The following is a 144,179-nucleotide window of genomic DNA, read 5'->3' as shown; positions in this document are numbered from 1 at the left end:
GTGTACTTGCAAGGTATCAGAGACAACCATTATTAGTATATACTAGGCCTTCCATTCTAGCCAACCATTCGTATTATGTATCGTTGTGGTACTCAAGACAACCATTAGTATTCCTGTAAAACCAAAGTTGGAATGTCTAATTGGAAAGTAAAGCTTTTTTTTATTGAGATATTTCTTCAAACCCATGAGACCCATCTACAGTTCGTATGAGCATCTACGAGTCATAGATAGCGTTCGTACGAACTAAGTTGAGATTTAGGAAAATTTGCCTTTCAAGGTTGGTTCTACGATTGAGCTGGATGGGTCGTAGGATGAAATACAGGCCATATGAACTGCCCATAGATTTTATTCAGATGTGGTAAAATTTTGGACTCAAAGTTGAGGACTACGTGTAATCTATATAGATTGTAGACGAGTTGACAAGTCGTCAGACTGACTCATATGAATTGCCCAAGATTTTAAGCCCAGTAAGTGATTTGATGATTTACTAGTATGGGACGTAGAAAGGTCTATGGACCACAAGTTGAAACCATAGGTAACTTCCGTAGTTTATAAATTAAGGATGCATTGATCATTTTCTACCCACCGTAAACTAAACTTGTTTTTTTACCTATAACTTCCATATAACCTTTTTTACTCTTACAGACTAAGCATAATTTCTTCCATTTACTTAAAATTAACTAATCTATCGTAACCCTCTACTTGAAGAACTAGATTTTCATATTCAAGGACTTAATATCCATTATTTTTTGTGATTTGATTATAAAGGTCCTGGGAATTCACCAATGGATTTTTTGTCCATTTGGTCCTAAAAGAACTCCAATCTCCTATTCAATCAGGGTTTATGTAAATCTTCATGGATCCTTTTTATTATGATTCCATTGATTTTGTTTTATCTTATTTTACAACCTAATTATATGATTAATAATTTATTTCATACAGACCCATGTTTTGATAGTTAAATTTTACCTATGATATATGAACAATGATCATGAATTTATATGAGATTTTGTGCATATTTTATGAAAGGATAAAGTTATAATTTAAGAATGATTTAAACATTAGTAACTATGATTTACGAATGTTTTTCTCACAATTGTAAAGGAAATAATGATTTTTTATGCATAAGAAGGTAATTCTTTATATTATCAATGATATGAAATCATTGTTTTGAAAGAAGCTACTCTTATACGACTTTATTATTTTAATTGGTGTTGCAGTCATTCCTTTCCCAATCGTATAATTTGGTATCTGAGTTTGTCTAATTCCATTGCGATTTAACTTAGTGCAAATAGGACGTTAAGGTGGAGGCTCAGATAGAGTAGTCTCTAGTAGCACTCTCTAGTCCCAAATTACATGCTCCTGTACGACTATTTGACATAACCTAGCTCTAGTGGATTCACATACCCTTAATGATATGGTACACCATTCTACATTGGTAATTAGATCTCCTTTTCTCCGTGGCAGTTACATCGAATTCCATATTATAGCTCACATGATCTATTCTGAGTTAAATATAATGTCCCACAAAAGAACTATGATTTCCCTTAATAATTTACGTTATGTTCTTAAACTAATGCATTGGCCTTGTTTCGTGTTTTCCTTACATCATGGTTTTCCTAAGGTTTTAAATGTTCTAATTGGTCATGCATTACATGTTTTAAGCCTATTACAGCCTAACCACTCTTATGTTGCTTAGAATGGCTTGTTAAGACATATTTATGATTCCATATTTTTGTTAAAACTATCTTTAATGATATGAGACGTCCTACTTAAACTCTCTTAATGTATATCCTATTGTATTATATGTATGTCAAGTGGCTTGTGTAGGGCCTCTTTGGGTCTTATATGTAACATCACGCCTAAGGTATAGTTTGGATCATGAAAATTTCATATCGGCGTGGTATCCTAGTCAACCAGTAATCACAAATAACATGCAAAATCACAATCAGAGTGATCAACCACACTAGAAGCCACAAGTAAATTAAAAAAGTTTATTCTATGAGATAAACCACATGAAGTGAATTCACATTCAAAATTTATTTCCTGAACATATATTACAGGCACATTTCACAATGATTAGTCAATATGAACAAACAAATACTTATATACACCTATATATCAATATCCCAATACTACACCCCTTATTGGTAGAAATTTATTGCTTGGAAAATTACCTCCACAGTCTCATAAATTAATACTCTTTACGTTTATATAGTTCCCTTAATTACCACAAGTCTTAGAAATGGACATAACTAGAATTCTCATAATACTTAACCTACGATCAACACCAAATCACACCAACAAGAAAACTCAAGGTTAACAATGAAGAACTAGAAAATGTAACTCGTATTCTTTATCTTTCCTCGCCTTAATAGCAATAACTACAACCTTTAGCCATTCAGACTTCGTTCCTGAAAGACTAATCTACAAGAATATTATATAATAGAATATATGTATAACTATTCAATTAAGAAAACCTATTCCAAATACTTGGGGCGAAGCAAATGTTGCAAAAATTTGATCGTGAACTTTGTCTCCTTTTGTGAAGTTTTTAGCATATTTTTGGCGTAAAATAATAATACAATTCAAAACCAAACACAAATGGTTTAACTATTTTCAAATTAACTGGTAATACCAAATGTCAGGCCAACCTCATGATTTACCCACCTAATTTAGGTTTTTCCCCCTATTAATTCACCTAAGATTACCAACATCATGGTTATACTAGTGCCTTGTGGTAAATAAAATCAAGAATTGCCTTTTTTAAGAACTACCCAAGCTATTACACCCTAAAATCTTCAAAAATTCACATTTTCCCTACCTTAGGATGAATTGAACCACCCCTCCCCCGCACACAGTCACAAATATCTTCTCTAAGGCGTAAACTTGAAGTACAAAAGTAGGGGATTACATTGCTTACCTTTACAAAAATTCCACATGATAAACTATTAAATTCTCCTTAGATCACCTTTTTTATCTTATTTAAAAAAATGGATGAATATGGGCAATTTTAGGGGGTTTTCTTACATTTACGACATTTTTCCCCGCTGTAGCAGCCTGGACCAATTATTTTTCTCACTTGTGATTAAATGGAGGGTTATTACAATAAATACTAATTTAATCATTGCTCGTTTCTGAGCGATCACACAAGAAATGACTGGGCTAAATCTAGAAGAAAGTAGTGTCTGACTCCTTAAACAAATGAGGATGTTTGTCTCATAAGTCCTCCTCGATTTCTCAAGTAGCTTACCAAACTATATGATGTTTCTATCAAACCTTTACCAATCTGATTTCCAATATTCTCAACTTTTGGACATCAAAATAAATTAAATCAATTGACTCTTCTTCATATTGTAGTTCCTTGTATAGCACTATTAAGTCTCACTTGATAATGTACTCCCCATCCTGTGGTATCGTTTAGGCATGGAACAGTTGATGGAATACAAATAACTTGGTGGAAATGTAACCTATACAATACTGGCCCTACATTGTCAAGAACTTCAAAAAATCCAATATGTCGAGGTCTATGCTTACCGTTCTTACAAATACCCATCAAACCTTTCATTGGTGGCACATTAAATAAAACATGTTCACCAACCTAAAAAGTCGTATCCCATACATCGCAATATGCATACTCCTTGTTTCAAATTTGAGTTGCCAACAACTTGGTTTAGATACCCCTCACCTTAAATTAAGCTTCCTTTATCAAGTCAATGTATAGAGGCTTCACCTAGCATGCTTCAAACAACCCAATGAGAAATCTATATACCCTTTGTCTCAAAGGATTCGTACTTATATAAGTAATTTTGTATGATGACTCATAGAATGGTAAGAAATGATCCCAATGGTGCAAATCATATAATACTTCTCCAATGTCTTTGGAAGACCCACGACGAAGTTCATGGCTATTATTTTCTGCTTTAATTTAAGAATTGGCATCTCTTGAAGAAAACTATAAAGGCGTCTACTCTGATATTCCACACGCGGACAATTGTAACCCACCTGCAGACAACCTAAGCTCGAGCACTTACTCCTTTGTGTCCATCTTCAATCTAAGCCAACATAAAGTTGCCTCAAATTTTGAAACATTTTGGTTAGACCCGGATGAATCAAAACTCGTGAATCATGAGATTCTACCAACAAGTTTTGAGTTAAATCATTAACCTAAGGAAAACAACCAACCAACTAAGACTAAGTACCCACACACATCATGGATTGAATTTCGGGCCTCTCCAAACGCCATATTGTTTCGAATGCATTTATGTTATTTCACACTGATATGACCTTAAATAGGAGATTTTAATAGTTTGAAAATGCAATGCAAATATGCGGGAAACAAATTTCAGATTCTACCTCACCATTTCTACTAGAGAGACTAACACACCACTATCACAACTACTTTCCTAGCCGAAAAACTCCCACTATAGAGACCCAGGCGTCCTATGTAGCCTTGACGAATTCAGCCCATAAATTTTCTAAAATAAGAATTGTTTGTATTCCTTATCCGTACAATTTCTTGAAATAAATAACTATTAATAATATGACCCAATATCAATATGAGACATGGGTATACTAGATATACGCATCATATATTCAAACACAAACCCCAAGATCATATCAACCCACATATATTAGGCACCTACACGACCTTCTCAATAAATTAATTATGAATTACACTAGAAAGTAGTGCATAGTATCACATTCTTACAATCATACCATAAAAGCCTCTTCCCTATGACTCCCAACCAATACCAACTATTAAAAAACAAAGTTCCCCCAGTGTCACAATTTATCCTTTTCCCTTACCATTTATACTGATGGTAAGTTCGTGCTAGTTTAACACGACACTTCCAATACATAGCATAACCATTAAATTATAGACACTGACTATGCCAAAATATGTTTGGTAAAATCATATAGAAATTTATCATTAATTCATCAAACATAATAAATTTAAGTACTTTTCTTATCAGTAATATCATACAAATAAAAGTAATTACATTTCCCGCACAAGCAAAAATTCAGGAAATACAATGCACAAGTAATAATCATTAAATTATATCGTTATGGAAAGTCAGGTTTATTACCTCTTATTCATATCATTAATGACCACAAACTGATCACTCAAGAACTTACATGACTCTTAAATCCACATACCAATTGGAACCTTCTCGATTCTATTCATTCTTTGCGTGAGCCCTTTCAACTATAACAATAGAATCTAGTTAACCTCATCAAGAAACCAATAGAAATCCTGAGATACAATTGGAATCACCTCATATGACAAGAGACGCGCCACATAAAAGAAGTCAATAAGTAACAAAAGTTTCTACAATGATTTATAACTTGATGATCCAATGTGCACTCTAATACCAAATTATCATGATTCATTAACCCCAAACATAACGTCCCACATGATAATACATGTGTATGTTATATGAAATTGTCACGATCCAATCCACTTATCATACATGCACCTACTCCAACTCCTGTTTAGGAGAACTATTAACCCTAAACCTAATGTCCCATGTGATCACACATAAATCCATATATGATCCCAACTCACCTTTCAAGTAAGTGGACCATTCAAGAGTTCATTAAACATCATTTGTAGTTTTTGACATGAAAATATATTTACACAACAACCATAATAGAATTCAAACTAAACCTTACAATATATAGACCAACACGTGACAAAAATAAAAAAAATAAAACCTAGTTCTATCAGGAGACCCATACACAAAATGATACTATTTCGGAGTGGTATCCAAGACAACAGTTGTTCGTACATACAAGGCGGGGTATATGAGAAAACCATTAGTATTTTTTATCACTGTGGTACTCAAGTCAACCATTAGTATTGTATACAAGTGTGGTACCCAAGAAAACCACCTACAATAAACAAAATATACAATCAAAATCATAATGAACGACCACACTTGAAGCCATTTGTAAATTAAACAGGTTCATTGCATGAGATTATAAACATGAAGGTATTTCACATTCACCCTTTAGTCCCTAAAAATGCATTACACAAACAATTAAAATGGAACAGTCAATATGAACACACATATACATCTATACACCTTTATATCACTAGCCCAATATTGGACCCTATTATTACTACACATTCATTAACATGAAAATACATCCCTAGTCCATCAAATAATACTCTTCCCATTCATTAAGTTCCCCTTGATTATCACATGTCCCAAATATGTCTCTAACTCAGCAATTTCATAATACATAATGTTAAAATCAACACCAAATCACCTTAAAAATAAATTCAAGGTTAACAATCAAGAACTATAATATCTAACCCTTATTCATTATCTATCCCTAGTTCAACATTAATAATAATAGCCTTTAGCCTTCAAGCATTCACAAAGGCCTATGCATGAAGCCTCTCGTTCTTCTACAAGAATATTATGAAATAGAGTACAAGGGAAATAAATATTTAATTATGTAAATCGAGTCTACCTAATCACCAATAAACTCCAGAAGTCTGATTGCAAACTTTGACTCCTTTTGTCAGGCTTTTAGCTTGTTATTGATCTAAAATAATAATGCAATACCAAATCAATTACAAATGGCCTAAATATTTTGTATATTATTATAAACCAAAACTCTAGTCTAACCTCGTGATATCCCACTATTAATTTATCATGAATTATCAAACTTATAGTTACTCTAACAAATTAAGATTAAAAAAATCAAGAATTGTCTCGTTTATGAATAACTAAAGGTGTTAAACCCTAAAATCCTCATAAAACTAGATTTTTTTTCACCTTAGAATGAATCCAAACCTTTCCATCATACAACAAAATTTTTCCTAAATCCTAATAAGTGAAATACAGAAGTAGGAATCAAATTTCTCACGTTTATGAACATTCCTCATGAAAATCTATTTAAATTTGTAATTTCCGGGGAGCACCCCCTAGACGTAACTGGCTTCTTTGTCCTCGAAAAGGCTTTAGACTAGCCCTGATTTACATCATTACATATCATAGGTAGAAGAAATTCTTAAAATTAAAAACTTTTACATAGTGAAGTATACTTAGACTTCTCATTAATCATATATGAAGTTTACATAGACTTCTCAATTATGCAACATAGTCAATTCATTAAGCAGTCTAATATTGCCTCACACATAAACCATCTATGATAGAAGTATAGAATTGGGTATAGCCCTTACACTATTACAATATGCCATATATAGGGTTATAACAAAGTCTCAAATATAAGGAAAGAAAAATTGTTTTTAGACATAGCCAACATTGATGAAGCTAGAAAGTAGTAAGCCTCGGAATTGAGGAATCACCAACAACTTGGGAAATGATCCAAGTCTTCCTTGCAAATGGACTTGAACTCCTCAATGGACCGAACCTACATAATTTGTAGAAATATAAAGAATATGGGTGAGTACAAACCACATGTACTAAGTATGGAAACATATTCAAGTAAAACCATTGAAATCATATACAAAGGGAAATTTTGTTCAAAACCATGCTAACTCACTTGGAAAAGCTATATGCACATACAACAACATATACAAGTCCATAATCATAATAACATTAAGACATGTTTATATCAAATACAAGACTAAGATCATCATCAAGCCATGTCAACATTTTATATGTTATAGTTCATAACATCAATGCAAACAAAACCTTACTCACAACCCCATCCCAAGCCTACAAGTTCAATGCTCATGTGAATCCCCATAACCCAACATAATCAAGTAAACTAGAAAAGAGACCATAAGCAATGTCTATATTTCATATAAATCATATCATGTATAATCGTCATCATACATAGCAATTTATACCAATATATTTTCATAAATTAATTTAACATCATAAAAGATCAACATCATGTAAATTAAACATATGCATTTCATTAATAACATCATCACATAAAAACATCCTCCTACGACTTCCCTCAAGGTGAACTTGTGGAATGAATAGGTAAAGTCCCATACCCTTACCTATACTAAGTAAAACCCCTTAAGTAACCCTAGTTAGTTTTCACTTAATTACTTTTATTCATTCATTTTACTTTCGAGAACAATTGCCTTAACCGACAATAGATCATGTGAGCTAAACATGAAATCCGGTGTCAAGAAACCCTACTCCGAAAGAAGGTGCTATTTTCAAGGTAGAACCAAACATGAACATATAATTTTAGGTAAATACACTATCTAGTTTTCCTATGGTTGCACATAGTTAAGGAACTAGGAGATGTGTATTAGAAATCCTCTTTATGCACATTTGCATTATAATCTCCACCTCATGAGTGTCAAGACCCTCAAAATGATTGAAGGTGTCCAGATCTTCACTTGTGCCGAAAAAGGTTAATAACAAGTCAATTAAGTTATTTTCAGTGTTTATACTTGATTTGAAGTGGTTTGGAGTCAAACGTCAAAGAACGTCCGAGACGTTCGAAAGTTAGCCTTGAGACGTGTTTTTGTGTCTTAGTGTGTCTTGGCATGTTTTACATGTTTGTTTTTGTTGAAATTGGCATGGAAGGTCCTTAAGTTGTATATGAGTGTATTTTTTCAGAAACAGTAGGGCATGAATGCCCAAGGGCCACCCAACGGGTCCTTGAGAAGGACCCAAAGGCTGTCTAACAATGCCTTGTCAGTGTCTAAACGACGTCTGTCCATCAATGGATCCTGCTTCAGTCAACTCCCCGTCGATTAGGGGCGTAGATCAATGTTCAAAAGTGTGATCTTAGCCCTTAAAAAGGGAGCCTCAGCAACCGTCAAAGGTGAAGCAGGATGGCACATCAGTCAATCGATGCCCCGTTCCTTGCCCTCCATAGATTGCACTTACAATTTGTGTTGAAGCGCTGCCTTGGTAGGGGTGAATTGGGAAATTCACCCCACGTAATTATAATATACACGGTTTATTTAGGTAATTTTTGGTAATTTAAGTTAGTAAGTAATCCTTGACTCTAATTTAGGATTTCTTCTTCAAAACAAATCTTCCCCTCTCAAAACAAACTCTCCCAAAACCCCCATTGAAGACCAGCTCAAGAACAAGCTATGGAGGTGGTTTCTTGGAGTTTTCTTTTCATATTTTCATGGTATTCCTAATTTATAAAGGTATGGTAATCCTTAATCACTAGATAATCATTCATATATGGAGTCCTTTCAAAGCTCTTACAAACATGATTCTAAGTCAAAAATTCTAACTTTCAATCTAGTCATGGGTTCATTGTTAAAGTGATTTCAAAAGAATTTTAATGTTGAATATGTGATTAATATAAGGTTTAAGCATGATTTTCAATTTAATTCCATAAATAACCCATGATATTTTTATTCTCTGAAATTATGATATGTTATGAATCTTGTTATCTTGACTAGATTGTGATTCAATTGTTATTAGATTATAGTATATTTATTAATACTAGTCTTATTTATATCAGTTGATTAAGAATTGTGGTGAATTGATCAAGATGATCATTAGCTTGGAGATTTGGTAAGTTGACCTATTTTTTCTTATTTAGCTTAGAATGTATACTGAATTGGCCATGAAGGGCATTGTTTTGTATGATCCACTTATGGTGGCGGTGTTTACATTCTTTTTTATGTTTATGTGTTATCATCATGGACTTGAAAACGTTATATGTAAGATGAATCGATATGATGTTCTCATTTTTAGGAAGTTGTAGGATATAACCTTGATTCTAATATCATGTTCTAAGTGAATTGTTGTTATGAAAAGTATATGAGTAGTCTTCAACACTAGTTGTATGATTTAGGTGTGTGGATGATGTTGTGTATATTTTATGATCATGTTAGGTTAGGTATGGTCCAAGATGGCTAATGCTGATGAGTACTCTTATAGCATGACCACTACCTATATGAACGTTACATGAATGTGTGATCAATGTTTTATGCCAAACGATTCCTAACCAATGAACCTTTTCTGAAGAAGTGACACTATACAATTAATGTTTCACTTCATCATAAATTTTTTCAATTGCTTTGGTCATATATCAATCATTCATGTTTATAGTATTAGTCTTTGACTAAACATATATATTTGTATTCTGGTCTCCCTTTACGCCTCTTTATGAAGCCCACACTTTATTTGTGTTCTGCGCTTAAAGCCCCAATGGACCTTTTTGCGTTTTTTTGCGTTTGATAATACTGGTCTATAGTACTTGATACTTTATATATGTGTATGACTTGAGAACTAAGGAATGTTGTATATTTGTTGTGATATTTAGAGGTGGTTTCCTAAAGGTTATGCTATATCCAATATGTGATCATATTGACCAATGTACGCACACACACTTCACGCATATCTATGAATATGGTAGATTGATGATGATTAAGGGAAAGACAGTTCTCCTATGCATCATTACCTATTTCTATGCATGTGAAATATGTGATTAATGAAGGTATGAACATGTGTGACTAGAGGTGTTTATGTGAAGGTAGATCTCACATTGTATTCACACATATGATGTATGATTGTATGAAAATGTGAAAGGAAATTCTCACATGAAGTAGGGTCTATGATGAATTGACATCCTCATCTTATGAGCCTTTTATCTATATGATGTATGTAGGAGAAAGCTCCTAAAAGCCTTCTATGTGAACTAATGAAATAAAGGCTGAAATATATTTAAAATAGGAGTTAGAGCCTAACACTGGGTGAACATGAAAAATGAGAGTGGGGGCTTCACGTTAGTTAGTCCGGGTTCCCATTAGAGAACCTTCACGATTAACAAGTCTGGGACCCAACATAAATGTTGTTTCATGAGATGGAAACCACCATGCTAGTAAGTCAAGGTTTCTAGAAGCAATCTCCATGTTCCATAACTATTGGCTCATGTAGGTTATAGCTTGTGGATACCACCTAGATAGCTATGTATGATTGGTTACACCTTAGTAAAGTGTTAACACTCTCTTTTAGGCGTGAGAGAAGAACACCGGATTCCATGTAGCTCACATGGTCTACATCGATTATGGTTAAGTCTCCCAAAGTAAGAAATGAACTACGATAAGATTATGGACTCTAATTACAGCTACTTGAGAGAATTATTTAGTATACGTAGGATTATGGCCCCTACCAATGGATTAAACAAGTGAACTTCAAGAAAGGATAAGATTAATACATGTATGCAACTAAGACTTATGTTATGATATGCATGAATTGTGTGAATGCATTGTTTAGTGACTTTTATATGTTAAAACGTGAATTATGTGTATGTGTGTGAATTACACTTATGTCTTCTAAATGGGCTTACATAGTATATGTGATGGTATAGGACTCCATGTGTACATTGCACAAGTAAGCTTATGAAGGGGTTTTGAGGGTGGTTTACTTATGATATGAACGAAATGATTTATGACTAAGGTTGTAGTAATGGAAAGATTCCTTATATGATCTATGAAGTATGTGCCTATGTCTAGTTATAAGTGAAAGAGTTATGACTTGTTAAGTATGTTATGCCTAGCCTAGGGTGACTTCTTTGGAACACTTGGATGAATTAGTATTATGGGATTGCTACCTACACATGGCACTAGTGTGACTTAGGAATTGTCTTAGGTAAAGGTCCTTATATGAAGATAATGTATATGAGGTTCTTATGACTTATGAATGTATGTGGTTATGTCTATGAAGCATGTCTATGATAGACTATTGTAAGATGACCTCAAGGTGATACATTGTACTAAGAACACTTGAGGGTTACTTACGGAAAGAAGTAAAGTAAGAGAGAGGTCATCTATTGTATGTATTGAATGTGTCTTAAAGTGTTATCATGGCTTTATGTGCTATTATGAGGAGTATCAATGTTTATATAATGTATGCGAGTTATATTGTTTTTACTGTGCCTATGTTCATGAAGTTTACTAAAAAGACATGTTGCATTATTTCAATTGAAATTTCCTCTTTAAATGCATGTTGTTGCATGGTTGACATACTTAGTGAATTCTTGTAGTAATATCATTCTTCTCAATCTTTTTACACAAAGTGTTGGTATTGATGGATAGAAGATGTCTCCTAAGAAAAGAGCTTGGATACATACCCCGTTCAACTAAAAAAACCCTTATGATTCAAGGGTTTCCTACGTCAAGATGTTTCATTAAGATGATGTAATAGTTAGATTATATTTTATGTTGTTATGGTTTGTGTTCATATTAAATTCTAATTTATTGTAAATTAAGTTGGAAAATGAGACTTCGAGTCTACTTATGTACGTATGATACTCTATATGTATATGAAGTTATGATTCTTGCATAGGATGTGCTATAAAAAGTTTTAAATTTTCCTGTATTTTTATTACAATTATGCAATCAAAGACGTCAAAGGTCTTCTATAATACCTCCAGGAGGTCAAGTGCGTTGTGTTACGTCTAGGGGGTGCTCCCCATCGTGACAGCGAGAACTATTATGAACCTAGCTTCCCTCATTAGTAAGGGACACCTCTCATATCTAGTTCACTCGATGCTAACTAAAGTCCCTTTTTAAAATGTTATTCAGTCATCCTTAAACATTAGTTTACAATATAGGCCTTAGGAAATAACCCTTATGTAATCATGATCATAGATCTTTAGGTATTGAATGAGAACTTTCTTTCATTACAACCCTTCATAGTGAGATCATCACATCATAGTCATATCATAGTAAGGCACACAAGAGAATAACTTTCAATCTTGCATAAACATACCCCTATCAAGATATCACATTCACATAATCATAACATGTCATCATATTAATCATATCATCATCTTCCTATTCTATTCACATAATCATACTCCAATTGAACATCATTATCAAGAATAAACCATATATCAATAAAGTGTTTATAGCCTTTGAGAATCTTACCTAAACCTTCCAAGAATCCCCTCTAATACTTTATCATCAATAAAACAATATTCATCCATCAATTAACTCAATATAATCATGTAATAGTACATTATACAATAACTAAATCAATTTCATCATCCCTAACCAGTAATAAACTTTATTCATAACCTAAGGGTTAGGTAAAAGGGACAATCATGGATCCTTTATATAAACTAGGTCAAATTCTAAGGAATTACAACAACTAATCAATAAACAACCATAATATATCAATATTAATCAATAAAATACAACATTAAATCAATTTTAATGGTAACCCACGAAATTGGATGAAAACCATAATTTTAGACATCTTTGGAAACTAGTTTTGAAAGGCCTCTTGGGGAAAAGGATCCCAAGAGTGAATAGCTTCCATACCTTAACAATCCTTTAAGAATTATGGAAGAAAACTTGAGTATTGAATCCCTATTTAATCTTGAACCTTGTTATTCAATGGGAGAGGGGGTCATTGGGTAGTCAGAGAAAGTAGAGAAAGGTCAGAGTGATTTAGGTTCGGGAAATAATGAAGTATTTGGTTAGACTTAATGAGGTATAAATATTTCACAGTACTCAACTAAATTAATTAACCACCCCTTAATCCCTAATAAGTTCATTAACTAATTAAATAATAATTTTAACCTTGACCGAAACACGGCACTGAACCAAGCCCCAAATGATGACTCTACGTCGACAAGGCATTGATCCAACCACGGACTATCCTGGTCAGTCGTGGTTTGGACAAGATACATGTTCTTGTATCCATTTTGTGATTATTTTTCTAAGTATTAACCAACAAGATCCATCGACATCGTATGGTTTGTCAATTGACAGCTTTTAGGGTCAAATGTTAGGGTCCTCTTCAAGGACCCTTAGGCTAGTCCTTGGGGAGTTGTACCCTGCCGTTTCGAGCATAAACATACTCTAACATGTATTTTAAACGTTTTTACTAAATTTGACTTAATTGTGACTCTTAAAAATCCCTTAAAACACACCAAGGAACACTAGTTCATTTTCACAAATCTGCAGACATCTTGGTCATTTCTAGACGTTTTGATTCTAACACTTTCTAATTAAGTTCAATATCTTTTTTAGGCTTAGAAATACTATTTTAAGTCTTAGTTCATCATGTTATTCTCTAGACTAAGTCATGGAATTCGGAAGTGTTACATTATCCCCCTCCTAGGAACATTCGTCCTCGAATGACACCTTTATCTTTTTATAGGGAGAGAATGACTCAATATTAGCAGCCCAACCTACAACAACAACATAAAAGCATCATGATTCGCAGATGATAGGAGTTCTTCACAACTCCATTAAATACATAAACATGGCATTACATGAGCTCAACATGAATATCAGGAGTTACCATACAATTAACATGATCACTATGTTTTCTCATGAAAGCAACACATAATACACTACATGCAAGTGCAAATTAGCCATGAGAGCAAATTTCATGAGAACTTATTTTAGCATGAAACTTTACAATGATATGTACATACTTAGAAAAACAAGTCAAATACACATTATTCATAATTTTATTTTAAGAGGAACTACTAACCTCAACCTTTGCTAGAATTTAGAGGAAAAAGACTAGGATAATTGGACTTCACGTCGGTCTCAGCCTCCCATGGTTTCTTCATAGGCTTTTATGGAGGCCACCTCCTTGTTCCTCAATTTCTTGAGTTGACAATCTAGGATTTCAACCGGAACCTCTTAATAAGAAAGGTTCTCATTCACCCTAACCCTTCAATAGGGAGAATATACATCGGGTCGCCTATACACTTTTCTGGAGAATAGAGTCTTGAAATACGGGATGTACTGGGGCTAGTTCACTTGGTAAGTTCAATTCATAAGCAACGTCCCCGACCGGTTTTAAAATCTAATAATGGACCACATACCGGGGACTAAGCTTCCCCTTTTTACCAAATCTCATCACCCCTTTCAAGGGTGAAATCTTCAAGTATACTCAATCACCTTCTTAAAAATCAAGGTCTATTCTTCCATTGTCGGCATAAGAAATTTGCTGATTATAGGCGTTTTCAAATTATTCCTTATTATTTGAACCTTCTCCAAGGCCTCAATATTATCTAACCAACCGGAGACCTACATCTCCTATCGTAGAGTACTTCAAATGGTGCCTTAGAAATACTCAAACGATAGCTATTATTGTTGGAGAACTCTATTAACCGTAGATGATCTTCCCAATTACCCTTGAAGTTAATAACACAAGCCCTTAACATATCTTCTAGGGTTCGGATGGTACACTCTGCTTGACCATCTGTTTGAGGATGATAAGCGGTACTAAGTTTGTACCTAACCCCTGTAGAAAACACCTCTAAAAAACAAGAAGTGAATTTGGAACCTCTATCTGAGATGATGGACAAAGGATCCCATGAAAACTCACAATCTTATTAAGGTACAACCTAGAATATTCCTCCGTCAAAAAAGTAGATTTGACGAGGATAAATTGAGCAGTTTTTCTCAATCTATCAATAATAACCCATATTTAGTCTTTTTGCCTCGGTGTCCAAGGCAAACCCACTTCATAGTCTATATTGATATTTTCCCACTTCCAAGTAGGGACATCCATCACTTGAGTTAAACCTCCGAATCTTTGATGTTCGGCCTTAACTTGTTGATAATTAGGACATCTAGCAACAAATTTTGCTACATCCCTCTTCATACAATCCCACGAATGGAATATGGGAACCATGAGCTTCTTCGAAAATTTGTCTCCTTAGACCATCCAAATCTGGTACACACAACCTGCTTTGGTACCTAAGTACCCCATCCCCCCTTGGGAGAATGCCTCATTGAACTTGCTAAGAGCTGATTCCTTCAATCTCATTAATAGAGGATCAAGGTATTTCTGCTTCACCTCCACCACTAAAGATGATTTGGAATTATAATTAACCATAGAACATCCTTTTGAAGAATATTCTAACCAAACACCCAACCGAGCCAATCTATGCACATCTTTCACTAACTCTTTCTTATCATCTCTAACATGAGCTACACTACCCATTGATATTTGACTTAGAGCATCCACAACCACATTGGCCTTGTCGTGGTAGTAAAAACACTCATGTCGTAATCCTTCAAAAGTTCCAACCATATTCTTTGTCGTAGATTCAACTCCTTTTGAGTTAAACACATATTCAAGGCTCTTGTGGTCCATAAACATATCCAAATGCATGCTATAAAGATAATGCCTCCATATTTTCAAGGCAAACATTATGGCCGCTAATTCAAGGTCAAGAGTCTGATAGTTCTTCTCATGGACCTTGAGTTTTCAAGAGGTATATGATATCACCTTACCACGTTGAATGAGGAAACAACACAAACCTACTCAAGAAGCGTTACAATACACTACAAACCCTCAGGTACCCTTAGGTAAAGTCAATATCGGAGTGGAGGTAAGCTTATCTTTCAACTATTGAAAGCCTCTTTCACAAGATTCCGACCACTAAAACTTAGCATTTTCTTGGGTTAAGATAGTTAATGGAGAAGATATAGATACAAATCCATCAACCAATCTCCTATAGTACCTTGCTCAATCGAAGAAGCTTCAAATATCGGTTTGATACAAAGGTCTAGGCCAATTCTTTACTTCTTCCATTTTCTTCAGATCGACCTCATACCCTCTCTTGAGATAATATGACAAAGAAAAACAACTGATCTCAACAAAAATTCACACTTACTATATTTAGGAAATATTTGATGTTCCTTGAGGACATGCAGTAGTATCCTTAAATGACCCATGTGATCATCCTCACACTTAGAATATCCCAAGATATCATCAATAAAGACAATTACAAAAGAATCAAGATAATTCTGGAACACTCTATTCATAAAGTCCATGAAAGTCGTCGGGGCATTGGTTAGACCAAAATACATAACTAAGAACTCATAATGAATATACCTAGTTCGGAAATTCATTTTAGGTATGTATTCACCTCTCACCCTAAGTTGGTGATACCTCAACCACAAATAAATTTTTGAAAAGTAGCTTGTCCCTTGGAGTTGATCAAACAAATCATCGATCCTAGGGAAAGGATACTTGTTCTTTATGGTGATTTTATTTAGTTTACGATAATCAATGCACATCCTAAGGGACCCAACTTTCTTTTTCACAAACAACATCGGAGCGCCCCATGGATAAATACTTCATTTTATGAAACCTTTGTCTAGTAAATCTTTGAGTTGAAGCTTTAGTTTCTTTAACTCAGTTGGAGTCATCCGGCAAGGAGGGATTGAAATAGGTTCTGTATCCGCCAATAAGTCTATGCCGAAGTCTAATTCCTGTTCAGGAGGAATTCCAGGCAAGTCATCAGGGAAGACTTTCTGATAATCCCTCACTACGGGTACCAACTCTAATGGTAGAATCTTGGACTCAAAGTCCTTGACCCTCAAAATAGGGTAGAGATATCCCTTATAAACTATCCTACAAGATTTTAGACACGAACTGATATAAATAGAAGCAAAACAAGCATGCAACCAATCAATCCCCAATAAGACATCAAAGTCCAACATATCAAGTTCGACCAAATCTACCAATGAAATTCTATTAGACAATAATATGGGACAACTCCTAACGACTCTTCTTGCAACAACGAAGTCACCACCGAGGTAGTAACCAACAAAATTTCAACCAAAACATCGTGTAATATATCAAACTTTTTAGATACAATAAGGTTAAAAAAGATAAGGTAGCATCGGAATCTAGTAAAGCGTAGAAATTCATAAAGAACACTTGTAACATACCGGTGATGACATTGGCAGAATCATGTTGTTCACCTATAGAGCGAGGAGCATAGAAGCAGTTCTTCTTAGGAGCATCAGAATTAGGACCCCTTGCTTGTTCTTGGTTACTCTCATTTCCTCTATCGTTAATCATGCGACAATGTCTCAATTTATGGTCACTCCTTCCACAACTAAAGAAATTATCCATTCCAACTAGACATTCACCCATATGCTTTTAAAACATTTGGTAAAAGTAGGTTTCTCACTTTGTGAATTTCCGCTTCTTCCCTCTTGGGACCTAGGTCTATACACTTATCCTTGTTAGCTTTGGGAAATTTAGAAGGAACTTGGTTATAGAATCTCTCTCCTTCCTAAGACCTTGCCCACTTAGCAACCCTATTCTTCCTATTTACCCTACTCTCCTCAAATTGTTGAGCATGCACCATCAAATGATAAATGTCCATGTTTTCATGAAGCATCTCCAAACGAAACTCATCCATAAGATCATTAGGCACACCCGTCACAAAACGGCTCATTTCATCTCTAGGATTCTACACCAAAGTAAGGGCATATTTGGATAACTTCATGAATTTCAAAAGTTATTCAAGCACACTCATACCTCCTTGACGAAGGTTGATGAAATCTTCCACTTTTGCCTCTCATCTCCCCCTTTGAAATAACCTATCAAGAAATGTCCTTCTAAAGACTTCCCAACTAATGGGACCTTCTCTCAAAGCCCTAATGTTCCTCCATTGAGTGTGCCAAGTTGAGTTCCATTGAGTATACCAAGTTTGAGACACATCCTTGAGTTGGTAAGTGGCTAGATCGTCCTTCTCATTAAAACTCACTCCCATAGCATTCAACATATTGTAGACCTCATCAAGAAAGACTAGGGGTCTTCATTCACCTTAGACCCAAGGAACATTAAAAGGTTCATCCTTGTGAAGTCCCTCAGGCGAGAAGCCCTGAACTAGTATTTTTGTTCACACGGGGTCAAAGTTCTCGTTTACTTGAGCCTTAATAGCTTGATCTTGAGTAGTCATGGCTTGAAACAAATTGATGAATGTCAACCTTGTCTCTCCATCTGTTATGGCCAGAGGATTGACCGAAACTTGTTCACCTTGTGGAGTTTGTTCTTGAGAAGGATCTTGGTTGTCTTGGGGAGGAACTCCTGCATTAGATCTCCTTTTCAACACTTCTTGCAGCTACCCTTCTAGCAGTCATAGCCTATAACCACAAGAAAAGGGTTAGAAGAAAAAGGACACATAGAGTCAAGACCCTCAAGGCACCACTTCAAGAATACCAAAGAGATGAGAATTTTCTGAAAATCACATTACCTCTCATTCATAAGTGACTCTGTGTAGACATGGATTACTGAGAAATCAATCCTAAGATTACTCAATCTCATGCTCTCATACCAAATTTGTCACGTTCGGGGATAATCCCTTAGACTTAACAAACATCTTTGTTCTCAAAAAAGTCTTAAACTAGACCTTAGAATACATCAGGGCATATCATAGGTAGAGAAAATATGAAAAATTAAAAACCTTTACACACTGAAGTATACTTGTACTTCTCACTTATCATAAATAAAGCTTACATAGACTTCTAATTTATGAAGTGTACATAGACTTCTCAATTATGCAACATAGCCAATTCATTAAGTAGTCTAATATTGTCTCACACATAAACCATCTATCATAAAAGTATACGAATTGGGCGTGCCCCTTACATGAGTACAATATGCCACATATAGGCCTATAACAAAGTCTCAAATATAAAGAAAGAACAATTGTCTTTAGACATATCCAACACCAATGAAGCTATAAAGTGGCATAATCCTCGTACTTGAGGACTCACCAACAAGTTGGGAAAGATCCAAATCCTCCTTAAAAATGGGCGTGAACTCCTCAATGTCCAAAACCTACATATTTGTAGAAATATAAAGAATATATGTTAGTACAAACCATATATACTAAGTATGGAAGCATATGCAAGTAAAACCATTGAAATTATGCACAAAAAGACATTTTGTTCAAACCATGCTAAGTCACTTCAATAACCTTTATGCACATACAAGAGCATATACAAGTCCATAATCATAATAAATTAAGACATGTTCATGACCAACACAAGACCAACATCATCATAAATCCATATCAACATTTCATATCTTAGAGTTCATAACATCAAAGCATACAAAACCCTTACTCACAACCCCATCCAAAGCCTACAAATGCAATGCTCATGTAAAGACCCATAACCCCGCATAAACAAGTAAACTAGAAAAGAGACCCTAAGCAATTGATATATTTCATATATCATCATATCATGTATAGTCATCATCATATATAGCAATTTAGACAAATCTTTTGTTCATCAATGAAGTCAATATCATATAAGATCAACATTATGTAGCGTCAACATATGTATTTCATTCATAACATCATCACATAAGAATTTCCTCCTAGGATTCCCCTCAAGACCAACTTGTGGAATGCATAGGTAAAGTCTCATAGCCTTACCTATACTAAGTAGTTCCCCAAAAGTCACCCTAGTTGGTGTTCACTTTATTACTTTCATTAATTTCATTTTACTTTTGTAAAAAATCTCCTTAACTGACAATAGACCATGTGAGCTACATGGAATCCGGTGTCATTAAACCCTACAACAATATAAGGTGCTCTACTTGCCAAGGTAGAACCAAACATGGACATTGCATTCTAGGTGGATCCACTACTTAGTTTTCCTATGGGGTCACATAGTTAAGGAATTAGGAGATATGTATAGGAACCCTCTTTATGCATATTTGTATTATAGTCTCAATCTCATGATAACCATAGTGAACCTATCTTCCCTAATTGGGAAGGGACACCTCTCATATCTTGCTCGCTACTAAGCTAAAGTCTGTTTTTGAAATATCATCAAGACATCCTTAACATAAGTTTACAATATAGGCCTTAGGGACTAACCCTTGTATAATCATGACCATAGATCTTTAGGTATTGAATGAGAATTTCCTTTCATTACAACCCTTCATTAGTGAGATCATCACATCATAGTCATATCATAGTAAGGCACACAAAAGAATAACTTTCACCCTTGCATGATCATACCCCTATCAAGATCTCACATTCAATATAATCATAATATCTCATCATATTCATAATATCATCATCTTCCTATTCTATTCACATAATCAAACTCCAGTTGAACATCATTATCATGAATAAACCATTATTACAATAAATAGTTCATAGACTTTGAAAATCTTACATGTACCTTCCAAGAATCAACTTCAAGACTCCATCATCAATGCCACAATATTCATCCATCAATTCACTAAACATCATCATGTAATAATAAATTATACAATAATTAAATCAATTTTATCATTCCTAATAACCAATCAACCTTATTCATTTCCTAGGGTTAGGGAAAAGGGATAATCATGGATCCTTTAAAGAACTAGGTCAAATTCTAAGAAATTACAATAATTAACAATTAAAAAAATCATAATATATCAATATTGATCAATAAAATACAACATTAAATCATTTTAAAGGTAACCCACGAATTGGATGAAACCCATAATTCTAGACATCTTTGGAAACCAATTTTGAAAGGCCTCTTGGGGAAAAGGATCCCAAGAGTGAATAGTTTCCATACATTAACAATCCTTTAAGAATTATGGAGTCTTGAATCCCTATTTAATCTTGAACCTTGTTATTCAATGGGCGGAGGGGTCATTGGGTAGTCAGAGAAAGAAGAGAGAAGTGAGAGTGATTTAGGTTCGGGAAATAATGAAGTATTGGGTTAGTTTTAATTAGGTATAACTCTTTTATAGTCCTCAACTAACTTAATTAATCACCCCTTAAGCCCTAATTAATTCATTAACAAATTGTTCTAACCTTGATCGAATCTTGGGAGTGAACCAAGCCCCAAACGACGACTCCGCGTCGAGGGGGGCGTCGATCCAACCACGGACCGTCCTAGTCAGTTGTGGTTTTGATCATAGGCTGGTAATTTGAGACATTATGTGATTTTTATAAGTATGAACCAACGATCTCCATCGATGGTTCGTTGACCCATCAGTGACTCGTCGTTTGGTTCATCAATGGCTAGTGTCAATTGACAGCTTTTAGGGTCAAATGTTTAGGTCCTCATCAAGGACCCTTAGGGTGGTCCTCGGGGATTCGTACCCTGAAGTTTCGTCCTAAACACACTTTTACATGTATTTTAATCCTTTTTACTATATTTGACTTAATTTTGACTCCTAAAAACCTCTTGAAACACACCAGGGCACACTAGTTCATTTTGAAAAAACTCCACACATCATGGTTGTTTCATGACGTTTTAATTGTAACACTTCCTAATAAAATTTAATATCTTTGTTTGGTATTAGAAACACAATTTTAAGGCTTAGTTCATCAAGTGACGATCTAGACTAAGTCATGGAATTCCGGAGTGTTGCAAATTTTCCCTAGGTCACTCTTTTCTTCTCCAAAAACTTTCTTAGGTGATTATGGGTGACTTCAGGGGTTTTTCTACATTTCCATTATCATATTGTGCTATTGCAGGCCAATCGGATTCCTGATCCTTCTATAGTGCCCAAATTGATAAAAAAAAATTACTAATAAAGATACGAATAATCATTAAAATAATCTTTTTGAAGTTTTTTTTATCGATGGTAAGCAATAGAAAAGGTATAGTTTTTGCCTTTTAATTTAGTGTTTGCTGAAATCGAAAGTGTGTGATGTCTAGATAGAAGTACAGATCTAAAATTTTACTTAGATTTCATATAATCTCAGCGATTTTCCATTGACATTAATTTAAGTTAGTCGATATGATACAACAATAGAAATATTGGAGTTATACATACTAGATAAAATAAAGGCCAAAGTCATATGCAGCCACTCAAACTTGTCCCGATTATTCATTTAGACACTCAACTAGACGTACTACCTACTGAACACTTCAACCATTCTGAATTTGAACCATTTGAACATTTTTTCGAGAATAAACAAAAAACAGAGGATGTGTGAAATACACTCGCGTTGACATGTCAATTTGACCAATTAAATAATGACATGTGTTATTTTTTAATCCAAAAAAATATTTGAACATTATATTATAAAGTAACAAAATAAAAAAATTATTTTAAAGTAAAAAAAATGAAAAAAAAAAGAGTAAAACTTAAACACCCACTGCCTTCAACTGGAATAAAACATACATTTCCTCTAACTCCATTAATGGCGATCCTCCCCTCCCTGTACAGTTCCATCTTTAACCTGACAATTTTTTTTTTCATCAGCTTTTTTTATTAATTATAACTTTTTACTTCATCTCATTTTTTAGGTAGAGAAAGATGGGGAAAAATCTCTCCAAAAAAATTATAAATGAAACAAAATGCTAAGAATTTTGAAACCATTAGAATGGTGGAGGAAGAATATAACCACTGGTACTAAGAATTTTGAAAACATTAGAATGGTGGGGGAAGAAGATAACCACTGTTGTATGTGTATGGGGGTTGGGGTGGGATGGGGTGGGGTTGATAGAAATAGGGAAGAAGAAGACAACTGTTCTTCTTCTTTTTTGTTAATTTTTTTAAAAAAAATTAACTTAGGGGTATAAATTAAGAAAAAAAACAAAAATATTATTTATAATAAATTAACGCGCTCAAGGAAAGTGAATTACACTTTTTTGCCATGTTAGCATTTTGTGTCTTATAGGAATGACTTTTGAACAAATGAACTGTTCAATTGGCACAAGGATTAGTTGAGGTGTCTAAATGAATTATGCGGACAACTTTGAGTGGTTGGAGATGACTTAGGCCTAAAACAAACAATGAGTTTTTTAGGCTCTTGATGGGTGTAGAAATAGATTTTTTTAAATCACCTCCGGTAAAAAATGATGAATTATACTTCAAAGCATTTAAACATAGATCATATAATTAATCAATATTTTTAGATAGAACATATAAAAGGATACATCCAAGAATGGAAAATTAGTTATTGATGATAAAATTACCTTAGGGTGGGGGTTAATTTGACATGGTGAACAAGCATCAAATTCTCTAACACGAGAGAAAGAGGCTAAGCTTTATTGGTTTGGTCGCATGGCTTCATTGTGGAATCTTTAAACTCTTTGATATCTCTGACATCTTCTCTGATGCTTTGATTGTTGAAATTTTCACTAGAAGCAGCTAGTGCCTCTCTAATTTCAATTTTAGGTTTGTGTTTTTTTTTTCTATGCTTGATTTTCTTACACTTTCATCTTTAATCATTTTTGTTGTGCTTTGTATTTTGGGATGGTCCGTTGTATAGTCTTGTTGTTTGCTAATAAAATTTTTACTCAATGCGTATTTCAATAATAAAAAGTGTAACATGACCATATCACATAGGAAGTTATCACAAACTTTAATGAAGTATTAGCTATTTTACATCCCATATATGCATAAAATAAATGAATAAGTGATATATTCAAGCAGAAAGGATCTTGATTCTTGAGGAAGCTTTTGTAAGACATTAGAATACTTAAGGAGAATTCTTGGAAGATTTTATGATTTTCTAGGCTTGCTGAGAATTCTAAAGGGACTAGATCGTAAATATATGGGGACTTGTATAGTAACTTTTTATTTATACTTTAGCCCTTAAAATAGTAATATAAATAGAAGGGATCTCATTTGAAACTCAACCAAGCAAGTAAAACTCAATCCCCAATTAATACATAAAGCCGTATATAAACTCTCTTGTTTCTTTTTACATTGTCATATTGATATATATGTATGGCAAGACTTACTGGAGCTTGTAAGATCATAAAATACCCATCACAAAGTTTTTATGTATCACACGAAGGGTAATTTGAAGTTTGAGTTCGTGAAAAAGTGGTATCAAAGCTAGATTGTTTCTAAGGGAATGGATAACGAGGGAAACATAAATGCTGCTAGCACCACCAACGTCATGTTGATAATGGAAAGAAGCACTGAACCGAAAATAAGAACCTTAAGAGTAACGCGGAATTATTGCTCGACCCTCAATCACTAATGCTAGTAATAAGTAACGTGGTGAGGATCCCATTAACGTCACACCTTGAGTATAGAGGATCGCGTCGGTTGACATAGTGAGGCATGTTATGTATATCATAGGCAAGAACTTGAACAAGATCAAAGACAATTTTAAGAATTACGAGGACTTCACCGTCGAAGAGAATGACAACACCTACAAAGAGTCGGAGGCGCGTAAGAATTTAGAGTGTGAGATGAACAAAATAATCACTTCATAGAAGTGTCGGCTCATTAAGTCATTACGCATAATTGAAACAACAAAGGTTGAGATGGAAGCTTTCAAGGGAAGAATGGATTCTTGAGGATCTTCAATAACCAAAGGATATAGGCAGGCTAATGTTTAGGCACCTAAACGAACAATGTTCAATGGAATTTATTAAACACGGGAGGTAGAGAATTTCATGTGGCATTTGGAGAATTAATTTAAGTTCAACAAGGTGAAGAGTAATAAGAGAAAGATCAACATTGTGGTGTTGTACCTGTCAGAAATGGCTATTTTTTGGTGGAGGTGAAAAGAGTCAAAAATAGGAAAGGGCTTTGCACCATCAACACATAGGAGAAATGTCAAGAAGAGTTCAATAAGGTTTTTTATTCCTAACAATATCATATATGAGGCAAATCATAAGTTTAGGGAGCTGAAGTAGTAGACAACCCATGATATCCATAAAAAAATTCACCACCTTCAGGCTCCAAATTCCAAAATCCAACCCTTATTACTGAATATATATTCTTCCACTTCATGTATATGATGAAAAATAGGCCATGAAGGAGTTAGAATTGTGATAAGTCAGGACTATTGATGAAGGTATCATGAAGGACGAAGCTTTGATAGAATTTAGGCATGAAAAAACGTGATTGAGAAAGAAGATATGAGATTAGAGATAGTAATGTCCAAGAATGGAAAGATTGTCTCAAAATCAAGGTGCAGCAACCACATCTTATGAATCTTAACACTTATAAGTCTTATGGCAAGAAGTTATGAAATCACAGAGATACAAAGAAAGGTAATGGATACAAAGTGAAAAAGTTGCTACATATGCAGTGGACCGCATAGCTATGAAAAATATTTTCAACTGAAGAACCTTGGTACCATATTATGCGAATGGAAGGAAAAATATGGACAAGAGTAAGGGAAAGGTTCAGATATAAAGTAGTTGGACTTGATTGGACTATGAAGGGCTATCACAAATAAATGATAGAGGCCGAAAGAATATGATGCACAATATGTAGACATCACGATCTGTCACGACTGGGGTTTAGGCCCTAGCTGAAACCGGCGTTGTTGACCTTCTAGACGTCGTAGACAAGCCTAATTACATCGTCTATACATTCATTAGGTTAATTTTAGTGGAAAAATTGAAATTTTTTGTTCTGTTTAAAGTGTACAAAGACTTCATAGTTATAACATGCATATGCGTATAAAGAAGTTCATTGATCATGTGTATCAACCATCTAATGAAGAATCATTCAATCTTGAAATAAATAGTCTTATAGCATGAGTAACAATTGCCAAAATGTCACCATTACATATGTATGAACAAACAAGGAGAAATACTAATGGAACATGATCCACTAGCCTAAACCTATTAATAAGCTAGAAACATAACGACAGGCATCGTCGAATGCATGTGGACCTACTAAGTCTGGGTTAAAACCTCTGATGTCCGAACAGCTATAATGAATGTCTTCAACACCCTCCTGAACATGCACCTAAAATAGTATAATGCATGGGATTAGCACACACTTGTACTAAGTATGGGTGTATGCAAGTACACACCAAGGACATGCATGATTAAGAAAAACTCTTGCCTAACAAGATGAATTATGGAAAGTAAGGTCAGTTGGACGTGCCAAATCATATTAGGAAAGTCATGCTATGAGAGTAACATGCATCATCATTCTTTTCATATAGCACACAACATATAAATATTTCATATAGCACGTACATATATTACATATCATTTGTTCATATGCCATGAGACCTCGGAATCATGGACTTAACATTAGGACTTCCCAAAATGAGGGCTCAACATATGGGATCTCAATTAGGGAGCCTTTTTAAGCAAACACAGAGTCTGCTTCATTCGTTCATGCATACTTCATTTTCATTCAGTTCATTCATTCATAGGCTGGTGCAAACACCAGTCATACCTAGGATGTAGTTTAAGACTCTCATCGTGTTCACTATGCAATGACCAAGAATGACCTAGTGTCATTTCTTGAGTCTAGTTCACCTCTTGATTATCCTATCCAAACACCTTTGGTATCATTCATTTCATTATCTTTCATAATTTAATGAACTTTAACTTTAGACAGCATAGATCATGTGGGCATAATGAAATCCGGTATCTTTCCCATATCGAAAAGAGGTGGAGTCACTGGACAAAGTGAAACCAAAACATCCCTAGCTCGCTTAGGTGGAAAACCACTGGCTAGTTCCCTATGTTTGCATCATAGTTCAAAGACAAGGAGATTTAGGGAGACGCATACCCAGCTTGGTGGACAGTCTCATCTAATGAGAATTACGTGAACCTCCGCCCTTCTGAAAAAAGGCATCACCACTCACAGCTAGCCTATCCGTGCTCCAATTAAAGTTCCAATTTACATTAAACTCATACATCATCAAAGCTTGCTTCTAGCATGAGGTAGTCATATCTCATTAGATTATTTATCATCTCTTCTTTATGTGTTAAGTTTGAATATTCCTTAAACTTACATGTAGAGTATTATTGAGACTTGTCTCTTAATATTCAACACTCTCTTAGGTTAGTACTTTTGGTGACCTTATACTGGCGTAAGTACAACTTGTCTCAATTGCACTAGCCTCATATTGTGGTGCCACCCTGTTCTTTCTTACCATCTTGTCATTTCATCTTTACTCACCTTTAATTATTTGCTCATCGTAAACATACATATGCTCTCTTGGAATTTACATTGAAAGACATTCATTCTAGGCGTAGATACAACTTGTCTCACTTGTATTAGCCAATCCTAATGTAGACACTCTTTCATTTCTTATTCATCGTTTAGAATAAATATACTCTCTTACAAATTTCATTTAGTGACATTGATTTTTAGGTGTAGATGCAGCTTGTCTCACTTGCACTAGCCTATAGTCATGTAGGCACTCTTTCTTTGCTTATTAACTATGAATTCATTCTAAACACTTTCTTTAGGAGTATGCTTGAGATTTAACTCTACATCATTCTACACTCCCATAGGTGAGTACATTTGGTAACATATTCCTAGGCTTGGTTCACACTTGCCTCACCGTTAATCTTAGTCTTTTATCATGTTGTCACTATTTTCATTAGTTTTAGCATATTAGCTCTTCATAATTAGTCACCCCATTACGTGATTGTTCATTTCGTCATATTCTAATGCACTTGGACTTTTAGTTTGTTTCACACTCTTATTTACCCCCCTAGAGTCACATCAATTCATCACATACATCTTAGGTTCACTTATTTTTAAATGTATGCTAGACTTATAAATCCATACGTACAAGCCATGAGGCTTCATTCATAATTCGTCTAAGTGACTCTTACTTACCCATGATTAGGTGGTACAAGACTTATGCATCTTGTAAGTATGACAAGGTCTCAAGTTTGATTCCAATGGGCAATATTCATTAAATATTTATTCACGTAAGACTTATGTATCAATACGAAATTTGGCAAGGGAACCCAATTTTTAATCCCTTGAGCAATAATTAGTTTCATATTAAACTTTTCATTTATATTTTCAGCTTGGAGACTTGAGATCGAATCCCAACACCTACTGTCTTTTTCCTTTCTTTTTCTTTCCTTTCTTTTTTGATGGAGACCAAGAGGATGTGGGATCGATCCCCCACAACCTAATTTTATGATTTTTTAATTTTTCTCATAACTCCTTCACCTGTTCGAGAGGTTGTGGGTTCGATCCCCACTCTCCCAATTTTATTTATTTTCCCTTTTTCTTTTGTTTCTTCAGCAGCAAAACATACCCAACCTACAAAGTTGATGGGTCCTAGTGACATGGATATGCAATGCGGAACATGCCTAATTTTTGGATTTGAATTCGACTGAATCCTAGGGGTCTCTTGGGAAAGGCACCAAGAGGAAGAAAACCCATACCTTTTTTCGTCGTTTAACACCTTTCAAATCTGATCTCAAGTGCTGCTAACTCCCACAAAAAAACAAATGCTTCTCTAACAAAACTAACGCGCAAACCATTTTGAAAAATGCTTTCACTTTTTCATTTTTAGTTTAGTTTTTCTTTTGAGTTTTTGTGTGCAAGTTCTTCAAGTGATGAAGTTTGATTTTTGTTTCTTTTGCTGATTATGGACGTGAGAATGAGAGTGGGAGACGTGAGAATGAGAGTGTAGAGATGAGAGTAAGTTTAGGAGTAGAAGTTTTTGTTGAAGACTTAGTCAAACTAGAACTCTTTGTTATATTTATATTTTATTATTAATTTTTTATTGAAAATCTGATTTTCCCTTACTTAAATCAGAAGTTAAATATCAATTGATTCAACTTAATCATTAAATACCAATTAATTCAATTTAATCATTGCTTCCGCCAAGGATCGAACCCGTCTTGAGCTCAAATTGCGAAAATGGGTCAATTCTGGTCAACCCTACCCGAATTGTTCACTATTTTATTAATTAATTAATTAAATACTTAGGGTAATGATAATACTTCCCCTAGACTTGAAAATACCATTTCACCCCTAGTCTCTCAAAACCTAAGATTACCCTTTTCAAGTCTGATTGATACTCATCCAGGTGAATCTTAATATTTGGGTGCCCTACAAGGCTGGAACCAACCTTGCCTAGATCATCTAACTCACCAAGTTGGTTGGCTTGGCTGGTACATGGGTTCTGAGGTCAGGTTTCACGCGCATCAAGTCATGTTAAACCAGTCTAATCTAGGCATTGAAGGTACGTTTAGGCATTACTTTGCATAGTTATTTTTGGGTTGTTACATATCCCCAGTAGGAATATTCGTCCCTGAAAGAAATTACTATTTACTATCAACAAGCAAGTCATCTATAGAACATGTGCATACATAGGCAATTCAATACTCCTCATTGGTGAATATCTGATTCACATATTAACATGATGGTGCACATCCTTTAAACCTACTAGCAGTTTCACATGAAAAGCATACAACATAAGTAAACACATAAGTCACACAAATCAGCAACCAACATGATAACTCAAACATAATAACTTCATAATAGTGCATAAAACCATACACAGTCAAACACATGAAAGACTAATTAAGGCTATGCACCCGAGACATCACCGGGAGTGTGTTCCCCTGCACCCCTAGACTTGAGTGAGAAGAACTGTTGCGTCCTTGGAGCCACTTCACTTGGACCATTCGGCTAAACTCTCTCCTTCCATTTTTCTTGACCTCTCCTTTTCGGACAATCCTTCACCATGTGACCCAATTTTCCACAACTGTAACAAGCGTTAGTGCCCATCAACACTCTCCTTCATGCAGTTTGCCACACTTCCTACAAGGTAGCCTCTCTTGAGGTGTATCTACTTCATCATTTCTCTTAACTCTAGACTCGGAGTACCTATCATTGCAACCCTTGGATGAACTTAACTCCCCTTGGTAGGAAATTCCCTTCTTAAACCTGGTCTTATCCCTGATTTCAGTACTACTCTTTCTTGAAAAATTCTCCTCAGCTTGCCTTTACATGTTCCCTTCCCTAGTGTGCTTCCTCTTCCTGCTTTCCTCCACTTGCTCGACATGGACCATAAACCTGGAAAGGTCAATAATGTCATGCAGCATAGCTGCCCTACACTCTTCCTCGAGATCCTATGCAATCCCGGTCAAGAATCTACTCATCTCGTCTCTACTGTTAGACACAAGAGAAGTGGCATACCTTGAAGGTTTTATGATTTTCAGGGAGTAAACCCTGACTGACATTAAGACTTGCTAAGACTGATGAATTCCTCAACCTTAGCCTCCTTCATTTCTATGGGAAAGAACTGCTTTATAAAAGTTGTCTTGAAAATATCCTACGTCATAGGACCTCCTCCTAAGGCCCAGCTATCCTCCCACATTTAATAGCAGGATTGAGCTACATCCTTTAGCTGCTAGGATGCAAGCTCATCCTTCTCCACCTCAATCAAACCCATTGCACACAGTATCTTGTGGATCTCATCCACAAACTCTTATGGATCCTCCACAGTCTTAGATATATTGTAAATGGGAGGATTCATCCTCGTGAAGTCCCTTAACCTACTAGCCATGGTGCTGGTAGGTGGGTTCTCTCTAGGAACACCTCATTGATCCACCTGGGTTGTCATAGCCTGAGTTGTAAAGTGATGGCTTGGGCCATCTGTGCCAAGGCTGTCCTCACTTCTCCATCTGTCAATCCAACCGGATTAACATGCATCTCCATTCTAGCAGATGGGCCTGGGGTGGAACTTGGTTGCCGCCACCAGCTGCTCCTCCTTTTCCCAACCAACATTCCTCCTTGTGTTTATTTTCTAAAAGATAATGATTGATTTTAGATACGCTCCTAACACCAAGTAATCAGAAATTACAGTAGGCACGATAATGTAAGTCCCCGAAAATGAGATAAGGTGTCTAGAACCTAACATGTTTTTCTTTAAGTTATAATTTCCTAAATTTTACTTAAAATATAGTATATGGGCGGTATCTAAAATATTAGAGGTATTGGAAGTCGAATGTTAAGAGACGACTAAGACCTTCGACGACTAAGTGACCTAGATGCCTAATATGTGGTTCTATGTGTTTATGGGTGTTTCATGTTATTATAATGTTATAAAATGTCTTATTTTATTTTTTTGAGTCAGTGTACAAAGTTTTAAGTGATTTGGAAGTCAAACGTAAAGGGATCACCACGACGTTCGATGACTAGTCGCTTATTTGCCTCATGTGTTTATGCATGCCTAATTCTGTATGAAATGAGACTAAAAAGTCTTTAAATGGTTTAAAATTATGTTTAATGTTTTTATATTATGTTTCGTGAAGTTTAGAGGTCAAACTCCCAAGAACGTCCAAGGCGTTCGAAAGATTGCCCCTAAGACGTTCATCGTATGTCAAATTGGGGCCAAGGCTGTTTGGACGTCTTATAAGTTTTTTTTTTTGGATAAAATTTATTTAGCAGGTCTATAACTTTTTAAGGTTCGTAATCACATTGAAAACGTCTGGGTACGACTTCTAATGGGCACCACAAGAGGCCCCAAAAGAAGGACCCAAAGCTGCCTAAGACACTGGCTGGGCATTGTCCATTGACGAACCCAACGACGGATCGTCTGTCTACCAATGGCACTTAGAGCATGTATCGCCGAGGTATACATTCCTTGGGCAGTTCATAAGCTAATTTTTGTTAAGTGTCATGCGATGGAGAGCTGATAAGGCTCGTCCTGGCTGTGACGCCCCGCCACTACCTTCGTCGCGGGTGGCCTAAAACTGGCAGCCTGCGCCTATTTCATTAAAGGGGCGAATGAGAAATTCACCCCACGTCTTAAACTTATTATTAAAGGGTTTGTAACGACCTGTTTAGTCATTTTGAGCAGCAGATATTATTTCTGGAAAAACAGGCTGAGACGACGGAACCCACGACGGACCGTCATGGGCACGACGGACCATCGAGGGGTCTCGTTTCAAAACACTTAGAAATTCTGAAAAATGGGTACTGAAATCGACTCTCTGAACTTTGTAACGGAATGGCAGGACGAACCGTCACAGACTTTTCAGAGAATTAAGTCTCTGAACTCTATGACGGAGCAGCAGGACGGACCGTTGCAGGCACGACGGCCCGTCACAGGCTACGTAATCCCAGGCGGAGTCGGATTTCTTTAAGGTTTTAAGGGACGTTTTTAACTATTCCAGTTTTAATTATAAAGTTAGTGGGTTAATGTTAATAAGTCTAATTACTTGAGGGTTAAAAGAGGTAACCTTGAGTAAATTAGTGGGTTATTATTGCCATCTTTTATTCTTAATTATATGCTAATTAGGGTAAAAGAAAGAGGGTTTGAATAAATAAAATAGAAAGAACAAAGAGAGCGAGAGGATCGAACGAGAAGAGGAAAACGAAAAGGCTTGGTAAATTTCTTGCTTGATCACGAATCTTCGGTGGAGGTAGGTTATGGTTTTTATGCTATTCGTAGTAAACTCTTAATAGCGAATGATATGTATTGGTAGTGTTGTAAACCCTGCTATATGCTTAATTGTATGCTTGCATGAATGTGATTATATGATTGTGATGAAATAAGCATGATGAAGCTATTGAATCCACAATCTTGATAAAAAAAAACCTAATCTCTTGTTAATGATGATGCCTTGGTATAAAAGAAGGCTTGATGAACTAAAGTAATGAGATTGATGATGCCTTGGTATAAAAGAAGGCTTGAGTAATTAATGGAATGGAATTAGGGGATCGGGTGTCACGAACCAACACGTAGAATTAGGGGATCGGGTGTCACAAACCGACACGTAGAATAAGGGGATCGAGTGTCACGAACCGACACATAGATTTAAGGGATCGGGTGTCACGAACCGACACGTAGATTTAGGGGATCGGGTGTCACGAACAGACACGTAGATTTAGGGGATCGGGTGTAACGAACCGACACGTAGATTTAGGGGATCGGGTGTCACGAACCGACACGTAGATTTAGGGGATCGGGTGCCACAAATTGACACGTAGATTTAGGGGATCTGGTGTCACAAACCGACATGTAAATTTAGGGGATCGGGTGTCACGAACCGACACATATAATTAGGGGATCGAAGTGTCACGTACCGACACAAGAGGAATAAAGATAATGAATCTTGAAAGATGTTAATATACTCAATCTAATGAATCTAATTCCCAAATGAGTATGGTATTGAGGCTTGAGTCCTCATGTGTGAACTTGAAAATAATTATTAATCATATAGTACTTGTTGTTGCTACATGTTGAGTATCATAGTTGATTTTATGATATTACTTGATGCATATTGTTTTCTATTTTGAGTTGGCCGATGATATCTACTCACTACCCGTGTTTGGTACTGACCCCTACTAATAATGTTTTCTTCTGGTTAATTGTGGAGTGAAACAAACGTGTCGTCGTCTTCAAGTCAACCGCAATTCTAGCCAGTCTTCGTCACATCGGATCTTCAGGGTGAGCTAACGCTTCTAGCTTGGACTGGACTTTCTTCCTCCTGTCTTGATGCCTTGAAGTTCCGACATGGACTAGCTTTTACCTGTTTTAGCTTTTAGAATACTCTTAGTTTAGTCATTTGATCATAGATGTTCTTATGGTGATGACTTCCAGATTTTGGGGAATAATAGATGTTGAATTTTAGAAGTTATTGAATTGGTTTTTAATTATGAGTTTAAGTCTTCCGCATTATTTTCTTTTAATATAACATTGAAATGCTAGAGTTTAGATTGGTTGGTTCGCTCACAGAGGAGGGTAAGTGTGGGTGCCAGTCGCGGCCCGGTTTTGGGTCGTGACAAACTTCGTATCAGAGCATTAGGTTCGTTGGTCTCATCACACAAGAACGAGTCTAGTAGAGTCTTAAGGAACGGTAGGGGGACGCCTTTACTTTCTTTGAGAGGCTATAAGACTTTAGGAAAATTCCATTCTTTCTTTCGTGCTATTACTTGGGTCCAATTGGTATCTAGGTGATACAAATTGGTATCTGACCATCTTCACACTATTTCGCGGATGGTTAAAACTAGAGCAACGACTGCTCCAACATCAACATCGGCAAGACAAGAAGCGTCTGAGCCAGCCACTGGGGCTGTAGCTCGAGGAAGAGTAGCGGCAAGAGGCCGTGGTAGAGGTCGTGGGAGGACGTCCTCTAGAGAAAGAGGACGAGCACCTAGACCATCTAATACTGGGGCAGTGACTCCTCCACCGACTGAAGAAGTAGTAAGAGAGGGTGAGGAAGGGGAAACTGAACAAGTACAGAATGAGGGATTGCCTCCCCAACCTACCCCAGAGATGATCAATCAGGTTCTTGCTTATCTTAGTGGGTTATCTGATCAAGGTCAAACACCTCCAGCGTTTTATGCACCAACACCTCAGGGTCCGAAGGTACAACATGCAGCTACTGTAGCTCCCCGCATGGATGCCTCATTGGAAATAGGCACATTTCCTCGTCTGACTACAGGGTCTGTAATGACAAATGATCAGCATGAACTTTTCAGTAAGTTCTTGAAATTGAAACCTCCAGTCTTCAAGGGTGCTGAATCGGAGGATGTTTACGATTTTCTGGTTGACTGTCATGAGCTACTACACAAGATGGGTATAGTAGAACGGTTTGGTGTTGAGTTTGTGACTTATCAGTTTCAAGGGAACGCCAAAATGTGGTGGCGGTCACATGTTGAGTGTCAAACAACAGAGGCACCACCTATGACTTGGGCATCATTCTCTAGCTTGTTTATGGAGAAGTATATCCCCCGAACTTTGAGGGATAGAAAAAGAGATGAATTTTTGAGCCTAGAGCAAGGTAGGATGTCGGTTACTGCATATGAGGCTAAGTTTCGTGTATTATCCCGGTATGCCACCCAACTATGTTTCAGTCCACAAGAGCGGATTCGCCGTTTTGTGAAGGGGTTGAGATCAGAGTTGCGGATTTTAGCCTTACAGGTAGCGGCTACAGCAAAATCTTTTCAAGAAGTGGTAGACTTCATGATAGAGGTAGAGTGAGTGAAGCCAGATGAATTCACCATAGAAACTACATCAAAAAGGTTTTGAAAGGGAAGTGTGTTTAATGGTTCTTACTCTAGAGGACAGGCTTCAGGAGGTTACTCAGTCCGACCAATTCAGTCTTCACTACAGACTGTAGTTGGGGGACCACCTCAAACCGGTCAACACTTCTCTGAAAGACCTATGCTTGAATCCAGAGAGTGTTATGGATGTGGGGAGACTGGGCACATCAGGAGAAATTGTCTGAAACAGAGTTACAGACCTCCAAATGTTAGAGGTAGAGGTGGTTATGGAAGAGGCCGTCATTCTGGAGGACGCGGTGGTCGAGGTAATGGTGGTCACCAAAACGGCCGGGTTGATGGGCAAACTGGAGCCACTACATCACAACATGGTAGGGGAAACGGACAGACAGGTGAGAGGGCCCATTGTTATGCTTTCCCTGGGCGGTCAGAAGCGGAGACATCAGATGCTGTCATCACAGGTAATCTTTCGGTTTGTGATTGCATGGCTTTTGTATTGTTTGACCCTGGCTCTACATTTTCATATGTATCTTCCGCATTTGCTAATGGTTTTGATTTACATTGTGAATTGCTTGACATACCTATTCGTGTGTCTACTCCGGTGGGTGAGTCTATAATAGTTGAAAGGATATATAGGTCTTGTTTGGTGAATTTCGTGGGGAACAATACTTATGTAGACTTGGTTATCTTAGAAATGGTTGATTTTGATGTAATTCTTGGTATGACTTGGCTTTCTCCGAATTTTGCGATCTTGGATTGTAATGATAAAACTGTGACGTTAGCCAAGCCTGGGATAGATCCGTTAGTGTGGGAGGGTGACTACACTTCCAATCTGGTTCGTATCATCTCCTTTCTTCGTGCTAAGAAAATGGTTAGTAAAGATTGTTTAGCGTTCTTGGCACATCTCAGGGATGATACTACCCAAGTACCTCCAATTGAGTCGATTCCGATAGTTCGTGAGTTTTTAGATGTGTTTCCCGCAGACCTTCCTGGCATGACACCGGATAGAGATATTGACTTTTGCATCGATCTTGAACCGGGTACTCGCCCCATTTCTATACCCCCTTATAGAATGGCTCCCGCGGAGTTAAGAGAGTTAAAGGTACAACTTCAAGAGTTGCTAAGCAAAGGCTTTATTAGACCAAGTGCATCTCCTTGGGGTGCTCCGGTATTATTTGTGAAGAAAAAGGATGGGAGCTTTCGAATGTGCATAGACTACAGACAACTAAATAAGGTAACGGTTAAGAATAAGTATCCTCTTCCTCGCATTGATGATTTGTTTGATCAGTTACAAGGTGCTTGTGTCTTCTCTAAGATTGACTTGAGATCCGGTTATCATCAATTGAAGATACGCGCAACGGATGTGCCAAAGACTGCTTTTCGAACTAGGTATGGGCATTACAAATTTGTAGTAATGTCTTTTGGTCTTACGAATGCCCCTGCTGCTTTCATCAGCTTGATGAACGGGATTTTTAAGCCATATCTGGATCTCTTTGTGATCGTATTCATTGATGATATGTTGGTATACTCAAAGAGCAAGAAGGAACATGAAGAGCATTTGAGAATGGTATTGGAAATGTTGAGGGAGAAAAAGCTTTATGCCAAATTCTCCAAGTGTGAGTTTTGGCTAGATGCAGTGTCCTTCTTGGGGCATGTGGTTTCGAAGGATGGGGTGATGGTAGATCCTTCTAAGATTGAGACAGTGAAGAATTGGGTAAGACCTACTAATGTGTCAGAAATAAGGAGCTTTGTTGGTTTAGCTAGCTATTACCACCGATTTGTCAAGGGATTCTCTTCCATTGCTTCCCAATTGACGAACTTGACTAAACAGAATGTTCCATTTGTATGGTCGGACGAGTGTGAAGAAAGCTTTCAAAAGCTCAAAACTTTGTTGACTACCGCACCAATCCTTACCTTGCCAGTGGAAGGTAAGAATTTCATTGTCTATTGTGATGAATCTTATTCGGGGTTTGGTGCAGTGCTAATGCAAGAGAAGAACGTAATTGCTTATGCTTCAAGGCAATTAAAGGTGCACGAACGTAATTATCCGACCAATGATTTGAAATTAGCTGCGGTAGTGTTTGCCTTAAAGCAATGGAGACATTATCTATATAGGGTTAAGTGTGAAGTATACACGGATCATCGTAGCCTACAGTATGTCTTTACTCAAAAAGATTTGAATTTGAGACAGAAGAGATGGATGGAACTACTGAAGGACTACGATATCACTATCTTGTATCATCCGGGAAAGGCTAATGTTGTGGAAGACGCCTTAAGTAGAAAGGCAGGGAGCATGGGAAGTCTAGCTCACTTGCAAGTTTCTAGACGTCCATTGGCTAGAGAGGTTCAGACTCTGGCTAACGACCTTATGAGGTTAGAAGTAAATGAGAAGGGAGGATTGTTGGCTTGTGTGGAGGAAAGATCTTCTTTTCTTGACAAGATTAAAGGAAAGCAGTTTAATGATGAGAAATCGATCCGGATCCGAGATAAAGTGTTGCGAGGAGAGGCTAAAGAAGCAATAATGGATAAGGAAGGTGTTTTTAGAATTAAGGGAAGGGTATGTGTGCCCCGTGTTGATGATTTGATCCACACCATTCTTACAGAGGCTCATAGTTCCGGATATTCTATACATCCTGGTGCAACCAAGATATACCGTGACCTAAAGCAACACTTTTGGTGGAGTGGAATGAAGCGTGACATTGTTGATTTTGTTGCCAAATGTCAAAATTGTCAGCAAGTAAAGTATGAACACCAGAGGCCCGGAGGAACACTTCAGAGAATACCCATTCTTGAATGGAAGTGGGAAAGAATTGCAATGGACTTCGTGGTTGGTCTTCCAAAGACATTGGGGAAGTTTGACTCTATTTGGGTAATCGTTGATAGGTTAACAAAGTCTTCCCACTTCATTCCGGTCAAGGTGACTTATAATGCAGAGAAGTTGGCCAAAATCTATATCTCAGAAATTGTTCGATTGCATGGAGTTCCACTTTCCATCATATCAGATAGAGGCACGCAGTTTACTTCTAAGTTTTGGAAAACATTGCATGCGGAATTGGGTACTAGGTTGGACCTTAGTACTGCGTTCCATCCTAAGACCGATGGTCAGTCTGAGCGAACAATTCAAGTGTTGGAGGATATGCTTCGTGCATGTGTGATAGAATTTGAAGGACATTGGGATAGCTTCTTACCCTTAGCAGAGTTCTCCTACAACAATAGCTATCACTCAAGCATTGATATGGCCCCATTTGAGGCACTATATGGGAGAAAATGTAGGTCTCCCATTGGTTGGTTTGATGCATTTGAGGTTAGACCTTGGGGTACTGACCTTTAGAGGGATTCATTAGAGAAGGTGAAATCTATTCAAGAAAAGCTTTTAGCGGCTCAAAGCAGACAGAAGGAGTATGCAGATCGGAAGGTTAGAGACTTGGAGTTTATGGAGGGTGAACAAGTCTTACTGAAAGTCTCGCCCATGAAAGGGGTGATGCGGTTTGGAAAAAGGGGTAAACTAAGCCAAAGGTATATTGGTACCTTCGAGGTTCTGAAGCGCATAGGGGAGGTGGCTTATGAGTTAGCCTTGCCTCTATGGCTGTCCGGAGTGCATCCGGTATTCCATGTGTCTATGTTGAAAAGATACCATGGGGATGGAAACTATATTATTCGTTGGGATTCAGTCTCGCTTGATGAAAATTTGACTTACGAGGAGGAGCCTGTTATCATTCTAGATAGAGAAATTCGCAAGTTGAGATCAAGGGAGATTGCATCCATCAAAGTTCAATGGAAGAATCGACAAGTCGAAGAAGCCACTTGGGAGAAAGAGGCCGATATGCGAGAAAGATACCCACACCTGTTTACAGATTCAGGTACTCCTTTTCGCCCTTGTTTTCCTTCTTGTGATCGTTCGGGGACGAACGATGGGTTAATTGGTATCTATTGTAACGACCTGTTTAATCGTTTTGAGCAGCAGATTTTATTTCTGGAAAAACAGGCTTAGACGACGGAACCCACGACAGACCGTCATGGGCATGACGGACCGTCGAGGGGTCTCGTTTCAAAAAACTTAGAAATTCTGAAAAATGGGTACTGAAATCGACTCTCTGAACTTTGTAACGGAATGGCAGGACAGACCGTCACAGACGTGACGGACCGTTACAGATTCTTCAGAGAATTAAGTCTCTGAACTCTATGACAGAGCAGCAGGACGGACCGTCATAGGCACGACGGCCCGTCACAGGTTGCGTAATCCCAGGCAGAGTCGGATTTCTTTAAGGTTTTAAGGGACGTTTTTTTACTATTCCGACTTTAATTATAAAGTTAGTGGGTTAATGTTAATAAGTCTAATTACTTGGGGGTTAAAGAGGTAACCTTGAGTAAATTAGTGGGTTATTATTGCCATCTTTTATTCTTAATTATATGCTAATTAGGGTAAAAGAAAGAGGGTTTGAATAAAGAAAATAGAAAGAACAAAGAGAGAGAGAGGATCGAACGAGAAGAGGAAAACAAAAAGGCTTGGGAAATTTCTTTCTTGATCACGAATCTTCGGTGGAGGTAGGTTATGATTTTTATGCTATTCGTAGTAAACTCTTAATAGCGAATGATATGTATTGGTAGTGTTGTAAACCGTGCTATATGCTTAATTGTATGCTTGCATGAATGTGATTATATGATTGTGATGAAATAAGCATGATGAAGCTATTGAATCCCAAATCTTGATAAAAAACTTAATCTCTCGTTAATGATGATGCCTTGGTATAAAAGAAGGCTTGATGAACTAAAGTAATGAGATTGATGATGCCTTGGTATAAAAGAAGGCTTGAGGAATTAATGGAATGGAATTTGGGGATCGGGTGTCACGAACCGACACGTAGAATTAGGGGATCGGGTGTCATGAACCGACACGTAGAATTAGGGGATCGGGTGTCACGAACCGACACGTAGATTTAGGGGATCGGGTGTCATGAACCGATACGTAGATTTAGGGGATCGGGTGTCACGAACCGACACGTAGATTTAGGGGATCGGGTGTCACGAACCGACACGTAGATTTAGGGGATCAGGTGTCACGAACCGACACGTAGATTTAGGGGATCGGATGTCACAAACTGACACGTAGATTTAGGGGATCGGGTGTCATGAACCGACACGTAGATTTAGGGGATCGTGTGTCACGAACCGACACGTAGAATTAGGGGATCGGAGTGTCACGTACCGACACAAGAGGAATAAAGATAATGAATCTTGAAAGATGTTAATATACTCAATCTAATGAATCTAATTCCCAAATGAGTATGGTATTGAGACTTGAGTCCTCATGTGTGAACTTGACGATAATTGTTAATGATATAGTACTTGTTGTTGCTACATGTTGAGTATCATAGTTGATTTTATGATACTACTTGATGCATATTGTTTTCTATTTTGAGTTGGTCGATGATATCTATTCAGTACCCGTGTTTTGTACTGACCCCTACTTTTATGTTTTCTTCTGGTTAATTGTGGAGTGCAGCAAACGTGCCGTCGTCTTTAACTCAACCGCAATTCTAGCCAGTCTTCGTCACATCTGATCTTCAGGGTGAGCTAACGCTTCTAGCTTGTACTGGACTTTCTTCCTCCTATCTTGATGCCTTGAAGTTCCGGCATGGACTAGCTTTTACCTGTTTTAGCTTTTAGAATACTCTTAGTTTAGTCATTTGATCATAGATGTTCTTGTGGTGATGACTTCCAGATTTTGGGGAATAGTAGATGTTGAATTTTAGAAGTTATTGAATTGGTTTTTAATTATGAGTTTAAGTCTTCCGCATTATTTTCTGTTGATATAACATTGAAATGCTAGAGTTTAGATTGGTTGGTTCGCTCACAGAGGAGGGTAAGTGTGGGTGCCAGTCGCGGCCCGATTTTGGGTCGTGACAAGGTTATTTAAGTTATTTTTTGTGTATATAAGTCATCAAAAACGTGATCACCCCATTCTAGAATCCTCTCACAAGATTGAAACCTTTCCCTCCAAAAATGTTCTCTCTAAACCACCATTGTTGGTGAAGCTCAAGAGCAGATTCAATCTGGGTTTTCTATGGATGAATCATCAATTTTAAGAGTTTTCAACTAATGAAAGGTATGGTGATCTTCATCTCTAGTTATGTTTTTATCTAGAGAGCCATTCTCACAGATTTCGAAAGAGAAAAATATGATCAAACACTTTCTTCTTCAATCTTTCATGGGTTCTTTCTCAAACTAATTTAAAAGGCATAATATATATGTATTAATGATTTTATACTCATTTTTAAGTGTTTTTCAATCCAATTGCATGATGAACCCATGCTCTATCACCAAAAGATTTAGCCTTGCATGGGCCTTATAATCTTGATTTGTTATTTATTGAATTATGATTCTATTACGTTGAAGTGATTGTATATGCTGTTATTTACATGAATTTATGTTGAATTGGTGATTATCAGTCTATGATGATAGATATATCAAGATTTGAATATGAATAGCCTATGTTTCTACATGTTGCCTTTAAGTCGATTGTGAGATCGGTTGTGTAAAGTTTTGATTATGTATTAACTGTTTTAGCTAATGTTTTAGGGTGATATAATGGATGAATTTTTTAGGTATAATCTTTTAGCGACTTGTACATGGTTTCTTATATGTTTGAAGCATATTTATATACTTCCATATATATGATTTTTTGTTAGACAAGGTGTATTGATCAATGAAGATCAAAGGTCGAGGAGTTTGTAAGAATGCTTATTTCCTCTAATCTTCTACTACTGGATTTCTTTATAGTAAATGTTGATGAAGCCTTGTATAGCATAGTGTGGTATGATCCACTTATAGTGGCGGTGTTTACTTTATTCTCATTATATATGTGTTGAACATGGACTTGAAGGCAAATTGATGAATATATGATTTAGAGATTTAGATGATCACCTTATGATGTAATGTGCCTATCTTCCTATCTAGTTGTGATCTAGGTTGTGTGGCTATTGTATGAGCATGTGTATATTCATGTTAGGGTATTGTATAGGTGCTTCCATTGATGTGTTAAAATGGTTGAAGCCCCTACCCATGTACCCTTTATATGAAAGTGTAAATAGCTAAAGTTAGGATCATTGGTTATAATGTTTACATTGTCTTGCCTCCTATGCTATTATGTGTTGTGTGGTATGTTCTTGGAAGTATAATTTTTTCCAAAAGGGTGTGTGCCTCATGGATTAATTGATAGCCATTATGTGATCATGTTGACCAATGTACACACTCTCACTTACATGCATGTAACAAGTAGTATAGGTCATGGTGTCTAAATGAAAGGTTGTTCTCATATTCACTAATGTCTACTACTATGCATGTAATGTATATGTATGTGAAGTATGTTATGTATTCCTTGCTAGGATGACTTGATAGGTTTACTAGTATGGGCAATGGTATGGGACCTTGTCTATATATTGCACATGTATATCTTGATAGGATAGTTCCTATGTTTGGTTTTTATGTATATGAAAGATGAATATATGAACATGTTATGAATATGATGTTTATGAACGATGGAGTATGAATGTGCATAGTGTCTTCGTAGGTTTATATAAAAGGATAGCCCATATAGTTATGCCTATAGACTCATGCATTAATATATGAACTTGTGTGACTTAATGTGTTATGTGAACGGTTGGCTCACATATATGTATACACACACATGTATGAATATATAGTCAAGAGAGGGGCCTTGAATGGTGTAGTCATGTATACCCTGAACTAGATGAAGCTTTACATATGCTATGTTCTTGTGAATGGATTTTTTGCATGATTTAGGTTGATGAACTTCTATCTATGACCTATGAGTTAAGTATATGAGGGGATGACTCTCCTAAACCTATGATTATAAATCGAAAATATAATAAAGGTTTCAATAAAGGGAACTTAGCTTAGCATCGACTGAACTTGAATATGAGTGTGTGTCCCTTCCCATGGTCGGAAGGTACGTCACCACAAATCTCATGAGGTGGATAACCACAATGCCTCAATGGGCATAAATAGGGTTTCCATAAGTGAATAGCTATAATGCCTAATGTTGGCATAAAGACGGTTTTCACATGTACCTCCAAGTTCCATGACTATGTTGCCACCATATGATACTAGCTAGTGGATTCCACCTAGAAAGTTATGTCACATTTGGTTCTACTTTGGCCGGTAGACCACCCTTTATCGATGTGGGGTTTTATGACACCGGATTCTATGTTTAGCATCACATGGTCTATGTCGGGTAATGCTATAGTTACCCTAAATTAAAATGGACAATGGAAGTTAAATGACTAGTATTCTAAATAGAATTACTTGAGGGAGGTTACTTAGGATAAGTTGAATTAATGAACCCATCTAGACATTGCACAAGTAGCTCCTTAGGAAGTTCTAGGAAGGTGTTCTAATTCACATCACTATGTATGTGTTCCACATGCATGACATTGTAGTATTTGTCTATTGTTATTAATATGTGCATGATATGAGTCTTTATGCATGATGTTGATCTTGTTGACTATATGATGAAGGTCTTGACTTAACTATGTCTATATGATATTATACTTTTATGACGGTATTTGTTTTTCTATGTTGTTTGGCCTTTGCTTGTGTTTCTATGAAGTATGAAAATGATATATATGTTATTGATAAAGGTTTTATAATGATCTACTCAAAATGGCATAAAGTGTGATTTCAAAGAAAATGTCCCTTTTAAATGCATGTTTTTGCATGGTTGCCATACTTAGGACATTCTTTTGCTAATCCCATTCTTCTCTACTTTGTACACAAAGTGTAGGTTATGGATGCTTAAAGGATGTATTCAATGATGAAGAGCTTGATAGGTGATTCCCAAGCTCAAGGAAAGGAATCCTTAAGTCCATGATGTCCTATTGTGTACTTATTTTAAAGTCTATTAAATCTTGTATAGTTTTGTATTATGTCTTAATGGTCGTATCCCTAATGTACTCCAAATTTATTGAGTCTAACATGGAAAAGAGACTTAGAGACTATAAATGTATTATGACTTATATTTTATATGTATATGAACTAAAGTTTCTAGCATATGAGGTGCTATAAAATGTTTTAAATTTTCCGCTAAATTTACTATGTCAATGCGATGAATGATAACTATAGGCTTGTATAAGACCTCCGAGAGGTCAAGTACGCTGTGTTACTTCTAGGGGGTGCTCATCGATCAAGATAGATAAGATCAGAAGAAGGGAATTTTCCTAAGCATTATGCGGTCTCTAATTCATGATAGCGGTGCACTTCACAATCATAACTTAGAAACTACTTAACGTGGTTGATATAAGCCTGATGTCTTGGATACTTAACCTAATGCTCTGATAACAAGTTTGTCACGACAGGGGTCTAGACCCTATCCGAAATAGGCATCGTTGACCTCTCAAAGGTCGCACACAAGCCTACTTACGTCGTCTTTATATTCATTAGGTTAGTTGTAGCTGAAAATTTAAACGTTTCTGTTTTGTTTGAAGTGTACATAGACTTCATAGTTATAACATGCATATGCGTATAAAGAAGTTCATTGATCATGTGTATCAACCATCTCTTAAAGAATCATTCAATCTTGAAATAAATAGTCCTCTAGCATAAGTAATAATTGCCAAAATGGCACCATTACATAAGTCTAAACAAAATAGGAAAGAAATACTAGTAGAACTTGCTCCACTAGGCTAATCCTATTACTAAGCTAGAAATGTAACGGAAGGAATCCTCGAATGCATGGGGACCTACCAAGTCTAGATGAACAGCTCTGATATCCGAACAGCTGCAATGAATGTCTTCAACACCCTCCTGAACCTGCACCTAAAATAGTATAATGTATAGGATTAGTACACACTTATACTAAGTATGGGTGTATGCAAGTACACACCAAGGACATGCATGATTAAGAAGATCTCTCTCCTAAAGATATGAATTATGGAAAGCCAAGTCAATTGGACTTGCCAAATCAGATTAGGAAAGTCATGCTATGAGAGTTACATGAATCATCATTCTTTTGATATTGCACACAGCACATAACATATTTCATATAGAACGTACATATATTACATATCATTCGTTCATATGCCATGAGACCTTGGAATCATGGACTTAACATTAGGACTTCCCAAAATGAGGGCTCAACATATGGGACCTCAACTAGGGAGCCTTCTCTAGCAAGCATAGAGTCTGCTTCATTCATTCATGCATACTTTATTTTCATCGTTTCATTCATTCATAGGCTGATGCAAACACCAACCGTACCTAGGATGTAGTTTAAGACTCTCATCGGGTTCACTGTGTAATTACCAGGAACGACCTAGCGTCATTTCTTGAGTCTAGTTCACCTCTTAATTATCCTATCCAAACACCTTTATAATTCATTTAATTATCTTTAATACTTTGAGGATTTCAACTTTAACCGACATAGATCATGTGAGCATCATGAAATCCAGTGTCTTTCCCACACGAAAAGAGATGGAGTCACTGGCCAAGGTGAAACCAAAACATCCCTAGTCATTGGATAGTTCCCAGTGTTGGCAGCATAGTTCAAAGACTAGGATATTTAGGGAGATCCATACCCACCTTGGTGGACAGTCTCATATCATGAGAATTACATGAATCTCTTCCCTTCCCGAAAAAAGGCATCACCACTCATAGCTAGCCTATTGGTGCTCCGTTTAAAGTTGCTATTCACATTCAACTCATACATGATCGAAGCTTGCTTTTATCTTGAGGTAGTCATAGATCATTAGATGATTTATCATATATTCTTTACGTATAAAGTGTTAATTGTCCTTAAACTTACATATAGAGTGTGATTGAGACTTTTCTCTTAATATTCAACACTATCTTACGTGAGTACTTTTGGTGACCTTACATTGGCGTAGGTACAGCTTTTCTCACTTGCACTAGCCTCATATTGTGGTGCCACCCTGTTTTTTCTTAACATCTTTTCATTTCATCTTTACTCACCTTTCATTACTTGCTAATCTTTTAACATACATATGCTCTCTTGGAATTTACATTAAGGGACATTGATTCTAGGCGCAGATACACCTTGTCTTACTTGTACTAGCCTATCCTCATGTAGCCACTCTTTATTTTCTTATTCATAGTTTAGCATAAATATACTCTCTTAGAAATTTTAATTAGTGACATTGATTTTTAGGCGTAGATGCATCTTGTCTCACTTGCACTGGCCTATAGTCATATAGTCACTCTTTATTTGCTTATTAGCTATGAATTAATCCTTAACACTTTCTTTTGGAGTATGCTTGAGATTTGAATCCACATCATTCTATACTCCCACAGGTGGTACATTTGGTAACATTTTCCTAGGCTTCGTTTATACTTGTCTCACCATTCATCTTAGCCTCTTATCATGTTGTCACTATTTTCATTAGCATTAGATTATTAGCTCTTCATAATTACTCACTCCATTATGTGAATGTTCATTTCGTCATATGTCAATGCACTTGGCCTTTTAGTGTGTTTTTCATCTAACTTAACACCCCTGGAGTCACATCAATTCATCACATACATCTTAGGTTCACTTACATTTAAATGTACGTTGGACGTATGAATCCATACATACAAGCCATGAGGCTTCATTCATAATTCGTCTAAGTGACTCATACTTACCCAAGATTATGTAGTACAAGACTTATGCATCTTGTAAGTATGCCAAGGTCTCGAGTTTTATTCTTATGGGCAGCATATTTATTCACGTAAGACTTATTTATCAATACAAAATTGGTAAAGGGAATCCAATTTCGAATCTCTTGAGCAACACTTAGTCTCTTATTAAATTTTTTATTTATATTTTTCAGCTTGGAGACTTGAGGTCAAATCCCAACACTACACTTCTTTTTCCTTTCTTTTTCTTTCCTCTCTTTTTCGATTGAGGCCAAGAAATTGTGGGATCGATCCTCCACAACCTCATTTACTATTATTTAATTTTTCTCCAAACTCCCTCACCTATCCAAGAGGTTGTGGTTTCGATCCCCACTCTCCCCATTTTTTCCCCTTTTTCTTTTGTTTCTTCACCAGCCTTACCCCATTTCAAATCCCCCTTACGTCATTTTAATTATTAATTTTCAGCAGCCTTCATATGGTGAGGTCTCAGATTCATCCTTGATGACTTCACATATTTAAAATAATTTTTAAAATCTCAATTTTCTTCCAGTAGCTTAGACGGACCAATTTCCAGAAAATATGGAAATTTTGTCGCACTTCCCATTCCATTTCCTCAACATTTTATACGTTAAATTTTTTGATAATTCATTGGACATTTCGTACGTTAATTTTGTGCATTTTTGTGGTTACATTTGATCAAGAATTTTCACTCAATTAAGAAACATTGCACCAATTATGAACATCACAATTTATTTCAAGTAATGGCATACAACACAAGAACTTAATATGCATATTACACGCATCAACCCATGACCAAACTCACGGCATACACAATGCACACACACGTTGAACACAAAGTTTCGGAAAGCATGCTTATTACTCACTAAATCCAAACATAAATGAACATAATCATCACAAAAACACATCACATCCCTAGATTCTACAAGCAAAACATACCCAACCTACAAAATCGATGGGAGCTAGTGACAGGGACATGCAACGGGGAACATTCCTAGTTTTCGAATTTGAATTCGACTGAATCCTAGGGGTCTCTTGGGAAAGGGAACAAGAGGAATAAAACCCATACCTTTTTTCATCGTTTAACACCTTCCAAATCTGATCTCAAGTGCTGCCAACACCCACGATAAACAAATGCCTCTCCAACAAAAATTATGTGCACACCGTTTGAAAAATGCTTTTGCTTTTTCGTTTTTAGTTTAGTTTTTCTTTTGAGTTTTTTTGTGCAAGTTCTTCAAGTGATGAACTTTAATTTTTGCTACTTTTTGCTGTATGATAAACGTGAGAATGAGAGTGAGAGACGTGAGAATGAGAGTGAGAGACGTGAGAATGAGAGTTGAGAGAAATGAGAGTAAGTTTAGGAGTAGGAGTTTTAGTTGAAGACATAGTCAAACTAGGACTCTTTGTTATGTATTATTTTATTATTAATTTTTTAGTAAAAATATGATTTTCCCTTACTTAAATCAGAAATTTAAATACCAATTAATTCAACTTAATCATTAAATACCATTTAATTCAATTTAATCATTGCTTTCACCAATCTAGGCATTAAAGGTACATTTAGGCATTACTTTGCATAGTTATTTTAAGGTTGTTACACGATCGATGAACTTCCCACTTGTGCTATGATCAACATAGGTGCGGAGGCTAACATCATGACCAAGACCAAAAAAACAAAGTTAGGATTGAGTTGAACTCCATGTAACACCCACCCCAAAACTATCAACGCACCACCAACTCTCATGTGTAGAGTATCTCATGGTGAATACAAGACTTGGCTTTCCATGTAGAAGCGATGCTCCGTAGTCATAGCAGCATCAAGTAGGGGGATTGTCATGAACCGCCAGTTTGTCATCCCGCTTAGGCATAAAATTAAAGTATAAGTGAGCTAGCCTAATTGGAAGGATCTAGAGTCTTGGAGAGGTTTCTGGAAGACTATAAATACACAAGAAGAATTCTTGGAAGTCTTTAGTACTCTCTAGTCTTGTGGAGAATTCTTATAACAAGACTAGACTGCAAATATATAGGGACTTGTTTAGAAATTTTTATGTACACTTTATCCACTTGGAGAGTAGTATAAATAGAAGTATCTCATTTGAAATTGAAGCAATCAAGTGTAAAGCATTCACCAAGCAATAAAAAATGTCTTCTTACAAATGCTATTGTATCTTTCTTCATTCTTTTACCGATCTTAGATTGAAAAGGTTTAATTGATCTTGAAAGTTCATGAAAGCGTCATGAGTAAGTTGTCAAATGTCGTACGGAGCATTAGTTGAAGTTTAAGTTTGTGACATTGTTGCAACCCAAAAAATTAACTATGATAAACTAGAGTCTATCATGTATTTAATGAGTTAATAGGGTGTTAAGATGATGAATAATAGCTTTAGAAGTAAGTTTGAAGAGTTTGTAAGTGAAATGTCGAAGAACGACCAAGGCGTTCGGAAGCTAGTCTTGTGTGTGCTAGTGTGACTTTGCATGTTTTATGTGTTATTTGGTGTCTAAAATGATTGGAGGGGTCCCTAGCATCTAGATGGACATGTCTAGGATCGAAACTTTTGGGTACAACTCCCCAAGAACCATCCTAAGGTTCCTTACCCTCAAACAATATTCTGGCTCAAAACTACCCTTCAAGTCTTACTATTGGGTCATTCATACCCTTCTAACTAATAGAAGTGTGTTAAGTGTGGACATCACATGGATGACGTGTAAGCGCCAGGATTTCGTGCATTTTCTAGCTAGTCTCTCTCGCCTCTCTCGCTTATACCAATAGAAATGTATAAACTGTGTTTTTGTTTGTATAAAACGAGAGAAAATTGTATATACACATGCAAAAACATATGTCTTAGTCCTATACACTTATGATTATACAATACAAATATTTCCCTGCTCAGCTCTCTTTCTCCTTTCTCTCTTTGTCACTTTGTACACATACAAATTATACAATTGATATTTTATATATGTATACCGAAATAAAAATATTTATGTTTGTTATGGAGTGAAATTATGCAAACTATAATTATTAACTTACAAATATAATTTTTGTGTTTGCTAAGATGGTATGGAGGCACAAGAGGAGTTACACCACTTTCTCTATATTCAATCTATATTCATTTAATTTATGCCATCTATATATTTTATTTTTAACTAAAAGAAAGAAAACCTAAGATAAGAATTAAAATGTGTTGGTATTGTTGTTGCTGCTGATGTTGTTGTTGTTGCTGTTGTTGTTGCTATTGTTGTTATTGTTGTTGTTGTTGTTGTTGAATGGCAGTCTGTGATATATATGGAGACTTTATAAAGTAAAGAATCTATGACATTATTTAGTTTTATATTAATAACTTCAAAATTGGGGGGCCTAAATTTTTTTATATTTTTTTATGAGGTTATATATATATATATATATATATATATAGGAAGAATTTATTTCATTGTATTTTATATTTTTAATTTTCTATTTAATTGTTCTTATTCAAATTAATATACACTATAAGTTATATTGGTACTTCTTCATTTAGCTTGGAATGATACTCGCGTGTGTGTGTATATATATATATATAAGAATTTATGTCATTGTATTTTATATTTTTAATGTTTTATTTATTTGTTCTTATTCAAATTAATATACACTATAAGTTATATCGGTACTTCTTCATTTAGCTTGGAATGATACTCACCTGTCCTTTGTCAAATTAAAGAACGTCATGTATAAGATACTAAAAGAATTATAAGCAAGATAAAGTTATAAACAAATGTTTAATATATTAAAAAAATTATTCAATAAAATATATGAAATTAATACTCAATAATATGTTGGTTTTTTTTTAATAACCGCGCTTCGCGATCAAGTGCACGTATAATAATTGTAAATAAGTATTGTATATTCAATTAGATCCATAAATCATATACATAAATAAATATGAAAATTACATAAAGAAAAAAAATACTCCTAAATAATTTATTTGTAGAGGATAAATAGTAAGATCGTGCCTACAAACTTTGTTGAAGGCTATCAAAGTCACTAATTAATATCAAGCTCTTTATTAGCTTTTTCTTTTCTTTTTTTTTAACTTTGATGTGCACTCTTTAAACCTTAATTTAATTCACCCATTTATTTGTGGATTGATCATATGAATTACTTATTGAAAATTTCCACCAAAGATTTACGGCAAGGGAAGGTATTTGAACACTCCACTTGTCATTTCCTTGTTGAATTTTTTTTGTGCGTTTCTCATTTGTTTTTCTTCTCCTCCTCTTTTTATTTTTTCTTCTTTTATTTTTTACCCTTTTCTTCGGATTAATCAAATGAAATACTTATTGAAAATTTCCACCAAAGATTTATGGCAAGTGAAGGTATTTGAACACTCCACTTGTCATTTCCTTGTTGAAATTTTTTGTGTGTTTCTGGTTTGTTTTTCTTCTCCTCCTCTTTTTATTTTTTTCTTCTTTTATTTTTTACCCTTTTCTTCATTCACCTCACTCCTATTTTTTTCCCTTCTCCGGCAGGCCCACAAAAATTTAAAAAAAAAACAAAAAAAAGAGGAAAAATTAAGTTCCTTCTTCACGCTTCAAAATTAATGGATCTGAGGAGAAATATAAACTTGATTCTTTTGTTAGTTTTGTTGGGCCATCATGTGAAGGGAGAAAACGTTGTGTTCAATGTGAAACACAAATTTGGTGGGCGTGGAGGTGTGAGTTTGAAAGAACTGAAAGCCCACGATGTTCATCGTCACGGTAGAATGCTCGGTGCAGCCGATTTTCAATTAGGTGGCAATGGCAGTCCAACCAGTTCAGTGTTAGTTCCTTTTTTTATATATTCATACATATATGTATATTATAACATGTAAACAAACATTTAAAAATGTTTGTGATATGCAGATTATATTTCACTAAGCTTTCAATTGGTACACCTTCCAAGGACTACCATGTTCAAGTAGATACTGGAAGTGACCTTTTATGGCTAAGTTGTGCGGGATGTGATAACTGTCCTAAAGAAAGCACACTCGGGGTAAATAGATATATATATATATATATATATATATATATATATATATATATATATATATATATATATATATATATATAATCAATCTTTTTAATTTGAATTTCGTTGATACATATATTGAATAGTTTTTTTCGAATAATAATAATAGATAGATATGGCACAATATAACTTACAAGCATCAACGAGTGGGAAATCTATTACTTGTGATCAAGATGTTTGTGCTACAATGTTTGAAGCAACCAGCTCAGACTGCAAGGTAGCAAAACCGTGTGAATATATGGTTACTTACGGAGATGGAAGCACAAGCGGAGGACACTTTGTAAAAGATAACATCAATTTAGATCAAGTCTCTGCCGGAGATAATAAAACATCACCCCTCCAAGGAAATGTAACATTTGGGTACGTATAAGTCGTCCTATTTCCTACCTGTTAATTACGTGCTAGACAGAAATTTATGTTACCTGTTTTTTATATCTTCCAAGATAGGTGCTCGTCTAAACAATCTGGAGGCCTAGGTACATCTACTAATGCAGTTGATGGGATAATTGGTTTTGGAGCAGCAAAAACGTCTGTTATCTCACAATTAGCTGCTGCTGGAACTGTCAAAAGAGTATTTTCACATTGCCTCAATGGAAATAGTGGAGGTGGTATATTTGCTATTGGACAACTAGTTGAACCAAAAGTAAATACAACCCCATTACTCACAAATCGGTATGTATGTATGTCGAATCAATTGGAGTTTTATGTGCCAAAATGTACTTCAATCTTCACAAATTTAATACTACTACTTAGGGCTGTGGAAATAAACTCATAAACCGCCCAGAATTTTAAGGGTTGGGCGTAAATTCTCAATTGAGCCCAATTCAATCTCCAATTTCAACCAGTTTTTTATTCAAATCATTGTAATATTTCCAATTTCAACTCAGCCCGCCCATTTGGCAGTTTTGTGCTTAGTTACACAAGCAGTAGCACATCTAACGTACTAACATGATAAATACTTATTGAATTTAAATGTTTTAGGCAACATTATACTGTTTCTCTCAAGAATATTGAGGTTGACGGTGAAGTTCTAAACATTCCGACTTCCATATTTGAGTCGAAGTATAGCGAAGCAGCAATAATTGACAGTGGAACAACTTTAGCATATCTTCCAAGCAATGTCTATAATGCTGTCATGGGAAAGGTAACCTCAACTTCAAAATATATTTAGTCTTGTTTACTGTTTGATTTTTTTCATTCTCTGCTCCTATTATAGCTTATGGCAAAGCAACCAAAATTGAAGACTCATCATCATGAAGGGAACTTTGAGTGCTTTTCATACAGTGGAAAGTAAGGTTTTCATAATTAAGTTTGAAAATTTATTTCTACTGTGATCAACCTAATATTTGTCTAATCAGCTGGTACGGTGCAGTGTTGACAATGATTTCCCCGTTGTAACATTTAAGTTCATGGGAAATCTTACTTTGACGGTCTATCCCCACGATTATCTTTTCAAACTTCATGTAAGTAATCTAATTATACATTCTGTCTTGTTTATTATGTGAAATGGCATAACATAGCTCCTAATAAATGTTGACATATTTTGCTATTAGGCTGTAGGGGCATTTTTGCCAGCATAGATGACGTATGAATTAAAAGCCTCTTTTATTGTTAAAATTTTAGGGACTAAATATACTCTTAGCATGGTGTGATATTTGGCCAAGCCTGCATGGTTTATCCCTAAAGGCTTCACTTCACATTATTAAGAGATCATACACTTTATAACTTCTATGTAATTTTACAATCCTTTAATTTTATCCTACGAATATGGAACACACAACATTTAATCATATCATGTAATGGCTCAATTTGGCAGGACGGTGACTGGTGTATTGGTTGGCAAGAGGGAATCGAGGGAAAGGATGGAGATGATCTTTTTCTGTTAGGAGGTATCTCTTTACCCCTTTCTCAATTTGTCGAGATAAATGAGAAGAAAAATACTAGTAGTTAACGTTTGTTTTGATGCAGATCTTGTGCTATCAAACAAGCTTTTTGTGTATGATCTTGAAAAAAAGACGCTTGGGTGGACTCAATATGACTGTGAGTATAGTTACAGTAAATTTGTATTCTGTGTAAGTTGTAGCAATTTTTTATTTTATTTTGAGTTCAATACCATGGTTGATTTTCAGGTTCTTCCAACATTAAGGTGAAAGATGATAGCTCTGAAAATGTGTATACAGTGGGAGCTCATAATATTTCATCAGCATCTACTACTACTTTTACATTATTCCTCACACTTATCTCTTTCCTATGTTATTTCTTCAACTAGTACAACATGTACCATAATTACATTACATATAACAATCCAACATTTATGTTTATTCTTATAATATAATCGGTTTTGCTCTTAATTTTTATTTTATGTTTTTTGAATGTCATGCACAATCAATGTATTGGATGCTTCCTATTCCATTGTCATTTTGTTTCAATATCAAATTCATCTAATTCCCGATTTTTTTTTAGGGAAAAGACTCGAATATGTCATCGAACTTTTAGAAAAAAACTCATTTATGTCATCAGTTAAAAATTGGTTCATCTATGTCATTGCCGTTTAAGAAAAGGCTTATCCAGTCATTATTTTTTAACTTTGATTTCGTAAAATAATTCTTTACACTCCAAACAACTTTTAACATTGTTCAGTTGAGCTTTTTGGATCAAAATACTCTTTTTTTTCTTCTTCTTTATTGAGAACACTTAGAACACGTAAAGAAAATCAATAAATATCAAATTTCAAATTTCTTTACGAAATCCCCTCGTATTTTTCTTTACGAAATACAATCTTACTCAATAAGATCCACTTGAATATCTAGCTCGGAGGGAAGCTACTCTTGAAATACGAGGGGACTTCGTAAAGAATTGAATAGGGCTACTCTTCAAATTTCAAATTTCTTTACAAAATCCCCTCGTATTTTTACACGTAAAAAACACGAATCAAAGCGAATTTTTAAAATTTTGGGATTGATTTTTATTTTATTTTTGGATTTTTTTTTTTTGAATAGGGGTGGATTTTTTAAATTCAAGACATGATTTTAGATTTTTTTAAAAAAAATCATATGAGCATGAATTGAATTCTCCTTCCAAAATCTATTTGTTATCCCTTGGTCTAAAGGTCTTTGACGAGTTTATCATTTATTCTTGTTATTTTAATTGAATGTGTCTCATCTCGAAAATACGTCGAAAAATACTTATGTCAATTGTCGAATCAATTTTTTTTTATGACAAGGGAAACCTGCAGCACTACTCTTTGGGTGCGCACAGGGTAAAACCCTTACTCCTATGCAATAGCTCGCAAACCACATAGGAGAGGTAACCTGCACTAGGCAAGCCTGGTGCGCCGAGCTCGACCAAGAAGGCAAACTTCTTGCTTTTGCTGGCAAGGGGTTTTGAACTTGAAACCTACAACATGGAAGTCCAAAGCTCAAACCACTGGGCCACTCCGAGGGGTCAATTGTTGAATTAGAATTAGAATTACAATCATAATTAGTGGCTTGTAATTCTTTTAGCTCTTCAACCACCCCTACATTGTTTATTGTAGGATTCCACATCTACCTCATTAGTCGTTGGATATTGTTTTGCATACAACTGACAAAGGGATTAGCTACACTATGTTAGGGTGTCCCCTCAAACATCTTTTATCAGAAAATTGCATCAAATATATAAGTAAAATGATATTTTAAATGAGTAAACAAGACGTATTGGACATCCTTTAAACAACAAGTGTTCTTAACCCATTGAATTTTGGCGCTCAATTAAAGGTGAGGCAAATAGCTTGTGTGAGTAAGTTTGATTCCCTACAACTACATTTTATTTTTTCATTTTAAAAGAGCAATTAATTAATAAATCTGCTATTTTTTTATAATTAAAAGCTAATATTATCTATTAAAATAATCTTAAATTAGACATTTTACAACATAAATTTTAAGGTAAAAAAAGTTTAGTATCCAATTAAATTTCTAATCGATTTGATTTTTAATGTTTTTTCTTTTTGATAAAATTTGAAATAAAAATAATTATTCAATTTAAAGTTAATCAGAAAATCCTATTCTTTTTTTTTCTATAGGGCTATTAAAAGTGATCAATGTTTTGTATGGAATTTCTTTTAAAAATTTCGCGTAATTCTATTCTTTCTTTCATTTTCTCGGTGAAATCTTAAGTATTAATGTGATTTTATTCCAAAATGAACTTCATTTTTTTTATGTCGGTTCGCTTCTATTGAATAAACATTAATATCCAAGCTAAATACTATATAAATTTTTTTTAAAAAAATAATTACCTATACAATTTTTGTACACCCTTCATGAAACATCTAGCTCTGCCATTGCGGCTAACTATATTTAGAAAGTATAGTTGAGAGTTATTTAAACTCATATTTCTAATTTTGCTTAACCACCTCCTTAAGTTCTCCTGTAGTCAGAAATTCATGAAAATATTGTTATGAACCAATCTTTGCCCAAAGTCAACAGCTATACGAATGTCACACAACTAGCTATTGGATCGAAAAGAAGCAACAAAATTAGAAGGCCTTCACAAAGGTTGCTTTGAGAACCAGACCTAATAACCATCTAGTTAAAAAGGATGATGGATGAGAAAAAACGACTTAGGCAAAACAGTTATGGAGTATCTGTATTCCTCATTCCCTTTCTTTATCAAGTTCTGATTCTTATCCCTTTCTTCTTGTTCTTCAGTTTCCATTTTAGTACTTAAATTCCTTTTTAGCTTCAATTACGATTTCGCAAATAGATTTATCATTTGTTTGAATTTGAATTGTGTTTGTTTTTCTATTGGGTTTGGTACATATAATCTAAATGTTTTGACAATTTTAGCATTGTGATATGTGAGTACTAAACTTGTAATGTTGGGGTATGGTCTATCCACTTCTTACCAAATGTTGTACCTCCATCGTTTGAAATATACTTTGTATTGCATCATTGCAACGTATCATATCCTGTCTTTTGAAGATGCATTCCTCATCTGTTCTTTCACTCCACAATGAAACTTGCTGCCTTTAAAATCTTGATCCTCCAAACAGCACACATTAAGGGTCTGTTTGGTATGAAGAAAAACATTTTCTGGAAAATATCTTTCAAGTTTCTCATGTTTGGTTGGGTCAATATTTTCCAAATCAACTTATTTTCCTCAAATTTAAGAAAAACGACTTCCCTTCAAAATTTAAGAAAAAAATTCAAAATGCTTTTCCAATCTCCCCTTACCCACCCCACCCTACCAGCCCCCTACCCACCCCACCCTACCAGCCCCTACCCACCCCTACCCCGACCCACCCCTACCAGCCCCCTACCCCTAAAAACATTTAAGTTTATTTTTTATGAAATACTTTAAACTACCCTCACTCTTGACCCCCTCTCATTTGAAAAATAATACTATAAGTTTGTTTTTTAAAAAAATATTTTCAACTTCAAAAATTCATTTTTCACACCTATCATCGACCACCCACCCACCCCTACCAACCCCTACCCCCCCCCCCAAAAAAAATAAAAAAATTAAGTTTGTTTCTAAAAAATATTTTTAACTTTAAGTTTTCATTTTTTTCACCCCTACCCTCGACCTCCGTCCACCCAACTAGACCCCCAACCACACCCACCACTAGCCCCCTAGTAGCTCTCTCCTCCCCCCCCCCCCCCCCCCAAAAAATATCAATATTATTTTTTTAAAAAAATTTAACTTCAAGTTTCAATTATTCACCTCTACCCTCAAATCCCCCACCCCCACCACAAAATCTTTTAAACTTTGTTTTTTTTCAAAAAAAATCAACTTCAAAAATTACTTTCTACTCTAGTTTTAAATAAAATATATTTCTCAAAAATATTTTTCATTCAAAAACCATACACAAATATATTTTCGGAAAATATTTTCTATACACCAACCAAATATGAGAAAATAAGTCAAATATCTATTTGTTTTATAGGAAAACATTTTCCGTTATAACAAACACGGCGAAATGGTCGGGTGAATCCTTTGTACTTGTATCCGTTTGTATTTTGGACGCTCCCACTTACCCTTTTGTCATCTTGAACCCTGAACTCATCCAAACACATCATTTTAAACACAATTTTTGATGTGGCATCCTATTTGAAAGACTCCACATAGAGTGTTTGATACACAAAAAAAAATAGAGTGTGAGGCACCTTAAAAAGTCTAATTTTTACATTTAAAGACCATCTTTTCTTCTTTATTTTCACTCAACACCATGGTTGGACAAATTGGAGTTTTTATCTTGTCTTTTTTAAAAAAATTTCTCTTCACATTTCTTCTCTTTTATTTTTTCCTTCAATTTACTCATCTCTTTTTTTGTATTTATTGTATTGTATCTTTGTTGATTTGATTTTGTTGGTCTTTACCATGACAGCTCGATGTAGTCATAAATTCACAAAACCCATTTCTTATTCTTGAAGTTTCAGCAAGCTTATCAATAAAGTTTTTCATTATTCAATACCTTATAACGACAATCACAAAAAATACACACAAATCGAGGTTTTGAAAAAATAAATATGACAAGACGAAAAGAACTATGAGGAAAATATATTTGTAGCAAAAATAATAATTTTTGAGAAATCTTTAGGGGTGAGACAATATGTGGGGTGTTAAGAAGAAGAACAAGGAAAATGGTGGGTGAATCCAAAGAAAGAAGGAAAGAAGTGGAATGGGTTAAGATATTTGGTGTGGTGGAGGGAGCGATTTGGATGGGGAGGGGGGGCAGGGATGGGTTTGAAGAAGATGACTCCCCTACCATTTTTTTTGTTATTTTCATTTATTTATCTTTTAAATTTTAATGTTCTTTTCATATTAATATTAATAAATGGATTTTTTTTTTGCCAACGTGTACTGTTTGTGCAACACACATCATACCACATCAAAATTTATGTTTAAAATGTTGTGTTTAGATGGGTTTAGGGGTCTAAATTATAAAAGGATAAGTACAAAGGTCTAGAATACAAACATATACAAGTACAAGGGTCCACTGGACCATTTCGCCAACTCTCTAATACAATGAGATATATATATTTTATAAGTTTCTTTTGTAATATATTAATATTTTAGTGGAGATATAAGTCTTGTTAGGTTGAAAATTTATTATTATATGAGATAAACTTTATTCAAAATAATTTGTTTATAAATTATAGATTCACAAAAAAATGATATATATTTTACCGCAAGCGTAATACCCGAGTACATATGAAATGAGATAATGTGCATTGGATATCATCCTTGAGGCGTAATTATTATGAGATGAGTTATTTGAGCAACCTAATTTCTTACATTATTTGAAGTTTATTTTTCCTAAAAGAAAAGTTAAAAAATTAACACAAATGTTTTTACTTTTCCTGAAAGGAAAATATTATATTGTTTCATATTTAATTAATTCTTTCCTTTTAGGAAAAGGTTTTGGAGTAGCTAGTTCTTTCCTAGTAGGAAAAAGTTTTAGGGCTCTATAAATATAGTCTTGTTTCTTCTAACACAACACAATTACATCCACAATGTAGACGCTTAAGAGTTTAATTTATGGAGAGATTTTCTATCTACACTTTTAATATTTTTCTTTATATTAGTTTTGATATAATGTATTTTGATTTTTAGTATTAGTTTGTGTCGTCTAATTTATCAACAATATGATTTGACATTCTAAGCTTCCGCATGACGTCATAATCAACTCTTCATAACCCAACAGTTATTCAGCAAATTGTTCTAGGACATGATTTGGCTGGATGATTTGTAATGTAATACAAATTTTAATTTGACTTGTATAAGACTTCTAAAGCCTATATTGATCTCAATTACACTGTTGTCGCTGCCTTTCAATTACACTGTTGTCGTTGCCTTTCGGGTACGCCTCCTGTTCTTATCACTCACCTGCGCTTTTGCAAAATTACTTGTATATGTGAGCTTTGGCTTGTGGGGTAAGAATTTATTTGTCTAGATGATTTCATGTAGCCCACTTGATCTCCAGTTAATTATATTTCCTTATGGACCTAATCCTCGCACAAAGCATAAAATATGCAAATTGTGTGTCTGGATGATCTCTTGAAATCATTAGGACTAAACTTGAATCATTGTTCCAATATGAGATAGAGTATAAGATTGTAATATTATTTTGGTTGTACATTAATGTATTAAAAAATTATATACAAATATATAAGCAGAGCACACCCTTGGTATATATACAAATGTACAATTGCATGCGGGGATAGATGTGTTGCCTACGGACCTTTGACGTATCTTGACACCTATAGAGCCAAAGAATAAGAGTGGAAGTTTTGCCTTTAGGTAAATCTTGTCGTGGTGGCCTATTGAGTTTTGGTGGTTACTCGTCGGATATTTTACCTATTCTTTTAGTGACCTTATACTTCGATATGGCATACAGATTGGTGTGCAGTTTGCTTAGAAAGCCACCTTACTTGTTGATAAGTTAGAAGATTGTTTGACGCCTACAAAGGTTATTTAGTCAATTGTTAGTATTTGGGACTATGTTTTTGATCCATACACATATAGAAGCCTCTTTATTGTTGCCTAAAAGGACATTGACAAGTGTAGATTGCCTATAGGGTCGTCTTATCATATACGAGCTACAAAATATCTAGAAAGACCATGTTGAACCCTACATAGCTAAATCGAAGTCTAATCTCTCATGAACTTCCTTATGCGTAAGTTGACATTGCTAACCCTTACTTGAGAATTTTATGCTCGGGGATAATTATAGATGCATAAAAGGCTCAAATATAATTATAGGAGTTCAGAAGGCTTAGATGTAACCACAAAAGCCCAAAAGGGATAAAGATGCAGAATAGTGGCATTATGTGCTTGAGGTATAGTAATAAATCAAAGGAAATATATGGATTGTTGTCGTAGCAAGGTTAATCATAGCCCTATTCACTTATTTTAGTTGTTGTGGTTGATACATACTGATGAGATATTAGTGTAGAGTAGTTTATAGTTAGTTAAGTCACTAGAAGATCAAGGGTATTATAGACCTTTTGTATTGTTTGTTATAACTAATTTCTCATCAAGTTAGTTAGTTTGTAGAATGTTAGTTAGAAGATAGAATCTATAAATAGCTCCTCCTCCATTGTGACATTTAGACATTTGAGCTCAATCAATGAGCATTACTCTAAAAAGAAACTAATGTTTTTCTCTTTATAACTTTGAGTTTTTTTACTTAGTTCATCGTATCAGAGCCATTAACACTTGTAGCACCTTGAAAATCCAAGACTCATGGTAAAGCCTAACATAGGTGTCATAATTTCTAAGCACTGTTTCTAAGTCCATATTTAATGAATATAGATCATTTAGAAGGTTTAAAACCAAAATGTCCAGAATAGTCCTGGAAGTTTGTTCAAAGGGATGTTAGTGTACCTTAGCCTTTTTACTAACTTTTAAGAGTCGTAAATGTACGAAAATGTGGAAAGATATCTAATGGGTATTTGAGTTGTTTCATGATTGAAACGTCTAGGTACGACTTCCCAAGGACCAACCAAGGGCCCTTGATAAGGACCCCTGCAGTTTGATGCAGCACTGCCTGGCAGTGTGCATCGACGGGACAAATGACGGTCCGTACGTGTCTTGACAGGGCGTCGAGGCCACCATCATCCCACACTTAGAAATATTTGTGAAGGATCTTATTTACCTAGATACTGTTACATGCGATGGAAGGGGGTTGACGGGACGTCAGTGGCTCGACGGGGCATCAAGGCCAGCGTCGTCCCACACTTAGAAAAATTGGAGGAAGCCCTCACCTGCAAAGTCACTGAACGAGTCAGCAGAGTGCAGGATGGAGGGGGGATTGTCCATCGAATCACCGATGGACCATCGATCGGGGTCTCGTTGGTGATGGTCGAGTTTCACAAATAAATTTTAAATGATTTCATTTAATTAATTCAGTGGTTTAGGGGTGAGTTAGGGATTAAAGGGAGACTAATTAAATTAATTTAACCCCTCTATAAATAACCTTAACCCTTATTAACCTAAAGACAACTCTCAAAAATAAACTCTGTTCCTTCTCTCTTATTTTTCTCTTTACATGAACTCACCATTGAAGGCTAGCAAGAACTAGGGTTTGGGGGTTTGAAAAAGCGTGGATTATTCATCAAATTGTTGAGAAACATTAAGGTATGGGTTCTTTTCAACTTTGAGATTCTTTCCTCAAAGGTTTCCTTAAAAATAGATTTAAAAAAGTTGAGTTTTCTTATGGGTTTCATTCAATTACGAAATTGGAGTCATGGATTGAGTTGTTAATGAATTCTTAGGGTTATATTGAGTAGATTTACATGTAATTCAACTTGTTTATGATAATTGTTTATGGTTTGGTCTAATTGAAGAATATGATCCTCCATCCCTAACCCTTGGTAGTGATCTTGACCTATGTTGTTTGGTGATCATTCAATTGAGTTGGTTGTTGATTAGATTACCATCCTATGGTGCTATTATGATTAAATTAAGATGAATTCTAGGCCTATAATTCTAGTTATTGAGATGTAATTTAGGTTATGAATTATAATGTGAAATTTGCCTAACTACCTTGTCTCAAGTTGTGATCTAAAGATGAATTATGTTATAGAAATGCAATTGGCCTTGTTTTTCTATTGGTTATCATTGTGCGGTGATGTTACTTCCCAAGTTGGGTTGAGTTATGGGTTGATGGTAAGACCTTTATGATAGACTATGAGAAAGACTTGGTAAGTCTTAGAATCTCTATCTTTACTTCCAATTGAGATTAATTGTTGTTAAGTCATGATATTACATTGGAGTATGCCTTATACTAGGATTATAGGGTTGTATGATGTTGAATTGAAATATCTTGACTATATTGTGAGGTTTATTAAGGTGTGTGTGTTATAAAGATGGTGAAAACTATCAATGAGCCTTAATATGTTATGAAATGCTAGAGTGTTAACCTCACTTATATGGATTGTGATGAAAGGACTTATACACATATAATTCTTATTGAGCTATTGATGATGATGATGATTATACAAGGGGTTGACCCTATGGCCTAAATTAAGTTATGATTTATAATTAAATACTTAAAAGACATTTTAAAAAGGGACTCTAGCTTAGCACCGAGTGAACTAGATAGAGAAGTGTCCTTTCCCACATAGGGAAGGTAGGAACACTATATTACACTTGATATTGGAGACTATGATGCATGGTGCATAAAGAGGGTCCCAACTAAGTCTCCTAGTTTTTGAACTATGTTGCCCCCATAGGAATACTAGCTAGTGGATCCACGTAGTTGCTATGTTTTATGTTTGGTACTACCTGCAATTAGTCCGCCTTCTTTACATGTAGGGTTTTATGACACCGGATTCCACACTAGCTCATGTGGTCTATGTCAGTTAGGGCAAGATGTTACCAAAATAAAAGAAAAATTAAAGGACTTCAACTCTAACTTGGATAACCTAAGGTCTAGCTTAGTCTAGGTAGGGGTATGGGACTCTACCTAGACATTGCACTTGTTAGTCTTGAGGGGAGTCTTAGGAGGAGGTTCTTATATATTTATGTTATGATAATATATAATGTATATATATGATGACTATGTCATATTACTGATACTATGTGTTGATTAGTTCATTTAGGAATATGTCTAGGATTATAATGATAATATGAGACTAACTGTAAGCCTAAATGCCATGATATGTAAAGTTGGACATTGGTCATGTTTTCTTGTTGAGGATGCTTGATCGAGTAAGATTATGGGGATCTGCTTGGTCATTACACCTGTTAACTTGATAAGGACCTGTGACTAGTTGTCTTGATTATTATGATATGTTTAACTCTTATTCATTCTTGTGATATTATTCCTTGATGTTAGGGTTGTAGTAATCATGATTCCAAGTGTGTTGGGATAAGTATTACTTGTTGGGATAGTAAGCATGTTTGGTTGATTAATATGACTTACATGACTTTGCATTAAGCCCCTAAAAGGGGTAGAATGACATGCTTCGTCTCTTTTAGCATGTTTTGCTTTTGTATGTGCATAAGATCTCATACTTAGTACATGTGGAGTACTAACCCCGTTTTCTTCCCTTTTCCCAACATTTTAGGTTTTGGTCGTTGAAGAGTATGGAAGGTGATATTGTTGAAGGCTGGAATTCTTTCTTTCATCCAAGTGGGGTAGGTCCTCAACTTTCAAAGGCAATGTCATCTTCTAGCATTGGACTTTGTTATGAGCTTATTGACTCTATCATTTATTTCCTTGTTATTTGAATGTTGTACTTTCGTATTATATATACATGGTCTTGTTGAATTGATGTAAGGGTTATGCCCATATTGTGATATCCGTATAGATGATATGAGACTAGACAATCATTGAGACTACTTCTATATTTTTATATATATATGCAATAAAAGTAGAATGCTATGTAACCTTCCTATATTAAGGGTGTATGTATACTCGATATGAATATATATTATGTGTATGTAGAGGTCTATGTAAACCTCCAAGTAGATAAAATAAAAGTTTTAAATTTTTCCGCCTTTTTCAACTTATGAATGTGATGCCATTAAACTAAGAGGCTAGTCTTAGTCTTGAAAAGGATGACGATGCCGGTTCTATCTAAGGAATAAACCCAGATGTGACAAAATTGGTATCAGAGCATGAGGTTGAATATTGTTGAGCTATGTCTCTCTCTACCACGTCTATGTAGGTTTGTTGAAGCGCGCCACACTTATGAGTAGGAACCTATATGATGCTTACGAATCGCTCTCGTTCTTAGAAATCTTATATCGTGCCAAAAGAGTATACATATGGTGTGCCTTGCATCTAATCATATTCTTGTGCTTATAGTAAGCATGAATACTCGAAGGAATGCGGCTTGAACACTTGAGGATGAAGTTGTTAATATGGGATCTCCTTCCCAAGATGAGCAAGTTCTTCCACTTGAGAAAAATGCTGATGTTGATCAAGCCTCGGCTAAAACTCCACCTATGACGGAAGCGTAGATGAGGGTTATTCTTTCTCAAATGGCTCAATCCATGACAACTCAAGCACAAGACGCAATGGTTCAAGCCCAAGCTATGATGGCTCTAGCCAATTGGGATGTTGTTCCTCGTCCTCATCAACAAGTCACTTATATGGATTCCCGTCTAAGGGAATTCACTAGAATGAACCCTCCTACTTTTGATAGGTCTAAGGTTGATGAAGACCCCCATGAATTCCTTGATGAGGTCTACAAAAAGTGTTATATGCTATTGGGGTGACTTCAAGTGAGAAGGCCAAGTTGGCCTCATATGACCTCAAGGATGTGGCTCAAACTTGGTATGTGCAATGGAGGGACAATAGGCTGTTGAGGCGTGGTGTGGTGACTTGGGAATCTTTAGGAGACTTTTCTAGATCGTTTCTTCCCTAGAGAGATGAGGGAGGAGAAGGTAATGGAATTTATCAATCTTTGCCAAAGAGAAAGAGTGTTCATGAACACTCTTTGGAATTTGTTAAGTTGTCCAAATATTCTCCTTCTTTGGTCTCTGGTCCTAGAAACCAAATGAGCCATTTTGTAATAGGGGTGTCAGAGGACTTAAAACAGGAGAGCCTATCGGTCATTCTACATGACAACATGAACATTTCCCGTCTTATGGTCTATGAAAGAAGGGTTGAGGAGGCAAGATCTAAGAAAAAAAGTAGAGAGGTCTATGTCATTTGATGGCAGCTCCTCAAAGAATAGGATTGACATACAAGATAAGCCTAAATTTAAGAAGTTGGGTTCAAATCAAGTCCCTACCAAATTCCAAAGAGCTAGTGGTGATAGGGTGTCTAACCCTAAATTTAAGAAGGGAAAAGGTTTTAAGTCACTAAAGGAGAATCCAACTTGTGGAAAGTGTGATAAAAAGCACTACGGTGAGTTCTTTAAGGGGACAGATAATTGCTTTAGTTGTGGCAAGAGTGGTCACAAAATGAGAGATTGTCCAAACTTGAAAACTCAAGACAGGGGTAGTGGCCAAGCTCAAGCAAGTGGTTCTAGTAATGCTCCAAAGAAGAACCGCTCTTTCTATGCTCTCCGCTCTAGGGGTGAGCAAGAGACCTCTCCCAACGTGGTGACGGGTATGTTAAAAATCTTTACTCTTGATATGTATGCTCTACTTAATCCGGGTGCTACTTTGTCTTTTGTTACACCACTAGTAGCTAAAAAGTTTGATGTGTTACCCAATATTTTGCATGATCCTTTTCTAGTGTCTCTTCCGGTGGGAGAGTGGGTCGTTGCTAAAAGATTCTATCAAAATTTTACTTTTTGATTGCCCAATAGAGTTTCTTATAATGATCTAGTAGAACTCGATATGCTTTTTTGATATTATATTAGGTATGGATTAGTTGCATGCATGTTTTACCTCCATTGATTGTAAGACAAGAGTGGTGAGGTTTAACTTCCCAAATGAACCCGTTGTTGAGTGGAAGGGGGGGAATTATATTCCTAGAGGTCGCATCATATCTTGTCTAAAAGCGTATAAATGATCTCAGAGGGTTGTCTAGATCACATAGTAAGAGTCCAAGATTTGAATTCTGAAATTCCTCCTATTGAGTCGGTCCCTATAGTGAATGAATTTCTGGAGGTTTTTCCTAATGACCTTCCTGGTATTCCTTCCGAACGCGAAATTGATTTTGGTATTAATTTGCTATCGAAAACAAATCACATTTTAATCCCTCCATATCGGATGGCTCCGACTGAATTAAAAGAGTTGAAGGCTCAACTCAAGGATTTGCTTGAGAAAGGCTCTATAAGGCCTAGTATATCTCCATGGGGTGATCCGGTGTTATTTGTCAAAAAGAAGGATGGGTCTTTGAGAATGTGCATTGACTACCACTAACTCAATAAGGTAACCATTAAGAATAAGTACCCTCTCCCTCGGATTGATGACTTATTTGACCAACTCCAAGGGGAGAGTTATTTTTCAAGATAGACTTTAGGTCGGGGTATCATCAAAATCAGGGTGAGAGGGGAGGATATACCGAAGACGGCCTTACGGACTAGGTATGGGTATTATGAGTTCTTGGTCATGTCTTTCGGTCTCACTAATGCTCCGACGATATTTATGAACCTAATTAATAGAATATTTCCAATTACCCAGATTCGTTTGTCATTGTTTTCATTGACGATATATTGGTATATTCGAAAAATGAGGATGATCATATGGGTTATTTGAGGGTAGTATTGCAAACCCTTAAAGAACATCAATTGTATTCCAAATATAGTAAGTGTGAGTTTCGGCTGAGATCGCTCACTTTTCTTGGGCACATCATTTATAGTGAGGGAGTTGAAGTAGACCCAAGGAAAATGAAAGCGGTGAAAAATTGGCCTAGACCATTGACTCCGACAGACATTAGGAGTTTCTTGGGCTTAGTGGGTTACTATCGGAGGTTTGTGGATGGTTTCGCGTCCATTGCTTCTCCTTTGACTACTTTAACCCAAAAGATTAAAAAGTTTAAGTGGTCGGAGGCATGTGAGAAGAGCTTCGAATTGTTGAAAGAGAGGCTTACTTCCGCTCTGGTGTTGACCTTATCGGAGGGTACAAAGGGTTTTGTGGTGTATTGTGACGCATTCCGAGTGGGTTTGGGGTGTGTGCTTATTCAAAATGGGAAGGTGATAGCTTATCCCTCTAGGCAACTAAAGGTACATGACATGAATTACCCCACTCATGACCTTGAATTAGCGACCGTGGTGTTTGCTTTTAAAATTTGGAGGCATTACTTGTATGGGGTTCATGTGGATGTTTTTACCGATCATAAGAGTTTCCAATATGTGTTTACCCGAAAGGATATAAATCTCCGATAAATAAGGTGGCTTGAGTTGTTGAAAGATTATGATATCAGTGTCCTTTATCACCGCGGCATGGCTAATGTAGTTGTGGATGCCCTAAGTTGGATGACTATGGGTAGTGTATCCCATCTTGATGAAGCCAAAAAGGACCTAGCAAGGGAAGTGCGTAGGTTGGCTAGGTTGGGGGTGAGGTTGGAGAGTGCTCTCGATGGGGGTGCCACAGTTCATCATAACTCTGAGTCATCTTTAGTGGTTGAGGTTAAATCCAAACAACACCTTGATTTAGCCTTGATGGAGTTGAAAGAATCGGTTCTTGGCAAATTGAATGAATCATTCTCCCTAGGGTGGATGTTGTGTTAAAGTACCAAGGGATATTATGTGTTCCTAATGTAGATGGGTTGAGGGTTTGGATATTAGAAGAAGCACATGGTTCTCGTTACTCAATTCATCCATGGTTGACAAAAATGTACCATGACCTAAGGGAAATATATTGGTGGGAAGGTCTAAAAAGGGACATAGCAGAATTTGTCTCTAAGTGTCCGAATTGCCAGCAAGTAAAGGTCGAACACCTAAAGTCGGGTGGCTTACTACAAGAGATCCAAATTCAAACTTGGAAGTGGGAAGACATTAATATGTACTTTGTAGTAAGTATAACCCGGACCCAAAAGTCCTATGATTCCATATGGGTGGTTGTGGATCGATTGACTAAACACGCTCGCTTTATCCCCGTTAAGTCTTCATATTCGGAGGAGAATTATGCAAAAATCTTCCTAGATTAGAGTTTGTTCCGCCATGACATTCTGTTATCCATCATATCGGATCAGGGTACACAATTCACATCTAGATTTTTGAGGTCGTTCCAAAAAGGGTTAGGTATTATGGTGAAGTTGAGCACCGCTTTTCATCCCCAAACGGATGGTCAAGCGGAGGGTACGATACAAACCCTTGTAGATATGCTTAGAGAATGCATTATTTATTTTAAAGAGAGTTAGTATAGGAATTTACCTTTAGTGGAGTTTGCCTACAACAACAGTTTTCATTCATCCATTTCCATGGCTCCCTATGAAGCCTTGTATGGTAGGAGGTGTAGGTCTCCTATTGGATGGTTTGAAGTGGGTGACATCACTTCTTGGTACTAAATTGATTTATAAGACTCTGGAAAAGGTTAATATCATAAGGAACCGGATTCAAATGTCCTATAGTCGGTAAAGGTCTTATGCCGATAATACGAGAAGGGATTTGGAGTTTGAAGAAGGTGATAAAGTGTATTTAAAAATTTCACCAATGGAAGGGGTGGTTAGGTTTGGCAAGAAAGGAAAATTGAGTCCTCATAATGTGGGTCCCTATGAAATCTTTCAAAGGATTTGTAAGGTTGCCTATGAATTGAAACTTCCTAGTGAATTGGCTTTGGTTCATCCGGTTTTCCATGTTTTTATGTTGAAAAAGTGTATGGGTGACCCCGAGTCCATTCTTCCTATTAAGAGTCTTGGTATCAAGGATAACCTCTCTTATGAGAAATTCTCGGTTCAAATTCTTGATAGGAAAGTCAAGAAGTTGAGGAATAAAGAGGTGGTATCCATAAAAGTGTTATGGAAAAATCAATTAGTTGATGGTGCTACATGGGGGGATGAGGCCGATATGAAATCCCGTTATCCTTATCTTTTTTAGAATAAAGGTTAGCCATTCTCTTTAATTATATAATTATGACAAAGATTTTTGGTTCTTGATTTTTGGGTGCAGTGTTACAAAAATGGCATTTTCAAAAACCTCACAGCAAGTTTTATAGTGAAGTCACTAGAGTATGCTATTAAAAAATTGAAATTTTGCTTTTTTCTTGCATTGAGTTATGTTGTGCATTTTGACATGGTGAGTCTTCATGAAATAATACGTAGCATATTTAAATTGAACTTTGTGCTAATTGACTCATGTGATTTATGTTGAGCTCATAAGTGTTGTGAGATGGAAATACCTCATGATAAAGTGTTTTGAGCCTTAGGTGTGGTAATATGAGTTTAGATATTTTCCTTGTTTAGGTAACATGATTTATTTAAAATGATATTGTATATTGGTTGGGTTTCTAGTCTTGGGTCTATTCCTTCCTTCAAAAAATTTTAGTGTAATTCGGGGAAGAATGTTCCTGGGGGGATAATGTAACACCTTAGAAATCCATAGTTCATGGTAAAACCTAACATAGGTGTCATAAAGTCCAAACACTATTTCTAAGTACATTTTAATCAATATAGGCCATTTAGAAGGTTTAAGAACTAAAACATCCGGGAAATTGTTTCAAATGTATGTTAGTGTGCCTTAGCCTTTTTACTAACTTTTAGTAGTCAGAAATGTACGAAAATGGGTAGAAAGGTAGCTAATGGGTGTTTTAGTTGTTTCATGATTGAAACGTCTGGGTATGACTCCCCAAAGACCAACCAAGGGCCCTTAAGGAGGACCCCTGCAGTTTAATGCAACACTGCCTGGAAGTGTGCATCGACGGGACAAATGATGGTCCATGTGTGGCTCGACGGGGCATCCAGGCCACCATCGTCCCACACTTAGAAATATTCGTGAAGGCTCTTGTTTACCTAGCTACTGTTACACGCGACAGAAGGGGGTTGACAGGGCTTCAGTGGCTTGACTGGGCGTCGAGTCCACCGTCATCCCGCACTTAGAAAAGTTGGAGGAAGCCCTCGCATGCAAAGTCTCTGACTAAGACAACGGAGTGAAGGATGGAGGGGGGTTGTCCGTCGACTCACCGACGGACCGTCGATCGGGGTCTCGTAGGTGAGGTTTGAGTTTAGCTGATAAATTTTAAATGATTTATTTAATTAATTAAGTGGTTTTACGGATTAAAGGGAGACTAATTAAGTTAATTAAACCCCTCTATAGATAACCTTAAGCCTTTTTAACCTAAAGACAACTCTAAAAAATAAACTCTCTTTTTTCTCTCTCTACATAAACTCTCCATAGAAGGCTAGCAAGAACTAGGGTTTGGAGGCTGAAAAAAGGGTGGATTCTTAATCAAATTGTTGACAAACATTAAGGTATGGGTTCTATTTACCTTTTGGATTCTTTCCTCAAAGGGTTTCTTCAAAATAGATTTCAAAAAGTTGAGTTTTCTTATGGGTTTCATTCAATTACGAAATTAGAGTCATGGATTGAGTTGTTAATGAATTCTTATGGTTATATTGAGTAGATTTACATGTAATTCAACTTGTTTATGATATTTGTTGATGGTTTGGTCTAATTGAAGAATATGATCCTCTATCCCTAACCCTAGGTAGTGATCTTGACCTATGTTGTATGGTGATCATTCAATTGAGTTGGTGTTGATTTGCTTTCTATCCTATGGTGCTATTATGATTAAATTAATATGAATTATAGGCCTATAATTCTAGTTCTTGAGATGTGATTTAGGTCATGATTTATAATGTGAAATTTTCCTATTTACCTTGTCTAAAGTTGTAATCTAAAGATGAATTGTGTTATAGAGATGCAATTGGCCTTGTTATTCTATTGGTTATCATTGTGCAGTGATGTTACTTCCCAAGTTAGGTTGAGTTATGGTTTGATGCTAAGACCTTGATGATTGACAATGAGAAAGACTTGGTAAGTCTTAGAATCTCTATCTTCACTTCCAGTTGAGATTAATTGTTGTTAAGCCATGATATTACATTGGAGTATGCCTTATACTAGGATTATAAGGTGGTATGATGTTTAATTTAAATGTGTTGACTATGTTTTGAGGTTGATGAGGGTGTATGTGTTATAAAGATGGTGAAAACTATCAATGAGCCTTAATATGATATGAAATGCTAGAGTATTAACCTCACTTATATGGATTGTGATGAAAGGACTTATACTCGTATAATTCTTATTTAGCTATTTATGATTATTATTATATAAGTTTAGACCCTATTACCTAAATTAATTTATGATTGATAATTAAAGGCTTAAAGACATTTTGAAAAGAGACTCTAGCTTAGCACCGAGTGAACTAGATAGAGAAGTGTCCTTTCCCATATAGGGAAGGTAGGAACACTACATTACACTTGAGATTGGAGACTATAATGCATGGCTCATAAAGAGGTTTCCAACTAAGTCCCCTAGTTCTTGAACTATGTTGCCCCATAGATATACTAGCTAGTGGATCCATGTAGTTGCTATGTTTTGTGTTTGGTACTACCTGGCAAGTAGTCCGCCTTCTTTCGATGTAGGGTTTTATGACACCAAATTCCACACTAGCTCATGTGGTCTATGTCGGTTAGGTCAAGATATTCCCAAAAGGTAAGACGAATTAAAGGACTTAAACTATAACGTGGATAACCTAAGGGGTCTAGCTTAGTCTAGGTAGGGGTATGAGACTCTACCTAGACATTGCACTAGTTAGTCTTGAGGGGAGTCTTAGGAGGAGGTTCTTATATGTTTATGTTATGATAACATATGATGTATATATATATATATATATGATGACCATGTCATATTGTTGATACTATGTGTTGATTAGTCCATTTATGAATATGTCTTGGATTATAATGATAATATAAGACTAAATGTAAGCCTAAATATCATAATATGTAAAGTTGGACATTGGTCATGTTTTCTTGTTGACTAAATGTAAGCCTAAATATCATAATATGTAAAGTTGTCTTGATTATTATGATATGTTTAACTCTTATTCATTCTTGTGGTATTATTCCTTGATGTTAGGGTTTTAGTAAATCATGATTCCAAGTCTGTTAGGATAAGTATTACTTGTTGGGATAGTAAGCATGTTAGATTGATTAATATAACTTACTTGACTTTGCATTAAGCCCCTGAAAGGGGTAGAATGGCATGCTTTGATAAAAAGTCCCTTTTAGCATGTTTTGCTTTTGTATGTGCATAAGATCTCATACTTAGTACATGTGGAGTACTAACCCTGTTTTTTGCTCTTGTCCCAAATATTTTAGGTTCCGGTCGTTGAAGAGTTTGGAAGGTGATATTGTTGATGGCTAGGATTCTTCCTTTCATCCAAGTGGGGTAGGTCCTTAACTATCTTGGGCAATGACATCTTCTAGATTTAAACTTTGTTATGAGCTTATTGACTGTATTATATTTTTCCTTGTTATTTTAATATTGTACTTTTGTATTACCTATACAAAGTCTTGTTTAATTGATGCAAGGGCTATGCCCATATTGTGATATCCATTTAGATGGTATGAGATGAGACAATCGTTGAGACTACTTCTATATTTTTATATATATGTTCAATAAAAGTTTAAGGCTATGTAACCATCCTATATGAAGGGTCAATGTATACTCGATATGAATTTATATTATGTGTATGTAGAGGTCTATGTAAACCTCCAAGTAGAGAAAATAAAATTTTTAAATTTTTCCGCTTTTTTCAACTTATGAATGTGATGACATGAAACTAAGAGGCTAGTCTTATTCCTTGAAAAGGATGATGACGCTGGTTACGTCTAGGGGGTAAACCCGAATGTTACAACAATGATTACTCTTATAGGCAATCTCGCTTAGAAATCATAGAATCGATTATATGGATTCACTAATCTATAATTTTACATGAGATCTGTAGGTGATTAATGATTAATTAGCTTCCGCAACGAGTATTGATCATCAGTAGATTAGGATGTCATAAAGAATAGTTGTAGATCCAATTTAAGGTTCAAACAATGGCAACAATGGTGGAAACTCAGGTGCATCAGTTTCAATGCCTAATTCTATAATTTCCAAGGTATTGATTACAATCTTCCTCTTTTTCTTAGCCGTACTAATTTAAGTGGAGTAAATCTTATATCGTTTTAATTACTTGGAATTCAAAACTACTCTTTATGGAATAGATCAATTACTCTAGAACTGTTAGGTTGAAATAAACTAAGGTTAATTAATGGAACTTGTAGTAAAGAGGTATTTGGTGAAGAATATTGGGGGAGATGGAAGAGTGTGAATGTTTTAGTCCTATCCTGGTTGATGAATTCAGTGTTGAAAAGGTTACTCAGTGGAATTGCATTTGCAACAAGTGTTTTTCATGTTTTGAATAATTTAAAGGAGAGATTTGACATGATAGATGGTCAAGAACCTATAGTCTTCATAAAGATATTGTATCACTACAGTTGGGCACTGTGTCTGTGTATTACACCAAGCTCAAGACCTTATGGGATGAGTTTGAGGTTGTAGGCCCTTCTCCTGATTGCAATTGTTCTAAGTCGAAATAGTTAGAAATTCACTTGAATAGGAAAAAGTTGTATCAGTTTTTAATAGGGCTTAATGAGTCCTATCATCAGGCTAGAAGTCAAATTTTAATTATGACTCCCTTACCAACTGTTAATTACGCTTATGCCATGGTAGTAGGAGATGAGAGTGAAAAGGTTGTGGTCTCACATATTACCAATATGGGAATGCCATATGAGGGTATGGATTCTATTGCTATGTACTCTAAAGTTGGTTCTACCTCAGGATTAAATCAAAAGTTTAAAAGAAACTCACTTCTTGTTTGTGATTTCTATAAATGTAAGGGCCATAGTAAAGAAGTTTGTTACAAAATTGTTAGGTATTCACCTGATTTCTAGTCCAAAAGAAAGGTTCAAGGTGTTTCTTCAAACTACAACAACTCTGGTCAACATCAACCAAATTACGCTCATCTTTGTTATGGCTTGAACACTAATGTCCATGAAGAAGGGTGGGGTATGAAACCTACTATTCAGTGTGATCATGGAGGATTCGATAGTAATAATATTCCTAGAGCTCACAGCTAAACAAAAATGGATTTTAAACAACTACTGAAGGGATGTACATTCACAAAAGAAAAATATGATCGCATACTTAGAGGATTCCAACAAAAACCAAGGTTCTGCAACACCTGATCACAATGTTATTCATGATGCTCACACTGCAGGTAAGTCCTTGTTTTTTTATGAGTATAGTAAAGTGTAGATTGTGGATTCTGGTTCAACAAATCACATGGTTTCTCAAATGGATATGTATATAAAAGGGTCTGTCTCATAATTACATATTCCTAAGATTATATGTCTACCTAATAGAGGTGCTACTGAAGTTACTCATGCTGGATCGTGTGCTTTAACAGACAGAATTATATCCAATATATTTTACTTACCTGAATTCAAGTATAACTTGATGTCTCTAAGTAAGCTCACAGGAACTTGGTTGTTCAGTTACTTTCCTCCCTAATTTTGTTTTCTACAGGAGCTCTACAGTGGGAAGGTGAAAGTGGTTGGTAAGGAAGTAGGGTGTCTGTATACTTAAGGACATGGCAGTGATGACAAAAATACCACATTGACATTAGCTCAAGTACCCTCAGATATGGAACTGTGACATCAAACACTAGGACATGTCTCATCTGTAGTACTAGATAAAATGTTTGATTTGAATATCAATAGTATGTGTAAGGTTTCAAAATGCTTAGTATGTCCATATGCAAAATAGACTAAAATTGTTTTTCCTTCTAGTAGCATTAAGAGTTCTAACATTTTTACTTGATTCGTGTTGATCTTTGGGGACCATATAATACATATCGTTTTGATTAATAAATACTTCCTCACGGTTGTTGATGATTTTCCAGAATGACCTGGCTATTTTTACTTAAGCACAAGTTTGATGTGTGTGTTTCATTAAAGGTGGTCCTGCAATATGTTAAGAACTACTTTGCTAAGCAAGTTAAAATGATAAGGTCTGAAAATGGTACTGAATTTGTAAACTCAGTATGCAACACCATGTTTCACGAATTGGGTATTATTCATCAAAGATCTTGTCTTTATACTCCTCAACAAAATGGGGTAGCTAAGAGAAAACATAGGAACTTACTAGAAGTAACAAGGGCATTAAGATTTCAGGGTAAAATTCCATTGAAGTATTGGGGAAACTGTGTACTACTTGTAACTTATCTCATTGATAAAGTTCATGGTAGTGTACTTAACTAACGATCTCCCTATGAGAGATTGTATGGAAGTAAACCTAGACTAACACATTTAATAATATTTGGTTATTTGTGTGCCAAAAGTCTAGTTGAACATGACAAGATGATGCCAAGATCAAAGTCTATGGTTCATATAGGGTATTCAGAGACACAAAAGGGTTATGTATTATTTGATGTCACTTCCAGGACATTCCTTATTTCAGGATCCCTTAATAGACTCAGTTGTTTTGTTTAACCACTCTAATACCCAGACTTTTGAAGCACCTGGTCCTATCAATATTGAACTGGTTTCACCTACAGTTTCATATGTGTTAGCAGATGTAGATGTTCTCCCTACAAAATATTTAGACTCTCATGTATTTGAAGAACCAATTCCAGAGGTTACAGATGTTGTTGTATTAGATAATACTAGAAGATCTACCAGGAACAAAAAATACACCTCCATGGCTCAAAGGATTTTTTCTCCTTAAATATACATACAGAGGTGAAGTATCCAGTGTGCAACCATATCAGCTACAATCATCTTTCTCCTACTTATCAGTTTTATTTGCTGCTACATCTTATATTATGTAGCCTACCACCTACTTAGAAGCTGTGAAAATAGCAGGTGGAATAGATGATATGAAGGCTGAGATTCGGGCTCTTGAAGATAATAAGACTTGGGTGGTAACTAATCTACCACAAGGTAAGAAACCTATTGGCTGCAGGTGGGTTTATAAATTAAATACAAGTATATTTGATAGATAGAAAGGTTCAAAGCAATATTAATTGCTAAAGGGTATAGTCAGCTGGAAGGTATAGACTATCAGGAGACCTTTTCCCCTGTTGTGAAGATGGTGATTGTAAGATCAATAGTGTCCTTAGCAGCTTCAAGACACTGGCACATTTTATCAAATGGATGTGTTTAATGCATTCTTGCAGGGTCGTGTTGAAGATGAGATTTATATGAAGCTTTCTTAAGGCTTTGTCAGTCAATAGGAGAAAGTATGCAGATTGACAAAGTAATTATATGGGTTAAATCAAGCTCCAAGGCAATGGAACCATAGCTAACTGAAACTCGTATCGGTCTCAAATTCAAGCAGAGTTTGTATGATCATTAATTATTTATTAATAAGTCAAAAGCAGGCATTGTTATGGTGTTCATATATGTAGATGACATGATGATTACAGGCAATAGTCTAAAGTTAATAGAAAAGACAAAGTTGGAATTGCAATAGGCCTTCAATATGAAGGATCTAGGTGGGCTCAAATACTTTCTATGCATTGAGTTTACTAGGTCAGTAGAGGGTATATTGATGCACCAAATGATTTATATTGTAGAATTTATAGCTGATGTTGGGATGTCGACAGCTAAGCCTGCAGGGACTCCTATTGATGTTAATGATAACTTGGCCTCTAAGCAGTATGATTAACATGAGGGAAGGCATGGAGAACTTGAAGATCTTCTAGTAGATCAGACAATGTATCAGAGGTTAATTGGAAAATTATTGTATGTAAACATGAAAAGACTAGTCTTCTCTTTCAGCACACGAAACCTGAGCCAGTTCTTACAACATCCAAATAAGTCACATATGGATGCTGCTTTAAGAGTAGTAAGATACTTGAAAATGCAACCTAGACAAGGCTTGCTTTTTTCCAGCTCCTCTAATGAAGTAGTCACTGCATTCTGTGATGCAGATTGGGCTTCTTGTTCACTTACCAGAAGATCAGTAATAGTTTACATGGTAAAGATAGGAAACTCTTTGGTTTCATGAAGTCAAAAAAGCAAACTATAGTTAATGTGGTTACTTGGATTACTTAAAGAAGTAGAAGTTGAAGTGCATTAACAGTGCAAGTGTATTGTGACGATAAAGTTGTCATACAGATTGCTACAAGTCCAGTATACCATGAGAGAACAAAGCATATTGAAATTGACTATCATTTTATAAGGGAAAGGTTACAACAAGGCTTGATCAAAATTAACCATCTTCTTGCACAAGAACAACCTGCAGATGTATTGACAAAAGGGTTATCAAAACATCAACATGAATATCTCTTATCCAAGTTAGGTCTCTTAACATCTTTGCCCCCACTTAACTTGAAGGGGAGTGATGATATATTAGTGTAGAGTAGTTAAATAGTTAGTTAAGTCACTAGATCAAGGGTATAATAGACCTTTTTTTATTGTTTGTTATAACTAATTTATCATAAAGTTAGTTAGTTTGTAGAAAGTTAGTTAGAACATAAAATCTATAAATAGCTCCTTCTCCATTTTAACATTTATCAATTTGAGCTCAATTAATGAGTATTACTTTAAAAAGCAGTTATTTTTTTTCTCTTCATAATTTTGAGCTTCTTCACTTATGTTCACATACATTCCTTATTGGAATCTATATTCTTTTATAGTGCCTTTATATTTAAGTAATACATAGTGATGTTTGTATAAGTTACTTATGGCCGCATCGCTCACCTTTGGCATATTGAATTATTGTGTGACCATTGGGGCTTTTGTATTTAGCTACTGAATATGTACAATGCCTATGGGGATATTAAGGTTCACTACTAAACACTATCAAAAAACGACGGACGATGTTCCTAAAAAAATGATGATTTTTACCATGCTGTCCATCGCTTTTTAATAAAAATAATTAATTTTTAAATTATTTTACAAAAAGCAAAGGACATCATATCTTAGTCCGTCACTTTTTTAGAGGATTTTTGCATCAAATATATATATATAATTAAAAATTATTTGTTTATATAAATAGTGACATCGTCTGTCGCTTCTATTAAAAATAATTTGATATAAATTATAATATTAACCATGTTGTTCGACGCTTTTCATTTATTAAGATATTAATTTTTTTTACTATAGCGACGTCCAACATCTTTATGTTTGTTCTTTGTCAGCTATTTTTAAAAAGCGACAGACAGTGTCTATTAGTCCATCGTTTTTTGGATCAAAATGTTGGTCAACTATTTTTTTTAAAAACGACGGACCTAGAGACGTTGTCCATCGTTCTATATTAAATGTCTAAAATAGATCCGTGATTTTTCCCCATTTCTCCATTTCCCTGTTTGTGAAATTCTCCTCCTTCTTACCACTCCTCACCACCACCACTACGTTTTTGCTGCCGCCGGAGGAGCCGCCTCCTGCTTCTTCGTTGCTGTCGGACTAGACATCATTATTGTCGTCGCCGCCTGCCTCTCCTCTCTCTTCAATCTCTCCTTCTCTTTTAAGGTTAGGATTTAATAGGGCATCAAAAAAATTGAGTTGAACAATATTTTGATTTTGGTAGCTATTTAATTGTAAATTGAATTTGTGTTTATTGGTTGTTCTTTGAATTAAGGTATCTTTGGATTTATTTGAATATTTATCAAGTTATAGTTTTGTTTTGGGATTGTTGGATTAGTTTGAATTAAGGTATAATTTAAGGAGTTGTTTGAATTTTTGTATTATTTGAGTTTGTTTGATTTTTAGATTTCAGGACTAACTAGAATTTGAATTAATAAGAGATTTTAGGACTAATAGTTTTAATTTGGGATTAGGAATAGCTAGCTATTTTGATTTTTGGATTTTAGTCCTAGTTAGATTTTGGAATTTCAGGACTAGTTTGAATTATATTTGAGATTTTAGTATTACTAATAGTTTGAATTTGGGATTTAAGCACTAGTTTAATTTTTGAATTCTAGGAATACTTTGAATTTGTGATTTTCAGAGTAGTTTAAATTTTTAATTTTGGAATGATTTGAATTATGTTTGATATTTTAGGACTAAGAGTTTGAATTTGGGACACTAACTAGCTCGTTTGAATTTAAAATTCTAGGGATTTGAATTACAACTTATAATTAATTCTAACTTGAATTACGCATAAATTAACCTTAATTAAGAATATGAACTTGAAATGTTGTTAACTTTAATTTATTAGAAGTTACTTTTATTCTTATTAGAACTTGAATTTTATTGGACTTAATTAGAATTTTGTAGTACGAGAAAATCTTATTGACTTTAATTAATTTGAACTTAATATAAATTAATTAGGACTTTATTAAACTTAATAAATTTATAATAACTTGGAAACTTAATTAGGAATTAATATAAACTTAATTTTGATCAACTTGACTAGAACTTGAACTTAAGTTGAACCTAATAAATTAGTATTGATTAATCATTTAAGCTTTAACTTTGTAAATCTTGAAGTAATTGAACTTAATTCGAATTTGAATGTATAACCAATTATTGAATTCGCACTTTATATATAACTAATAACTTTTATTATATGAACTTGAATTTAGAACTTGAACACTTTCGAAATTGAATTAATGTAGTAATTGAACTTAATTGCAATTATTAAGTAATGATTTTAAATATATATATTTGTAATGAATTCATGTAGTATCATTATTATTAAATTTAATTCATATATAATTGAATATCTATATTTTTGTAGATAGATCATCTTTTGTGGATGTATAATATGCATTATGAAACTGGTGCTGGTTTGAAATTGAGTTTATTGACGGTGTTAAAGATTTTATTAATCATACAATGACACTTGACATTTTCAAAAATATTGGATTGGTTAAGTGTCCATGCAGTGCGTGTAAATGCTTAGAAATTTTTAAAAACTAGATACATTTATGGTTCATTTGTACCGTAATAGATTTAAGCCTTGTGTCACGACCTGAGAGCACCCCTAGTCGTAACACGGCATATTTGACCTACAGAGGTCTTATACAAGCCCTTAGACATCATTCATCACATAGGCAAAAAATAGAGCAGAATTTAAAACCTTTTTAGAGAAAATCACAAGGCTTAGGAGCCAACACATTTCAAAAGAGAATCTTTATAAGCAACGAAAATCTAGTCTCTTTGGCCAACATAGACCTAGGTCGTACATAAATCTCAAACTTAGGGACACGAACCTTACATTGAAAGATAGATGCAAGTCTTATACAAATGTCTTAATAAAAGAGAAACTAGAAATAAGAAGTTTTGTCCTTGACATATAAAGACATACCCAAATCTTGAGAGAATTTCTAAGTCTCAAGCATCAACTCTAAAGATCATATCACTTGCCAACACCTATGCTTTGTAGAAAATAGAAGAAAATATGGAATTAGTACAATTATGCACTAAGTATGATGACCATGCGAAAATCATGCAAAAAGGGACATTTAGTTGGTTTAAATCATTTTAATGATATTTGGATAAAAGTTCATAACCCAAGTATAAAAGCCATCATACAATCCCACATCAACATTCAAGACAATACCCACATAATCCTCAAAATATGACCATAATCATTAAGTAACCTATTTAACCATTTAGACCCTCTAGCTAAGGTTATCCTAAGACCACCTAAGTAAGACATGAAGAGGACGCCTATACAACCCCTTCATACACACTTAGTTTTTTCTCAAGACTACTCAAGGTAAGGATATTTCCATACAAGACATATTCAACTAACATAAAGATATAACACTTAGTTCCATATTCATCAAGTAACCTCTCATCATTTAGACTCTCTATATAAGGCTACTCTAAGACCTAGCTAAGTAAGACATTTAAAGGGTTGTCCGTACAACCTTTTCAAGCACATTTAAGTGTTCCTCAAAGCCACCCTAGAAAAGAACCTCTCTATTTCAACATACTAACATTGCGAGGACATTATCTTTTAATTCCTTTAAGAAGCAACTAAACAAGTAGGGGACTTCACATAATGGTCTTAGAAGAGTTAGGGAACTCACTCTAGTACATTCAAAGCCTACTCGTTCCATGTGTAGATAGCATCCCATACTACTTCCTACATGATTGTAGAACCTATCAAATAGCTAAAGTGTACATCCCATATGATGAAAATAGGCATTAACCGACATAGACCCCACTAGATAGGTATGGAATCCAAAGTCTAACGTACCCCATGGAGGGTGTTCTACTTGCCAAGGGTAGAACTAGAGCACATCCCCTGTAGGCACGTGGTTTATGGGATACCGAAAGGCTTATTTGTACTCTAGTCTCATACTTCAAGTAGAGCTACTACCTTAAGCTTATCCACTCATTGTTTTGACTTGGTTCTCATAGAGTAAGTTCATTCGCATAAGTGTATTAGAGAAGGTACCATCACTAAGCCTACCATCTCATAATACCATTACCAAGAAGGGATCCACAAGGGTTTACCGATCTAGGTTCATTAACATAGCTCATTCATGAAACGGGTACCATGTAGGTCTCTCCGATTCAAGTCATTCTCATTCGACATTCATAGATAGGCACCAACTTTAGGTCTACCGATCCTAGACTTCCATTCATTCATTCAAGACAAGGGTACCTAAGCCTACCAAGTCAAAAGGGCACATTCAGCATATCATTCATGTATCAAGTAGGGACGACTAGGTCTACTTAATCAAGACACCATATCAACATCTAAAGACTCTTCATAGTTTATCATCATCACATATAACCATTTAAAGGAACATGCTTTCTTTCACAATACCACATAGCTTTATATAAGTTCACCTTGACATCGCATAGCAACTTCATATTATGCCACCTTCCACACAACAACATAACCAACCTTCGATTCACCTCATAGTGCCATCAAGGCCACAATCATAATAAGAACAAAAATTAAACACCTCCATTATAAGTTGATCAAACCATATCAAGCAATCCTACTACACTAAGCAATTTAGTCAACTCAAAAATTTCCAATGCAACCCTTCATCATTACCCAACTTCCAACACTTTCAACATAACAAGATAATTTACCCATCATCATGCCTATTAGGCCAAAGTCACCAACTCATCCATATATCAACAATTCATAAAAAATGGAGATATATAACAATAGGAATCAATACTGTAAAGCAATTTAAATACCTTTCCATCCATAGACAATCACAATTATCAAACCCACTTTACAAGCCAAAATTAGGGAATTAGAAGGATCATGGGTTTATGGAGTTCTTTCACTTGAAATCATCAAATAAACCAAAATATAATCATATCAATTTGTTTGAAACCATTTAATTCAAGAACCCATTGATTTGAGGAAGAATTCGGGTTTTTTCATAATCTTTGTAAAACTAGAAAATCATTTGAAGATTGGCTCTAAAGGGAAAACTAGATTTAGATAATGAGTCACCATATCTTAGTACAAAGAATCACATGAAATTGAATAATAAAGCAACGTAAGTCTTCAACCCTATCTACAATTTGTCCTTAAGCATCCATGGAATTTTGAGAGAACTTTTGTGAGGGAAGGGTTTTGAGTTTTTGTAGAATGAAGTCTAATTATAGGTTTTCGTATTTAAACTAACTTTAAATACCCTAAATTACATAAAATAACTGCCCCACATTAATTTATCCAAGGGTGGAATTTCTTAAACACCCATGGCTTGGCTGAAATAGGGTAGAAATTGTGGGTGCCTACCCACGACCCTCACCTTCAGCCCGTTGGTGGGTTGACGGCCCATCCTACATAGGTGTGGTATCAGTATGAGACTTTTCAATGGGATACAAGGATCCCCATAATAAAGCAGGACCCATGGAGGCCCCTCACGCCCCGTCAAATGATCTACTGGTTGTAGGTCACCCCCATTTGACAGTTTTGAGGGTTAAATCATGGCTCCTCCTCAAGGACCCTTAGGATGGTCCTTGGGGAGTCTTACCCGGACTTTTAATCCATAAACATGACCTTCTACACACTAGGGTACTCTCCATTTATATTTGACCGCAAACAACACACCAAGAAATAGATAATATACTAGAACTCATTACCACACAAAGGACTAGTTTTCCAACGTCTTGGTCATCCCTTCACGCTTGACCTCAAAACTACTCAAACCAGCCCTTAGAATTTATTTGTTATTATCTTAGCAAATTATTAAATCAATGAACTCATGTGAATCTCTAGTTCATCCCATTTCATTTTTGGGGTCTTACACTTGGATATTTTATATGGATTGATCATGGAGAAACAGATAGACTGGATAATATGTTTTATAATTGTTTGCCTGTAGATGAATATAATATGGTTGCAACATATGGTCAAATTAGGGTTGAACATGATAGGTTTCATCAAATAATCATTGATGTTTTCGGGGTTCATGGTGAAATGGAACCGAAATAATATTTTGATGAAGCTCCTAATGAAGAAGCAAGATGCATCTATGATAAATTAGAAGAGTCTAGTCGTCCACTATGTGAAGGGAGTGTGCATTCTGCCTTGTCAATTGTTATTCGATTAATCAATATTAAATAAGATTGGAATATTCCTAATGCATTTATGGACTCAATTGTTGATCTTTTTGGTGAATCCAGCGTTTAACATACCGAAGAATTTCTATCAGGTAAAGCCTTTGGTTTCCAAGTTAGTATTGACTTATAATAGATTCATTGTTATGTTAATGACTGCTTATTATTTTACATAGTGGATTAGAAAATTGTATATTTTGTGGACATACTCGTTATAACAGGATTATAACTGAAGAGATGGCCCAGTTAAGGGGATGAATTATCTACCTCTCATTTCCAGGTTAAAGAGATTAGATGCATCGATGAGGTCTACCACACATATGAGATGACATCATGAATATTGAAGGTCGTCAGGTGGCTTGTCTCATCCATATGATGATGAAGCATGGAAGCATTTTGATAATGTATACCCTAATTTTACTAATGAACCAAAAAATGTTAGATTGGGATTATGTGAAGATGTCTTCACACCATTCTCTAATGTTTCTTCGCCTTATTCATGTCAGACGGTAGTTCATACATTGTATAATCTTCCTTCTGAAATGTGCATGGCCAGTCCCAAGTTGTGTTATTTTAGGTCCCCATATCCAAAAGTTTAATTGATGTCCATCTACAACCATTCGTAGATGAGCTCAAACAATTGTGGTTTGAAGACATTTTGACTTATGACATATTAACTAAGAAGAATTTCGTTATGTGTGCTTCTTTAATGTGGACTATTAATGATTTTCCTACATAGGGGATGTTGTCTGGTTGGATGACAGCTGGAAATCTAGCATATCCGTATTGCATGGAAAATAGTGATGCATTCACTTTAAAGCATGGCAATAAAATACATGGCTTGATTGTCATTGTCAGTTCTTTTCAATGGACCATGAGTTTAGATAGATGAAAAATGCATTTAGGAAAAATAAGGTTAAAAGTGACCCCACCTCCATTACTCACATGGCTTCAAATTTGGGAGAGAGTTCCTCAATTACCTAAAGTTACAGAAAATTCACCTTCTAGACTTCATGGATATGGTGTTGAACATAATTTGACCAAACAAAGTATATTTTGGGAGTTGCCGTATTGGAAGGAAAATCTGCTAAGATATAATCTTGATGTGATGCACATTGAAAAAAAATTATTTTGACAATTTATTTAGCACAGTGATGGATGTTACGGGTAAGAGAAAAGACAATCCAAAAGCTAGAATGGACATAAAAGAATATTGTAGGAGAAAGAGTTATGGCTGCAAAAATTACATTAAAGGTAAAATTGTTAAGCCTACAGCAAAATTTTCCATCACATTGGATAAGAAATGTTAAATTATTGAGTGAGTTAAAAATTTGAGGATGTCAGTGGTATATGCTTTGAATTTAGGAAAGTGGATAGATATGAATGAAGGAAAATTGATAGGCACGAAAATTCATGATTTTCATGTGTTCATGGAAACTTTAATTCCTATCGCTTTTAGGCATCTACACGAAAGGATATGAAAACCAGTCACAGAGATAATTCCTCTTTTTAAAAAAGATTTGTGTTCTAGGATATTGTTGGAGATTAGTTTAGATAGGATGGAGGAAAATAATCTTGTTACTATTACTACTAAGTTGGAGATTATATTTCCATATGGTTTCTTTGATGTGATGTAGTATTTTCAATTCAACTTGTACAAGAGGCCTGCTTTGGAGGTCCGGTTCAAATGAGATGGATGTATCCATTTGAAATATTCACCAAGTTATATATATTCACCAAGTCTTTTATTAACATATATATACATATATACATGCAGAAAAAATGGTAGTTCAAAGCAAATGATTAAGCAAAAGGGAAGGACCGAATGATCAATTGCTCAGGGTCATATTAGGAGATAAAATGGAGATTTTGTTCTTATTACTTTGGTGATGATGTTTCATGTAGGAGAAAAAGGCCCAATCATAATGATGAAGGTCATATTGATCCTTTATTCCCAGCGATATCAATTTTTAATCAAAATGGTCGAGAATCTAAAAACGTGGAAAGCAAGGCTTCACTGAAATGAAAATGCAATCGAATGTGACACATATTTTGCTTAATTATCCACAGATGCAATCATGTTCCAATTAAGTGTTAAAAATATTTTATCAAATAACATACTAATAAGTGTTCATTAACTAACGAAATACTTGAATGTAAAATAATCAGCTTGTTCGTAAACACATGGGATAGTGATGTCATCTATACAAAATTTTCCAAATGGTTGAGGAACTATGTATGAAATCAATAAATATTTAGTAATATATTAATGTCATACTAAATTATATTACTTGAAATAACAATCACGTAGATTTACGATGAATACTCAGGTGTCCATCATTTGCAGTTAGTGAAACAAGTAGCATTTGGACGTGAATCGCTAGTACTGACAATGAATAAGTATTGTATTAATGGTTTTAAGTTTCAAACTGAAGAATTTCTAGGAACAAGAAACAAATAATAGTGGTGTCTACATACAAGGTGATGTTGATGTACTGGCCAAATTATTGAATATTATGGTGTCATTCATGAAATTATTGAAGTAAGGTATTCTAGTTGGCCTAAAAAGAAGTTTGTATTATTTAGGTATGAGTGGTTTGACTCATCACATAGAGGCACAAAGGTGGACCATCAACATAATATAATTGAAGTTAAGCACAAAAGAAAATACAAAAGTTATGATCCTTTTATCATTGCACAAAATGCTAAATAAGTGTATTACGCTCCATATCCATTGCGTAGAGACAAAGACTATTGGTAGATTGTTATAAAAAGTAAGCCTCTGGTAAGAATTTAAATTGACAATGTCTTAAATGTGGCATATCAAAATGATTTTGCAACTGCTCAACAACAAGTTGATGTTGAATTGAAAACCACACTACAACATCCTCAACACATATTAGAAGAAGTATTTGATGATGAGATACTTAATGTTGAGGAATAAATATTCGAGAATGATAAAAATGAATGATTTTATGGCGAAGAAAGAGATGATAATTAACATAAAGCAATTGAGGAGGAAGAATGGGAGAATGATGGAATTGAAATAAGCGAGGAGGAATAGTGTAGTATGAAAGCTAGCTAGTACATACATGTAAGTTAGTATATTTTGCTAATTTTATTTAAATTATGATTTTTACATATATTATACATCTAAAATTGCATACATGTGGTGACATCAATAGATATCATGAGCATTTTGGAGTTAGTCAGACTAAACAGGTTGAAAGTAAGAAGTCTAAGAGACCAATAGATCCTGAGGATATTGTAGGATCTATTTCTCCTGTGCCAAAACAAATCATCTGTGATACTCATCTATTTGATGTTTCGTTTGGTACGACGGATCCTCGGTAATAATATCCTAATTAGTCGACCAGTTGGTGCATCCTCTACTTCACAGGCGTTGTATGTATGACGCTACGAAGACCTACCATTTGATATGCTCAAATTATACTTCCCTAAAGAAGTATAAGCAGTTGTATCAAGTAAATAACCCAACTATTAGGTTGGGTTCGATACCATGAGGAAACTAATTTAGACTTAACTTTAATATATGATTACCTCTATTTAGTCAAGTTCTTTCCAAAAACTAATAATTAAATGGGGGGCTTTTATGAAACAAAAATATTGTAATGTGATGAAATATAACAAGTAACAAGAATAAATTGTTGGTTTTTATCAAGTTATAAGAGAAACTAGGTATAAGTGTTTCCCATAGGTTCATAACGCCATAACCATAGCTTAAAACAATTCTTCCCTAAGGTTTTGCGTGCAAAGTGATAAGTTAGGTATCTCTAAATCCTTGGTCCAGCATTTAAAGAATTTCACTCTGTACCTTGGTCCGGCTACGTGTGTTTAAATTACTAACCCTTACCTTTTACATCATATTAAACATCATATACGATGTTTGGGTTAGTTATCACCTCTCACCAACCGAAACTAGCCTATTAGATAGTATCCACTAAATCTATGTCGATAATTCGTTTCCTATCAAGTATCCCTTTGGTATGGCAAATAGCAATATGGCAAGTTCTAACGCGTGCACTCGTTAAAAAGACTTTTAGACGAAAGAATTATCGATACATGCAATAACCTAGTTGAGAATTGTTAATTGTCAAGGTTTATTTTGTTAATCACCCATGGTTCCCACAACCCTAGTTGTGGATTTAGTTACTCATGCTTAGAATAACACAATTCATATTTTTTGAATAATAATCATAAACTTACTTTGACAAGTTTGAAGAAAATCTAGAAATTATACTTGAAACAACAAAATTCATTTGAGAATTGATTCCGAAAATTTTACTTAATTTCCCAAGTTCCAAAGTCATTTTCCCATAACAAAAGTATGAAAAATAATAAAAGATCCAACCCCAAAAACGAGGTTTTACACCCTATTTATAAAAACATTGTACTAAAATTAAAATGAAGGCAATTAAAGAAAGTTTGTCCAAAAAAAGCAACTTCAGTCGACGACCATACTTAGCATCTTTTCAAAGCCTGCACGGTACATATTCTCTAATCCAACCAGCAGCACAGTCCATCGATTAACTTACGGTCCGTCGATGCCTCCATTTTTCCATACTTAAACTTCTCTTCAACATCAAGTAGTGGAGTAGTCTCTGATTTCACCAACAATTTGCTAGGATGGTCCGTCGATCAGTCGATGGACCGTCGATCCTTCCATAACCCCACACTTTGTCAGAATTCCCCGAGTTTCTTTCTGATGCTTGAATCTCACGTCTACGATCACCTCTATGGTCCGTCGAAGGAACGACAGGTCGTCGATGGCTTCGTGGGTCACTTCTGCACAGCCATCTGCATTTCCGTTTTGGACAACTTTTCTGCAAAACACATATAGAACACATTAAAATTACTACAAAAAGGCCCTAGACACACACTAAACTCAAGGAAAAATCATTGTAAGTACCATGAAACCACATTACATCACCTTTATAGGCTATTCGTCGAGCACGACCCTTATCGACAAGTCCTCCATCTCTCACAGGCTCATCTCCTTAGTTATCTTCCGTGAGGATTGGAGAGTTAGATGCTATGGCAAGTACGCCTCTATTGACTTAGAATTTTGTGCATCTTGATGTATCACCCTCATCTACAACTAGACCTAGTGCTACACCACATGATGAGTTGGATACTCTAACTTTTGGCCAAAAGGACATACTTTGTAGAGTCATGATTGAGCTGATGGATCATCCTAAATTTGTTTTGTTATCTATTTGTTAGTTTATTTTATTTATTTTCTTATACTTTCATAAATTATCCATGAAATAACATATTTATTATGTGTTTTAAAGGTGTCATCTTGCAAAGGATGCTGCCTGGACTTTAATAGACTTTGTTAGAAGACTTTTTACACAGCCTTATAGTTCTTGGAGTGAGATTCCAAACTAAATATTTCAGGCGATGTTTAATGAACTTAAGGTATATATATAGTATAATTTACTTTTTTTTACTATTGATATAATTAACGTCATTCAAATTTTTTCAGACAATTGTACTTGGGAGTCGAGTTAAAATTTAGTCATTATGACCACATTTGAGAAGAGGGCATCCGCCAAACTATCTAGCTGGCTGAAAAAAGTCCGCGATAGTGGTGAACGTCCAATTTGGATGTTGCCCCATGTTTTTGATGAATTGGGTTTGAATTAAAACACAAACAAGTTTACAGGCAACATCAAAACAAGCAAAAAAGACTAGAGATAGTCTTAAGGGTGGCTCGTTGCACACTGGAGGTGAAAAGACCGTCGGAACAATTACAAAAGAGATGGTAAGTTCAAAGTTAAAATTTTGAATAAATAATTAGTTGATTCGTATATATTGTTATTGATCGGTAACTTCATCAAAGACACAACTTCCAATGTAATTGTAGACAATCGATCGTAGTATAGTAATCCAACCAAGGGTTGGGGTTGTTTTCACAGGTAGTGGTAATGAGAATTATTAGGAAAGTAAACATACGTTCTAACTAATCATAGCTAAACACATTATCAAATAAAAACATATTAAATCTAAAATGAGGTGACGCAAGTGTCAATTATCGATAGGGATTTGTTACAGATAAGTAGAAATTACCAATACAACTAAATCAATGAAAGGGTGATTCTTGGAATATGATCGAAATACGGAATAAACAAGATCATTGGATACATTCTCTGATAGAGAATTCAAAAATTAATTGTGACCAGGCTAGACTTTAAGGGGGAGAAGATCTCTCTCGAGCAACTTACCCCTTTTCAAATGGGTTTCTCTCGGACACCCACTTGCCCCATGAAGCACAACTTCTGCCTTAACTCACTCACTCTCTTGAGTTGAGTGTGTGGTGTGAGACTAGGGTTCACCCCCTCGAGCTAAACCTCATGTCGACCCACTCCCACCGACCCTTAATTTAATAGTCTTAGTTTCTCGACCTCTCTCTCTCTCTCTCTCTCTCGAGCAACCCGAACACATATATGAGATAATATTTGAAACTATAATCTCATTAGATTTATCCACAACTGCTAAACAAAATCATAATTAAACTACGAATACACTATCAGCAAGCAAGACCCAATAACTAATTTACACCATATTCACAAAATCACATCCCAAGAATTGGAGTTTTAGCTAGACATAAACAAGAGATAGAAATTTATACCGAAATGAGATTGAATTCAAGTGGGTATGAAGATTTAAGTGTTGTTACAGCCTAAGAATGAAGAAATTAAAAGACCCAAGTCCAATTGAAGTTGCTTTTTTTGGACAAACTTTCCTTAATTGCCTTCCTTTTAATTTTAGTACAATGTTTTTATAAATAGGGTGTAAAACCTCGTTTTTGGGGTTGGATCTTTTATTATTTTTCATACTTTTGTTATGGGAAAATGACTTTGGAACTTGGGAAATTAAGTAAAATTTTCGGAATCAATTCTCAAATGAATTTTGTTGTTTCAAGTATAATTTCTAGATTTTCTTCAAACTTGTCAAAGTAAGTTTATGATTATTATTCAAAAAATATGAATTGTGTTATTCTAAGCATGAGTAACTAAATCCACAACTAGGGTTGTGGGAACCATGAGTGATTAACAAAATAAACCTAGCCAATTAACAATTCTCAACTAGGTTATTGCATGTATCGATAATTCTTTCGTCTAAAAGTCTTTTTAACGAGTGCACGCGTTAGAACTTGCCATATTGCTATTTGCCATACCAAAGGGATACTTGATAGGAAACGAATTATCGACATAGATTTAGTGGATACTATCTAATAGGCTAGTTTCGGTTGGTGAGAGGTGATAACTAAGCCAAACATCGTATATGATGTTTAATATGATGTAAAAGGTAAGGGTTAGTAATTTAAACACACGTAGCCGGATCAAGGTACAGAGTGAAATTCTTTAAATGCTGGACCAAGGATTTAGAGATACCTAACTTATCACTTTGCACTCAAAAAACCCTTTACTAGAGCTCCAAAACTAAGATAAAAACTGGAAAAATTCTAATTATGTTCGCAAATAAGCTAAAACACTCAATAAGTATTTACAGTTTTCAAAGATTAGTGTTGCAGCAGGGCGCTCAACGTAGGTAAGCAGAATCACTGAACAAATCGGTGATTCACCCTTTGGTCACTTCATCATCGTCTTGCGCTTAGTCCAAGCATCTTCATATTTTTGATCATTGGGGGATAAGGTACCAATTCATGGAATATCTCAGCAAATGCATCGAATTCTCCTTTTCACCGCCGATTTGATCCCTTCATTTAGGCTTAACACAATGGAACAATGTGTGATCTTCAGACCTATCGGCTTGTGACCAAGTTGACTCGGGCATCCTTAGACCTTCATTTATTCATTTTTTTCATCCTTTTGCTCCTTTTTGCCAACTAGTGTTTATGCTTTGCCTCAAACTCATAATACGTAAAACTTAAGGTTATTCATTATTAATTGAGACAAAACAATCAAGGACACTATTTCTATCAAAATATAGCTCTAAATAAGTCCAATTTATGGACTCATGAACACCCCCAACTTACACTCTTGTTTGTCCTCAAGTAAAACTCAAGTTCAACAGTTCAAAAAGGATGTCTCAAACAGTGCTACACAAGATGCAATCATGAATATAAATTGTACACAAAAAAGACTCAATTTTCTTATGCAAGGATCAATTATGTACCCAAAGATTCAATTTGTGACACCATTACCAAAGATTCTCAAGCTCGTAGTACTTGCTTCAAATGCAAGTTCAAGCTCAACAAAAGCATTTGAATGCCCTCACACAAATGATGATTTCATTCTCACTCATATGTTATATAATCATTAAAGGTTCACGAATGAGATACAATTCTCACTCTCTCAAAGAAAAATACAATGCATTCTTTCACCGATAGGTTTGCCCGTATTTTTCTATCAACATTTGTTTCAGCTTTCTTAAGATCAAAATGGTTTTTTTAAGGCTTCTAATGGGGTTGAGTGCAAAGGTATATGGTAATTTAGGCTCAGTGATTATGATCCTCATGAAATCTAGTTCTAATAACACTTGTTTTCCTTTCTTTATCAAGTTCATTAATGCTCATAAGTTATCCCTTTATTCACTTTTCCATAGGGTGTTGGAAACCCCTTTTTTTCTTTTTATAATCTTCAAATTTATTTCACAAATTTTCTTTTTCATTCTTTTTATTTTTCTCTTTTGTTCTTTCTCTTTTCTTTATATGGATGGGTTCCATTTTTCTCAACACAATTGGTAGAGCGGATCCTTCAGACTTTCTTGACCTGCTTTCTCTTTCCACCATACCCCCCAACTTAGGCTTTTGGGCTAATCAGTTAGCTACTCTATTAAGCACAAATTAAGAGGGTTATGGGTAAAAGGTTTACTGAGGTTTTGTTTTGTCAAGTTTATTCCAAAGAAAGGTAAGGCTCAAGGGATATTCAAGAGATTCACACACTCACAAGGTAGGTCAAGTGAGAGGTTTATGTCGAATTGGCTCATACTCTATAAAGTTGCCTAAGATCATATCAAGAGAAAACTTTACTTAGTCAACAGGACTAATGGGGAAAATTCTAGGTGTTGTCATGCATGGTTCAAGGTAAGCTTATCACACAAGGTACCGACACTAAAGTCAAACAAGACTCAACACTTTTGGTAGTTTGCAACGGTCATTACAAGGGAATCAATTTGATAATTGGCTAATCACAATGCGATGCAAAGAGTTCACATATTGTCTATGCAACTTCATTTGCCTCGTTGTAGTCGTAAATTCATATTCGCTCGATTGCGAGCACTATTCAAGTCGTTGGCATTGATTGAAATTGAGACTTAAATTTGCCTAAGAACAACCACATTTCAAATACATACAAGAAGTGTCGGGAATTTACAAAAATTTAAAATTTTTTGGAGGGGTCGAAATCATTTTTTCAATTATAACAAAGGGAAGACATAAGCTAAAACATCCACAAAAACAGAGAAAACATAATGTAAAGCAAAACAACCCAAACATTAACATGAAACACATAACTCAATACACACAAAAATGGGCCTCATTTCACCACAGTTAAATATTATTTGTCTACAAATGCAAGTAAAAGTATCAAATGGAAATATATAGTAAGACATAGAAGGAGGTAAAGAGAAGTCATGTCTATGTAGTATCTCCAGTTGTCGAGGCCTTAGCACTTGGTGTGGTAGTCTGTATATGGGCATCAGTGCTCGGAGTCTCCTCAAAGGGAATAGCAGTGCGAAATCCATTAGGGGATGTGGTGGACATCTTAGACGGTAATGTATGGAGCACCTACTGCACAACCATCTCCACCAGATTTGAAAAGTCATTGAATATGCTTTCATCTTGGTTGTCTGTTGTCTCCTTCTCATGTGTTGCTATCATCTTCTCATCAGGCTCTGCTTCTGGCTACTCATCAGCTATATCATCCATTTGTACCTCTACGGTGGTGACCATAGGAATCCCCGAGGTCTCTAGAGTATCCAAGTTGTATGCCCTCCCTATAAACAAATTTAAGTCGGTAGACTTGAGATAGTCTACGTCTTTCCTTAGGTCTTCATATATGGCTTTCAAAGTCGTTATCTTGGAAAATTTCCCCTGTCTATTCTCACAAGGTATGACTCTCACAGTCAACGTATCAAAAAAAGTATAAAGGGAGTGACTGCAGCAAGTATGAAACTCTCGATCATCCCTAAAATGGATCTCTTGGGTCGGGTTGCTCATGTATTAGCTGATTGAGAAAAATTCCCCGTCTTCAAGATCATGGTTCTGTGTAATCTTGATGGGCTGGGAGGATGATGAAGAACCAAAGACTCAGAATAAGAGGAAGGAGTGGATATACTTGACAGCCAAGGGGCCGGAGTAGGCGAAGATGCATGTGCACGTCCATCTCTAGAGAGATGTGTGACGGAACTACTTTCCTCCCTTTAGCCTCCTCTCCTGTCTAGTCAGTCTCAATACGTCGGATGTCAGTAGAGGATGAAGGGGTGACCTCAATATCTGTCTTAGTGTCCTGGGGTACTCGAGCACATCGACACAACTTCATGATTACAACTACGTGATTAAAATTGGTACATTATTTATAAAAGTAAACTAAAGCATTTAAAACCTTGGTTTGCCTCCTAAGAAGCACCTTAGTTAACATTGTGGCATGACGTGAGTATTTTCTCATTCTTCACTATTGGGATTGTCCCTAGTGTCACTACGTAACCCCAATTTTTGGGTGGAGATGAGGCACTACATGACTCATAAAGGTTTTGATCAGTTACGTAGACCAAGAGAGAAAGCTAATCATCTGATGCAACACCACAATATTCTCCATCATTTCTTCTGGCACTCTATCATGCTCAAAAATTTTCTGGAGAATTATTTGCAGTGTATTTTCCATACGACCATTCTCAGTGTATCTAGAATTGTATAGCTCATGAGAAGGTAGGTACCTCCCTTGTCTATTGCACTAGTTTTTTTCTACCTTTGAGATTTTGGTGCCAAGTCGTTTAGCTAGTTGCTAGTGCAGATAACTTGAAGTCACCCTCGACTTCTTGGTTTGCCTCATCCGACTTGCCACCACTTCCCTCAACCATGCTCAGGGTGCCTGCATACAATTGCAACTCAAAAGAAAAATAAAACTAAAAATAAAGTTAGTAAAACTACAACTAATAAGAACAAAAATTCTACTTAATTATAAATTCTCACATAAAAAAAACCACTCCCTAGCAGCAACACTATTTTGATCGGTCATGTTATCAAAGACACAATTTGCAATGCAAGAATCGATGATCGTACTGTAGTATATTAATTCAACAAAGGGTTGGGGTCCTTTCCACTAGGAGTGATGATGAGAATTAATAGGAAAGTAAAATTACGTTCTAACTAGTCGTAGCTAAATACATTATCGAATAAAAACATATTTATTCTAAAATGGGGTAATGCAAGTGGCAATTATCGATGAGGATTTGTCAAAAGTAGAAATAATGAAATTAACAAGAGAACTAAATCAAGGAAAGGGGGATTCTTCGGATGTGATCGGAATACGAAATAAACAAGATTATTGGGTACATGTTTTTGGTAGAGAATTCATAAAATAATTGCAACTAGGATAGACTTTAAGGGGAATAAGCTCTCTCTTAAGCTCTTTCTCAAGCAACTTACCTCGTTTCAAAAAGGTTCCTCTCGGACACCCACTTGCCACATGAAGCACAGCCTCCGCCTTAACTCACTCACTCTCTTGAGCTGAGTGTGTTGCTTGATACTATGGTTCACCCTCTCGAGTTGAACCTCATGTCGACCCGCTCCCACCGGCCATAAATTTAGTAGTCTTAGTTTCTCGACATCTCTCTTGAGCAAGCCGAAAACACATATATGAAATTATATTTGCAACTACTGTCACATCTCGAGCTACCCCTGAGACGCAGACATGGAACCTAGGACCACAAGTGATCCCAAGCTAACCCTACTGGCAAGATCATGAGCATACTAAAGATAATAAACTGTTGCGGAAGCTAAATCATACTTAAGATGAAAAGATGGGGAATACCCATATTCTATAACTAAGATATTTGAAAATTATGAGTTTAATACAAAAGAAATATTAACTCAATGCTAAGTTGAATCTAACTATGTCTGAAAACAGCCTCTAAACTAGACTAGAAATACTCGGACAAGCCCCAGCTAAATCAAGCAAAAATCGAAACTAAATCAATAAAGACTGAAATGAAACTCATGATTGTTGTCCTCGGAGAATGAGGACTCACCACTGAATCTGCTGAACTGGAGATCGGGAAATCGATTTGTGTGTGATCTGGATGCTGAGAAGCTTAACCTATATCACGAGAAGATGTAGCGTACATATGCGTCGGTACTTGAAAGGTACTAAGCATATAGGATAGAGAAAAGTTGAAATAAAACATAACTAAAAGCACAAAAAACAAGTATAATAATCTGAACGTGATGTGTTGATTTCTGAGCTAATTGGATGCAATGACCAATTTATAACATGCTGAAACTGAATACTGAATATACTGATAAATGGTCAATGCAGAGAGTCTGACTGAACCATGGGAGCTACTAATAACCGATAATAAAACCACATGAGCTAAATGTGGAGTCCTATGTATACGCCCCACTGAGAGGACCCAATATACCCTGTCAAAGGTATAAAGGCATGCTGGCGTGATCACTAAACTGATTTCCTACAGAGAGGACTTACAACCTACTCGAGTAGTAGTTCTGGGACTATTGGGTACGCTAAACCCTAGTCCAACTCGGTATTATGCTACTCCCAATAAATTCTGTAAATTAACTAATTATATCTGAATTTCTGTAAATACTGGATAGCTCAAAACTGAACATGCAAACTGAGAATGCAACAATTAATCTGGTAATTATGCATTTATAACTGAGGCATGTATATCTGAAGTGTCTGAAATATATGACCTAGCATGTGTAATTCAAAAACTAAAGAAATACAAAGGTAGGGTTTTGAAATTCATGTGATAATCTGAGTAATAACATGATAATCTGATTTGGAACATATATTTAACAAATTCATAAAGTTATATTAAAGTTCTAGAAACCCTAGGTTTAATCATGATAAGAGAATCAAGAACTAACTGAAACTAAGGACCCAATGGGTGAAAGGAACCCACTAGTGAAATCCCACATAACTGGTGATGAAATCTACGAAAAAAATACTTAAAGTTTTGGGGCTGGAGCTGCTGGAGCTTGTGGTATTCTTGAACTAGGGTTCTTGAGCTTTTTTTCTCCTCTCTTGCTTCTAATTTTCTAAGTTTTGATTTAATGATTTGACTTGGATATGTTTTAATTATATTTATAGGCTTAAATTGACTAAAATTTGATGATTTAGGGTCAAAACGACGTAACTTAGGGTTTAAATGGAGTGGGAAAGGTCAAAAAGACCCCTGGGAAGGTTACTGTCGGGCCTCACGACGGCAAGGACTGACGGTCCGTCGTGCACCCGATGCCCCGTCGTGAGGACTTGTTCAATAGGAATTTACTAAAATGGGCATAACGTTTTACTCAAAGGTCTGATTTTAGCAAGGTTAGAGGTTATGAAAAGATAATTCAATTATCTATATGTGGGTAGGTCATGGGAGACCTAATTCATTTTGTGCTAAGAGTTATGATTATCTTAAGTTGACCCAACTGCATTTTCCCTTAACTGGCTGCAAATTTTCCACCTACGGACCATGGGTTCACCTACAAACCATGCTTGTCATCCATATCTCTTTTCAGAGAGTGATTGAAGGGAGTCTTGATCGACGGTCACGGACTACGGATCGTAAGTCGTCTGTCGTCCAAGACTTAACCAATTTTTCTAGGCTGAAATTTCTGGGAGTTTCTGATCCCATCGACGGTTGTGCAGGACGGACCATGGTTCAGGATATGGTACGTCAATGCCACTGTTGGTAGCACCTACAGATTTTTCTGAAAAACTAATTTTTGGTTTGCTCTAGCTACAGGGTGTTACAACTACAACCTCATTATATTCATCCACAACAACTAAATGAAATCACAATTAAACTAAAAATAATTATTAGAAAACAAGACCCAACAACTAATTTACAATATATTCATAAAATTACACCCCAAGAATTGTGTTTTAGCTAGACATAAATAAGAGATAGAAATTATACCAAAATGAGATTGCAGTCAAGTGGGTAACAAGATTTAAATCTTATTACAACCCAAGAATGTATAAATCAAATGACCCAAGACCAAATCCTTGGAGATGAAACCATTTTAATCTTGAAGTTCTTCTTCTAAACTCTTTCAAACTTAGAGCTCAAAAACTAAGATAAAAGCTGGAAAAAATCTAATAATGTACGATATTAAGCTAAAGCACTCAACAAGTATTTATAATTTTCAAATATTAGTACTGCAGCGGGCGCACAGAATAGTTAGTCAGAATCACTGAAAAAATTGGCACGCCCTTTGGTCATTACATCACTATCTTACACTTAGTCCAAGAATCTTCGTGTTTTGGATAATTGGGCGGTCAAATACTGCTTTACGAAACTTTTTGGTGATGTGTTGAATGCTCTTTTTCACTGCGAATTTGATCCTTTCCTTCAGGGATCAACACACTAGAACTATATCACCTCTAATTCGTAATAGCCAAAATAATCTAAGAAACTAAAATTTATCATTTTTTAAAGGAATAGGAAAAATCAGGAAAATTTTCTAAGTTCAGAAAGTGATTTTTGGTCATTTTCAACCGGCCATAATTTTTAGCTAAGGATGATTTAGAGTTAGTTCTTTATATGGTTGTAAATCCCTTGGAAATTTCTTTCCAATGGCACAGGGTTTGCATGATTTCGACAAAGTATGAGGGAGATATGCCTTTCAGAAGTTTGGTTGTTAAAGTGAGGAAAGTCCCATTTTGGATTTTAGTAAGGGTAAACTTGTCTTTTCACCCATCTAATTCATAATTCATTTTAAGGGTTTATTAGGGGTATAACTAATCCTTAAGTCAGTTTTAGAAAAGTTATTCATGCTTATGACTTGGGAGAAAACAAAAGAGAAGAAGGAGAAGGGTGAAAGACTAAGAATTCATCAAGAACGCCAAGATCGTTGAGTGAAATTCGTCGGGGGTGGTCCCTATTAAGATATGTGAGATCTTTATGTGTTGGGTTAGTTCACCCATACACCAAATTTTTTTAATTCAGCGAAGTTTGAATAGATTGAATGATGAATATTGAAGTTCTTGAAGAATAATGGTTAAATTCTTGTTGGTTGAGTTGTAGTATGTTTTAGTTGATTGGATTCGTGTTTCGGGGTGATCTATTAGGTATTGAGGTTATTAGTGATCCTAAGTGATTGGGAAAGATCCATGGGAGTTTAGAAGGTTTAGAGTTGAAAAATGAAGAAGAAAATATGAAGATCCCGTCTGACAAGCCTTGGGCGCCGCACCAACTAGAGACCCTCAGGACAAATAATGTTCGTCAGGCTTTAGCGTGCTGCGCCAGCAAGAGCCCCTTGGGAAATATGATGTTTGTCAGGCTCAGGCACCCCTCCAAGAGCCAGGGTTGACTAGGAGACGTCATTTTACTCCATCTTTTCGTACTAGTTCCTAAATGATATACCTACAATTCTTAGTCAATTCCAACACTCTAAGGTACATCTAAACATCATGAAATCATGAACCTTGAATCCATAGTCAAATTCAAGGAAAGTTAAGATCAAATTCTAAGAAGCTAAGAGTTAAGTCTTAAGGTAAAGAATTAAGTCAAAGTAAAGTTTGTTAAAGTTCCCAAGAGTCTTATTTAACCATTTTAACTTCGTTTTAAGGATCAAGTTTTGAGTTAAAGAAAGAGAAAAAGTTAAACTCTTTCCTTCAAATAAGTATAAGGAAACTAAGTATTCCCTAGAAAGTTTATAAATATTTTTACATTTAAGTTAAGATGAAACTAAGATTTCTCAAAAGAATTTTGAACAAAAAAAGGGAACATTGATTCTAAGAGAGATTTTTAAAGCTAAAGTCTTGAGCAAATTATCTCAACCCAAACAAAAGGAAGTTATTTAAAATGCATGAGCTAAAGAATATTTTGAGAGTATTATTGAGCACCGATATGGGGATGAAAATTTATATTAACTCAAGTCTCCATGTAAACCATGTAGCCATCATGGGTGGGTTATACTTTTTAGATGATCATGTAAGTTAAGCTAGTGATCCACTAAGTTAAGGAGTTCTATGCGACGACAAAGTATAGGACAATTTTCGCAGTATGGGCGAGATGTTGTATCAGCACTTAGGCTCATAGTGGTGGTTGTCGGTTAGAGAATCTCCGACATAACTATATTACATTCATATATAAGTAAAGTTGAGTTCCTATTGCATTTTATTTAAAGAACTAAGTTGTTTACTGTTTTACAAGCTTTATATATATCGCATGTATTTTAAATTGTTTTATATACATACATTGAGTTGAATATTTCTTGAGTTGAGCAGATTCAAGGTAAGCTCATCTTATTCTCATCAAGCTTAAGTTGTTTTTTAGCATTCCAACTCGCAGACTTGTACATTCAATTTACTGATGTCAGTTGGCCTGCATTGTCTTATAACGCAGACGCAGGTAACCAAGATCAGCATCCAGTGCCTCGTTCATCCAGTTTAAGCACTCAGAGTCAGTGGTGAGCCTCCTTACATTTTGAAGGATCCTTTATTATGCTTTCCAGTCTTTCACTTTCAGAATGTTGTGGGGTTTGTCCCAATATTCATCAAAGTATTTTTAGAGGTTTCATAGACGAATAGTCAGTTATTTAGTTTAGTTGAGTCTCTTTATTTTCAGATGTTCTATTTTGAGACTTAAGAGTCATTTTGGCCAAGACATATTATTTTAAATTATTATTATGAGAATGATTCTAGTTTATTATTGAGTTAAGACTTCCGCCGAGTTAAGTAAGTCAGGACGAAGTTTTGCTCAAATCCAGCACTGTTCATTGAGTTTCGACCACGTCCAGGGGTGTAGGCTCGGGGCGTGACAAGAACAAAAGGCGATCGTTAGACCTATTGGTGAGTTGCCAAGTTGACTCGACGATATTCAAGCTTTCATTTCTTTGTTCTTTTCATCCTTTTTGCTACATTTTGCCAAGTAGTATCCACGCTTTGTCTCAACTCAAAAACCTGAAACTCAAGGTTACATATTATTGATTGAGTCAAAACAAGCAATTAAGGACACTATTTCTATCAAAATATAGCCCCTAAATGAGTCCAATTTATGGACTCATCAGTTATAAATTTCAGATATTATTTCTAGAAAAAAGAATTGGGACGCACTCCCATTGAACAAAAGGTTTTTAAGAAGACTCATGTCAGGAAGAAAGAAAATGAGTCGGATTCGAATATGTGGGTGGAGGAAAGGGCTGAACAAACTTTTGTAAGTTATTTAAGATAAATAATATATTATTAATAGTGAATATATTTATGATATGTATATATATTGATGTCAATTTTTATATTTAATATGCAGGATGAGTTTTATCACTATATCGCTGAGAATCTAGATAGTTCGATCGAAATGACACCTGAACTGTCCATCCAGATTTGGAAAGAAAAGTGGTAGGGGGGACACACAAGGGTACATGATATGTCTAGGCTATCTAAACGATGTAAGATGACTCTAGTCAGGCTTAAGAAGTATTGGATCTTGACGTCAAACTGAGGCACTTGACGGTGTTCAGATTGCTGCTATGCTGGCTTAAATAGCACAACTTAATAATAGGAGTACTGGCAGAGTCGGACTAGAGAAGAGTATATGAACAACGAAGCATGAGAGAGACCGTTCAACAAATCAAAAAACAAGAAATGAACCTCACTTGTTGACCTACTATTTTGTCTCTCGAGGACGCCGATGGTGACAGTGATAATGAGGATAATTTTGTAGATCCGAATCCCTAGTTTAGATCTCTGGACATTTATGAAATTTTGAAAACAAAATTTGAATGATTTATAAGTCTTCAAATTGTGATTTAGATACTTTCAAATGTTATTTTAAGTTTATTATTTTATGTTTTGTGTAGATTGTTTATAATTGTCTGTGATTGATTGGGCTGAATAGTGTAGAATTGAATTGAATTTGCATGTGAACAAAGTTTCTTCTGTCAAAAAAATTGCAGAAAAAGCGACGGACAACGTGATTTTGTCCGTCGCATTTTTGTATTTTTCAAAAAAAAAAAAATTTCCTAAAAAGCAACGCACGACGCCTCCTTTTGAAATTAAATAAAAATAAGTCAAAAAAACGAAAGAAAGCATCGAGCTAAAAAGCAAAAAAAGAGACTGCCTCACTTTTTCGTCAATTTTGACCAAAAAAGCAACTTTGTCCGTCGTTTTTGGCGATTGTTTTTTTTACAGTTTTTTAGTAGTGGTTTAATGACATCCTTTGGAGCTAGGGGACTAACGATATAAGGTATCCAATGTTTGCCATTGTAGGAGACTTGATAACTGAGCTAATGTGGATTCACTTGCTAATGTCTATTTGAGAAAAATATTACGGCGGCACATAAATCTGAGACTTAAAGATAGTTAGTAAAGGCTCACAGATGTTGATCAGACCTTCATCCCTAAAATCTACTTGATACTAAGTATACTTCTAATGGAAACATGCATAATCTGAAAACAGTAATAATATGATAATATCAAATCATACTAATAACTTATATGTATTAAGTAGCTTTTAAATCATGGTGATTCAAATGACATTCAGAGATCCGTTATCTGAAAGCATCTTATATCATGATAATCTAAAAATAATTTGAAGGATACTTTATTTTTAAGCATCTAAATCATAAAAATTTGATAATCTTATACTTGCATCTGAAATAACGTAATTCTAAGTCATGAATTACTTATATGTTATGAGTTCATGAAATTTCATTGAAAAACATATAATTATAGTTGAAATCATATCATTCATGAGTAAATCAAGTAATGAGGGACTGATAAAAAAGAAAACTGATTTACAATGAAAATTCATGAAGATCATTAAAAGGGGGAAAAGGCTCAAATATGCCAACGAACTTTTAGAAAATGCTCATTTATGCCATTAGTTAAAAGTTTGGCTCATTTATGTAATTACCATAAAAAAAAGTTCATTTATGTCATTATTTTTTAACAATGGTTTTACAAAACCATTTTTGACACTTGACCAATTATAATTCGGTTACGTCATAATTTTTTTAATAAAAAAATCATAATTCTGAAAAAAAGATGAAATTAATTTTTTTTATCAAATAAATTGATGATGTGGCTGAATTATAATTGGTCATGTCATTAATTTATTTAATAAAAAAAACAAAATTCTGAATAAATTTTTTTTTTGAAAAACTGATGACGTGGCCGAATTATAATTGGCCACGTGTCAAAAATGGTTTTACAAAACCATTGTTAAAATATAATGGCATGAATGGGCCTTTTTTTTAACAGTAATTACATAAATGAGCCAAACTTTTAACTGATGACATAAATGAGCCTTTTCTGAAAGTTCAATAGCATATTTGAGTCTTTTCCCTTAAAAAAGTATAGGAGTAATTTCCTTAGATAGACCCATGTTTGACAAATTACCTATTATATCACTTATGTTTGTTTTAAGACTACAATATCACCCAACTTTACATATTTTCATCAGAATATACTTGACACACACAAAAATACTATTCTATATACTTGGCACAAAAAAAAATACTATTCTATCACCTATTGCTATGCCATGTCACATTTTCATTTTTTCCTAAAAAAATAAACCTTTTGAAATAACTCATATGTTATATTCCATAAAAAAAATCTTAATTGTTTATCAGTTTTTTTTTTACTTTACCATATTAAGAGATCAACATTATTTTTCTATTATTACATTTAACATTAATTATTTTTCTAAATCATTCTCAAATTGTTCTTCTTCAATTTCTTAAAGAATGTGTGTGTGTGTATATATATATATATATAAAAGAACTACATGTCATGTTTGACTTGTCTACCGGTGTGTTATAAAATTATGACACGATTTTTCAACATCAAATAACTATCACTATTCGGGATTGATTTTCTACGTCAATCTATTATTATTGAGAAATTGAATTGGCTTGATGATGATTATACAAAAGTTCTACTTTCTTCGCCCTATTCCTTATTAATTTTCTTTTTTTTTATGAATATATAAAATTCATGTTTATAACACGTTGCAAAAGTATTGATTGTTAAGTGATATTTGTATTAGAATTAGAATTAGTATGCAGAAAATTTTACTCTTCTTTGCCTTCAAAAATTTATTATTGGTAGGTTCCTTCTTGGTCTTTTCTTCAACAACATGAGCTTTCATTATTGGTTCCTTCAACAGGTTATTGTCACGCTATCGTATCTCTTGTTCAATTTGCAAGTGATACAATAATTGTCCAAGAGTCAAATCTTCCTTTTTGTGTAAGAGTTTACCTCTGTACTCCTTTCAAGATGGAGGAAGTTTTGAGACAACCGCACCAACATGAAACTTTTTCATCAAGAACATTTCCAGATGTAGCAATTTTATTAGCTAGTTGAAATTCTTGTACTTGTACAATGATTGATTTTCCATCAACTATATTGAACTCCATATAATTTGAATTAAGAAATTTCATTGAACTCGTCTCTTCTGCTGAATGGGTATGTTTAAGAGTATATCCCAAATCACTGTAGCAAATCACTTAATATTATATTGGTCATTATATTTATTGGACATTCCTTCAAGAATATAATTCTTGTATAAGTAATCATCTTGTCGTTTGAAAATTTGTTCTTTAATCAGAGTAGCCTCATCCATTGCTACTTTAGAACCAGGAGCATCAGGACAAGATTTCTTAAGAACATATGGTAACTTTAATCATCTTAAAAATAATTCCATCTTTCAACGCCATCTAGGGAAGTCTTTGCCATCAAATATTCGAAAATTAGGATTAGGCAAATTTAGAACACTGTTTGTTATTGATGTGGATGCCATAGAGACAACTATCTTCAAATTGTTAGAATAACTGAATAAGAATGATAAAAATATAAGGAATTTAAAACAACGCTTGCTTGACTTAGAGGCACGTAAATACGTTTCTTGATGATAGTTGGAATCTCTCCCACGAGTAATCGGAAGAATAAATAACAACTCTATCTTCGGGATTCAACTAAGCCACAAAAGAAGTAGCATTCAAGAATGTTGCTCTTCTATTCTTGAATTGGTGATTTCACCTTTTGATTAATGTCTCGCAAGTGTTTTCAAGGGAAAGTAATTTTTCTTGAGTGCTTATCTTTTCAACCAAAAGAAACTCAATTTATAGTACAAAAGTTTCGTAAGAAAAGAATTTTAATTAAATAATATTTATAATAGGTTCATGAATCGAAAAGAAAAATTGTAACTTCCAAAACTCTATAACGTAAAATTTTTAAAAGCGTCTTGCAAAACATCTATAACGTAGAATTAAAATAAAATGAATACTACAACTCACATTAATGAATTTTGTTATTTCAAAACTATTAACGAATAAATTTGTTTCAAAATTAATTGAAACATTAAACTCTAACAAAACTTTGCATAGTTAAACCTCACAAAGATTAAAAGAGAAATTTGTCAATATTGCATATTAGAGCTATGTATCAATAAAAGGCCAAATACATACGCAGGTCCCTAAAGTTGTTCGCGCTTCCCCCCAGGTACCTCAACTAACTAAGATTCCTATTAAATCCTTTAACCCCCTATAATTTGATCCTTTTAAATATTCTTGGCTGATGTGGAGCCAAACGTGATCTCACGTCCTTTAAGCGCGTGCAGACTCTTTAAAAGGGCTGATGTGGATCTTGAACCACCCACCAATGATCTTCTTCCCCCTTTTAACCCTAATTTCTCCCATTCTTCCATTATTTCTCCTCTTTTGTTTCTCTTCATCATTATTTCTCCTCTTTACCTCATTATATTATATCTCTTTTTCATTGATTTCTTCTTAATCATCAATTTCTAATGTCGAATTTATCTTCTTCATCAATTTCTTCTTCTTCAACTGTGAAAATCGTCTGCAATTCCTTTAACAAACCACTCAAAATCACTTAAACATCTAAGGATTTCAGCTATAAAAGTCATTGAAAGGGAGAGATTCTTAGGGTTTTCTCGTTTAGAAACGGGTTAGAAGTGATTTGGGGGAAATTGATTTTTAGGTTTGATGACTTAATATGTGGCACTGACGTGTAATTGGGTTGGAGTGTATTCGTCAAAATTTCCACGTGGGGAAGGTTCATCTCATGCACCTAATTACCAAAAATAATTTATTGAAATTTGGCTCCACATCAGCCAAGAATATTTAAAAGGATCAAATTATAGGGGGTTAAAGGATTTAATAGGAATCTTAGTTAGTTGAGGTACCTGGGGGAAAAGCGCGAACAACTTTAGGGACCTGCCTATGTATTTTGAGTTCGAAACGTATTAATGTGTCATGCTGAAACTTACAACTGCAAATATACTAGTTATAAACTAGATAACAAGTAAAAACATGTAAAGAACATATTATTAATATAGTTTAACCAAGCGGCCTACGTATTATAAAAATATAAACATATTGAGAAAAAAAAATTTCGTAAATAAAATTCTTAAATGTCTATATTGGATATTATTGTTATAATAGAGTTACAAACTTTACCTAAAAAAGAAAATCAAATATGAAAGATAATTATATTTTCCTTTTCGGAAAAGTTCGAATACTTATGATAATACTTTAATTTTTCTAAAATAAAACTTAAAATATGGTAAATTAGTTATATTAAAAAATGCATGAAACCTTAAAATATTTTACTTTTATTCTAAAATTGGAAAACTTTGGACAAAATAATTTTGCTCAAATTGAAATAAATAAGTGAAATAATGTTCAAATTATATTTTTTCCGTTTGGAAAGAGGGTCAAATAGGAGAAGGAAATTGTACAAATGCATATATAAAATATTCTCGCAATATCACACCTTTCTTCAATCTTCTTGCTTATCGGCCGATTTCTCAATATCTCTCTTCACTGTTACAGGTAATATACAGCAGCCATCCTTTCATGGCAGTGATATTACAGATTTCATTTTTTACGAATGTGTATTGCTTAGTGTCTAGTTTTATTATTGGAAGATTTTTACATGTGTTTACGAAGATGGAATTGGATACATGTGTTTTTAAATAGATTAGATCTGGGTCTATTATCGTTTGGAGTAGATTTTACTTATTGATTGTGTATTAAGGTAATATTAGTTTTGTTATGCTGAATCTGTTTTTTGATTTTTGGATGTAGGGTTTTTGATTCGTTAAAGTAATACTATCTAACTAGTGGTGAAGTTCAATGGGGAGAAAGAAGGCAACAGAAGAGAATTCTGAACCTCCCAAGCAGGGCGGCGGTGGAGGAGGGAAGACTAAGAAGAAGAATAGGGTGATTGATGACGATGAGTACTCTGTCCAGACTGAAGAACCTACACTTCAGGAAGATACAGTACTTGATGATGATGAGAGAAAGAAGCCAGCCAAGCAGGTTGGTGGTGGTGGAGTCAAGTCAAGGAAGAAGAATGTGGTAATTGATGATGATGAATACACTATTGCGACAGAGGAACCTGTTATTCTGGAAGAAAAAGTAATACTTGGTGGACAGAAAAAAGCTAAAAAGGGGAAGAAGGGTGCCTCTAATTATGGAGGGTATTTAACAAGGGATAGTGATCAAGAGGATGAAGGCATTGCCCCCTTCACTGGGAAACTGAACAAGTCAAAGCAGGGAAAAACCAGTGCTGGTGTGTTTTCTACAGCTTTTGATACAATTGGTGATGAAGAGTCCGAGGAAGATGAAGAACCAGTCCTTGCTGGTATGGGGAAGACTAGTGGCAATTCATTTAGTGTGGCTCTTCTTGACGAAGAAGAGGAGGCAGATACTTCTGTTTCTAAGTTTGACACAGAAACAGTTGAAGAGGATGATGCGCCAGAACTTATATTTGCAGGTAAAAAGAAGTCATCTAAGAAGAAGAAAAAAAGTGCTGTCACTGAAGCAAATGTTAAGGAAGAAGCTGAATCAGAACAAGCTAGCCCAGGGGTTAACCCTGAAGAAGAAGCTAATGATAATGACAAAAAAAAACAGCAAAGAGATGTACCAGAAACTTCTAAGAATAAAACCAAGAAGAAAAAGGGTGGTCGTACAGTTCAAGAAGATGAGGATGAGATTGACAAGATTCTAGCAGAACTTGGTGAAGAAGCTGCTCCTGTACCGTCTGAAGAGAAAGTACATGCTCAGCTGGAGTCAAAAGATAATAAATCTAAGAAGAAAAAGGGTGGCAGAATGGCTCAAGAGGAGGATGACATTGACAAAATTCTGGCAGAAATTGGTGAAGGGCCACCAGCTACATCTGCACCTACTCCTTCTCTTGCACAAGAAGTGAAAGGCCAATTGCAGCCTCAACTAGGTGATGCTGCTGCTGAGAAGGAGGCAACTGAAGAAGGAGCTATGGAGTCTGCTGCTGCAAAGAAGAAGAAAAAGAAGAAGGAGAAGGAAAAAGAAAAAAAGGCAGCTGCTGCTGCCTCTAGTGTAGAGGAAAAGCAGGAAGAAACAAAAAATGACGCAAAAGGAAAATTGGCTGATAAGAAACAGTCAAAGCAGGTTAGGGAGATGCAAGAGAGACTCAAAAAGATGAAGGAAACTGAAGAAAGGAAGAAGAGGGAAGAGGAGGAGAAGTTAAGGAAGGAAGAAGAGGAACGGCGTCTTCAGGAAGAGCTAGAAAAACTTGCAGAAGAGAAGAAACGTTTGAAAAAGGAGAGAGAAAAGGAAAAGCTTTTGAAGAAGAAACAAGAGGGGAAACTGCTTACAGGAAAGCAAAAGGAAGAAGCTCGAAGATTAGAAGCAATGAGGAAACAATTTCTTGCTAATGGTGGGACACTCCCCACTGGGGAGAATAAGAAAGAGACAACCAAACGGCCAATTTATCAAACGAAGAAGTCAAAACCACAAGCTCAGGCTAATGGCAAAATGCAGGAAGAGTCGATTGAAATATCAGAAGTTAAAGAACATCATCAGGAGATTGTGTCAGAGGTTGATTGTGTGGAAACTGAGAAAGTTGAGGATGTGGATTCGACAATTACAGAGGAAAAGTCAGAAATAGCTGATGCTGAAGAAAATGAAGTTGAAGAAGAAGAGGAAGATGATGAAGAATGGGATGCAAAAAGTTGGGATGATGCTGATCTGAAACTGCCTGGTAAGAGTGCTTTTGAAGACGAGGAGGTAGATTCAGAACTGCAGCCTATAACTAAGAAAGAGATTAAGGTTGTAAGTTCAGCTGTTCATGGTGCAGCGATTCTGCCTGTTGCTTCCAAGTCGGTGATTCCGATTCAAAAAACTGCTGCAACTGTACCAGGTGTACTGAAGAATGACCGAAGTAGGAAGGGTGAGCCTGAGGCTAGGGGTGCAGAGCAAAATAAGCAGAAAGACAGTCCCGAAGAACCTGGTGCTCCTAACCAGGATGAAGACAATCTCCGGTCTCCTATTTGCTGTATTATGGGGCATGTTGATACTGGTAAAACCAAGCTACTTGATTGCATACGAGGTACCAATGTTCAAGAAGGTGAAGCTGGAGGGATTACTCAGCAGATAGGTGCAACTTACTTTCCTGCTGAGAATATACGTGAGAGAACTAAGGAGCTCAAAGCTGATGCGAAGCTGAAGGTCCCTGGTTTGTTGGTCATCGACACTCCTGGACATGAATCTTTCACGAATCTGCGTTCTCGAGGTTCAGGCTTATGTGATATTGCAATTTTGGTTGTTGACATCATGCATGGGCTAGAACCACAGACCATAGAGTCACTTAATCTTCTTAAGATGAGGAATACAGAATTTATTGTTGCTCTGAATAAGGTGAAGATCATCTATGATGCACTTTTCAATGGTGTTATTTTGGTTGTATTCTTTTATTTCCTGTTGTTTAATTTGTTTTTGATACTATTGCAATGCAGGTGGATAGGCTTTATGGATGGAAAGTTTGCAAGAATGCTCCCATTGTGAAGGCGATGAAGCAACAGTCCAAAGATGTTCAATTTGAATTTAATACAAGGCTTACTCAGGTTTTTATAACTCCTTGAGTTGACCATTCCTCAATTTGTGGACCTTATCTCAATTGAATTCTGTTTAATTGTCGCAGATTGTTACCCAGTTCAAGGAACAAGGTATTAATACAGAATTGTACTATAAAAATAAAGAAATGGGAAAGGACACCTTCAGTATTGTACCAACTAGTGCTATTAGGTGTGTTGGTGTGTTATTCCTCTCTTTTTTCCTTGGGCGTCCATCTAGCATTTCGTGACATTGTTGATTTTAACTGAACATGTTCATTCCCTGGATCTTTAACAGCGGAGAAGGTATTCCTGACATGCTGTTGTTACTTGTTCAATGGACACAAAAGACAATGATTGAAAGACTTACTTACAGCAATGAAGTGCAGGTATGATATTTACATGATATCATTATCAGTTAAATTAGAGATTCTCAATATGGGATGATTAACTGTTGTTACTCTTTGGCAGTGCACGGTGTTGGAGGTTAAGGTTGTTGAAGGGCATGGAACGACTATTGACGTGGTTTTGGTTAATGGTGTCCTTCATGAAGGAGATCAAATCGTCGTTTGTGGCATGCAGGCATGGAAGTCTCCTTTTTATGTTCATTACTTGTCTTTAGTGAGCCATTACTTTGCTGCTATGTTCAGATCCTCCAGTGTGGTGATTTGTCTTGACATTATAAATTTCCTCATTTCCTGCATTGTTTTATGTGTAGGGACCGATTGTTACCTCCATCCGAGCTCTACTAACGCCTCACCCCATGAAGGAACTCCGAGTAAAGGTAACTACATGTTCCTTTAGGCACTCCGGGTTACTGGTTTTGCATTGAAGCATCTCTAACCTACTTATCAGAAAAAAAGAAAATATTCTCTTACCTCAGTTCAACTCTCTAAATTTCCCCAACTTGCATGAGATTGAGTAGTAGCAGTTGTTAGTTCAAATCCTTTTACAAGTATAAAAACAATAAGGAGTTATTTGTCCAGTATGTATCATAAAAAGTAAAGAGTAGTAAAAAGAGGAGGGTGCTTGATGAGTGGGGAAAACTAATGGATGGGCTAAAAGCATTGAATTGTATATGTCGCTAGTATTCAGTCCTATTATTATGAAACTGGTAACAATGCTATTGAAAGCACTAAGGCAGTGCAAAAGCCATATTTACAGATACCCACAGCCAACAAAAAGCCTAAAAACATTAGCAGTTGTCCTATCAAATCTATCAAAGAAACCTACTCCACTTAAAAGTATTCTTTACAACAACAGTAGCTCTGTTTGAACTCTAACGTAGATCATATGCTGGTAATATCTAGTTTGGGCTTGTCAAGGTAACACGCTGTGCTAGAGTTATTAGTTTCCTCAACTCCAAATGTGGCGTACAAAAATTAAAGGGTTACTTTGTGTGTGGGGGTTCTAGCTCAAGAGTTATGTGGATGTATTGAAAGTTGAGTTTATGATGTCAGTTGTTCTTTGGGTCCCTGTCTTTTAACAGTACCTATACCCTGGTTTATTTGGACCCCTGCCTTTTGAGATATATGTAAATCATTTCAAGCTTGTGGATGCTTTCATGGATACGGAATTGTTGAGGTGCTACATTAATCCTAGATTGCTGATAACACACTTGGTTTTCTCCACTTTGAATTTTCTTTGAACAAAAGAAACAGAAGATCAGAAATTTGCTGTGAGGCTTTCAGATTTGTGTTCAAATTCCAATTGCCCCTGTTAAAATAGGCTTTTCCCACAATCAAGATATGCAGATTACTTGTTTAATTTTCCGAATGTGCGACACAAGTCTGCAGGTTCAGTTATGTCCTAATTATTTTTGTACTTTTGGACCTTGTGGTCAATGGAGCATAAAAAAAATCTTAAGAATGAAGTGATTGTAATGTTATTTCTTTGAATTTATCTGATATGTGATTTATCTAATGGCATACTGATGAAAGTGCATTCTCTTGTTTGGGCAAAATCCTTTCAGGGAACATATTTGCATCATAAGAAAATCAAGGCTGCCCAGGGTATAAAGATAACCGCCCAGGTATTATCAACTACTTGTAAATCTGTGAGCTCATTTTTGGTCAGTCTTAGATTAGTTTGTTGTTAAAATCAGATGATGCTGTATTTGAATTCCTAATTTCCTTTTAATTAAAAAGAAAATTAGCATTAGTTTTTTCTAGGATCAATCAAGCAGAGCAGGGTGTCATCTACTGGATATAACTTTTGAGTCCTGATTACTGTTGGAAGTCAAATAACTTTTCGTAAAGATTTGGAGGAAGCTTCGTAATTGCATGAAAAATATTAAGTGGAGGAGCTATCTCTTTGCACATACACCTCTTTCCTTTTTCTATTTTTTCTTGTCAGGAAACCAACCAATGCACTTGATGTCTCATGTTCAAAAAATATGGTGAAATTTGTGCTAGAGCATTGGAAGTTTATTCTAATTTGGCACAGTCTCTTTTCTTTTTGTTCTGTTCATGGTGTCCCTGAGCATATCAATTCTGTTCAGAATTTCTGATTTCCTAAGTCGGATATTTTGTGATACCTTTTAGAAAAATTCTGTTGGAATAGCTGTACAAATACCATCCTATTTTGACTTGGAATAGTTGTGAGAATCCAATAGTTGTTCTTGTATAGTTTGTTACTTCAGTGAAATTTGACTTGGAAGTTCAACTAGCGAGCCATAACCTTTCAGTCCCTTGCATGGGTGTATTGATATTTTCTTCTACTGATGTGTGATGCTTTCACTATTTACTATATGGCTATTTATTTAGTGGTTGTTTTCCTTTCCCCTCCTTTTGTTCTTTCTATTCTTCTTCAGGGCTTTGAGCATGCAATTGCTGGTACTAGTCTATATGTTGTGGGGCCTGATGATGATGTGGAAGACATCAAAGAAGCAGCTATGGAAGATATGAAGTCAGTGATGAGCAGGATCGACAAAAGTGGAGAGGGAGTATATGTTCAAGCATCTACACTTGGATCATTAGAAGCTTTGCTTGAATTTTTGAAGACCCCAGAAGTAAGCATACCTGTCAGTGGGATTGGCATAGGTCCCGTGCATAAAAAGGATGTCATGAAAGCTAGTGTTATGCTTGAGAAGAAGAAAGAGTATGCAACCATCTTGGCCTTTGATGTTAAAGTGACACAGGAAGCTCGGGAACTTTCAGATGAACTTGGTGTCAAGGTTTTTATGGCTGATATTATATATCACTTATTTGATCAGTTTAAAGCTTACATTGACACTATCAAGGAAGAAAAAAAGAAGGAAGTTGCTGAAGAAGCAGTCTTCCCCTGTGTGCTCAAGATCGTACCGAATTGTGTCTTCAACAAGAAGGATCCAATTGTTCTGGGAGTTGATGTTCTTGAGGGCATTGTCAGGGTATTAACTTTTCTTGTCTACTTTCTCATATTCATTGATCTCATTCACCAACTTAATTATAAAAAGGAAAAAATTAAAGATAATAGAATCTCTGCATTTCATTCGGGAAAACTAGCTTTTGTGCACATCAACAATACAAATAAGAATAGATAATCAATATTTAACGGGTTGTGCTGATATTAGCAGATTTTCTCTAATTCATGCTTCCATTAGGTTGGGGAAAGGGTCTTGATTACTCACATTGATTTCTCGTTAAATGTGTAATTTCTTTATGTATAACCTTGTTTGAGACAGCTGGTTTGACATAAGCAAACTTATGGACAATAATTTTTTTTGGTTGATAAAGTAAGTTGTTCATTGATTGGCATCAAGAAGAGGCCATGGATACAAAATTAGATGTGATAGCTCCTATACAAGATCTATGAAAGGGTCGGGGGGCTAGCCAAACACCATAAAGGGAACAACCATGTTAAGGGCCAGTCTAATGTAACGGAGATCACAAAATCTGGAGAAACAACTTTAGCAAGTGGTTTAGAGTTGACAACTACATCAAAACATTTTGTTGTTTCAGCTCTCTAAAGGCTCCAGCTCTAAACAGCATCCATTTGAGGCTGAAATAAACTAGACACATATGCTACATGTCTGCAGCTACCTGACATAAGTAGTATCTGTTAACTAACTGGAAACATCTCCTGCAGATGTTGTCCTGTTTCAGACATGCATTTTTAGAGCTAACCATCTAAAGCATATCACTTTTGGTGGGAGTTCTGTCCTCCAAATTAGTTTCTATGGCTAGAAGTCTAAAATTTTATTCTGAGCATCTAGCAATTTTATCCCAGTTCTACTGTGTTTTCCTTTGCATTAGGACCACAGCTTAATGCTTCAGCAGCCCGAGTCTTCATGTGAAGCCTTCCAGATTACACATCAAGTCCAAAAGGCTCTCAAGTTCCCAGGCTGAAGAGGGCACTCCACTGATTGCCTTCTCTATTCTCTGCAACTGTAGAGTCACAATCTCATGCTATCAGGAAGAGTGATGGATAGGCTTCTCTAAAATTGGAGTTCTCTATATCCTTCCAGAATTGTACATTCAGGGAAATTTCCAGCGTTGAATGAGACTTCTTTATGAAATTCCTCCCATAGCCTACTTACATGTTTCCATGACCCAATTATATATGGAGTTCTGCTTTGCTTAGTGATCGACTCAATTTACCATGATTGGCTGCAACCTCTTCCTTCCATAAGCTATTGTCCTCCATTCCATATCTCCAAAGCCATGTAAACAACAAGCTTTTGTTGTGCTCCCTGATACGCAACCCCCCCGTGGCTTTGGTCTAATGACGTATTACCATTTAACAAGGTGAAACTTGTGTCCTTCAATATTATCCTCCCAAAGATAATTTCTTCTGATTTCGTCTTGGCTACTTCACTACCTTACCAGGCATAGGAAATAATGGCATGAAGTAAGTGGGAATACTGTCCATGACAATATTGATAAGATCAAGTCTACCACCTATTCAAAGATATTGCCTTTTCCAAGTAACCAGCCTTTTGCCCCTAGAGGAAGGCCTAGTTAAGAAGTGGCGGGGAAGGATCCCAGACTGCAACATATAATGTCAGCTAGTACATGGATCAGTAGCTCTGTAGACTATTTCCTATTTGTTTGGTGAAACTATGCTGTAGTGATATTCGAAGAATCAGTGTTAGCACGTATCTGTTCTCTCTATAATTCTTTCTTATAATTGGGTATCTTGATTATCTAACAAGGTTCCATCTGAGTTTTTGCATTTATGATTAGAATCTAGCTTTTCTACTGGTTATTATTATCATTGAGTTCTCTGCTTTCAAAAGGTTTTAAGCATTCTTCGTTTATACCATGATTTGCATCTCAAGGTATATTTTGTTTTATTTACAAGATTTGGACCTTAGGGAATATGTTTAAGTTCAGATGCAGATTTCATTGTACTCATCCTATTTCTATTTTTCGTCCATTATTAATTCTGTCATGCTTCCTTAGGCCTCTTGCTCGATGAGCATTGAACACCTCCAGTTTAAGTCCTGTTTGCTTGCTCTCATGTCTCTTTAGTTAATTGTAGTAAGATATTCCTGCATAGTTTTATTGGTGTGTGTAACATTATGTACTTCTCTCTGGTTTACTTTTCTCCACACGTAGTTCAGTATATTGTTTGTTGCCATGATTTAAGTTGAAGGGTTTAGCTTGATTATGCTTTCTACTATCAATGTTTATGCTTGCAATAGTAGCACCCTACAGTTTGTGATTTTACTGTTGAAAAAATAGTAGCACTCGTCAATTCTCTTGTCTATAATCATTCATAGACTTCAAAAATTTCATGTATATTGTGGTCCTCACTGTGCTCAACTAAATTTGAACAGATTGGATCTCCTATATGTATTCCTCAAAAGGAGTTCATTGATATTGGTCGTATTGCATCAATTGAGAACAACCATAAGCCTGTTGACTCTGCAAAGAAAGGCCAACGGGTGGCCATTAAGGTATGAAGTGGTTGAGACTTTGTAAATTTTGTCATGGATTTGCTAGAATTTTGATCTATGTTCTCTCTTTATAACTTGTTTGTAGAATGTAGATTAGTGTGTAGTAGTTTCTCTTTGATTCCCAATATCTGTTTTGTGTATCATCATTGTACAATAACGTATTTCAGGATTCTAAGCAGTTGATTTGATCTTTGCTTATATACCATGATGTCTCACTCCCTGCACATGTTTACAGATAGTTGGATCTAACCCTGAGGAGCAACAAAAGATGTTTGGTAGGCATTTTGAAATGGAAGATGAGCTTGTCAGCAAAATTTCAAGGAGGTCTATTGACATACTCAAGGCCAATTTCCGGGTATGTAGAGTTTTGCGTGAAGTTCCCTTTAGCAACAAGCTCTCCTTTTTGAGCAAGTATCTTATTATGCTTACTACTGCCTCTTTAACCTTTTACAGAAAGACCTCTCAGTTGAGGATTGGAGACTTGTCATGAAACTGAAGACCCTCTTTAAGATACAATGAGACAGGTTTTTGTAGCTTGCAAAGGGGTTGATTCTTAGTTCTCCGATAAGCTCCATCTTAGGGGCTTAGCAGTTCATTGAGCAATAAGTGGTGATTTGAGTGTAAACGAAGGTCTGGACATAATGTTCATGCCACCTCAGAGACAGAAATGAGCAAAAGTGAAGAATGCAAATGTTGCTGCCTGCTGCAACTGATTTCCTTTGGTCGGTACTCCGAGCATTCTGTGTATGCTGTTTTTGGTACTGAAGTGAGATTTATGCCACATTGACCAATGTCAGAGTTGTACAGGGGCACAAAACGGCAACGCATTTTTTCATAATACAGAGATGTAATATTGACTTTTTGATATACCAAAAACCGTGCAAAAGATTATTGGTTGGCTATTTGTTGGCAAGTTTTTCATACAAGTATCAAATCCAATTCTTTGTATAGATATAACAAGTAGTAGGCATATTCAGGGGTATGATCCCTTGTAATATCGAAGTGTTGCACAAAAGCCTTGCAATGTAAATAGTAATAGTATTAAAAAGAGGGTGGTCAATTAGATACAAAGACATATTTCATTGTTTTAAACTAAAACAGCAAGTAGGAATAAGCAACCTAAAAGTAGCTAATACATATATGAATGATCAACTCCAGTTTTTCAGAGAACACATCAATGGAATCATTATCTTCCGTCTCCAAATCATCAGCAGTTTGTGTGGGATTAATTTTGTTTTCCATCATAAACAAACCTAAGTAGTTCATGTTTGAGAATTAGGCTTCCACAGTAACCAAGGATCAAAGTTTGTAGAGCAACATCTCTTCCGATTCTGAAGAACACATCAGATTCCCTCTGGGTCATTACCCTTATGGTTATAAGCTTCTTTTTCATCTCTTGATCTGCTGCTGCTCGTGTTTCCATATATTTGATATTAAGGTAACTGACTGGTGAAGAACGAGCACATTTTATAAGCACTACTTGTTGGAAAACTAAATTTTTTGGTTTTCATTCAAAAAGAAACTACCGTGTATTTAATCTATTTATTTTGGTTCTTATTTTGTTTAATATCTGTTTATCTATATAACTACTTATAAACACATACTTTCATACCATAAATACATATATTCCCATTGCTTTAAAAATATTACATATAATACCCTTTTCAAGAAATATAGCATATTTTTTTTAAAAAAACATCTGATTTCAATAAATATGGTAATTAATAATTATCCTTATGTACTTCCTTAATTTTTGGGACTTTCTCCGATTTAAGTCAATTTTTTTCTTTTCAACACCATTGTCTCCCTCCCAGTCACACCTCCTTTGTATCTCTACCCACACCCACTACAACAAAAACACTTTTAGCGGCATTAAATATTGATATTAATAAAGAGTGCTAAAGTCTTTACCGTCATTAGTTAAGTGCCGTTAGAATCAATGTTGCTGAACACATTAGGAACATATACAAAGAGCGACAATTGCCGCTAATGATCATTTTTGTTGTAGTGACCTACACGTTATTATCCTTCATCTTCCATTACTTCTTCTCAACCAATTCAATGCATATTTGGATGTAAAAATTTCATAAATTTCATATCCAAACTCTACATAAACAACATTATATTTAGGGGTAAAGTAGTCATTTCTTTAGGTTGATGTATCTTTGTCTACACCATTTTCATGTATCTAATTCACAAATATAGAGAATTTTGATTTCTTATAAAAATTTTTTGGATTAATGATAAGACAAATACTCCATAGTCGTGATTTTTTTCCTAAATTCATGTGTTTAAATTATATTTCATATTTAGATATACATAATTATGTGTGTTTATTATGTATTTGAGATACGTGCTTTTGAATATAATATATGAAATTGATATTTGATACATCGAATTAATAATAAAAGATACATAAAACTAAAACTACTCATATATTTAGATACATGAAATTAAGTTTTTTTCATATAAATAGATACATAGAATTAATTTTACATCATATAAATAGATACATGAAATTAATACTAAACACATAACAAATACACAAAATTAACATTAGATACTTCTATGATACATATGAATCTATTTGTATGATACTCATAATCTAAGTGTTTTATTTATTTGATACATCATATATTGAAAATAGATACATCAAATTAATGCATTTTATTATTTTAAGAGTAATAAATTCAAATCAATCAAATTGCATGACTAAGATATATGTCTTTTATAAATAAAATTAATGATTTTATTATTTCAAATAATAATAAAATGAAATTAATTAGACATAGATACACTTCTTGATTTCCGCCTTATAATAAGGAAATTAGTTACAACCAATTGATTTAAACAAATAAAATACGTATTTCAATTTTAAAATTTGACATATACATGTATCTCACGAAATCAAATTCATGTATAGTAAGTAAAGAACTATTTGCTAATCGAGAATACCATAGGTTGCTTTTCTAGGAATTGAGAAGTATGGCATTAATAAAGAAGATTGCACCTTTATATTCTTTGTGAAGTTCGACAACATTCCGCCATTTGGATAAAACATATCGATGCAAACACTTCTAAACACTACAATTATATAGGATAAAAAATGTATAATTTTCATAAATCTCACCGTCTTGAGAGGTAATTATATTATTTTTCTATTCTTTTATAAAATTACAAAAATCTCTTAAAATTTATGGATTTTGAATACATTACTAGACTTCCGGATACATAACTAGACATCAAGATACACATACAAGAGATTCATCCGTGAGGGGATAAATGTATTGGAGAGTAAATATGACATCCGAACTCATAACTAGACTTTCGAATACAATAGCAGACACCCGGATACATAGGTCAAGGATGTATCAGAGAGGGGAGTGATGTATCTGGAGGGGGACAGAGTTGTAACAACGAGAGGAGAGTGATGTATTCGAGAGGGACTTTTGAAATATTATTAAAGAGAAAAGACATAAACTCACCACTGAAGTTGTCCCTGAATTTTTTAAAATACACCTTAACTTAGCAACCATCCTATTACCCCACCAAACAATTATGAAATGATATTGTTATATCATTCTTCGATCAACCCCAGATTTTCGGAAACAAGTGTGTTCACACACCAATCATTACATGACACGTTTTAAGTTAATTAAAAGTATATTTTTTAAAAAATCTTTTCAAGTTTTGTCTTTGTCTCTCTCTTAGTTTTTGACTTATTCTCTTAATCTTTGACATATTTTAATTTTGATTTAATCTTCCAACCTCCACTTTCAAGCTGATCTATCCCTTCATTTTCTTTCTCTTTCTTCACCTTCCATCCTCATCCCACTCCCCATGTCAAGTTGAAGGTAAATTTAAATTTTGAAGGTATCATCCATTATTCCTTTTCATATAACTTCAAAATTAGAAATGATAATTAGAATCAATGAATTTCCCAGAAATGGAAAGAACTTGATTGAAATCGGATAAAATAACTATATGATACATCCTAATCATCTTGAAATCTTGTAAGTTTATCAAATTGTTTGAAATGTAAGAAAATATTTAGATAAAATTTTAAAATTAAAGAGAGTAAAACTAATAGTAGTTAAAAAAGAATGTTGAAGTTTTGATAAAGCTAGTGACATTGAAAGTGAGAAGCTTCATTGGAGATGACAATTAATTTTTGAAGAAGAAAGAAGAAAGAAAGAGAAAAAATAATAAGGAAAAATAAGTTAAAATCATAAGAAAATATAATTTATAATAAAATACTTGTGAAATAAAATTATATTAGTTATTTTAGGTTTCTCACTCTCTTTTGAGAGATGCACACACTCTCTATGTAAGAAGGACAAAAAGCGATGTAATAATATTAGTTTAAGATTGTTTAGTAAGGTAATAGGACACCCACATGATTAATGTGTCATTTTGAAAATTCGGACAAGTTCAGGTGTCACGCTATTTCGTTTCTCTTTTTTTTTTTTAAAAAAAATGATATGAAATAATAGAGATTATGATAAAATAATGTGTCCTTACTAAAAATATTGATTTGTTAATACTTCTCATAACAAAAAATCAATACAACAATGATATTATTCTTCCTATTTTACAACTAAAAATATTTATTATTATTATTATTATTATTAATAATAATAATAATAATAATAATATTATTATTATTATTATTATTATTATAATTATTATTATTATTATAATTATTATTATTATTATTATTATTATTATTGTTATTATTATTATTATTATAATTATTATTATTATTATTATTATTATTATTGTTATTATTATTATTGTTGTTGTTATTATTATTATTATTATTATTATTATTATTATTATTGTTATTATTATTATTATTATTATTTTTATTATTATTATTATTATTATTATGATTATTATTATTATTATTATTATTATTATCATTATTATTATTATCATTATTATTATTATTATCATTATTATTATCATTATTAATATTATTATTATTATCATTATTATTATTATTATTATTATCATCATTATTATTATTATTATTATTATTATTATTATTATTATTATTATTATTATTATTATTATTATTATTATTATTATTATTGCTTCTGAGGTTATCTTGACATCTTTTGCGTGTTACGAGAGGTTTTGAAAGATAAAACCACCTATTGAGGGTGGTAAGAGCAAGGATGCTCATGATTTCTTGACTTTGTGCGATGAGATTCTTGAGGTTGTGGATATGATTGATGCTTGTGGTGTTTGATTTGTCACTCTTCAGTTTTGTGGTCGCACCAGATAGTGGTGGAGGACTTTGTGAGGTCTAGACCAGTTGGATATCCTTCGGTATAATATGATGTGTTTTATAGTGCTTTCTGGGGCCACTTTATTGTATGGAGCATAAGAGAGGAGAGTCGTCTAAGTTTGGAGAGATTGGTTATGGGAAATTTATCTATTACCGAATATGAGGCCCATTTATGTGAGCTTTCTAGGCGTGCTATGAATGTTATGTCAGATGAGGTAGAGAGAGTTCACCTATTAGTGAGAGGGTTAACTTTCTGCGTTAAATCTTATGTGTTTAGGGAGACTAGAGAGGGGCCTTCGTTCTAAACCAGTGTGAGCACATCCAATGAGACAGAGTTGATGGGTTTAGAGGAGATTGGGGAGTCCAAGAGATCTCATTCTTGTGGTTAGTTTTTCTGGTGCCTCATCTAGAGGCATAATTTCACATAGAGATTTTGGTTCTTTCCACCGGCGTGGGATGTTTCATGCTTCAATGTAAGCTACTGACAATGGACAGTACGCCTCAGGATCCTATGGTTCTGACCGAGGTGGACAGGGTAGTTCGTTTGGTTTGCAACAACAATTATCTATGCAAAAATCTTGCTTTTTTTATGGGGATCCTAATCCTATGATGCGACATTGTCCTTTATAGACTCATTAAGGACCTCAAAATTCTTATCCAATTGCTTTGGTTAGGCACTCTGTGCCTTCAATCAAGGTCAAGGTAAGGTTTAGACCATCAAAGGTGGCAGGATTTATCGTATGAGTATTCCATCTCCACAAGGTGGAGGTAGAGGTTATACTTACACTACATGTTGCCAATATGGACAATGTTATACTTTTCCAAAGAGGCTTGAGGTTGAGACTTTTGATGATGTAATCACAAGTATCTTCCTAGTTTTCCATCGACATGCGGTAATATTATTTGATCCAAGTTCTACTTTCTTATACACATCTACCTATTTTGCTGATGAGTTTGATATTTTATCTGATTGCATGCTGTGCCTATTCATATTTTTACACTAGTGGGTGCGTCCTCAGTGGTGGACCGTGTGTATCGGTCCTGCCTGATTTCTTTGGTCGGGTATAATACTTGGGTAGATCTAATCATTTTGGGAATGATAGACTTTGATATTATCTTGGGTATGGATTGACTTTCTCTACATCATATTATTCTTGTCTGTTATTCTAAGATTGTGACCTTAGCGATGTGAGGTGTCCCGAGAAATGAGTGTATGGGTGCTAGTGGTTTTTACCCTATTAAGGTTATCTTCTTCATTAGAGCTCAAATATTTGTTGATAGATAGATGGTGTTTACCTACTTGTCTTTTATTCAAGATAGTAGTGTTGAGCCACCTCCCATGGATTATGTGCTTGTGGTTTGAAAGTTTACAAATGTCTTTCATACTTACTTTCTAGGTGTTCCTCTGTAAAGGGGTATTGACTTTGGTATTGACTTGGAGTTGAGCACCAAGCCCATCTCTATTCATTCTTATCATATGGATCCACTTGAGTGTTGGGTTTTATTTGCCCTAAATTTCTTACCATAAATAGATTTTCCTTATAGGAAAAGGTTTTGGATTGACTAATCCTTTTCTTGTAGGAAAAGGTTTAGGACTTTATAAATAGAGGCATGTTCCTTCTAACTTAATCAGCATCCATAATGTAGTCTTAAGGGCTTTGAGAGTTTTGGTTAGAGGGAGAATTTGTGGGTCACAAGCTTGATACGTTATCACTTGTGTGAACATCCCATGTATTTCGAGTGAATTGGTTGAGGTTGTTTCCCTCTGTATTTTGCACTCTCATATTTATAGTGGATTGCTCATCTCCTTTGTGGATGTAGGTCGATTGACCGAACCACGTTAAATCTTTGTGTCTTTTGGTATATTTCTCATTGTCTTCTTACTCGTGGTCTTTCGAGGTTTGCTTTGCTATCTTCCGCATTTACACCTGCTTATTTTTGGTCCTGACAAGTGGTATCAGAGCTAGATTCAATGATGGAGTCAGGTTTAGTGGTTCGATAATTGATTATTGAACCAGGTTAGAAGAAGGTGTTCATCTTGACGGGTATAGTTCTAGCCGCAACCTTTTTGACAATAATGAAGATTTTGTTGGAGAAATTGTTTCAGAGAGGTTCTCTGTGTTGAGACATAAATTTTGCAAAGGAGATTATGGAGAGGAGAATAAAGTTGTGGAAGATTAAGTAGAGAAGGTGGATAAATTTATTTTGTCAGAAATTCAGGCCAAGGGGGAGATTTGTTGGGTTTTATTTGCCCTAAATTTCTTACCATAAATAGGTTTTCCTTGTAGGAAAAGGTTTAGGATTGACTAATCCTTTTCTTGTAGGAAAAGGTTTAGAACTCTATAAATAGAGGCATGTTCCTTCTAACTTAATCAGCATTCACACTGTAGTCTTAAGGGCTTTGAGAGTTTTGGTTAGAGGGAGAATTTGTGGGTCACAAGCTTGATACGTTATCACTTGTGTGAACCTCCCATGTATTCCGAGTGAATTGGTTGAGGTTGTTTCCCTATGTATTTTGTACTCTCATATTTATAGTGGATTGCTCATCTCCTTTGTGGACGTAGGTCGATTGACCTAACCATGTTAAATCTTTGTGTCTTTTGGTATATTTCTCGTTGTCTTCTTACTCGTGGTCTTTCGAGGTTTGCTTTGCTAGCTTCCACGTTTACACCTGCTTATTTTTCGGTCCTAACATTGAGTTGAAGGAATTGAATGATCATTTACAGGATTTATTGAGTAAGGGGTTTATTTGCCCTAGTGTTTTTGTATGGGGTGCTCATGTGTTATTTGTGAGGAAGAACGATAGATCCACGAGGATGTGTATTGATTATCGAAAATTGGACAAAGTGAAAGTGAAGAACATGTATCCTCTTCCTCATATTGACAATTTCTTTGATCATGCATCTTTATTTTCTAATATTAATTTGGATCTGATTGTCATCAACCCAAAATTAGTGATCTTGGACATATTTATGTGTCCAGAATGTTAATTATGCTCGCATTTAAGCCGAGTTTGAATTCAATATATATGTGTTTGGAGTCATATCAGGTCATTTAAATATTTATGAACTAACCAACATGATTAGTTATGTAGGTAAGTTTAATGGAAGAAACGGGCACAAAAAGGGACAAAGGAAGAAGTCTGAAGATTTGAGTCAAAAAAGAGCAAAAAAGAAGTTGATAAAAATGCCAAAGGCATTTGCGTGTTGTTCTCGCATTGCAAAGAGGGAGGGGTTCTGATTAAAATCTTTTAGGTTTTGAGAAAGGCGATAACAATTCTTTATCGCTGTCAAGTTTGGAGTGTCAAGCAACCAACAATAATGAAATGCTAAGATCAAGTTTTCAACACTTGCGTTTTGCTTCAGAAATTAGAAAAATCAAGTATTTCCTAATTCTAAAGTCCCCGGCAATGGCGCCAAAAACTTGTTGTGTTCAAATTGCACACGCAAGTGCACATGATCGTACAAGTAATAAAGTGTCTCTTTTTTGGAGCCGACTATTGTACCCACAAGAACTTATGATTAGAATTGATTGATTCTCCTAACTTGCAGTTCAACACAAATGTAATTTACAAATTCAAGAGTTGCTTATTATCTATTTCTAACTTAAAATGAAATATAACTAGTACGATTCAATTTCACGAGTTTTGAACAATGATTTGGGAATGGTCAAGGGCTGCAACTTTTATGAGGAATCATACAATCAATATCATTAAAATAGGTAATTATTAACTATCGAATCACTGAATAACAGGGTTCGATGTATGATCATGGTCTCTCGACCTCTAATCCCCTAAAATATTTAACATCCTAACTACATCGTTGAACGGGGATAGAATGATTAAATAGTGAGCATTAAGTTATCTTCCTGTATGTTGACCTAAGTTAGGTCTCTAGATATATCCTTATCCTAGAGATGAATCAACCCTAGCAAGCTCCCTATGCCCTACGTTCTATCCTCTCATTTCTCTCCGGAGTTCAATTCGGACAATAGATTTATTTCTATGGTTATCAAGCATGAAATACAGAAGGAAGAACATAAAAGAGATTTATGTGATAGTAAATAATAAACCCAAAATCAAATTCAAGAGCTTACTTTCTTCCTGTAACCCTAGAACTTGGGAAGGGTATTTAGCTACTTTAAATCCAATATTCAATCTTACAATGATTATGAATCATCAACAATTTTGAAAGGAAACGAGATAGAGAATTAACCCTAAAAACTCCAAAAACAGAATTCTCTAGTTCTCCTTGTTCAGAATCAGAAAAAGAATAATTAATAAAATAAAATAAAACAACCCTATTTATACTAAGAGCGAAACGACCAATTTTGGGCCTCAGGCATGCGATGCACGACCGCTTCCCAGATTCGAGTAGAGTCATATTTGCCTTCTGCGCGATGTGGGACGAACACAAGGTATTTTGCCTCAATTTGATTTTCGCAACCTCTAATATGAACCCTTTCTGCGATGCAGTAACAACTCATCAACTTCTTCCTTTCTCTCTTTTGAGCCAAATTTTCAGACTGCTTCCTTTGTCCCTTTTTGTCCTCGTTTCTCCCATTAAACTTACCTACACACCTAATCATGTTGGTTAGTTTCATAAATACAAATGACCTTATATGAATCCAAACACATATATATTTAATTCAAACTCAGCTTAAATGTGGGCATAATTAGAATTCTAAAAACGTAAATATGCCCAAGATCAATTAGGGCATCAGATATCCCGAAGAAAACTTTTAAGACCTTGTTATGGTCACTATGAGTTTGTTGTGATGTCGTTCGGTTTGAATAATTCCTTACAGGGTTCATTAAGTTTATGAACGAGGTATTCTGACCTTTTCTGGATACCTATGTGATAATGTTCAATAATGATATATTTTTATACTCCAAGACCGAGGGAGATCACGATGGGAATTTTAGGATTGTACTCTAGAGATTAAGAGAAGAGAAGCTTTTTTCCATATTCTCGAAATGTGTATTTTTCTTGATATTGTGGCATTATTGGTACATGTGGTGTCCAAGGAGGGTATTCGATTTGGTCAATCCAAGATTGAGGCACTAAGGGGTTGGAACAGACTTGCATCGATTATGGATCCAAAGTTTTATGGAACTTGCAAGATATTACCAATGATTTTGTAGAACTTCTCTTCTATTGCATTTCCTTTGACTATATTGACTCGTAAGAGTGTGAGTTTTAGCGATTATGAGGAGAGCTTTCAAAATCTCAAGACCTTATTGACTTCATCTCCCGTTTTGATTTTACCCGAAGAGGATGTGCATTTCATTGTTTATTGCAATGCTTCTAGAGTCGGGTTAGACGGTGTTCTGATGTAGAAGGTTAAGGTGATTTCCTATGCTTCTAGGCAGTTGGAAACCTATGAGAGAAACTACCCTACCCATAATTTATAGGTCGTAGTCGTAGTGTTTGTGTTTAAGGGATGGAGTAAGTATTTGTATGGAGTTCATTGTGAGGTTTTCATATTTCATTAATATATCTTTAATTAGAACTTGAGGTAGCGTAGATTGCTTAAGCTACTGAAAAACTGAAATCACCATCCTATATCAACCTGGGAAGGACAATGTGGTGGCTGATGCCTTGAATACAGATACTTATAGCATGGGAAGTCTTTTCGCTATTGGTGTAGAGGAGAGAGTATTAGCTAAATATGTTCAGATATTAGCAAATAGTTTCTTCCATTTGATGATTTTTGAGGAGACGGGTGGTTTGATTACTTTTATTGACACTCATTCTTCCTCAGTTGAACAGATTTGTGAGTGCCAGTTTGATGACGAGAAACTATCTTTCATTCGAGACACAATGATTAGAGGGGAAGCCAAGGAGGTTGTCCTTGATCTGATGGGATTTAGACTTAGCACCGAGAGCGCTTTGAGGTGGAGGCTTAAATAAAATAGTCTTTAGCTGCAACCTCTAGTCCAATACTAACTGACCCCTAGGATTGTATTAAATTACCTAGCTAGTAGATCCAATTTATCAAATGATGATATGTACATATTCTACCTTGGCAAGTAGACTCCTTTTTTTCAGCATAAGGGATATACCAAATTACATCATATCCCACAAAATGCTTATGCTTTCTTCATTTTTTTCTGAAATACTTCATGTTAATATGCATTTGACCATGTTTTATGATTCTCATGTCATTTGTTCTTTAAATATTTTTAAAATGTCTTAATATGATCATGTATAAGTGCTTTAAGTAATTTATTCTATCATTCCTATGTTTATGCATATTTCTTCATACTTAGTACATTCCATGTACTAATGTACACTTCCACCTACATTGTCTCACTAATGTAGGGTCTGACGCTCCTACCTCCCATACTTGAGGCTAGTTAATCCTTTGTACTTTTGAATATTGGAGAGTCCTCATGTTTCGAGAACTGAGACTCTTTTAATTCGTTTATGTTATTTCTATTTTTGACTTTGTATGTGATGTATGAGTTACGTCCTAATCAGTTTTATTATGATGTATTAGATGACTTTGAGACTTATGTTAGACTTATGTTTGTCAAATATTTTGATGTATAAATTCTATACTTTATAGTCTTTCTTTATATTGTCTGGTATGATGTATGTCAAATGGTTTGTGTAGGACCTATCTGGGTTCTGTACATCATGTTACGCCTAGCGTCTACATTGGGTCGTAACAATATCATCACATCCTAGGATTCAGGAATAAGCCTCTTTTAAAAACATTAAAAGTAGGAAGGAGAGTTATGACGTCATATTATCCGTCTGAACCAATAGCTAAAGTTTTGTGCTAGTTAGATTTTTTTAAAGAATATAATTTGGAGTGACGTTCACGCTTGAATACTTTAATATAACTTCAAATGTGAAAAGGCAAATAGAAAATAAGTAATAAACTATTCCAATTTGTATTTCTACTATCAAATGTTTACTTTAATTTTAATTAGGATACATAAATATTTTTAAAAAAAATAGGACTAAATGGATTAATTACCTTTTACGATATACACATATTTTAAAAAATAAATATCGTGGTGCAATTCAAATTGAATTGACTAATATACTTTGTTGACTAACAAGAGTGAGAATATATTTTGACCTATAATACACAGACTTCACAAACATTCTTTAAGTTATTTGATTATATTATTTGGAATGGTTTTAAGATATAGATTTATAATGTTTGTTCAGTTTAATAAGTCATATAGTAGGTTCTTACTATTTTTCACTTATTATTTTGGATTAGTGATACAGAACTATCTTTTTCTTATCATGTATTAGCAAAATAAAACATATGAGTGTGTACAGAAACAAAAACTAAGAAAAATATTTCATTCTAAATAATTTTAAGAAAAATCATTATTTTTCTGAAATGGAGAAAAGGCTCTTACAAAAGCTACAACTAATTACAGACTATTTTATTCAAGTCATCTATTGATGAATAACTTAGTAATCATTATGACCAAGTAAATTCTCATTAGCAGAATTCTGGAGATTCACACTTGATGTACCATTTTATTTCATAGCTTCCTTAGCTAAATCACTCCATTTCTTGGCATTTCTTCTCATTTCTTTCCCTTCTTTGCTGCCTCCCATCACGATCTCGATACATCTACTGAACTCATATCTTTCCACAACACCACCTTCACTAACATTAAGTATAACACCATTCTTCCAAATATCTTGAATGAACTTTGTATTACAAACTTGATCATTCCAGATCGGACATGCGACGATAGGTAACCCAGAGGCTATACTCTCCAATGTCGAATTCCATCCACAGTGAGTCAGAAAACAACCAACAGAAGGGTGTTTGAGAACTTCCACTTGTGAGCACCAACTTACCATCTTTCCTTGCATTTCAAGTTTGTCTTTGCCACTTAATTGTTCTTCTATCTTATATCCATCTTTCCCTTCTCTAATCACCCACAAAAATGGTCTTCCACATTTTAGCAACCCTTGACCAATCTCCTCCAGCAATTGACTTGATATTTCGGAGTGACTACCAAATGCTATGTAAATAACTGATCCTTTATCCTTTAAGTTCAACCAACCCATATAATTTTTTGAACTAATCTCAATCATATCCGCTCGAAAAATATTATCTTTAAGAAAAACTGAAGGAATAGATGGCCCGATTCCAATCATAGTCACATGTTTTAAGATTTTTAAAGCATCAAATTCCAAAGCATCAAAAGTGTTTACAAGAACTCTTAGGTTTTCTTCACTATTCAACATTTCAATTTGATTTTTAATAGACTCAGCTTCCCAATTGGTACTTTCCAAGTCATCAAATACAAAAGAAGGAAAATCAATTGTACTAAGTGGTTGCAATCCTGGTAACTCTATTAATTTGTCCTTATCAGCACATTTTTTGAAAGAATCAGAATAATAAGTGAATCTATAAAAATGAACATCAAAAACTGTGGCTGGTTGGATCCAAAATAATTTAAATGGAAAGTGTTTTTGAACTAGTTTGGTTACAACTCATTAAGGTTACACATATTTATACTAGTATGTAGATGGTTCTAGGATACAAAAATATGATTTTTAAAAAAAATTAAGAATCATCATTATTATTCAGTAAACAATGCAAGAAATACATGACTACTTTAGACTAAGAATCAAAAAGAATATAATGACAACATGAAATAAGTGACTACTTTAGACTAAGAATAAAAAAGATATGCTGATATCACGAAATGCGTGACTACTTTAGACTAAGAGTAAAAAAGAATGTAATGACAACATGAAATGCGTGACTGCTTTACACTAAGAATAAAAAAGATATAAAGACAGCAAGAAATGCGTAACTACTGTAGATTAAGAACGAAAAGAATAATCATAGCAAAAAATGTGTAACTACTTTAGACTATGAATAAAAAAGAATATAATGATAAAAAGTAGCATGTTTTTATTATCACATAGACTGTGTCCTAAAAAATTAGAGATGTAAAGCATGATGTTTTTATTGTTCTAAGAGTCATCTGTATTATTCAGTAAACGATAATGCAAGAAACGTATGAGTACTTTAGACTACAAAATAAAAAAATTTAATGGTAACAAGTAATTTATTTTTTTATCAGATATATCGTGTGCTAAAAAATACAGATACAAAATCATGACATAGGTACATAATAGATTACAAATTATTATTATATAAAAAAACCGTACACACACGCGCGCGCACACACACACGCACACACACGCGCGCAGCACGCACGCACGCACGCACGCGCGCGCACACACATACAACCTATCTACAACATAATTTTTCTACAAGGAGCATAACTTTTTCATTACCTTTAAGGGTTCAACATGTTTAAATAATTAAACAAGAAAACACTGCTAATTTTAATTTTTTATGTAACCGAAGAGAGCAAAAAATCCAAAAGATGGCTCTATTGGTGTTTCACTTAACTTTAAGATATTCAAAATATTTTGAAAAGTTTAACTTATTGAATCATCATATATAGTCTTAATTCTTTTTCTTTTTCCAAATACATGAAAGTATTATATAGGGTGAGAGAAATCGAACATGTTATCTTTATATGTTGTGATACAATATTGATTTTATATCTAATTTGAAAGATTTTACATTTATAGAAGACACATTTTAACTTACTTCATTATTTATTTTAAATACCATTTTGTTCGAGAAAAGAAAAGATACATATATAATTTAGAAATTGATTAATACATGCAAAATAAATATTTTTTGTTGAATTACTTTCAGTACGTGAAATTGACATGAATGTTCTTATAGTCGGCATATGACCTTTTAGTCAACCTTTATAAACAACAAGGAAAAATTTCTGTAAAAATTAACCATCCCTAGTAAAAGGACAAAGTATGTTCACTTTGAATAATCAATCTTATTTGTCTTGTATGACTCAATATATATTTCACACTGTTCATAACAACTTGCATTTCACCTTCACACTCATTGTGAATTTTAGTCCTCCAAACTTATCTTAAACACCCTTTCTAAGTTTATGAATGAAATTTTTTCATAAAGTTTGTTTTATCCCTCTCTAGTTGATGTGAGTCATGTTTGATCAGTTGGTGAAGTTGGTTTGAGAATTTAAATTATTCGATAAATACGGTCATTTGTTGATAAGTACTTATTAAATAATTATTTTTTTACTGAGTGGTTAATCAACCAAGTATATAATTTATTGAATAGTGTTACCACTTGATCTTTGTATAACAAAATATATTAAATAAAGAGGAGATGTGAGATTCTTAAAGAGAAATCTTGATTAAAGCACTATTGCTGGATGGGTAACTATTGTGAAGTAGAATATAATTTAGACTTAATTTTAAGATTCTTATTCTCAATTTCTGCACGATATTTATAACTTTGTCAAATTATTTCTAAAAAAAATGTATAAAACACAATGTGGTTTATACTGAATTCTTTCCCCAATTTAGTAAATAATTTAATGATGGTCAAATAATTATGGCTAATAGTAGATGATTATGAGAAATTGTTGAGTAATTATTACGAAAATGTATCACCTAAGAAATCTACCTTAGACTGAATTCGTAAAATAGGTGAATCACAGAGTTCCCTAGACCCTAAACGGATCGTTGAACCCTAAGTTCCATCAAGTGGGCCGTTGAAACAACCCAGTACAACCCCAACTGATCTTGAAGAACCATTGTGGCCTATACGGCCCATGGTGCTTTACACAATCTGTGAAGTGAAATGTGAATGAATTAGTCGACCCTTCAAGTTTTGGGTCACCTTCAAATGGTCATATCATTTAGCACAACTAAAATTTTGGGGTAATGTTTCTTAGCTCTAAATCTTCAATTACCAAATGTTATTATTGATTTTATGAGTTTAAATCAAGATTTTTTTGGGTGGGGTGGGTGGGGGTGGGGGGTTAATAGAATAATAAGTTTTCTGCTTTATCTTGTTCTTATTTTTACTATTTTCTCCTTCTCTTTTGTTTTTGTTGGGCTGACGCTAATTTGCCTTGATGGAAAAAGACAAGTGCCATCACATCCATTTTTGGATCATGACAAAGAAAAAACAAAAATCTTGGGTGCATTGGGTGAACCAAGCCCTAATTAAATGAAACAAAGACAAATAGAAACAAAACAAAAAGTTCAACTATCATAAAGGAAACTACAGAGACCTGAAGAGCCCTCTTATTCTTCCTTGGAAGCTAAAACCATCAACCAATGTTCTGGTAGCTTTCCTTTTGCAGATGTTTAGAAATGAAGCTTTATAGAGCTTAAGATACATCCATATGTGCATCCAAGCTTCTCATAAATGCCATGAATATTACTCGATGGAGACTTTTTCAACTCCTAATACTCTTCCAGCTTGTCCTCAAGGTAAAATCCAAATCAGTGAGTTTACCCCTTGAAATTCTTCTTACAAAAAGATTTAACTAACAAACCCTTAAATCATGTAGGTTGAGCTTCGAGAAGCTAACTAATACAGTGTAACAATTATGAGGCTTATTAGGTAAACCTCTTTTATACTACAATAGTTGGTATAAGTGAGAGCAATTCCTTTCCCAAATAGATTGTAATTCAAGCCGATGTTCCAAGAATATAATGGTCCATTTAGAGTAATTGTTGTTATAGGCTTGATATTCGTTCTTCTTTTCCTTTGATTTATAAAACCATTGCTTTAAACTCTTGAACCCTTATATGTTATTAAAGTTTATTTTCTAGATAATTATTTTACACACCTCGGAAAATGAATAGTTGCAATGTTGGCTGCTGGTGCAAGTCAACAAGTCTTGTTTACAGACAACAAAAGGTTAGACGGTCAGTAGAAGGAAGTCGTAGAAATGTCCCTAAGGATATCTTGATTTTTGGATTTCTGAAGTTCTATATGGAACACTAGAACGGTCTGTATAAGGTTATTAGAAGGAAGTAGTTATAGAAGAGTTCTAGACTTGGTTAAAAAATTGGTCTGAATTTTGGGTATATGGAGTTCTTAGAAACATGATCTACGGACTACCGGGATGGACCGTCGAATATTCTACAATCTGTAGGTGGCATCCATAGATCACTGTGCCAGTTAATTTTTAAGTGTAATTAGATATTTACCTATTTATTTAATACCTATACTACATCATTTTACCCCTAAACCCAAGCCCTATAAATTCCCTTCACCCTTAGAACATTTCCCCAACTTATTCATTCTCTCAAATTCCTTAAAGTCTCTCCAAGGTTTTCTAAACAAACTCTTTTCTCTAGATCAAAGAAGAATAAACTAGGGTTCTTCAAGTTCAATAATCGTTAATTCCTCATTCTTGAGGGATTCAATCAAGGTATGTAGGGAGTTCACCAATGAGTTCCAATCACCCATTGAGTTTCCAAAGCTTCTTCTATTCTCCAATTTAATTTCTTATACCTCAATTAAGTGTTCACTCAATTCCTTGTGGGTTCTATTTGTATGAATTCAAATGCTTTATTATGATCTCTTTTTGAAAATTTGGACTTAATCTTTTCAACTAATTCTATGTGAATCCATGCATTGACCAATGGATTTTGATTTCAAACCCTAACTTACATGAATTCATGGAGAAGCTTGAATCTATATATTTTTATAAAATCATGCCTATTTTCATGGAATAAATGTATATGACATAAGTAAGCTAATAGATGAAGGTATGTATAAGTTCAACGAAGCTTGGGCACATGATATGAATGACATTTAGATTTGCTCTCTGTGATTTTAGGCAACGTATGTAAATTAGATCTTGATTATTATGCTATCCGAATATGCCATCAATGATTATAGATCAAGATTTTAAAACTATTTGTCTTAGTAGTAGGGAAATTTTAGTACGAAGTTAATGACTATGAGCCTTATTAAGCTATTATGAAAAGATCATGGATCGCAACACCCAAAAAAATTTCAAACTAAGACTCGAACAGTTCTTTGTAGTATGTGAAATTTTACCAAGGAATTAAAAAAATTTCTTAAGCGTTAAGGTCACTAGATGTAAAATCTTGAGTTCCAAAAAGAACTAAATTGGAAATAGGAAAATCTGAAATTTTGCAAGTTATACTTAAGTTATGAGTTTTAGTTTAACTTCAAATGACCATAACTCTCGGTACATGATGATTATGATGTAATACGTATTTCATAAATACCGTTTACTAGAATCCAAGCCCAGGACCTTCAGAGGATGCAACGGTTACTCATGAAGATGGAGGTCCTCGAGATGGTGTTGATGACAAGTACAACCTTTCATGCCTTAGAGATTGCTGAAGATTTCCCTTTCGGCAAGCAGGGTCAACTTGGCGCATCAACCAATGGCTTAAGTGGTGGCCCCAAGCCACCTAATGGTAAAAAACGTGGCTAGGGACTGAAACATTTCAGAGAAGCTCGCCGATCAGGTTGGCACATTGCCAAGTGACTAGTCGAGCCCAACTTGGTTCACCCCTTTGCTTTAGGAGTCACTTTTGGGCCTTCTATCCTAAACTCTATAAATAGCCGATTAGGTTTCATTTTAGACGGAGACTATTCTGATGTTAAAAAATGAAAACTCATGTTTGAGTGTTGAGATCTTAGTTAATCTTCTGTTGCCTTTTGTTAGAAACGTTGGTTTCTTGGGATATCAATTCCCTTGAGGTCATTGTAAGAGTTAGGTGCTTTTGTAGGATTAATGGATTGAGATCATAGGGTTTAATATACCCTTTGGTTGCTCTTTATTTCTTGTTTTTGTGTCTATTCATTTATTTTTACTTTACATGTTTGATATTTGCATTTTATCATTATTTCTCTTATGAGAATCATATCATTTGGTATCAGAGCCAAGCCTAGCTTTGTTCCAATGAATCTAGTCTAGGGGTTGTTGCTACAAAAAAAATCTGTTCATTTTTGTTTTTGAGATTTTTTGCAGAAATGGGTTTCTTAGATTTGAGTCTTGTTTGAGTTTCTAAGGTTGGAATAGTGTTCTCCAACTATATTTGAGTCTAAGGCTAATATTGGAAGGAGTTTGGAGTCTTATTGAAGAGTCCACCATTAAAGACTTGAAGAAGACAAATTGGGTTTTGAAATCTGAAGGTTTTGGGTTGGTATTATAGTTTAAAAAGTATTAGGTGTTGTTACCTATATCAAGGAGAGCCTTCTCCTAAAATTTTGAGAAATTCCGAGACAAAAATTTCACGGGTTTTATTTTGGGTGTTCATCTTGTCTTGAAGTTCTTGAAGAACATTCAAACCTTCAAGGAAAAGAATATTTTAAAAGAATTATTTGATTCAAAAAGGAAGAAAGAGAAAGAGTAAAAATGTTTATTAAAGAAGGAATTTACCAAAAGGGTAAATAATATAATACAAGGTGCGGGAGGGACCACCAAGGTTCAACTTTTTGAGTCTTAGAGTTGCACCTTGAGGATTTTGGGCGAATCTCGACTTTGATCGCCCATTTTACTTGGCGCGTCTCCCTTTGGGAAGCCAGGTCACCAAGTTGGCCCTCATTTTGGTGGAAACACTGGAAATTTCTGCGAACTACGCCTTGATCGCCAAATCCACTTGACGCATCGCCGAACTTCCACCCAAATTGAGTTTCCTTGTCCGATTGTCAAGTTTGGTGAGTCAATCTTCAACTTGGCGAGCTGAACTTCACTTCGTTCCTTCTCTGGTTCTAAATTATTAGTTTCTTTCTCTTGATTATTAAACGTTCTCCAGAATCGTAAACCGATTTTCAACTCATAATTACTTTGATTGTTAGCTATTGGTTTTTGAATTCACTTCTTTGTTTGTGACTTTTCGTGCTTTCTCATTTTTACTTCGTAGTTAATTCTTGACTTAAGTCTGTTCATTTATTCAAGTCGCCTGTTCTTCTTCAAAGAAAAATCCATTTTGACCTAGAGTTTAAATTTGTACCTTGTGACTGACGGAGTATAAGCAATTGTAAACATTACCTGCGCCAATTAAGATGAAACTAAAGGTGCGTAAACAAGAGTGTTTGTGAGTCTTTACTAACCTAACGTTGTTTGCTGCTTGTGTCTTATTGCAAGTATAATGGATACATGAGGATATACTCAAGCGACTGCTGGGAAATTTACTTTGGAAACCTTATTAGAGGTATTGAACAATGTGAGAGGTGATACAACAAGGATGGACGTTAGATAACTACTATGGAATGTAGAGTCAATTTCAATGACTCCACTCCACAATCTACTTTTCGTTCCTCTACAATTGGGCATAATCACACTCACTCTCCTAAACTTACACCCGAAACTCTCCACCAAGCTTTGCACCCAACTTTCAATCAATTGGGTTCAAATAGCAAAAATTCCAATCGACCATTCCATTTTCGAATTAGTCAAAGCTCAACCAAATCAAAGCCATCCTTATCAACCACCACTTAACAAAAATATTCCCTTTCCAAAGACATCAACCTCAACAAAACCCAGCGAATGAAATGAGGAATGATGAAGATCAAGGCGGTTATAAGGGTGACGGTGAATAAGCACCATATAATGAATCACCAAGAAATTGACCAAGAGGTCACGTGTTAAAAAGTGGACCAAGAGGTAGATTGGGTCCAGTTCCATTTGATGGGAGACAACATGGGAACCAACCTCAAGGTGGAAATCAATGGGAAGCCAATGCAGAACAGGAAACTGGCCCAGAGGCTAGAGAAAAACATGGTAACCGCTATCACGGAGGGCATCAAAGGGGTTACCACTACAATGACCAAAGTGGACATAGGGGCTGAGATGTTGGCATCAACTCTATCATAAAGACTCTTCCGACATTCAAAAGGGAATTCAATCCATATGCTTACTTAGAATGGGAGTTGCAATGTGACCAAATTTTCAATGTAAATGGATTGGTGGAGGTCAAAAGTAGTTGCTATGCTATCGCGCAGTTCGAGGGGTATGCTGTCACATGATGGGAGTACATGAAGAGGTAACATTTAGTTTTCCACTTAGGTCATCCTCCACCATGTATTGAGTTGAAGAGGTTGAAGATATCCAAGTATGTGCCGGAAAGATGTCGCCAAGGATTACTTGCCAAATTGCATAACTTGCGGCAAGGAAACAAAACTGTTGAATCCTATCAAGACGAGTTCCAAAACATAGTGATGAAGTTGGAATATAGAGAAATTGAGGATCATGACATTATTCTATGATGAACCTTCATTGGTTTGCTCCTTTGAAAGATGCCTTTGAGGCTGCCCATGAGATAGAGCTAGAATTGAAGGAGTAAAAAGTGGCTAAGTATAAGAATTCATCTTCTAACTCTTGAAGCAAGAACAAAGGGGTAGTTAAAACATCTTTGGGTTGGAGCAAGGGTGTGGATGTCAAGAAGACTTATGAGAAGAAGCCCTTTGAAGGGAACACTTCAAAGTACACGCCAAGAGAGAAGAGTAATGTTGACCCAACCAAATTTCCTTAGGAAATTCAATGTCACAAATATAGAGGGTGGGGTCATATAATGCATGAGTGTCCCAACCGGTTGGTCACTCTAATTTAAGGAGGAGAGAGATATCTTTATCGAGCAAGAGCCAACTGGTGAATCTAAAAAAGATCCCCAAGAAGATAATGAGTTTGAAGATGGGGAAGATGAGGAACCCTACCTTTGTTTCAAAGAAGAAGAGAGTGTCTCTCCTCTATGTATGGTAAGACGCACAATGGTTAGTAAGGCCTTGGATAATCCGAGCTAAGGAGAGAATTTATTTCACTCCAAGTGCTTCATCAAGGATAATGTGTGTTCCTTAATCATTGATAGCGGGAGTTTTTCAAATGTTGCAAGCACTATCTTTGTGAAATTCTTGAAACTTCCAACCACTAAGCATGCTACACCTTACAAACTTTAATGGTTGAGTGAGTGCGTAAAACTGAGGTTGCATCGACAAGTGATGATCAGGTTTAAAATTGGGAAGTATCAAGATGAGGTTCTATGTGATGTGGTTCCAATGCAAGATTTTCATGTACTAGTCAGGAAACCTTGGCATCATGATCGTTCAATCAAACATTATGGGAGAACCAACAAGTATTCACTTGTGTTGAATGATCATAAATATGTTCTTCATACTATGAACTCATCTCAAGTTAGTTATTTCTATCAAAGGATGAGTGAGTCGAGGGAAAAGAAGAAGTGTGAAGAGGAACATATGCATGCCTAGTGCCAAGAAGAGGAATAGAGGAGGAAGCTGAAAGGGAAGTCCCAAATGTTGTTGGCTACTTACAATAAGGGAGTAAATTGAGTTTGAAAGTTCTTTGATCCTTATCACACATAGGGATCATGTACTACAAACTAACCAATATCATTCTTCCCTTCCCAAGTTTATTCCCTTTCTTTTGATGGATTATGAGGATGTCTTTTCAAATGAGCTTCCAAGTGGATTGCCCCCTCTTCTAAAAATTGAGCATCAAATTGATTTGTGCCAGGATCTCAATTGCCAAAAAAGTTGCTTATATAAGCAATATAGAGGACACCAAGGATATACAAAGGCAAGTTGAGGAACTCATCATCAAAGTTTATATTAGATAGAGCATGAGTCCATGTGTCGTACTTGTTTGACTGGTTCCAAAAAAAAAGATGGAACTGGTTCATGTATGTCGATTGTCGAGCCATCAACAAATTAATAGGAATGTATCGTCATCCTATCCATAGGTTAGAATGACATGCTTGAAGAGTTCAATGTTTTTTTTGTTTTTGAAAATAGATCTTAGGATGGTTATTATTAAATCTGGATGAACCCTGGTGATGAATGGAAAATCACTTTCAAGACCAAGTTTGGTCTATATGAATGATTAGTACTTACTAATGCTCATATTACCTTTATGTGACTCGTGACTCATGTGATAAAACCCTTTATTGTGAAACTTATGGTTGTTTATTTTGATGATATCTTGATTTATAGCAAAACCATGCATGATCATGTTGAGCATTTGGTGTGTTTGTTTGATGTGCTTAAGAAGGAACAACTTTATGCTAATCTTGATAAATGTTCATTTTATTTTAATGAAGTTTTCTTTTTTTGAGTTTTGTTGTTAGTTCAAAAGGGGTTGAAGTTGATGAGTCTAAAATTGATGCTATAAAGAACTGGCCAATTCCAAAATCCATAAGTGATATTCAAAGCTTTCATGGGTTGGATAGTTTTTATAGGAAATTTGTCAAAGGTTTTAGTACCATTGCACCCCCGTTGACAGAGGTAATTCGAAAGGATAAACCTTTTAACTGGAGCGAGGAACAAGCCAAACCATTTCAGGCTTTAAAATCTACGCTTAGTTTCACTTCTTTGTTGCAATTACCTGATTTTGATAAAATTTTTGAAGTAGAATGTGATGATAGTAAAGTAGGCATTGAAGACATCTTAATGCAAGACCAAAAACCCATTTCTCACTTTTGTGAAAAGCGAAAAGGTGTTACTTTAAACTATTCCACTTATGTTTTTGAATTGCATGCCTTCATTAAGGATTTCGGTAATTAATAACATTACTTGTGGCCCAAGGAATTCATCATAAGGACTGATCATGAGTCTCTAAAGCATATTCGGGCCCAAGAAAAGTTGAACAAGAGGCACGCCAAATGGATTGAAACCATTAAAACTTTCTTTATGTAATTCAAAACAAAAAGGGAAAGGAAAATGTGATGGTCGATGCCTTATCTAGAAAACATGTGTTGATAAATACATTGACTTACAAATTGATTGGATTTGAATGTTTGAAGGCATTGTATCTCATAGATCCTGTGTTTTCTCAAATCTTCAAAGATTGTGAGGAATGGGAGAGGGAAAGGTGGATAAGGGATAGTTCTTCTACTCCCTATTCCACGTTTAATGGTTTGTTGTTCAAAGGCAAGAGACTTTATGTGCTTATGCTCTCTTGGAGAGAACTATTTTTGAGAGGGGCATGCAATGGGAGTTTGATGGGTCATTGTGGTATTGAGAAAACCAAGGGAATTCTTGAGGAAAAATTGGACTAAATGCATAAAGATGTTTGAATTTGTGTCCATTGTGTTGAATGTCGACGTGGTAAGTCACGCCTCCTTCCCCATGGTTTATACAATCCACTCCCACCCCTCAAAAACCTTGTCTTGATATTTTAATGGACATTGTTTTGGGTCTTCAAAGGACTAAAAGAGGTAGATATAACATCTTTGTTGTTGTTGATCAATTTTCAAATATATGTCATTTCATTCCATGTAATAAATGTGGTGATGCTTCTAATATCACATCTTTTTTTGTTGAGAATATAATGAAATTTCATGGAATTCCTCAAACAATTGTTGTAATAGATAGGGATCCAAAATTCCTTAGTAACTTTTGGAAGGAATTGTGGGGTAGACTTGGTACTAAGTTTTTTTCCTCAACTTCTTTTCACCCATAAACTAATGGAAAAATTGATGTTGTGAATAGAACCTTAGGTTATATGCTTCATGCCGTCGTTCATGGAAAGTATTCCTTGTGGGAAGGACATTGTCCTTTAGTCAAATTTCCATATAATCGAGTTATTCATAGTACTATTGGCACGTCTCCATTTCAAGTGCTTTATGGGTTTAACCCCCTAACTCCTTTATATCTCACCCCTCTTTCTCAAGATGTTGTTTTAAGATTAGATGGGAGTAAGCGAGCTGATGCAATGAAGAAGATTCATGAGAAGGTGTGGATGCGCTTGGATACGAAGTACCACGAAGTTACAAAAAGGTTTCACAAAGGCCGCAAGAAAATTTCGTTTGAAATGGGTGATTGGGAATTGGTACACTCGCAAGGAGCGATTCCCCACCCATCTCAAGATGAAGCTGATGCCACAAGGTGATGGACCATTTCCCTTGATAGAGTGGCTCCACAATAATTCCTACAAGGTTGCCCTTCTTTCGAAGTATCAATTACACAACACTTTCAATATGTGTGACCTGTCACCTTTCCCAATTATTGGTGATCATGATCCATCAAATTTGAGGACAAATTCTTTTCAAGAAATAGAGAATGATGCAATATAGATTTCATCAAGATCATTTACTTGAATTCAAGCTCAAGACCTTTAGAGGATGCAAGGTTTATTTATGAAAATAGAGGTACTTGAGATGGTGTTGATGACAAGCAAGGGCTTTCATGACTTGAAGATTGCTGAAAAAGTCCCTTTTGGCGAGCAGGGTCCACTTGGTGCATCGCTTAATGGCTTAGATGGTGGCCTCAGTCTGCCTAATGTTACGAAACGTGTATAGGGACTGAAGATGTCATGCCCTGATTCCTACCCCTTAACGTGTCCGACACAAAATGACCATAATGGCCTTTAGCGGACCCTTGGGATGTCTTACTTAACTCAACGGAAGACTTAAATCAATATAAATCAAGAAACATTATCACTAGGATAACTTAAACTAAATGCCTTGGCTAAAATGACACTTAAATCACACAATGGAATATCTGTTATGCAAATAATGAGAGACTAAAAAATTAAACTTTATGACTGTGTATCTATCTCTGAAGCCTCTACAACAATTATATGGATGTTGGCGGACCCTACAACAAGATATAAAAAAAACACTGAAAGCATGTAAACATGTCCCCGATAATGCAATGAGGATCACCACTGATTTTGAGTGCTCAACTGGATCAACGAGGCATTGGATGAGGCTGATCCTGGTTACCTTCTTCTGCATCATGATACGATGTAGGCCAACTGGCATCAGTACATTGAATGTGCTAGTATGCTTGTTGGAATGCTAACACAACTTAAGCTTGAAAAGAGTAAGAAGAAACACTTAGTTACCTTGGCTCAGCCAACTCATGAATAACTTGACTAAATATAAAGCAATAAGACACATACAATATTTGTAAAAGCTTTTACAACAATGTAAACACTTAGTTCGTTAAAGAAATGCAACAACAAACTCATCTTTACTTATATATGAAGTAATATAATTTTTGTGGGAGATTCTCTAACTGACGATCACTACTATTAGCCTAAGTGCTTATACAACTTCTTACCCATGCTGCCAGAACTGTTCTATAATTTTTCATCGCATAAAAATACTTAAATTTGTTGATCAACAAGGTTAACGTATGTGATCATCTAAAATTTATGACCCGTTAATACCCATGTTGGGTACATGGTATTCATGGAGACTTGATTTAATATGAACTCTCATCCCCACATGGTGCTCAATAATACTCCCAAAATATACTTTTGCTCATGCTTTTAAAAGTAAACCTTCTTACGGTTGAGATATTGCTCAACACTTAGCTTTAGAAAGCTCTCTTGGAATCAATGTTCCTTTTTCTTGCTCAAAAATCTTTTTCAAATCTTAGTATTCTCTTATCTTAAATGTGAAAACATTTATAAACTCTTAGGGAATACTTAGTTCCTTATAACTTTTGAGAAATAAACTTAAACCTTTACCCTTTACTTAGCTTGAAACTTGAGTCTTAGATCAACTCTTATGGAATACTTAGTTCCCTTGTGTTTCTTTGAGGGAAGAAATTCAACTCTTTACTCTTTACTTAACTTGAAACTTGATTAACAATGTTAAACCATTTATGAAAGACTCTTGAAAGCTTTAAGGAACTTTACTTTGACTTACTTCTTAACTTCTAGACTTTACTCTTACCTTCTTTAACTTTAATCATAACGTTCATTGAATTGGATTATAAATTCAAGCTTCATGATATCACATTAATGGATAATTTCATGGTATTTTCATGTCCCCTGTTATGTTTGAATCAACCAAGAAACATAGGTCACTTAGGAACCAGTACGAAAGAGGGGAAATAATGAGGTGAACAGGCGTCCTTGGTGCTCTAGGAGGTGTTGGGTGTCAGGCCCCAAACTTCAGAGTCCGAGTTGGGGCGCTCTAGCTGGTGCACCTTCCCAATGCCCTACGGACAAAGATTGTCATGTGGGGCTATAGTAGTCGCGGTGCCCCAGGGCCCTACAAATAGGCGTTTTAACTTTTCTTCTTTGATTCTCATCTTAAACCCTCTAAACTTCCATGGTTCTTTCCCAAAATACTTAGGATCATTATTACCCTCAATACCCAATAGATTTGATTCGAAAAACAACCCAGAAACATGAACCAAATCAACACTTGGCATGCAACAACTCAACCAACAAGAATTCAACAATGTTCTTCAAGAACTTCACTTTTTATCATTCAACCTCACTCAAATAGCTGAATTTAAACAAGCTGGTGTGTGGGTGAACAAACCCAACATGAAAATATCTCACATACCTTGATAGGGATCACCCTCGATGACTTCCACTTGCAAACCTTGGCGTTCTTGGCGAATTCTTGACTTTTCTCCATTTTCTTTTTCTTTTCTCTCTTCTCCAAGCTCTAAGAGTAATTTTGATTTTCTAAAACTGAATTAAACTTGTTTTTACCTCAAATAAATTCCTAAAATGAAATAGGAAATCAATTGGTGCAAAGATTAGTTTTCCCTTTCTTAAATCCGGACAGGGACCTTTCTCAATCCAATATTCAAACTTCCGAAAGGCATATCTCCCACATATGATATCTAAAATGTACAAACCGACGGCATTGGAGAGATATCTTCAAGGAATTTCTAACCATAATAAGAACTAACTGTAACTCATCCTGAGCTAGTATTTACGACTGTTTTAAAATAACCAAAGTCAATTTCAGAACTTGGGCAATTTTTCAGATTTTTCCCTTTCTTTGCAAACGTGATTATTTTTAGTTTCTTAACTTCTTCTTATCTATTTCAAGTTACAATATGTTATAATATCTTCCCTTTGGGAACATTTTCCCCGAATGAGATTTCTTTAACTAAGCTATGAATAGTAATCTCAAGTTTAACACTCAAAAGCAAGTAACAACATGCTTACACATAGTCTATAAAGTACTAAGAAGAGAATTAGTACATTGATCTGCATTCTTTATAGGTTCAAAGAGATGTGGATTACTCTTCTTCATATCCTCTTCAGCTTCCCAAGTCACATTTTCAACAAATTGGTTCCTCTTAAGGACCTTGAC

General features: G+C 35.1%; 2 protein-coding genes and 2 pseudogenes across 2 annotated transcripts; 3 read left to right on the top strand and 1 right to left on the bottom strand.

Annotated features, from left to right (window-relative positions):
• The first annotated feature begins 47,199 nt into the window (after positions 1-47,199).
• Positions 47,200-54,431, top strand: LOC101250193 (aspartic proteinase 36-like). The gene is made up of 10 exons (XM_004234724.5): positions 47,200-51,831; positions 51,915-52,044; positions 52,190-52,440; positions 52,528-52,752; positions 53,062-53,224; positions 53,297-53,370; positions 53,453-53,543; positions 53,897-53,969; positions 54,049-54,120; positions 54,210-54,431. The coding sequence occupies exons 1-10, from the start codon at positions 51,614-51,616 to the stop codon at positions 54,347-54,349; spliced, it is 1,437 nt and encodes a 478-aa protein (XP_004234772.1). The 5' UTR covers positions 47,200-51,613; the 3' UTR covers positions 54,350-54,431.
• Positions 54,432-67,910: 13,479 nt separating this feature from the next.
• Positions 67,911-101,916, top strand: LOC138347470 (uncharacterized; annotated as a pseudogene).
• A 4,972-nt stretch (positions 101,917-106,888) lies between these two features.
• On the top strand, positions 106,889-116,892 carry LOC101255564 (eukaryotic translation initiation factor 5B-like). The gene is made up of 12 exons (XM_026030288.2): positions 106,889-107,036; positions 107,292-109,883; positions 109,982-110,089; positions 110,167-110,270; positions 110,376-110,466; positions 110,549-110,659; positions 110,796-110,861; positions 112,050-112,109; positions 112,890-113,447; positions 115,839-115,958; positions 116,194-116,313; positions 116,412-116,892. Exons 2-12 carry the CDS (start codon positions 107,340-107,342, stop codon positions 116,475-116,477), a joined length of 3,948 nt encoding a protein of 1,315 aa, XP_025886073.2. The 5' UTR covers positions 106,889-107,036; positions 107,292-107,339; the 3' UTR covers positions 116,478-116,892.
• An 11,670-nt stretch (positions 116,893-128,562) lies between these two features.
• The window catches only part of LOC101255274 (UDP-glycosyltransferase 75C1-like), a 15,911-nt pseudogene continuing 294 nt past the window's right edge, over positions 128,563-144,179 (bottom strand).

This window comes from Solanum lycopersicum, chromosome 3, assembly GCF_036512215.1.
Source record: "Solanum lycopersicum chromosome 3, SLM_r2.1".
NCBI classification, from domain to species: Eukaryota; Viridiplantae; Streptophyta; class Magnoliopsida; order Solanales; family Solanaceae; genus Solanum; species Solanum lycopersicum.
Note: the sequence above shows the minus strand (reverse complement) of the source record. Positions and strands in the feature narration are given on the sequence as shown.

What these genes read in the sequence shown, in the direction of transcription:
- LOC101255564 (XM_026030288.2), top strand. Translation starts at nt 107,340, where the DNA reads ATGGGGAGAAAGAAGGCAACAGAAGAGAATTCTGAACCTCCCAAGCAG. An exon ending in TTCTTGAGGGCATTGTCAGG is followed by an intron (nt 113,448 to 115,838) that starts GTATTAACTTTT and finishes AAATTTGAACAG; the next exon opens with ATTGGATCTCCTATATGTAT. An exon ending in GCCAACGGGTGGCCATTAAG is followed by an intron (nt 115,959 to 116,193) that starts GTATGAAGTGGT and finishes ACATGTTTACAG; the next exon opens with ATAGTTGGATCTAACCCTGA.
- LOC101250193 (XM_004234724.5), top strand. Translation starts at nt 51,614, where the DNA reads ATGGATCTGAGGAGAAATATAAACTTGATTCTTTTGTTAGTTTTGTTG. An exon ending in CAAGGAAATGTAACATTTGG is followed by an intron (nt 52,441 to 52,527) that starts GTACGTATAAGT and finishes CTTCCAAGATAG; the next exon opens with GTGCTCGTCTAAACAATCTG. An exon ending in TGATCTTTTTCTGTTAGGAG is followed by an intron (nt 53,970 to 54,048) that starts GTATCTCTTTAC and finishes GTTTTGATGCAG; the next exon opens with ATCTTGTGCTATCAAACAAG.